This window comes from Ambystoma mexicanum, chromosome 6q, assembly GCF_040938575.1.
Source record: "Ambystoma mexicanum isolate Mex_15411 chromosome 6q, UKY_AmexF1_1, whole genome shotgun sequence".
Classification (NCBI taxonomy): domain Eukaryota; kingdom Metazoa; phylum Chordata; class Amphibia; order Caudata; family Ambystomatidae; genus Ambystoma; species Ambystoma mexicanum.
In genome coordinates this window covers 1,632,957,227-1,633,101,405 of record NC_090937.1, presented here as the reverse complement: position 1 = coordinate 1,633,101,405, position 144,179 = coordinate 1,632,957,227, and the positions used below count along the sequence as shown (strand labels likewise).

Below are 144,179 nucleotides of genomic sequence, written 5' to 3'. Positions count from 1 at the left end.
ATAGAATGAAATGGAAGAGAGGGAAAGAGGGGAAGCAGCAAAGAGAAAGAACGCAGGGTCCCTGGGGACAATTGCACAACTGTCTTATGAGCTCAGATGGCAAAATATGGTTTCATGTGGAATGCAAAATAATGCACCAGTGATCAACTTCTGGAGAGGACAAAAAACGGAATCATTCAAGCAGAGCTATGGAGAGCTATGCCTGACATAACACACTCAATAGAGCGGGCAGGTGAATGGGAAAACGAGTGGAGTGCATTAAATGTGGGGATAGAGTTGGTTGGAGACAGGTTTGGTGGAACAAGGGAGCGATAAAAAACTATGGGCCTTATTACACAGAATGCGGTAAGGGTTTACCGTTACCGGTAAGGGCACCGGTACCGGTAAACCCTTACCGCCTTACTACGAGGTCCCTTTGCGGGACCTGACCTCAACGGCTGGTTTTGCCAGCCGTTAAGGAACAGGCCCGCAAAGGGACCTTGGTGCTAATTACGGTACCGCAATTTGCGGTACCGTAATTAGCTCCTTCCCCATTCCCATTGAGCCCTATGGGGCAAAAATGGGAATAGGGAAGTGCCTCGGTGAATGGGGAATTACCACCCCCGCTCACCTTGGAGTAGGGTGGTAAATCCGCCATCCACCAAGGCGGACACGATAAAATACCGGCGGCAACCATGGCGCTAATAGCGCCATGGTTACCGCATAGCGTGTAATGAGGTAAAGGTGATGGTGTGAAGGAGGATAATGTTGAACTGGAGAGGGAATTACAGTAGTTATAGGGGAACCCTTTTTTCAATGTTAAATGTTTGACAAATGGGAACGTCTCCTGGATGTCCTTATCCCCCCCTGTTTTTGATATGGGTTTGATTTCTTTTTGATATGGACTTTGATATAAATTATTTTTTATTTCAAAATGTTAAGATATCAAATTGTATATTTCGATTTGATATCTGTTTTATATAAACAGATATATAAAGTGTGTTTGTGTACTTTGATATGGTTTGATATAAAGTTAATATCAAAATGATATAAACTTTATATCAAAAAGATTTTGATATGGGAGAACACGTGTGCGCTGTTTGGTCGAGGACAAAGTGAGTTGTGAGGAGTTAGACAGCGAGTGTTAGGGTTTGGTGATGCAGCGATGACGCGGGAGTGAGTTGGACTTTACTGATGGCATCATTTTATATAGATTTGATATATTTGTACAACAGATTTTATATAAACTTTATATTAACTTTATATTATTTTATATATCAAAAATATCAACAACAAAAAAGTCTGATATTAAAATATCGGACATTTTTATATCAATAATTTTTTATATCCAATTTATTTTTATATCAAAACATTTTTTGATAATTTTTTTTTGACATCATCATCATATTGGTCATTTTTTATATGGCTAAAACTTTTGGGGGATATCAACATTTTTTGATATCAAAATCATTTTGATGTCAAAATGATATCGTATATTTTTATGTCAATTTTTTTTATATCAAATTTGTTTTTATATCAGAATTTGATGTCAAAAAATCTTTTTGGTAGCAAAATTTTAAAAAAGATATAACATTTTTTGAAAATGTTATATCAAATTTTGTTTTCTTTGATATCAAAATAATATTGATTTGTATATCAAAATATAAAAAAAATGTGATATCAAAAAATATCTGCGTTTTTATTTGTATTTGTATTTGTTTTATTTGTAGTGCGCCCCTTGACCCGGGGCATCTGGGCGCATGTTTAAGAGGCAGTTACAAGTTACAGCAAATAGATACAATATACATTTTACACATATTTACATAAAGTTCAGAGCATCGAATAGAGAGGAAAGGAACGAATCTAAGTATACAGTATAAACAGTCTATGTACAATGAGCAATCGGTAATGGGATTAACAGATGTAAGGATTATAGAGAGGAGGCTAGGGCATCCCGTTCATGTAACCACAATTTGGTTTAAGCTTTGAAGCAATGGATGTGCGGAACGTTTCTGAGAGCATTAGGTAGGATGTTCCAAAGCTTAGCCGCAAGGACTGGGAAGCTCGAGCCTCCCGGCTGTCTGTAGCTTGAAACTAGGAATGTGAGCCTAAGAAGATCTTAGTGGTCTAGTTGCTGTGTGTTGTATGAAGCGTGTGGATAGGTAAGCCGGAGCTGCATTGTTCTGGGCCTTGTGTTTTAGAACAAGTGCTTTGAGGGATATGCGGTGAGTGATGGGTAGCCAGTGCAAGTTGCGTCTAGTGTTAGATATGTGGGAACGCCTGGGAACGTTGAGAGCTGCCCTTATGGCATTGTTCTGCATGACCTGGAGTTTATCAATGTTTCTTTGACTAGTCCCTAGGTAGAGGGCATTGCAGTAATCAATTTTGGAAATGATGAGGGTTCTGGCAAGAATCAGACAGTTCTCCGTTGTCAAAAAGGGGTGACATGCTGTGATCAATTTATAAGTATAGGATGACGCTGAGACAACTGAGTTGGATTGTCGATTGAGGGACAGAGTAGAGTCTAGATATATTCCAAGTGTTTGGTGATGTTGGAGACTTTGATATTGTTCCCGTCAATGATGAAGGAATTGTATTTGGGGTCAAGTTTAGTGAGTTTGTATTGAGAGCCAAGAATGATTAATTCCGTCTTTTCATCATTAAGGCAAAGCCCATGATGAGCCATCCAAGCCTGGATGACAGTGTAGACTGCATTGAGCGCTTTAGCATCTGTTACATAATCGTCAGTCATAGGGATGAGTATCTGGGTGTCATCCGCATAATTAGTGTAGGAGACACCCAGATAGTCAAGTATATCAAAGAGCGGTTTAGTAAACACGTTATAAAGTGTGGGAGATACACATGATCCTTGTGGAACACCGCACGGGACGTGGGCTGGATCAGCTGCGGCTAGGGGAGAGAAGACCCTCATGGTTCTGTTTGCCAGAAAAGAGCTGATCCAAGATGTTGCTGCATCAGAGAAGTGGGCCGCAATTTTGAGGTGGTGGCAGAGGATTTGGTGATCGACCAAATCAAAGGCTGCTGAACGATCAAGGAGGAGCAAGAGCGCCAGTTTGCCCTTGTCTTTCAGCTCCTCGATTTGGGTTTTCAAAATCTGTACCGTGTCTGGGACGAAAGCCAGATTGTCTAAGCCCTAATAGATTATTGGTTTCAAGATAGTCCTGGATTTGGAGATAGGCTGCGCGATCCAGATTTTTAAGAAGGTAAGGCACCGTGGTGATAGACCTGTAGTTAGAGGGATTACTGGGATCGAGATTAGGTTTTTTGATTAAAGGGATGACCCAAACATCCTTAGGGATGTCAGGTACAATGCCCGATTTGAAGGAGGCATTAATGAATGAGGCAATGAATGGGCCGAGATCATGCGCGGCTTCCTTTATGACCGGTGCAGGGCAGGCGTCACCTTGGCAATTGGAGGGCTTGAGATTCGTTATGATATTCGTGACCTCCTTGATGGTGAGGAGTGAGAAGCTGAAAGGTTTGAAGGAATGTTTAGGAGTAGGGGTTTTGTAAGACGGGGGGTAACCCGTTGAGTCAGAGAGGTAGCTTTTTTTAGTATTAATTTTGGCTTGGAGCATGGCAATTTTGTCAAGCACTGCCTTTTGAATATTGGAGCACCATTCAGTGTCTGGGGTGCACGTATCAAGCGGGGCGACAGGAATCTCCAGTTCCTTGAGGATCTTAAAGAGTTCCTTGGTATTTGATTGGGCTTGAATGATCCTTTTGTTATAAACTTTCTTTTTAGCAGCTAGTATGGCTTCCTTGTAGGTGAGGGAGGCTGCGGTAAGGTTGTTTTTGTTGACTAGAGAAGGTGAGCTTTTCCAATGAGCCTCAGCTTTTCTTTTTTTTTTACGCAGATCGCGTAGGTGCGGGGTAAACCAGGAATTAAGGTGGAGCCGCCGTTTTTGTTTGCGCAATTTAAGGGGGGCAAAGGTGTTGAGGGCTTTTAGCATGGTACGGTTGTAGGTGTCTACTAGCACTGTGGGGTCCAAGCACGTGGTGGACGCCGAGTTCAAAATAGGAAGGATAAGTGGGAGTAGTTTCTCAACCGTAATATCCTTTTTGTTGCGCATGGAAGAGGGAGGGGCAAATTTGGGTTTATCTGTGGATGGACTAGAATGAATGGAGAATGATATTTTGCGGTGATCAGACCATGCGCATGGCATAAGCGCACAGTTCATGTCAGAAACCCAGTCAAGAGTGCGACTCTTGGTGTGGGTGGGCTCAGTGACGTGTTGAGTGAGACCGAAGTCGGCCTGGAGTCTTTCTAGGTCAATGGCTTTGGCGTCATCCGTATCTTGGTAACCTAGATTGAAGTCTCCCAATATAATGATTTGCAAGTTGGGCTTAGTGCTGGTAGCTAGGATAGATGAAATGGCCTCTGCGAGTGAAGAGGTAGGGCCAGGGGGCCTGTAAATGAGATGTACGGTGGCCGTGTGATTAGGTGAGATCGGCAATTTAATAGACAGTAATTCCACTGATGGCAGCCGCAGGCTGTTGACAGCTCTGAGGTTAAGCAAGCTCTTAAATATGAAGGCTAGTCCACCCCCCTTAGTTTGATTGGTGTCCCTGTCACACCTGATAATGGAATAGTTGTCAGGGATGGCCAGGGTCAGAAAAGGGCTGCATGTAGTCAAGTTTCTGTCATTGCGAGAAAGTCGAGGTTTTCTGTGACAATGAAATCTGCAATATCTAGGGCGTGCGCTGGGACGGAGCGTGCGTTTATGAGCGCACCTTTTAGTTTAGAGCATGGCTGCACAACATACGGCCCGCGGGCCAGTTGCGGCCCGCCATGCTGTCTTGTCCGGCCCACGAGGCACAAAGACTTTCCTAATGGAGGGCGGCCCGCAAGCAGCATCGGCCGTCCTCCATTAGGAAAGTCTTTGTTGTCTTACGGGCCGGACAAAACACTGGCCCTCATTGGTTCAGTGCACACGAACCACGCAGCTCCTACGAGCGACGTAGTGCGTGTGTGCTGCACCAATGGAGTGCCAGCACTACGGCTGCGTGGCCAGTAAGGCTTGATGCGGGAAGGCATTTCAGCCTTGCTTGCCACGCCAGCCGTAGTGCCAGAAGCCTCGCCAGCGTTCCAGCACGTCTGGGTAAGTACAGGGGGGGGGGGTGTATGTTTGGGGGGGGCTGTATGATTGTGCGTGTGTGTCTGTCTCAGGTCCGTCCTGAATGTGTTTTTTGTTTTTGTATGTATGTTGAGATGCAGAGGTGGGGGGTGTGTGTCGGGTGTGTATGGGTGTGTTTGTATTTGTATATCTGCAGTGTATGTTGAGATGCGGGGGTGGGGGGTGTGTCGGGTCTGCTTGAATGTGTTTGTGTGCAAGTGCAGTGTGTGTTGAGATGCGGAGGGGGTGTGTTTGTTGGGTCTGCCTGAATGTGTTTGTGTGCAAGTTCAGTGTATGTTGAGATGCGGGGGTGGGGTGTGTGTCGGGTCTGCTTGAATGTGTTTGTGTGCAAGTGCAGTGTGTGTTGAGATGCGGAGGGGGTGTGGGGGTCGGGGTGTGCATGAATGTGATTGTGTGCAAGTTCAGTGTATGTTGAGATGCGAGGGTGGGGTGTGTGTCGGGTCTGCCTGAATGTGTTTGTGTGCAAGTTCAGTGTATGTTGAGATGCGGGGGTGGAGTGTGTGTCGGGTCTGCTTGAATGTGTTTGTGTGCAAGTGCAGTGTGTGTTGAGATGCGGAGGTGGTGTGGGGGTTGGGTCTGCCTGAATGTGTTTGTGTGCAAGTTCAGTGTATGTTGAGATGCGGGGGTGGGGTGTGTGTCGGGTCTGCTTGAATGTGTTTGTGTGCAGGTGCAGTGTGTCTTGAGATGCAGGGGTGAGGTGTGTGTCGGGTCTGCCTGAATGTGTTTGTGTGCAAGTTCAGTGTATGTTGAGATGCGGGGGTGGGGTGTGTGTCGGGTCTGCTTGAATGTGTTTGTGTGCAAGTGCAGTGTGTGTTGAGATGCGGAGGGGGTGTGGGGTTCGGGTCTGCCTGAATGTGTTTGTGTGCAAGTGCAGTGTGTGTTGAGATGCGGGGGTGGGGTGTGTGTCGGGTCTGCCTGAATGTGTTTGTGTGCAAGTTCAGTGTATGTTGAGATGCGGGGGTGGGGTGTGTGTCGGGTCTGCTTGAATGTGTTTGTGTGCAAGTGCAGTGTGTGTTGAGATGCGGAGGGGGTGTGGGGGTCGGGGTGTGCATGAATGTGATTGTGTGCAAGTTCAGTGTATGTTGAGATGCGAGGGTGGGGTGTGTGTCGGGTCTGCCTGAATGTGTTTGTGTGCAAGTTCAGTGTATGTTGAGATGCGGGGGTGGAGTGTGTGTCGGGTCTGCTTGAATGTGTTTGTGTGCAAGTGCAGTGTGTGTTGAGATGCGGAGGTGGTGTGGGGGTTGGGTCTGCCTGAATGTGTTTGTGTGCAAGTTCAGTGTATGTTGAGATGCGGGGGTGGGGTGTGTGTCGGGTCTGCTTGAATGTGTTTGTGTGCAGGTGCAGTGTGTCTTGAGATGCAGGGGTGAGGTGTGTGTCGGGTCTGCCTGAATGTGTTTGTGTGCAAGTTCAGTGTATGTTGAGATGCGGGGGTGGGGTGTGTGTCGGGTCTGCTTGAATGTGTTTGTGTGCAAGTGCAGTGTGTGTTGAGATGCGGAGGGGGTGTGGGGTTCGGGTCTGCCTGAATGTGTTTGTGTGCAAGTGCAGTGTGTGTTGAGATGCGGGGGTGGGGTGTGTGTCGGGTCTGCCTGAATGTGTTTGTGTGCAAGTGCAGTGTGTGTTGAGATGCGGGGGTGGGGTGTGTGTCGGGTCTGCCTGAATGTGTTTGTGTGCAAGTGAAGTGCATGTTGAGATGCTGGGGGGGAGGGGGCTGGAGGGGTCGGGTCTGCCTGAATGTTTGTTGTTGTTGTGTGCACGTTCAGTGTATGTTGAGATGTGGGGGTGGGGGGTCCGGGTCTGTATGCGTGCATGCTTGTGAGTTTGTTTGGTGAGTTGGGGGTGGGTTTGAGTCTGTATGGGTGCATGGTGTATGCTTGTGGGTTTGTGTGCTGAGTTGGGATGGGGGGTTCGGGTCTGTATGGGTGCATGGTGTATGCTTGTGGGTTTGTGTGCTGAGTTGGGGGTGGGGGGTTCGGGTCTGTATGGTGCATGGTGTATGCTAGTGGGTTTGTGTGCTGAGTTGGGGGTGGGGGGTTCGGGTATGTATGGGTGCATGGTGTATGCTTGTGGGTTTGTGTGCTGAGCTGGGGGTGGGGGGTTCGGGTCTGTATGGGTGCATGGTGTATGCTTGTGACTTTGTGTGCTGAGTTGGGGGTTCGGGTCTATATGGGTGCATGGTGTATACTTGTGAGTTTGTATGGTGAGTTGGGGGTGGGGGGGTTCGGGTCTGTATGGGTTCATGGTGTATGCTTGTGGGTTTGTGTGCTGAGTTGGGGGTGGGGGGGTTGTGTCTGTATGGGTGCATGGTGTATGCTTGTGGGTTTGTGTGCTGAGTTGGGGGTGGGGGGTTCGGGTCTGTATGGGTGCATGGTGTATGCTTGTAGGTTTGTGTGCTGAGTTGGGGGTGGGGTCTGTATGGGTGCATGGTGTATGCTTGTGAGTTTGTGTGCTGAGTTGGAGGTGGGGGGGTTGGGTCTGTATGGGTGCATGGTGTATGCTTTTGGGTTTGTGTGCTGAGTTGGGGGTGTGGGGTTCGAGTCTGTATGGGTGCATGGTATATGCTTGTGGGTTTGTGTGCTGAGTTGGGGGTGTGGGGTTCGGGTCTGTATGGGTGCATGGTGTATGCTTGTGGGTTTGTGTGCTGAGTTGGGGTGGGGGGGTTCGGGTCTGTATGGGTGCATGGTGTATGCTTGTTAGTTTGTATGCAGGGGTGGGGGGGTTGGGTTCTGTATGAGTATGTCTGCATGGTGCATGCTTGGTGGCATGGGGCATAGTGTTTGCTTGAGGGGTGGGTGTCTTGGGGCATAGTGTTTGCATGAGGGGTGGGTGTCTTGGGGCATATTGTTTGCATGAGGGGTGGGTGTTATGGGGCATAGTGTTTGCATGAGGGGTGGGTGTCTTGGGGCATAGTGTTTGCATGAGGGGTGGGTGTCATGGGGCATAGTGTTTGGTCGGGGAGTGGGGGCTATGGGGCATAGTGTTTGCATGAGGGGTGGGTGTCATGGGGAATAGTGTTTGCATGAGGGGTGGGGTCATAGGGCATAGTGTTTGGTTGGGGAGTGGGGGCCATGAGGCATAGTGTTTGCATGAGGGGTGGGTGTCATTGGGCATAGTGTTTGCTTGAGGGGGGGTGTCATGGGGCGTAGTGTTTGCTTGAGGAGGTGTGTCTTGGGGCATAGTGTTTGCATGAGGGGTGGGGGCCATGGGGCATAGCGTTTGGTTGGGGAGTGGGGGCCATGGGGCATAGTGTTTGCTTGAGGGGTGGGGGCCTTGGGGCATAGTGTTTTCATGAGGGGTGGGAGCCATGGGGCATAGTGTTTGCTTGAGGGGTGGGGGCTATGGGGCATAGTGTTTAATAAAATTAGGGGTTGAAAAAGCCTCCCGCCACACCACGCCACGCCTACCGCCCCACCCACATTTACTTTTCGGCCCACTATAGCCATCATGTAGGGTACTTTCGGCCCACTGTCAAAATCAGTTGTGCACCCCTGGTTTAGAGGCAGTGATGGCATTGTGAACATGAGGAGGAGAGTCAATTTTAGGAGCTGAGTGGGCCGAAGATTTGTTATCGCTAGAGTTTGAAATTTTGTCGAGCGTGGGATTGTTCAAGTGGTAGGACCAGTGATGACATCTGGAGGCTAATCTTTGGTTTCTAACTGATGAGGCACATGGTTGACTGGAATGGTTAGGTGAGGTCGATATGGCGTGGTGAGGCAATGGTGGACAATTGGCAGCGGTGTGTGTCTGAGATAGAGAGGAACTCACAACCGGATTCAATGTGCCTATGTCAGGCATCATGTGGTTTTACATTTTTTATATCAAAATGACATTTTATGATTAAAAAATGTTGATATCAAAATTCTTAAATGTGATATCAAAAATAAAATCTGAGGGCATGCCCAGACATGTCCTAACACGCAATTGTTGTGAAAATATTATGGCAAAAGCTGCGCTATTTTTCTTTATTTGTAAAATTTGTGAATATATAGTTTTATATTGTATAACAAAATGAAATGTAATGATCTAATTCCAGGGCTACAAAAAAAACATATGCATACCCATGCAACATGCTGGGACACTGGATTCTAACACTCTCCCAGTTGTGCAGAAAGCAATGTTCCAGCAACACAACCGCAGGGTGGCTTTATGAAGCTGCATAAGACACCAGTCAGAGAATTCACAGATGGCGACACACACACACACAAGGCCTGGAGGTCTGACTCAACTATTTTGGTCTCTCTGTTTATTACAAATGATATGAAGCCACATCAAAATGATCCAACCTTGCAATGAAACACCAAAGCTATTGTAATCACGTGCCGCCATGTGCCTAGTGTGACTACATTGTATTTGCATGCCACCATTCAATGTAAAGTCACAGGACCCCAAGGCTATTGTAATCAAGAACAAGCTATCATGCGGGTAGTGTGTCTAAACGGCAACCATTCAGGCCATTCATGGTAAACTATATGCAACTAATGGGCCTTTCAAATGGCCTATCGGCCTGCAGATAGAATATTGTCATAGGCAGGATGGGGGCTGTTCTGCTGAGGGGGAGGTTGGATGTCTTTAAAACCCATGCTCTGGAAGCCTGCCAGAACATCACTGCCTGCAGATTTTGGGACAATTGCAAGCCACAGCTGGAACTGAAGACCGCAGGACATTTAAAGTCCGGTGACGAAAGAGGCATTCTACTTTTAAAAAGTGAGTTGCTTCAATTTAAAAATGGGGGCAAACATACATTTTAAAACAAAATGATCTTAGTCTTTATGTAAAGGCTTGTAACTAAATAATTGTTTTTCTGACCAGGCGGGCTATGTTTAAAAGCATAAAATATTTGAAGTTAAGATTTCTAGCGCTATGAAGATTCTCAAGGCGCAGATGTGTGTTTGTGAAGCAGCAGTTCCAAGTGTTTTTAGATCAGCTATTTAATATGCTGGATAAGCCAAGTGATTTAACCTGCTATTTATTATACAGGATACGCAAAATACAGGTGTTATTCTATGAGCAGGGCAATATGTAAGTCAGTTTATATAAAGTTTGTTCTAGAATTTAGCCTGTGTATTTTTATAATGATGCAAACAGATATTTTAAAACAAAACATGCTTATTCTCAATATTAAGTGCCAGCCTGTATTTTTGCAATATGCATTTTATGTTTGTTGCATTCCAAGTGTTTTTAAACCAGCAATTTAATATGCATGATAAACTAAGTGTTTTTACCAGCTATTTAATATACAGGATAAGCAAAATACAGGTGTTTTTCTATGGGCAGGGCAATATGTAAGTCAGTTTATTTAAAGTTTGTTCTAGAATCTAGCACTATGTATTTTTATTCAAAGGCAGCAAACAGTTATTTTAAAACAAAACATGCTTATTCTTTAGCTGTAGGCAGGATTAACTTCCAGCCTGTATTTTTGCAATATGCCTTTTATTTTTGTTGTAGGATAGTGTTTGAAAGTTTGCTTACTAAGGGTCCCCCAGTGGATGTTTTCTGTGTGTGTGTAAATGAAAGCCTTGGGGCTAGCTACATGAGACATTGTGAAATGGCAAACAACGTGTGTTTGTTAATTACCAACCACTAACCAAATACCTGGAATGTTTAAATATCTGCATTGTAGTTTACAGCGCTCTATTTCAGTTAAGCGATGCAGTCTTTGAAAGCACGGCATTTGAGAGTTTCAGCAAATTCTGTTATGGGGTGTTTGCATTGTTCACCAAATTTAAAGAGCACACAGCTGGATAGTTTACAGCTCGCCGCTGCAGCTCTAACCCTATCGCACGGCTGTTGTTGTCAATTACGCGATGATCAAACTATCCCTATGTACATTTCTGCGGGGCTGTATTGAACATTTACAATAGTCAAAGTTGAAACACATTTTGATAAACTTAGGTGCAGTGATGGTTCAGAAGATAGCTCAGCATGTTAAGCACATCCTGCATTGAACATTTACATTAGTCAAAGTTGAAATACATTTCAATAAACTTAGGTGCAGTGATGGGTCAGAAGATAGCTCAGGGTGTTAAGCACATACTGCCTTGAACATTTACACACACCAATTCCACCAAAGTGTGTGTGTGTGTTTGTGTGTGTGTCAGTTTTTAAAATATAAATGTTCTTTAGATACATAATATTGTATGTCAAATATTTATTTTAAATGCAGAAGCGCTTTCAAATTTGCTGGAGAGCACAGTTCACCATCAAGGACAGTGCAGCCATTTGGTCCAGTAGGGACAGTCGTGACAATGCAGCTGCGATCCAGCGGCTGTCTCTAATGGTTCAAAGGGCCGCACTGCGCCTGATGGTTACATAGTCGTTATTGTGTTTTCTTAACTGCGTGTCATGATTTAAAAATATAACGTTGCCTTTTATAAAAGAATGCCCAGTTTGCAAATTTGTCACAGCTCACACAAGCGGTTGACATTTTTAAAGCCGCCAAGACTCATGATCATATATTCTGGTGCGGATTCTATCTTTCTCTGTTTTTATAGAAATGGCCTACAGCCCCCAGATGGGACAGGTGTCGCAATCTCTAGATGTGAATTGTAGAGCGAGTGATACAGCAAATAATGGATGGCAGGATGGAGCGGGAAAGGTGCTTTTGGCAGCCGGTTCAACAAATCTTGCATGCCCCGAGGTGAATGGAATGATGCAACCTGGGTCTACTGGGCTTTTGATGGTGCTGAGACGGGTCTGTTCCGCACGGATCAACACACTTGGAATGTTTCAATGACCAATGGATGGGATCCGACAGTGCTGTTACAGGAGTAAAACCCAATGGATCTGGGGGGCATATGCCACAAAGTTCTTTTGTAAATTCAACACTAGGACTGGCGTGTTTGCACGCCCTTTGGTATGCCTGGGGGGCAGACACTGTAGAGTTCTTTTGTAAATTCAACACCGGGCTCGCTTGTGTCTGACGTGTTTGCTACGGCCGATGGAGTGTCTGTAGGGCAGATACCGCAGAGTTCTTTTGTAAATTCAACACCGGCCCCACCTGGGTCTGGTGTGTTTGCTATGCCCGATGGAGTGTCGGTAGGACTATTGAGCGGTAAAGATTCTAATGCCCCGACAGTTGTTTATGACTATTGCCCTGTTTCAGTACTGAACCGTATGAATTAAGAGGGCCCTGTTGGATATTACCTGCCATTTAAACATTCAAACACCTGGTTGCTGTGTGCCAGTGGGCGTTTATACCATTTTCAGACAGATCAGGTGCTGGCCCTGGGCTACAACCCTCCTTTAAAAGTGCACAATCACAAGACAGTACCGGTGTGAAACAGGTTCATGGGGTCGATGGTGTAAATTGTGCACCACTGATGCACCTGGGCCGGATGGTGCACGTTATAAATAAACAAAAATTCTGCATGTTTTAAGCTGCAAAATGAAAAAGCATAATGTTGAGAACGATCTGGATGGGGTGAGACAACTACAGGGGGTGGAGCGGCGGTAAATGGCGACTAAAGGAAAATAATGTCAAGAGGGTGGGGTGTGTAAACAGATCTGCACCGCTGGGGGTTGACACAAGTGATATGAGTATGATGGCCACCAACAAGACAAATGTTTCAGAATATGCGCTGCAGAATGTAGATGTTGTTAAAGAGGTAAATAACGCAACCAGCATGACCGGCGTTCAACATGTAGATGCCCAATCTAATGCAGCTGTAGGCCCCAATGAGATTTCAGTTTAAGAGATTTCACCCGATGAGCTGATAGTGGTTCTAAGGTTTATACATAAAAAAATAGTTCTGTTGGTGAGTAACGTAATATGGCTTACATGCCGCATGGTGCTACATTCGCTATTTTGGATGCCACGATATCTGAATTGGCAGCGTGAATATTCGATATGCAAAGGAATCCAGAGTTTACTAATGACCCTATATTTCTGGAGGCGCTTCTAGCTGTTGCAAGCATTGTTAATACGGCGGATGAAGTAGGTATACATACCACTGTGACTATGAGTCAAAATATTGGGGGTATTAACACACCTCCCCTTGACAGTCAAGATGCCTGTGTATACTGGGATGGAAGTGAATACAGTATTGGCCCTGATAATATTTCTGTTGATGTTCATGTGATAACACACAATGTTAATATTTCCAGTAGTGTCCCTGATGATGTTCAGGGCATGGGTGTTTGTAATATTCTTGTTGACGCTCAAGCGGGGTGTGTGCACCGGGTGTGTGATGGAACTTCTGTGGGTGTTCAGGAGGGAGGTGTGAATAATGATGGGGCCATTGTTAATATTTCTGATGATGATCAAGTGGGTGGTGTGCACAATGATGAAGGGGTCTACAATGCAGCTGTTAATATTTCAAATTTTCAGGTGCAGAGTGTTCAAACACAGCTTGCTACTACCCAACGCGTCCATCAACATCATACACTAACAGCAATACATCAGTTGAAACATCGAGCAACGAGCCCATTCTAATTCTGGATAGTGATACAAACACTCAAGATGTGGTTGGTCAGTGTATATACAGAGCTGTATCTGTCTTCTTTTTAGGGGCTGTGTGGGTGAGGACTCCAAAGTTAAGTGTACAAAGGGAAAATCCCACAAAAACGGCTTCTTACCTTTAAATATAACCCCGGCGTTGTATTGTCTGCCAAAAATGCACAAAGATGCAAACTGTCCGCCTGGACATCCAATTGTGGCAGCTATTGGGCCCATTTTGGAACCACTGTCAATTTACACTGACTTCTTCTTGAGACCTTTTGATGTAAAAATGCGCTCTTTTATCCAGGATACCACACATATGATCCACATTTTGGAAAATGTAACTATAACATTAGAGGATCTCTTAGTTACACTTAATGTGAAGGCCCTCTACACTAGCATCCCTAAAATGAAATGCATTAACTTCATGCATGGTTTCTTGGCAAGGATAGAAGACAAAACTGTCCCCTCCAACTTCATTAACGAGTGCATTAAACTTGCATTGACTAATCATTTAATTATTGTCGATGATAACAACACGGCACAAGTATGGGCTCGACTTTTGCCCCAGACCTGGCAAATCTTTTTATGGACGACTTGGAAGGTCGTTCAGTATATGCAGATGATAATCCATTCAAACATCTGATGAAAACCTGGCATAGGTATATTGACGATGCCTTCATGTTATGGACTGGGAACACACAAGATCTAGATCTGTTCCTAGTATGGCTGAACCAACAAGAACCTTGCATTAACTTCACAATGACTTGTAGTGTCACCAAGATCTCTTTTTTAGATCTAGAGATCTATAAAGGCGTTAACTACACTATAGGTACGACGCTTTTCAGGAAACCGACTGACAAGAATTCACTGTTGCTGTTTAATAGTTACCATCTGGCAATCTTACGTGAGAATTACCCTTTGGCCAATTCTTGCGTGTAAAAAGGAATTGCAGCCTGAAAGAGGATTTCGATATTAATAGCAAAGACCTATCTGTAAGACTCAAATAACGGGGCTATCCACCTCATGTGATATGTAGATCCTTTAAGAGAGCCAGGATTACCAATAGGCAAGATTGCCTTCAGAAACAACTTAGGGCAAAAGAAGATAAAATCACATGTGTATCAACATTCTCGCCCATTAGCAATGCCCTACGGGGAAGCATACTGAAAAATTGGAATATGGTCAACAGAGAAAAATTTTCGATCAAAAAAACGCATTTTGCGTTCAAGCGCATGTCAAACATACGCGGCAAATTGGTTCACACATACAAAGAAGTGAACCCTGTGAATGACCAGACCACCTTGTGGAATATGCAACCAGTTGTAGGCCACTTTAAATGTGGCAAATGTTCAGTATGTAATCTGACATCAAATACAAAAGAAATAGATCTGAAAGGCCGAAAATGGACATTGAAACATTTCTCTAATTGTAACACAAAATGGGCAATATATGTGATTAGTTGCCCATGTGGGTTACTGTATGTTGGCAAGACAAAGAGACCGGTAAGACAAAGGATCTGTGAACACAAATCCTGTGTCAAAAATAATGTGCCAGATAAACCATTAGTGGCTAATTTTATACTAGCAAAACACACCCACGAGGATATTCATTGGTGTATCATCGAAACACTTGGGCCTCACCCGAGAGGAGGAGATAGGGAATTAAAACTGAGGAAACTGGAAAAAAAATGGATCTTTGACCTTAACACAGTGAGAGATGGCCTTAACATTGCCATAGCGTGGGGCCTCTTTATCAACTAAGGAAAAGCCTCCTTGAAACAAACCTTAATAGGAAATATCCACCCAGACGATGATGGTGGAGAGACACGCTGTTTGGTGTTCCTGACAACATATACCAGTTCTGAACACTCCTTTGGTACAGGAGCAGCGTCCGCTATTTTCTTGAAGGGTGCTAGTTAGTGATGAATTGTGTAAGTACAATGCCCGTGTAGCATAATTGAAACAATTTTATCTCACAAATCCGGTTTGGTCTGGATTACTGCCACAGTTATGTAGACATTGACCATGTTTCTAGCATGTATTGCATTTTCCAAGATGGCGTCCCGCTGTCACTTGCCATATACAAGTTAGAAATATCACATCAGCGAGTACGCTGTAGCTAAAAGATCCACTTGCGGCCAATCAGTGAAAAGAGGACGATGTAAAAACGACTTCATCGCGCACACACGATGTGCATCGATCACGTGACCCGCGTTTATCACAGCAGTCTAGGATTAGGCGTTTGAAGATCCAACGCGAGCCAAAGAACACGGGCGACATCCTAGATGAACCCAGGTAATTTCTGAGAGAAGAGGGACTTGATGATTGTCGAAAAGTTGGAGCATTGATTTACTCCCGATATCCTGTCTTTGCAGGTCAGTAGGCATGTCCATTTGCCCTTACACAGTCGCACTGACAGGAAATAGAACTGACACACGCTGCTTCGATTTTTTTAAGAAGTAGACATGGTTCCTTTTTGGTAAGCACCCTTCAACCGCCATGAAAATGGGTGGGTCAATGTTGTAACAACGAATGTGATGGAATTGAATTGAGCTATTCTGGGCTAACACCGGGAATGTCATTGTTCAAAATAGGTCCAATGAACCGTGGCAGGAAATGAAATTGGGCAGTTATATTTCCCCATACGACACTGAGGAAATAACAGGTAACATGATCATATTCACAAATTGCATCAAGTGTAAAGTTAGCAGATGCAGAACAATTATGGCAAAATGTGGTAGCTTGCAATAAACAATGTGGTAGTTACAAACAATGGTATTTTCACCACAACCACAGAAAAACGAAAGAAAGGGCTTTTCTCTAGAATTGTAGAGAAGTGACCATAGTAGGTATTGATGTTTGTTTTGGTGGACTTGCCCTGATTCAGCCTCGAATATACTAAAGATAGCCCGTAAGATTCAAAGAAATGTTAGGATATGGGTCCTGGTATATCCATAGTTCCTGACACAACACACACAATTACACATGGCACTAATTAAGTTTTATGTCTGTTTTTATCTATAGATTGTATGGTACACATCATGGACCTAGTATGCAACACGTTGAATGGTACTACGTGAAGAGAATAACAAAGTGTCCTGAAGACAGATCCAATGAGAAATGCAAAAGAATATTTGTTTGTATGTATTTCTTAAACAGATATGGGTTCTAGAAACACATGTTAAGTGTTGACACATCTATCCTCCCCTGAAAAGGAGTTGTTTAATAGACACAAGAATTACTGTTGGCATATTTGTTTCAACATTTTTTTGCAATCTGTGTCTTGATGCATATACACCAATAATGAAATTGTGTTTTGAGAAAAATGATTTGGTTGTGTGAACCATTATGGCCAATTGTTTTAACAAACACTGGTTTTACCATAAGTATGTTTTATAAATGTATAAACATTAAAATATGTATGTTATTTTTGATAATCATGTGTTTTCACTTGAATTATGTTGAATATATTATGTGTGTATGTGCCAGCTGGATATTAGGAACAACCTTCTAGCTTAAAGGGAGGAAGCCGTTTTTGTGGGATTTTTCCTTTGTACACTGAACTTGGGTGTTGGTACTCTACGGAGCCACATGAGGTTGGAAGGTGACTGTGACACTGTGGCCTCACGTGATCCTTGTACATGGAAGCCTCACATGGATTTCCTTTCAAAGCCGACAGGCAGCTGACATTTTTCTGCTCTCCTCCAGTCCGATACACACTCACACAGAGGGTCTCTGACCACAAACAGAGACACTGAAAAATCCATGTGAAACCATTTCTTTCAAATACAAATATTTGTCAGTGGTCAAGGACTATTTTGAGGAATTTTAGCCAATTTTAAGGCGTGAATCGGCAACCATAAAAATGGCTGCAATTTGTCTACAATTCCTCAAAAATAGCCCTGACCACATATGAATACATTTATTTTTACAAAGAAAGCAATGTAACATTGAATGTACAGTGTTTTTTTAATAAGGTCAGGAGACAGCAGGGGAAGCAATCGGAGAAAGCAAACAAGCAGACAAGGGCCCTTTAGCTATTGACTGCCAAGCCCTCTCTCCAGCCACCCCTTTAACTCCAAACTTCATCCCATCCCTGCTCATACTAAGGCACCGCTGGGAAAGGGGAAACAGTATTTTTCAGTTTAAACCGAGGAGGCACTTTTTCTTCCAGGGGTGTTTTTCCAGTGTTTATCGGATTTCACTGAAAACAGGAAAGACTAAGTAGGGGTTGGTAGACTTATAACATGGGCTGTTAGAGGTACATTACGAGTATGGGCTGGTAGAGGTACAGAATGGCCTGTTAGAGGTACATTATGATCTGGTAGAGGTCCTGTATGAGTATTGTAGAGGTACAGTTTGGGCTAGTAGAGGTACAGTATGAGCTGGTAGAGGTACAGAATGAGCATTGGCTGGTAGAGTATAAGAATGGTAGAGGTAGAGTATGGGACTGGTAGAGGTAGAGAATGGGTGGGAAGAGGTGCAGCATGGGTAGGTAGAGGCAGAGCATGGGTTGGGAGAGGTAGAGCATGGGCTGGTAGAGGTGCAACATGGGTTGTTAGAGGTAGGACATGGGCTGGTAGAGGTGGAGCATGGGATGGTATAGGCAGAGCATGGGATGGTAGAGGTACAGTATGGGTTAGTAGAGGTGCATTATGGGCAGGTAGAGCATGGGCTGTTAGAGGTATGGCATGGGCTGGTAGAGGTAGAGCATGGATGGTAGAGTATGGGCTGGTATGGGCTTATAGAGGAAGGTAGAGTATGGGCTGTAGAGGTAGAGTATGGGCTGGTAGAGGTACAGCAGGGGTGGGTAGAGTTACAGCATGGATGGGTAGAGGTAGACCATGGGCTGGTAGAGGCACAGCATGGGCAGGTAGAGGCGTAGCATGGGGAGGTAGAGCACGCTCTGGTAGAGGTAGTGCATGGGCTAGTAGATGCAGTGTATGAGCTGGTAGAGTATGGGCCGCTAGAGGTAGAACATGGGTTGGCAGAGGTATAGCACGGGCTGGCAGAGGTAGAGAATGGGCTGGCAGAGGTACAGCCTGCGCTGATAGTGGTAGAGCATGGGCGGGTAGAGGTTTGGCATGGGCTGGTAGTGGTACAGCATGGGCTGGTAGGGGTGGAGCATGGGCTAAAAGAGGTAGAGCATGGGCTGGTAGAGGCAGTGTATGGTCTGGTAGAGGCAGTGTAGGAGCTGGCAGAGTATGGGCTGGTAGAGGTAGAGCATGGGTTGGAAGATATAGAATGGACTGGCAGAGGTAGAGCATGGGCTGGCAGAGGTAGAGCATCGGCTAGCAAAGGTACAGTATGGGCAGGTAAAGGTACGGTATGGGCTGGTAGACATAGAGAATGGGCTGATGGATGTAGAGTGTTAGCTGGTAGAGGTACAGTATGAGTATGGTAGAGGTACAGTATGAGTATGTGCTGGTACTGGTAGAAGTATAACATGGGCTGCTAGATGTACAGTATGGGCTGGTAGAGGTAAAGTATGGGCTGGTAGAGCTAACGTATGGGCTGTTAGAGGTACAGTATGTGTTGGTAGAGGTCCAGTATGAGTATTTTAGAGGTACAGTAGGTTCAGTATGAGCTGGTAGAGGTACAGTATGAGTATGGACTGGTACAGTTACAGCAGAAGAATAGTAGAGGTAGGGTTTGGCCTGGTAGAGGTAAAGCATGGGCATGTAGAGGTGCATTATGGGCTGGTAGAGGTAGAACATGGGATGGTAGAGGTACAGTGTTAGCTGGTAGAGGTACAGAATGTGCTTATAGAGGTAGGTAGAGTATAGGTTGGTAGAGGTAGAGCATGGGCTGGAAGATTTATAGCATGGGCTGGTAGAGGTAGAGCATGGGCTGGTAGAGGTAGAGTATGGGTAGGTAGAGGTGCAGCATGGGTAGGTAGAGGCAGAGGATGGGCTGGTAGAGGCACAGCATGGGCTAGCAGAGGCATTGCATGGGCTGGTAGAGGTAGATCATGGGATGGTAGAGGTAGAGCATGGGCATGTAGAGGTGAATTATGGACTGGTAGAGGTAGAGCATGGGATGGTAGAGGTACAGTGTTAGCTGCCAGAGGTACAGAATGGGCTTATATAGGTAGGTAGAGTATAGGTTGGTAGAGGTAGAGCATGGGTTGGAAGATATAGCATGGGCTGGCAGAGGTAGAGCATGGGCTGGCAGAGGTAGAGCATGGGCTGGTAGAGGTAGAGTATGGGTGGGTAGAGGTGCAGCATGGGTAGGTAGAGGCAGAGGATGGGCTGGTAGAGGCACAGCATGGGCTAGCAGAGGCATTGCATGGGCTGGTAGAGGTAGATCATGGGATGGTAGAGGTAGAGCATGGGCATGTAGAGGTGAATTATGGACTGGTAGAGGTAGAGCATGGGATGGTAGAGGTACAGTGTTAGCTGCCAGAGGTACAGAATGGGCTTATATAGGTAGGTAGAGTATAGGTTGGTAGAGGTAGAGCATGGGTTGGAAGATATAGCATGGGCTGGCAGAGGTAGAGCATGGGCTGGCAGAGGTAGAGCATGGGCTGGCAAAGGTACAGTATGGGCAGGTAAAGGTACAGTATGGGCTGGTAGACATAGAGAATGGGCTGATGGATGTAGAGTGTTAGCTGGTAGAGGTACAGTATGAGTATGGTAGAGGTACAGTATGAGTATGTGCTGGTACTGGTAGACGTATAACATGGGCTGCTAGATGTACAGTATGGGCTGGTAGAGGTAATGTATGGGCTGGTAGAGGTACAGTATGTGTTGGTAGAGGTCCGGTATGAGTATTGTAGAGGTACAGTAGGTTCAGTATGAGCTGGTAGAGGTACAGTATGAGTATGGACTGGTACAGTTACAGCATAAGAATAGTAGAGGTAGAGTTTGGGCTGGTAGAGGTAAAGCATGGGTAGGTAGAGGCAGAGGATGGGCTGGTAGAGGCACAGCATGGGCTAGCAGAGGCATCGCATGGGCTGGTAGAGGTAGAGCATGGGATGGTAGAGGTAGAGCATGGGAATGTAGAGGTGAATTACGGGCTGGTAGAGCTAGAGCATGGGATGGTAGAGGTACAGTGTTAGCTGGTAGAGGTACAGAATGGGCTTATATAGGTAGGTAGAGTATAGGTTGGTAGAGGTAGAGCATGGGCTGGAAGATTTTTAGCATGGGCTGGTAGAGGTAGAGCATGGGCTGGTAGAGGTACAGTATGGGCTTGGTACAGGTACAGTATGGGCTGGTAGAGGTAGAGCATGGGCTGGCAGAGCTATAGCATGGGCTGGTAGAGGTAGAGCCAGGGCTGGCAGTGGTAGAGCATGGGCTGGCAGTGGTAGAGCATGGGCTGATAGAGGTACAGTATGAGTATGGTAGAGGTACAGTATGAGTATGCAATGGTAATGGTAGCAGTATAGTATGGGCTGGAAGAGGTAAAGTATGGGCTGGTAGAGCATGGGCTGGTAGAGGTACAGCATGGGCGGTAGAGGTACAGCATGGATGGGTAGAGGTAGACCATGGGCTGGTAGAGGCACAGCATGGGCAGGTAGAGGCGTAGCATGGGGAGGTAGAGCTAGCTCTGGTAGAGGTAGTGCATGGGCTGGTAGATGCAGTGTATGGGCTGGTAGAGTATGGGCCGCTAGAGGTAGAACATGGGTTGGCAGAGGTATAGCACAGGCTGGCAGAGGTAGAGAATGGGCTGGCAGAGGTACAGCCTATGCTGATAGTGGTACAGCCTGCGCTGATAGTGGTAGAGCATGGGCTGGTAGAGGTAGAGCATGGGCTGGCAGAGGTTTGGCATGGGCTGGTAGTGGTACAGCATGGGCTGGTAGGGGTGGAGAATGGGCTAATAGAGGTAGAGCATGGGCTGGTAGAGGCAGTGTATGGTCTGGTAGAGGCAGTGTAGGAGCTGGCAGAGTATGGGCTGGTAGAGGTAGAGCATGGGTTGGAAGATATAGCATGGCCCGGCAGAGGTAGAGCATGGGCTGGCAGAGGTAGAGCATCGGCTAGCAAAGGTACAGTATGGGCAGGTAAAGGTACAGTATGGGCTGGTAGACATAGAGAATGGGCTGATGGATGTAGAGTGTTAGCTGGTAGAGGTACAGTATGAATACGGTAGAGGTACAGTATGAGTATGTGCTGGTACTGGTAGAAGTATAACATGGGCTGCTAGATGTACAGTATGGGCTGGTAGAGGTACAGTATGTGTTGGTAGAGGTCCGGTATGAGTATTGAAGAGGTACAGTAGGTTCAGTATGAGCTGGTAGAGGTACAATATGAGTATGGACTGGTACAGTTGCAGCATAAGAACGGTAGAGGTCGAGTATGGGCTGGTAGATGTAGAGTATGGGTGGGTAGAGGTGCAGCATGGGTAGGTAGAGGCAGAGGATGGGCTGATAGAGGCACAGCATGGGCTAGCAGAGGCATCGCATTGGGCTGGTAGAGGTAGAGCATGGGATGGTAGAGGTAGAGCATGGGCATGTAGAGGTGCATTATGGGCTGGTAGAGGTAGAGCATGGGATGGTAGAGGTACAGTGTTAGCTGGTAGAGGTACAGAATGGGCTTATAGAGGTAGGTAGAGTATAGGTTGGTAGAGGTAGAGCATGGGCTGGAAGATTTAAAGCATGGGCTGGTAGAGGTAGAGCATGGGCTGTTAGAGGTAGAGTATGGGTGGGTAGAGGTGCAGCATGGGTAGGTAGAGGCAGAGGATGGGCTGGTAGAGGCACAGCATGAGCTAGCAGATGCATCTGAGCATGGGATGGTAGAGGTAGAGCATGGGCATGTTGAGGTGAATTATGGGCTGGTGGAGGTAGAGCATGGGATGGTAGAGGTACAGTGTTAGCTGGTAGAGGTACAGAATGGGTTTATAGAGGTAGGTAGAGTATAGGTTGGTAGAGGTAGAGCATGGGCTGGATGATTTATAGCATGGGCTGGTAGAGGTAGAGCATGGGCTGGTAGAGGTACAGTATGGGCTGGTACAGGTACAGTATGGTCTGGTAGAGATAGAGCACGGGCTGGTAGAGGTTAGTGGGGTATGGGTTGGTAGAGGTAGAGCATGGGCTGGCAGAGCTATAGCATGGGCTGATAGAGGTAGAGCCTGGGCTGGCAGTGGTAGAGCATGGGCTGATAGAGGTACAGTATGAGTATGGTAGAGGTACAGTATGAGTATGGTAGAGGTACAGTATGAGTATGCAATGGTAATGGTAGAAGTATAGTATGGGATGGTAGAGGTAAAGTATGGGCTGGTAGAGGTACAGTATGTGTTGGTGGAGGTCCAGTAGGGGTATTGTAGAGGTACAGTTTGGCTAGTAAAGGTTCAATATGAGCTGGTAGAGGTACAGTATGAGTATGGACTGGTAGAGTTACAGTATAAGAACGGTAGAGGTCGAGTATGTGCTGGTAGAGGTAGAGTATGGGTGGGTAGAGGTGCAGAATGGGTAGGTAGAGGCAGAGCATGGGCTGGTAGAGCATGGGCTGGTACAGGTAGAGCATGGGTGGCTAGAGGTGCAGCATGGATGGTTAGTGGTAGAGGATGGGCGGGTAGAGGTAGAGCATGGGCTGTTAGAGCATGGGCTGGTAGAGGTACAGTTTGGGCATGTAGATGTGCATTAAGGGCTGGTAGAGGTAGAGCATGGGATGGTAGAGGTACAGTGTTAGCTGGTAGAGGTACAGTATGGGCTTATAGAGGTAGGTAGAGTATGGGTTGGTAGAGCTAGAGCATGGGATGGTAGAGGTACAGTGTTAGCTGGTAGAGGTACAGTATGGGCTTATAGAGGTAGGTAGCGTATCGGTTGGTAGAGGTAGAGCATGGGCTGGAAGAGGTACAGTATGGCTGGTAGAGGCGTTGCATGAGCAGGTAGAGGTAGAACACGGGCTGATAGAGGCAGTGCATGGGCTAGTAGAGGCAGTGTATGGGCTGCTAGAGGTAGAACATGGGTTGGCAGAGAAATAGCATAGGCTGGCAGAGGTAGAGCATGAGCTGGTAGAGGTACAGTATGAGGCGAGTTACAGTATGAGTATGGACTGGTAGAGGTACAGTATAAGAATGGCAGAGGTAGTATGGGCTGGTAGAGGTACAGTATGGGCAGGTAGAGGTGCAGCATGAGTGTGGTAGTGGTAGAGTATGGGCAAATGTAGGCAGCTATGGTGGGGGTTTGTCTGCGGATGGCTCCTTACTTAGGATGTCCCTTTGACATGAGATGCTCTGCTGTATGTGCTCGACTCTTAGTCGCTGCGGCACAAGCACTGAATGAGTGTGGATGGGATGTTCAAGGTGGGCGGTTCAAACCCGTCCTCAGATGAACAAATCGTGAACAGATTATGAAATCTTATTTAGTTTATAAAAGTCACCCTCCCTTTCCGGAAAACCGGTACTGTCAACGTCCTTTTCCCCAAAACATTTTTTTAAAAACCTCTAGGGACGGACAGGGGGGAGTGGGGCGGGGGACAGGGCCCAGTTCCGGCAAAACCAGGTCCTCTGTCACCCTAGCAAAGGAGTGATGCCAACTCCAGCTCAATAATGGATTAATCATTTAAAAAAGGACAGCAATTTCTATCCTTTGGCTCCACCTGCTGGTGAAATAACTGTATATATGCTTCCCCTGTAAAGGAGAAATAGGAGCATTTTCTCCTGTATGTGGCAACTGCATAAACGTGTCAACTCAGCAGCGCGTGACTGAAATACTGAAGTAAGACACTGTTACCACACCATGTCACAACAAAACGCTCCGGGACTGCATTTCTTTCAGCCCATTGCAGGACAGCCACAGGCAAAATGGTCAGATTGGAAAGAAGACTTTCACCAGTGCATGTTATGGTCCAGCATTCACTGCTGAGCGGATGCCCCCAGACAGTGCTGTCCCCAGACAATTAAATCACTTGTATTTCATTGTATGGGGGCTGGTGGGTAACAAGAGCAAAAAGACCTCATGATGACCCCTTAAGGCAAGACGACGAAAGACAGGATGTAGCGATCCTGAACATCTTGGGATGTGTTTATAAAAAGCCAGACCTCCATTACAATCGCAAACTCAGCAGAGCGTTGGAAAGATATTGATTTGGGGAGAGCAGTGAAGAGGACGGAGAGTCCACAGAACAGTGTGCTGCTGCTCCGAGAGCTCTTGCAGCAACGATCGGATTCCACAAAGAATAACACAATGAAAGGATTCCACCAATTACTGATTAATTGTAAAAAAAGACAGCATCAGAGTGCAGATTTGGTTCAATGACAGTCCCTCCCTGCAGGAGGTGCTCAAGAAGACCAAAAACAATCGAACATGCACAGAAGTGCAGTGAAGCCCTGAAGGAGGGTCAGGCTGCGAAGAAAGACGGTGGAAAGGCTGTATGGGTTGAAGAGGTACAGTATGAGCTGGTAGAGGTAGAGTATGGGCTGGTAGAGGTAGAGCATGGGCTGGTAGAGGTACAGTATGCATGTGGTAGAGGTACAGTATATGTACTGGTAGAGGTACGATATGAGCATGGTAGAGGTACAGCATGGGCTGGTAGAGGAACATTGCATGTGTGCTGGTGAGGTACAGTATGGACTGGTAGAGGTACAATATGGACTAGTAGAGGTATTTGTATTTAGTTGTATTTGTGTTTATTTGTTATTTATATAGTACCTTAATCCAAGGCGCTTTAAAAAGCAAGTTTATAAAAACAGTAAAAAATTAAGCAAATTAAATTGACAATAGATGCACAGAATCAGCCTTGAGAGGCCAGATGTAATTTCAGTGCTTTTCGTAATAAAGAATAAGAGGTGATAGAACGTATAGAAAGAGGAAGGAGATTCCAGTGCAAGGGAGGAGCATTAGGAGAGGGTGCACATCCATGATTTAATGGCCATTAAACATGAGGAAAGCTGAGTGTGGATATCTGAGGAAAAAGGAGAAAGGCAGAAAAAGCTGCGTGTCATCAGCATAGAAATGGTGAGATAGGCCAAAAGAAGAAATGACTTTAACAAGAAGAGAAGTATAAGGAGAAAAAAGAAAGGCCCTAAGACCGATCCTTGTGGGACACCGTGAGCAAGAGGATAGGAATCAGAAGTTGTTCCACCCCAAGAGATAGAAAACGTCTGTTGTGATAGATAAGATTTAACCAGGAGAGAACAGAACCAGAGAAGCCAAAATAGGATAAGGAGGATAGCAAAAGTTGGTGATCGACAGTATCAAAAGCAGCGGAACGATCTAATCAGATACGTATAGAAGAGTGTTTAGAGTACGGATTTGTGAGTAGCGAATTTAGAACTGAGAGAAGAGCAGTTTTAGTAGAGTGCATGGGTCGAAACCAGATTAAAAGCAGCAAAGTATGGAATTATTATAAACAAATGAAGAGACTTGAAGATAGACAAGGCGTTCAAGCAATTTAGAAAAGTTGGGAAGAAGAGAAATAGGACAACATTTGGAGACAAGGGAGGGATGAGCCGAAGGTTTCTTTACAATAGGAATGATGGAGGCATGTTTAAAAGAATGAGGAAAGGTTGAGGTTGAAAGACAAATATTAAAGAAAGAAGTGAGATACAATTGAAGAGAAGGGTATAGTTTAGAGATGAGAGCTGATGGAATAGGATCCGTGGGTGCAGCAGTAGGATAGGCACGTGCCATCAAAAGAGAGACATCTGTATCTGTGATGGCAGAAAAATGAGAGATAGAAGCAGTCGGCGTAGAGATAGGTGGAAAGAATAGACTAGGAGAAGAGGATGGAGAAGTGTTAATAGCAATGCGAAGAGACGTCCCCTTGGAAGAGAAAACAGAGGCACTATCAGAAGCAGATAGCGATTAGTTAAGCTAAAGATCCAGAGCTGGAGGAGAAAGAAGACGAGAAAGAGTTTGAAACAGACGTTATGGATGAGTTGACTGAGCATGAAGAATATCTGAGGAATAAGAGCGCTTAGAAGCTAGAAGACAGTCATCATATAAGATATGGTATGATGAATGAGATTTAAAGTCATTGTACTGCTTGTGGTGAAGCCATTGCCTTTCCAGCCGACGCAGAGCACGCAGCATTGACTGGAGATGAGTGGTAAGCCATGGTTGAGAAGATTTATGGGATGGAATGAAAGGCGGAGCTGGATATAGGGTGTCAAGGGATGAAGAAAGTGAAGTAAAGAGAGTAGAAGCTGCATCGACAGCAGTTACAATCGAGAAAGTAGAATAAGATGGCAGAACAGCAATACAAGTAGAAACACATAATGAGGTACTGAAGGTACGTAAATCTCGTTGAGAGAGTGTATGACGAGACGTAGATACAGCATGAGTGTGCGCTGGTGGAGGTACTGCATGGGCTGGTAGAGGTACTGCATGTGCTGGTGGAGGTACTGCATGGGCTGGTACATGTACTGCATGGGCTGGTAGAGGTACTGCATGGGCTGGTAGAGGTACTGCATGGGCTGGTAGAGGTACAGTATGAGTATGCGCTGGTAGAGGTACTGCATGGGCTGGTAGAGGTACTGCATGGGCTGGTAGAGGTACAGTATGGGCTGGTAGAGGTACAGTATGAGTATGCGCTGGTAGAGGTACTGCATGGGCTGGTAGAGGTACTGCATGGGCTGGTAGAGGTACAGTATGGGCTGGTAGAGGTACTGCATGGGCTGGTAGAGGTACAGTATGGGCTGGTAGAGGTACAGTATGGACTGGTAGAGGTACTGCATGGGCTGGTAGAGGTACAGTATGGGCTGGTAGAGGTACAGTATGGGCTGGTAGAGGTACTGCATGGGCTGGTAGAGGTACAGTATGAGTATGGGCTGTTAGAGGTACAGTATAAGAATGGTAGAGGTAGAGTATGGGATGGTAGAGATAGAGTATGGGTGGGTAGAGATGCAGCAAGGGCAGGTAGAGGTAGAGTATGGGCTGGTAGAGGGACAATAAGGGTTGGTAGAGGTAGAGTATGGGCTGGTAGAGGTACAGTATGGGCTGGTAGAGGTACTGCATGGGCTGGTAGAGGTACAGTATGGGCTGGTAGAGGTACAGTATGGGCTGGTAGAGGTACAGTATGGGCTGGTAGAGGTACTGCATGGGCTGGTAGAGGTACAGTATGGGCTGGTAGAGGTACAGTATGGGCTGGTAGAGGTACAGTATGAGTATGCGCTGGTAGAAGAATAACATGGGCAGGTAGAGGTACAGTATTACCTGATAAAGGTCCGGTATGAGTATAGTAGTGGTACAGTTTGGGCTAGTAGAGGTAAAGTTTGAGCTGGCAGAGGTACATTATGCGTATGGGCTGTTAGAGGTACAGTATAAGAATGGTAGAGGTAGAGTATGGGATGGTAGAGATAGAGTATGGGTGGGTAGAGATGCAGCAAGGGTAGGTAAAGGCAGAGCATGGGCTGGTAGAGGCACAGCATGGGTTGGTAGAGAATAATATGGGCAGGTAGAGGTAGAGTATGGGCTGGTAGAGGGACAATAAGGGTTGGTAGAGGTAGAGTATGGAAGAGGTACATCATGGGCTGGTAGAGGTACAGTGTGAGTATGCACTGGTAGATGTATAACATGGGCTGGTAGAGGTAAAGTATGGGCTATAAGATGTCAGCATTGGCTGGTAGAGGTACAGTATGAGCTGGTAGAGGTACAGTTTGAGTATGATAGACGTACAGTATGGGCTGTGTTAGGGAGAATTCTCATGTATGGCTAATTTCCCTTCTTACCTACTGAGTCCCTCAGCAGCTTTGCAGGATTTCTAGGATTTAATTTTTTTTCCACCTGGTAAGAGTGTGAGCCTTTTTCCCACTCTTACATGTGTTTTGCTGTGTGTGTTGTTACCATTTTGTGTGTTCTCGGGCTCTGGAGCCTCACCTACTCCATGAGCACCACATTTCATGTGTGTTACACAGCACCTTCAGTGCAGTAACACAGGGTTGTCTTTTAGACTTCCCACTGACTCCATTTTTCTGGGGCTGACTACTGTACCCCAGAAACATGTAAAGTTGCCATTAACTTTATGTAGTCTCTTTTAAACCACGGACCCAGTAGACGCCATCTTACATGGAGTATTGGAAAGGGTTAATTCTTATCCCTTTAGTCTATGCCTCTTGGAGCCTTCCTTCGCACCCTTAACATTAAGACTTGGCTGGCGGCAGTGGTAACTCCCCTAACCTTTCTACCGCAGTTATATTATATAACCATGGTATTTTTTTAGGCTATTATATTAGCCTCAAACATAAACCCGCTTGTCCAAATACATTTTATTTTGGCTCCGGCTGGGTTTATTCGCCATTTTTTTTTGTTAAAGTCTTTCTCGTGTTCTTCTCTGCGCGCCAAACCGGGGATGACTCCATTGTTCGCTGTCTTTTCATGGGCTTCTGCACAGAACCCCTCCTTAAGGCGCCTGAAAGTCTGGGTAGGCAGAATGTGAGGGAGGGGACATCGGACCCCTGCCATGGGTTCCCTTGGTAACCCAAGTCACACTCTTGTCTGATTGGCTAAGGGGACTGGCCTTGCCAGGCCAGCCATCCTGCTGTGTGATTGACAGCCAGGCTGTATGAATGGGGGAAAACTGCATAAAAAGCAGGTCTCTGGGACTGGAAAGACAGAGTTGCCACTGGAATGCAAGATCCAACAAGGAACTGGAAGAGGACCCCAAAGACTGAACCACACGGTGAAGCCCTGCTGCAGGTCCGAATCTTCAGAATCCAATGACAGAGACGATCCTCCAGGAAACTTCTTCCCTTGAGATGGGGGGACCAACCAGTTCACCCAAACTGCAAGCCAGGACCCCTCCTCTGTTCGAATTTGCTGTACAGAGCTACAGTGGGCCGGATAGCCAGGAACGTCGGACCCTGCTTGGGTTTTAAGGAGCGCACCTTTTATTTGTTGCTTTGTTCTGCTGCTGGCTTCTCCCCTGGGTGGCGCAGGACCCTCCAGTCTTCCTACTTCTTGTCAGTCCGACAGTCGCTTCAGGAACCGTGAGCCTGCAGGAACCACCAGGAACATCCGCCTCAGCTACAGCTCCCTCTCCGTTTTAAGGTACTGTGCAAACCCGGTTGCTCGTTTCGTTCAGCCGCGGTGAAAGTGTTTGAAGTCTTTCTCCAATCCAAGGGCTTGTCCTTCTCTTCTCTTTGAACTAACTTTTCTACCAACCAACCTCGTCCGGAATCTGTGTCACGAACATTACCGCAAACTACCTTGAACTGTGTGATCTTGAGCCAAATACTTTTGACCCATTGACTTTGGCCCTAAGCCTTTTCTAGCTGATCTCCTCACTGTAGCTTCTCTTAATAATAATAATTAATAATAATAATTAATAATAAATCATAAATAATTGTTCAATTGCCCTGAGTACTTACCTGGTGGTTTGATCTAATTTCCAATAACTTTGTCTTTCCTTCCCTTTTTAAATTGCTGGAGTGCCATTTTGCTCCCACTTCATTCTGTGAGCTTAACTTGTCTGGAATTTAAGGGAAGTGATGTGGTGTATTTATGATTGTGATTTTTAACTTGCTTCGAATAGTGAAATGTTATACAACTGTTGAGTAAATAAATATATATTCTTTTACTTAGACACCTTGAGTCAGTGTTTGCCTGAATCATAGTGATTACTGTCCTTTGTGTAACTATTTGAAACTGCTCACTTACTCTTGACATCTGTCTGGCTGCTCTTCTACTGCTACCACTTTACGGTGTAGTATAGGCTTCTGCCAAAGGTGAATGTGTACTGTCACCAATTGTGTGTGGCGTTCCCAAAGGATACTGCATATAATTCTGCCTAACAGGCTGATAGAGGTACATTATGAGTATGGGCTGGTAGAGGTACAGAATGGCCTGGTTGGGGTACAGTATGTGCTGGTAGAGTTAAGTATGTGCTGGTAGAGGTACAGTATGCACTAGTAGAAGTACAGTTTGGGCTAGTAGAGGTAAAGTATGAGCTGGTAGAGGTACAGTATAAGAATGGTAGAGGTAGAGTATGAGCTGGTAGAGGCAGAGCATGGGCTGGTAGAGGCACAGCATGGGTTGGTAGAGGGCTAACATGGGCGGGTAGAGGTAGAGTATGGACTGGTAGTGGAGCAATATGGTTTGGTAGAGGTACAGTATGTGCTGGTAGAGGTAGAGCATGGGCTGGTAGAGGCACAGCATAGGTTAGTAGAGTGCTAACATGGGCGGGTAGAGGTAGAGTATGGGCTGGTAGTGGGACAGTATGGGTTGGTAGAGGTACAGTATGTGCTGGTAGAGGTAGAGCATGGGCTGGTAGAGGTGCAGTATGGGCTGTAAAACATAGAGCATGGGTGGTTAGAGGTACAGTATCGGCTAGTAGAGGTACAGTTTGCACTGGTAGAAGTAGAGTATGGGTTGGTAGAGGTACAGTACGAGCGTGGGCTGGTAGAGGTACACAATGGCCTGGTAGAGGTACATTATGAGCATGGTATAGGTAGAGTTTGGGCTGTTAGAGGTACAGTATGAGCTGGTAGAGGTACCATATGCACTGGTAGAGGTACAGTATGCGCTGGTAGAGGTACAGTATGAGCATAGGCTGGTAAAGGTACAGTATAAAAATGATAGAGGTAGAGTATGGACTGGTAGAGGTAGATCATGGGCTGATAGAGGTACAGTATGGGCTGGTAGAGGTACAGAATGGCCCAGTAGAGGTATATTATGAGCATAGTAGAGGTACAGTATGGGCTGATAGGGTAGAGTATGGGCTGGTAGAGGTAGATCATGGGCTGACAGAGGTACAGTATGGGCTAATAGAGGTAGTATATGGGCTGGTGGAGGTAGAGTATGGACTGGCAGAGTTATGGCATGGGCTGGTAGAGGTAGAGCATGGGCTGGTACAGGTAGAGCATGAGCTGGTACAGGTACAGTGTGGGCTGCTAGAGGTACAGCATGGGCTGATAGAGGTAGTGTCTGTGCTGGTAAAGTATGGGCTGGTAGAGGTAGAGCATGGGCTGGCACAGGTATGGCATGGGTTGTCAGAGGTAGAGTATTGGCTGGTAGAGGTAGGGCTTGGATTGGTTGAGGTAGGGTTTGGATTGGTAGAGGTAGAGCATGGGATGGTAGAGCATGGGCAGGTAGGGGTACAGCATTGGCTGCTAGCGGTAGATCACGGGCTGGTAGAGGTACAGCATGAGCTGGCAGAGGTAGAGCCTGGGCTGGTAGAGGTAGAGCCTGGGCTGGTAGAGGTACAGTATGGGATGGTAGAGGTAGAACCTGGGCAGGTAGAGGTAGAATATGGTCTGGTAGAGGTAGAGCATGGCCTGGTAGTGGTACAGTATGGGCTGGCAGAGGTAGAGCATGGGCTGGTAGAGGTACAGTATGGGTTGATAGAGGAAGAGTATGGGTTAACAGAGCTATAGCATGGGCTGGTAGAGGTAGTGTATTTGCTGGTAGAGGTAGAGCATGGGCGGACAGAGCTAGAGCATAGGCTGGCAGAGGTAGTTCATGGGCTGGTAGAGGTACAGCATGGGCTGGTAGAGGTAGAGCATTGGCTTGTAGGTAGGGCATGAGCAGGAAGAGCGTGGGCTGGTAGAGGTAGAGTATGGGCTAACAGAGGTAGTGTATGGGCTGGTGGAGGTAGTGTATGGGCTGGTGGAGGTAGAGTATGTGCTGGTAGAGGTAGAGCATGGGCTGGCAGAGGTATGCCATTGGCTGGCAGAGCTATAGCATGAGCTGGTAGAGGTAGTTTATGGGCTGGTAGAAGTAGTGTATGGGCTGGTAGAGGTAGAGCATGGGCTGACACAGGTATGGCATGGACTGGCATAGTTACAGTATGGGCTGGTAGAGGTATAGTATGGGTTGGTAGAGGGAGAGCCTGGGATGGCACAGGTAGAGTACGGGCTGGTAGAGGTAGAGCATGGGCTGGCACAGGTATGGCATGGGCTGGCATAGTTACAGTTTGGGCTGGTAGAGGTACAGTATGGGTTAGTAGAGGTAGAGCATATGGGCTGGTAGAGGTAGAGCGTGGGCTGATAGAGGTAGAGTATGGGCTAGTAGAGGTAGATCCTGGGCTGATAAAGGTAGAGCATGGGCTGAGAGAGGTAGAGCCTGGGCTGGTAGACATACAGTATTGGCTGGTAGAGGGAGAGCATGGGCTGGTAGAGGTAGAGCCTGGGCTTACATAGTTACAGTATGGGCTGGTAGAGGTAGAGTATACGCTAGTAGAGGTGGAGCCTAGGATGGTAGAGGTACAGTATGGGCTGGTAGAGGTAGAGAGTGGGCTGGTAGAGGTAGAGCCTGGGCTGATAGAGGTACGGTATGAGCTGGTAGAGGTAGAGCATGGGCTGATAGAGTTAGAGTGTGGGCTGATATAGGTTCAGTATGAGTATGGTAGAGGTACAGTATGGGCTGGTAGTGGTGCATATGAGTAGGGTAGAGGTACAGCATGGGCTGGTAGAGGTACATTATGAGTATGTGCTGGTGAGGCACAGTATGGAATCGTAGAGGTACATCGGTGGGCTGGTAGAGGTAAATTATGAGTATGTGCTGGTGAGGTAGAGTATGGGCTGGTAGAGGTACAGCATGGGCTGGTAGAGGTATTTGTATTTATTTGTTATTTTTATAGCGCCTTAATCCAAGGCGCTTTAAAAAGCAATTTTATAAAAACAGGAAAAAATGAAGCAAATTAAATTGACAATAGATGCACGGAATCAGCCATGAAAGACCAGATGTAATGTCATTGCTTTGTGTTTTAAAGAATAAGAGGTGATAGAATGTATAGAAGGAGGAAGGAGATTCCAGTGCAAGGGAGGAGGATTAGGAGAGGGTGCACATCCATGATTTAATGGCCGTTAAACATGAGGAAAGCTGAGTGTGGATATCTGATGAAAAAGGAGAAAGACAGAAAAAGCTGGGTGTTGTCAGCATAGAAATGGTGAGATAGGCCAAAAGAAGAAATGACTTTAACAAGAAGAGAAGTATAAAGAGAACAAATTAAAGGCCCCAAGACCGATCCTTGTGGGACACCGTGAGCAAGAGGATAGGAATCAGAAGTTGTTCCACCATAAGAGACAGAAAACGTCAGTTGTGATAAATAAGATTTAACCAGGAGAGAACAGAACCAGAGAAGCCAAAAGTGGATAAGGAGGATAGCAAAAGTTGGTGATCGACAGTATCAAAAGCAGCGTAACGATCTAATCAGATACGTATAGAAGAGTGTTTAGAGTACGGATTTGTGAGTAGTGAATTTAGAACTGAGAGAAGAGCAGTTTTAGTAGAGTGCATAGGTCGAAACCAGATTGAAAGCGGCGAAGTATGGAATTATTATAAACAAATGAAGAGACTTGAAGATAGACAAGGTGTTCAAGCAATTTAGATAAGTTGGGAAGAAGAGAAATAGGACAAATTTGGAGACAAGGGAGGGATGAGCCGAAGGTTTCTTCAGAATAGGAATGATGGAGGCATGTTTAAAAGAAGGAGGAAAGGTTGAGGTTGAAAGACAAATATTAAAGAAAGCAGTGAGATACAACTGAAGAGAAGGGTAGACTTAAGAGATGAGAGCTGATGGAATAGGATCCGTGGGTGCAGAGGTATGGCATGGACTGGCAGAGGTAGAGTATGGGCTGGTAGAGCTAGCGTATGCGCTGGTAAAGTTACACTATGCGCTGTGTGTGTAGTTTTCTTTGTGTGTCTACCCACACTCCCACCTCCCTTCACCCTCACTTGCCTTATGTCTTTCTGTGCCACCTTCCTCTCCTTTAGGTTCTAGATTCTATATAATAGCAGGTGGGCTGGTGATCTGTGATGTCCTGGCAGCTTAGATGATAATCACTGCCATGACAACACACAGTGTTTGGTGCCCATCTGGAAGGGCATGACGGTGCAGTGGGACCTTTGTTTGATTTACCTGCCGGTCTCTGCAACTTATTTTACCAGACTGGCCACGCTTTACCACCCAGAAATCCATCCTATGGTGGCTCCCTGTGTAGAATAAGCGGTGCTGTGAAGCCACTGGGCATTGAAGTGGCGCCGATCCCTGGGTTTGAAGAGGGCTCGCGATGCTCAAAGACCACTGAACTAAGCAGGGTGTGTGGCATCGCACGCAGTCATCAGTTGTGACGCAGTAGTTGCTGGACACCAGGTCAGCTGACCCAATGAAAAATAGGCGCGCTCGGCGCACCAATAAAGCAGATACAGTTGAACTCCCAAGGTGTGTGGTTGCATTATTGCTGGCGGCCCGTGCAGTGTTCCTGCGCATCCCTCCTCATTTCAGAGGACAGTACAGGCTGGTAGAGCCAGAGGATGGTGGCCGAACCAATCACCCATGGCTACCAGGAACAGAGGGAAAGGGTGGAACCAACAGAACACTGCCCCAAAATACAACCCTTAATACCTGAGAAAAAATCCTTGGTGGTTAATTTATCCACCTTTACTCCCTCTAATACGCAATTAAGTGTATTACAGAAAGGCCTCTCTTTTGTTCCTACATCTCTCCATGATCCTTTCCAAACAAGAATTGAAATTACTCAATTGATGAGAAAGATTCGGCTCAAACAATTTTTTACTGAAGACAAACATAGTATACCCACAGATGTGACTGGACTACACAATAAATCAACATATTATCCTCCACCGCAGAGCATAAGTGTAGAATCACAGACCTTCGAAAAGTTGATCCTTAAAAAACTCGATGAAATTGAGGCAGAAGGCAATTCTGGAATATTTCATAACCTGACCAGAATGGAAAACCTGGCTCTGAAAGAACTGAAAACAAATGCAGATATAATCATAAAACCTGCCGACAAAGGGGGAGCTATTGTCATCATGGACAAGATAGATTACAATAGAATGGTCAACGCTCTCATAGATGATCGGACTACATACAGAAATCTTGGAAGCGATCCAACAGAGCGGCTTAGAAATCTCATCAATCCAATAATTGAAGAAGCGGAAGCAGAGGGCCACATTAGTACTAAAGAAGCTGCTTTCTTGACTCCAAAACATCCTAGGTGCCCCGCTTTCTACGCACTACCTAAAATACATAAAGGCATCCTCCCAACACCTGGACACCCCATTGTATCTGGAATTGGATCCATTCTCAAACCCCTTTCGCAGTTCACTGACTTCTTTTTGAGAGCAGAAGTTAGCAAAATGCGCTCTTATGTCAAAGATACCACAGCGACCTTGGTATATCTAGACAACCTTGTCCTTGAGAGCGAAGATATCTACATAGTTACTATGGACATAGAGTCTCTATACTCTAAAATACCCCAAGGAGAAACATTGAGGGTTATCGAAAGTGTGCTACGAACTATGACACTGGACATGCCTGTGACACTGATTATGCAATTGGCAGAAATAGCCCTTACAAAAAATTACTTCATGAATGAAGAGAGCTATTACGAACAGATAGCAGGAACAGCTATGGGCGCAACATTCGCACCGACGTTAGCGAATCTATATGTTGCCAATTTTGAAGATAATCACATATACCCGGAGACCAATTCTTTCACAACCAATTTAGTAAGTTGGCGTCGATACATTGACAACGTCTTTCTGCTTTTCGATGGAGACAACGCTACTTTGAACAACTTTATGGAGTGGATCAATGGACTCAACCCTTTCCTCAAATTTACGTATGAGGCAAGTAAAACTGCAGCGACGTTCCTTGATCTAAAGATCACTAAGACAGGCCATATTTTTGAGACCACGGTTTTTCAAAAACCCACTGACAGAAATTCCCTCTTGGATTACAACAGCTTCCATCAGAGGTCTCTGAAGGAGAACTTACCCTTCGGACAGTTCCTCCGATTTAGGAGAAACTGCACCACGAGAGTTGAATATGACATACAAGCAACAAGGCTTTCCAACAACCTTCTAGAGAGAAATTACCCGCACAAAATTATCAAACAAGCAAAAAAGAGGGCAAGAAATATACCTAGAGAACTAACTCTCAACCAACACGGAAGAAGAAAGAGAGATGACAACACCATTACAGCAGTATTTAGTCATTCGCCCATAATCAATCGCTTGAAAAAAGAAATTCGGAAGGCTTGGCCTATACTCAAAATTGAAGAAAAACCACTGCCGGAACCTCTCTTTGCATAAGGAGAAGGAAGAACCTCAGAGATACACTCGTGCATACATATAAAGAAACATCTACCATCGCTGGTACCAACACTCTCTGGAATACACCTAGACCCCAGGGCCATACACCATGTGGAGCATGTACAGTATGTAAATACACACAACACACTACAGCCATAGATATAGGCTGGAAGTATCCTTGGGAACAGAGGAGTTTAACTAACTGTAATAGTACCAATGTAGTATACCTTATACAATGCCCGTGCCACAAAAAATACATCGGCATGACAACGAGGGCCATCAAGATACGTATAGGGGAACACCGTTCTAACATCAGGACACAAAAAAGAACGGCCCCCATGGTGTTACATTACATTGACAAACATCATACTGAAGATGACCTCACATGGACCATAATAGAGAAAGTAAAAGTACCTAAAAGAGGGGGTAACATTACAGCCCTCCTTCTAAAAAGAGAACAACAGTGGATATATAGGACTCGTAGCCACCTGGTAGGCCTCAATGAGGAGATTTGCTGGCAAACTTTAGCAGTTATTTAATCTGTAACTTTGTAACTTTATAATTCTTTAATGTAGATATGCGGAAATAACGCTACAATACCATCTGTGGTTTATCCTCTCTCTTATACATATATGGTCCCACTCTTTGAACCTCCCTGGCCCCGAGATGAAAACCGAACTACAACTCCCAAGCACCCTCTTGGCCGGCTCTGAATTGCATTGATACACAGACGCAGCCAGAACGTTGGCAGTTGGTATTCATGCATCCTGCCCTATAGAGGCATAGATTCGTTGGAATCATAAGTCGTTGATTTACTCGAACGAGCCATGGCGGTTTGTTTACCAAGACGCGATCGCATAATCACGTGACATGGCGTTCATGTACTACATCACCCACAGTCCTTTGGCCTTCGCTCTCCGGCACACTACTGCACAAGCGCAGATATGGCCACAGGCCCTACACAGTCTAGGAGCCCGAAGTAGAGTGACTTCAGCCGGTAAATTAAAAGCGATAGCAATCATGTGACACGGCACCCATGATCACGTGCCTGTTACGTACACAATATAACAAACCTCGGGAACAAGATGGCGCGGTACCGGAACAGATGATCGCAGGCAGATTGAATCAACCCATAGAGGTAAGCACTAACTTCCATGCTCGGTCCGGAGATATGGTATATGGCTTATGTTATAGACCTACCCACAGAGGAGCTTCGCTCAGAGGGGAGCTATACATCACTGCCCACATAAATACCCAGTTTTACATGGATCTAAAAACGGAACACAGTTTGCCCCCATTGGGGGCAAATGCCATACCTTATGAAATGCCATAGACAAGAAAAATGAGAATACCACACATTTAGATGTGGTCAATTTATATATAAAAAATCCTGCTTAATGAAAAACCCAATGTATACGAACAAGCTTGATGTGGACATGTAGACAACACATACCTTTGGGTACACATATGTCCCTTTTTTGAATTACAGGGTCTTAAAGCAAGGAGAGAAAACAAGACGCAATTAGGACCTCTAGACGCAGTGAGAACCACCATACTTTTGAGCATACAGAGCTTTCTCTATCCCTAGGACTCTTCCACAGAGGTAAGGAGAGTCTCTTCATCAATTCGAGACAGAATTACTAGTGAAATATGTGTTTCTAACAAGCTTTTTATGTTAGTACTTGGGACTGACAGTAGTCCCCATTGTCTCTCTTGTCTTTGTCCATATAGGATCAGGAATCGCTTCTTGCTATCAAATTGTGGACCCTAGAAGACAACCTCTAATTCTTCACAGTGTTGAAGATATTGTTGAGAACATAAGAATACAAGAATTTACAAATAGTATTCGTCCTGAAGAAAGCGGCTAATTGAGAATCCCGCTGAAACCGGTTGACTGTTTAATTTGTCTGGTTGATAACCCAGACTCCAATACCCTTGTAAAAGAAAATAGAGGGCTTGTGTGCAAAAGAAATGGAAAGTGTTATCCACACGTAGTTATCCACACGTATCCTTTCTCACCATTGTTGGATGGAAGAATTTCCTTTTTTTGTTTTTAAAAAAATCTTTTCTATTGACTATTGGACATAGAAACAGTTATTTTGTTTTTAATGATAAGACACACACCATGGCGGCGACAGATTAAAATATAATATATCGACCTCTACTTCTGTGTGCACCTACTAGACACCAGGAAAGTGTTTTAGAGAGTACAGGGACAGGATCTCGACACCATTTGTAGTCGGCCCAGCAGCTCCAACTAGGGCCCACATCCATTTGGTATGAGATCACTCACAGTTAGGGTATTTTAAGTGTTTGGCTAGGGACTCAGCCATAGGAATATCTTTATAATTACCTAGCCTTCTGTTTTCCAAGTGTTACAACGACAGTACAGGGTGACCAGATATTACTGACAAACAACGGGGAAGGCCAATAACACAAAAGAAGGACTGCCACACTCCACCCCCTCCCATTTAACCCAGGCCACACCACCCTTCCCGCCATTCCAAAGAGGCTGCATATACATTGCCGGGGTTTGTCTGTGGATCGCACGTTAACAACAACGGAGCTTTTGGTCCCATTGACATGACATGCCCGCGCTCTGCGCTCGTTTGTTAGTCGCTGTAAATGACTGTGAGTGGTATGTAAAAGATTGGCGGTTCAAGAACCGTCCTCAGATGCAAACATTGTGAACATATTATGAAAGCTTATTTAGTTTATAATTATTGAATACAGTTGTCTCCTCCCTTTCTGCAAAACCGGGACTTTTCCCCAAAAGAGGGACCTGTTCTTTTTAATTTAAAAAAAAAAACTTTTGGTAAGGACAGGGGTCACGGGGACAGAGGGCCCAATCCCGGCAAAACCGGATGTCCGGTCACCCTAGCAAAGGAGTGATGCCAACTCCTGTCCAATATGGGAGTCATAATTTCAAAAGGAAAGCAATTTCTATCCTTTGGCTCCACCTGCTGGTGAAATAACTGCATATATGCTTTCCCTGTAAAGGAGAAATAGGAGCATTTTCTTCTGTATGTGGCAACTTCATAAACGTGTCGGCTCAGCAGCGTGTGACTGAAATACTGTAGTAAGACACTGTTACCACACCATGTCGCAACAAAACCCTCCGGGACTGCATTTCTTTCAGCCCATTGCAGGACAGCCACAGGCAAAATGGTCAGACTGGAAAGAAGACTTTCACCAGTGCATGTTTGCGGTCTATGGCCCAGCATTCACTGCTGAGCGGATGCCCCCAGACAGTGCTGTCCCCAGACAATTAAATCACTTGTATTTCATTGTATGGGGCTGGTGGGCAACAAGAGAAAAAAGACCTCATGATGACCCCTTAAGGCGAGACGACGAAGGAGAGGATGTAGCGATCCTGAACCCTGGCCATGAAGGTAGTGTAACCCCAGAGGGCAAGGAGCTGGCAATCCTCACTCTCTGCGCATGTGTCCTTATGATGTTGTATAATAAACATTGGGGGTCATTATGAGTTTTCCTGTATCCCGCCGGCAATTCTGGCGGGATACCGGCAAATTGACCCAACTGTTTCTGCCGCCTGATATTCCAGGTGGCGTAAACGCCGATAAATCTCCATTCCATGATGTCCCAAAGGACTCCATGGAGGGGATTGCCACAATTACCAGCACTGGTAATACCAGTACCGGTAATTGCAGTTTTTTGTGCTGGTGGGGGCTCAATTTACTGGCATCTCACGGTTGGAGGTAAATCAGTGCCCTGATCGTCCAACTTGTTTTTTTGCCAATTTGGTTAAATTGCTGCTGCTGGAATTACTGGCAATTTTACAGGCAATTCTTCCAGGCCGGCAGAACTGTATTGGCCCCCAATGATGTTAGTCCCCACCCACCCAAACCACAATGTCTCTAACCCTCATCACCCTCCCCAATTCTCTCTACCCCTACCCACCCTCCTCTACTCCCTACTCACCCTCCACCCACTTTACCCCCACTCTTCCTACCCTGACTTTCTTGAACCCAACTCTCCCTACAGCTGACCATAGATCATCACTGTCAGCTATTGCAGGAGAAAAATAAAAAGATGGAAGAAGCTAGAAAACTTGAGGAAGCCAAGTAAGTTCAGAAATAATTGTCAAAATATACCATAGAAGGGGTGGTATTGACAAGCAGAGAAGAGCTGGGAATGCAGCAGCAAGTAGCATGTACATCAAAGGCAAATAATCGACGCCAAATGGACCAAGGAGGGAATGGGTTAATGCAAGGAGGCAGAGGAATGGGCTTCAGAGGAAGGGGTGGGTTTCAAAATAACCAAGGAGGCTTTCAGAATATGCAGAATGATAATCAGAATATGCAAGGAGGATTTAACCAAGAAGGGCAAGTTAGAAGAACACCTCCTATATGTTGGACGTGTGGCATGACAGGGCACACTGCGTGCATATGTGGAAACCAATGGTATGTACAGAATGGACAATTTGCAAGAGGAGGGAGAGCTTACCCTCCAGCATATAACCCACAGTTTATGCATGGATCTGCCCAACATCAGATGGTGTATCAAGCACAAGCACCGCAAATGCAACATGCACAACTGTCACAGCAGCCACAGCAAGCACCATTGAATCCACTGCAAGTGTGTAGTTGGCATTTTTTTAACCCTTACGGCAACTGCTGTTTCGCGGCCTTTGTAGGCTTGCACTATATGTACCCCATGGTCAACGCCAAAATTTACATCTTGCTACATATTGCCCTACTGTGCATGCCATGGTTTCCAGATACCAAGTGACAGCTTCTTTCCAGAGAGATTCATTACAATTGCTAAGTGGTGAGTAAGTTATTTTTTACCTCCACCACTATGAATTATTAGCAGCAACAATTATTTTAGCTTGCTCCTCTCCAGCCCCTCCCTATTACGATTTGATCCAGACCCCTTGCTAATACTTTTATCATTTGAACAATATGTTTGTTGGTACTAATTAGCCCAGAAAGTCTAGAAAGGAAAAGGTTCCTATCAAGAAGAATTCTATCCTCATAATTTTTTTTCTCTTCTCTGTTCTTTTTCTCCTGGTGTTCTAGGATACAGGGGCCGCTTCTTCGCCCCGATGAAGGTGGCTACCGGATATTAACACACATCCCTCTGATGTATTCTCAAGATGGATGACATTGCCGCAAAAACGTATACTGAATGCAAGGGGGACGCATGAAACCCAACTCTTGAGGGTTTTGTTGTTATATATTGTTAATATAATTTTGAAAACCCTGTTGGTTGAAAGCAAACCCTATTTACCCCCTGCTACGTTGGCACCAGATACTTCATAAATCTGGACTCTTGCTTTAGGCACTTGAAATACATGATGCTTTTGATATACCAGATATTTTACAAATCTACACACTTGCTGTAGGACTTAGGCTGCTACAGGTCCATAATAGCGCTGAGTCATTGAAGTTTATGATTTCCATATGTTTCCCTCACGGGTTATGTGATGCATTTGAAGAATATTATGCATGGAAGACCATTTTAAGTTTTTGATTTCACTACATGTCTTTATTTATAATGTTGAATTTTGCTATGAATGATTTTCTGTTTTTTTCCTAATACAAATAATGTATATTCACAGCCCCTGATGTGTGTGAGTTTCTTTTTCCTTTCTAGATTATTTTCATGGGCTAATTACTTAGGGATTCAGTCCATTAGTATCATTGTGAATGGTTCCCCAATATAATTTATGTGTTGTTTCATTCAATGACAACAATTGGTGTGAACTTTCAGAGAAGCAGTTCTACCCTTTTTTTGAGTTTACGGCTTCTTTCCACGTCAGATGCAACTGCTTGTGACTGGCTGCCTGTCCATTATAATGTTATGGGATGACAGGCCTGGCCCCTCTGTCCCTACGCTGAACTAGTTGTTAGGAGTGACGTAACATCATTTATGATGGTGTAAGGAAACGGTCATGGCGCTGTATTGCAAATACCTGTGCAAACAAAACGGTTGCTTTAACAGAAATGCAAACTTTGTGTATGCAAAAAGAACAGCCTGTGTCTCACCATAAACATTGTCAATGTTGCCCTTAGAACCATTGTTACAATGTATTTGGAAATGGGATTAGTCCGTTGGTCTCTGACAGTTGTTTGTTAAATAAAAGTACTTTAGAAATTCTTAAATGTTAACCTTTTCTTTTAAAATCCCGTTTATTATTTCGAAATGTAAGGTACCACATTATACGTCGCTGTATGTTTATTTACAGGTTCTGCGTCATGGCACGTACTGTTGCTTTTTGGAGGTTGTCATGGAAAGCGAAGAGGGGCAATGTATATAACAACTGGTTTCCCTTTCTATGGTGGCCATCTTGAAAAAGGATTTTGTTTTGTAATTGCTGTATGTTTATGTACAGGTTCTGCGTCTAGCCACGTACTTTTGCTTTTAGCTTGCTGCCATGGAAAATGAAGACGGGCCATGTATGCAACAATCGCCTTTCCTTTCGATGATGGCAATCTTGAAAAAGGATTTTGTTTTGTGATCCGGCCCGCCTCTGGTGGGCCGGATTATAACCATAAATCCTATTTTTCCGTAGTATATGTTACTTCTTTGCGCATCTATACTATTACTGATAAATCTTGTAGCATCTATATCCTTTGCTGAGAAATTTAAAGTACATGGAGTGAATGCAATTTCTTTTTAAATACATTTACATTGCGAAAGGTATTTATTAACGCAACATTTACTTTGCTAACGGATGGGTTTGTTTTTTGGTATGACAGCTAATAAGGCCTTTTGCGAACGGAAATGAGGAAAGACGCATCAAACAGTGATATGGGGGGTTGGGTAGCCGGTGCTACAATATTGTGCGTTTGTTCTTTATAAGGTTGGGGCAATGTTTGTCATGCTCCTTCATTACAGTAGTGCTGCTGTTTCTTGGGGAGGAAGGATGGCCTTAGCTGATGTCATTTTTACAAAACTAAAACTTTTGCTAAAAGTATGTAATGTGTACTACATTGTTCATGGCGGACTACCAATACGTGTTGGCGCTGTGCAAGGCAAATGTTGCAGGTGGCCGTTCCTACATCAATATAAAATCTGTTTCCACATTGTCCACGAGACAAACATCTTACTGTTAAGTGTTTATGGATTCTGGGACATGTTACTGTGCTGTACACCAGCATATTGTCAGGTGGTATTCTCTGCAAGGTGTTTAAATAAGTCAGAAGTTGCATTACATTATGGTTATGGGGCACTACTATAAACCGATCATCTTTAGCAAAAAAACTTTGCGAAAGAGACGCTATGGTTAAGTTGTTGTACTGAAAACCTGTCCAAATGAGTAAAGAACAATTTGTTAAAGGGACGTTATGGTTAAGTTGTTGTACTGAAAACCTGTAAAAATCACTAAAAAAACTTTGTTAAGGGGACGTTATGGTTGAGTTGCGCTACTAAAAACCTGTCGAATTCACTAAATAAACTTTGGAAACGTCACATTATGGTTCAAAGTAAAACCGAAAAACCCCTGAAATTCGCCAGTTATGGTAGGCTAAGCAACCATGCCTGCCTGCACCACTGTGCACTGCTAACACCCAGGACATGAAAGATGGCATCATAAATGTCATTGATGACATCACTGATGATATCACATGTGTAGCCCCTTTGTTTTTGTTCACTGCCATATATATATATAATTCAGTAAAAAAACTTTGTCAAAGTAAAACCGATAAAACCCTTGACATTCGCTAGTTATGGTAAGCTAAGCAACCATAACTCGCACCACCTACGTGCATTGCTAAGACTAACACCCAGGACATCAAAGATGACATCGCAAATGTTATTGATGACATCACATGTGTGGCTCTCTCTTTTTTCCTTTAGTGATATATCTTAGCCAGTAATACTTAGGAACAAAACAATTGAAAAGTACTATATTTATAGACTTATACTTCAAATATGTTCTTACAGTAATTCATTTGGGGTTCACTCTTAGCATATGAGACATATACATAGGGAGAAGACGCACTTGAAAGGTACCAATGCTTTCTGTGTATGAAGACAATCAGTAAGGTTATCAACACTTTCTTAGTGGTCTGCTGTTTTCTTTATTACTGTACTTTCTCTGGATGTGCTCATATTTGTATTCACGTTACTTTCTTTAGGGTCTAGTCACATGTGATAGTTATTCATAGGGAAGTAGTAGGTTTGAAGCAGAACAATCATTTCTGTGCATAAAGATAATCAGGTAGGTTATGAACAATTTCTGGTTCTACTGCTGCTTTTTTGAGTACTTCACTTTTCCCTGTATATACTCATAGTTGTATGTGTTGTTATGTTTGTGTGTTTTGTATGTAATAATTAAATTATATAGGAAGTGGGTTTCATTACCTACTTATAACATGTTGCACAGTACACAAAACTCTAATAAGAAAGCATTTACCATTTCACAAATGGGAAGATTATGAATATTGCACCTCCATCCCGTATGCTGCACACAATGCCTATGTTTATACATGAGTAGATTATTAGACTGTAAAGAACTTCATAATAGAATGCTATTTATGTCAATGCATTGCTTAATGCACCCCATAGCTCATGTCATCTATTCCAATGAGCCTTCACAGTTTTTTTTATCAACATTATAATAAGACTCCCTTGTGCAGACTTTTCATGAAAAGTACATGCTCATGTGATGTCATCAGTGATGTCATCAATGACATTTGTGATTTCATCTTTCATGTCCTGGTTGTTAGTTTTAGCAATGCACGTAGGTGGTACGAGTTGTGGTTGCTTAGCTTCTATATGGTCTCTTCACCTTCTCTTTTGTCATCTCTTTTGTCATCTCTTCTTGGTGCGTCACTTTTCGTCATGTGACGTCACCAGTCTCTTCTTTCATTTATCTTCTCTCGTTCTTCAGGGATCTTTTCCAAGAGACTATCAGCTTTTTGTAGATACATAAAGAATGGTTTTCTCAATGAATACTTTGCTTCAAAGGCTGCTCTTGTTATGGGCATCATTGCAGGTGTCATGCTTGTCACTATTTCTGGTTCCCAACATATAGGCAAGTTAGGGGCGGGACTAGTGGTAGAGGCTTTTGGCGATGGAGATGGCAGCCTCCAGCCGTGTGGAGACTTGAAGCGGGGCCATCCCCGCTCCACGCCTCACACGGCTGGAGGCTTCCATCGTCCCCCGCCAGGTACGTTTTTATTTTTTTTATTTATTTTTTTTCTCCCTCCCTTCCACCCTCCGAACCCCACTTACCTTCTTCGGTCTTCTTTCGGGAACAAACGTGCTAGGTCCCCAGCACATCCGCTCCCAATGGCCGCTATGGAAAGGGAAAACGGACTCCATTTTCCCTTTCCCATCGGCCATTTTCATGGTCGTTTACTTTTTTTCTGTCCTGAAATGCTGCAGCGTTTCGGGACAGAAATAAATAACTTTTCCATTGCCTCTACTCTATTATGTGGTGTTCGTCAGGGGTCGTGTTTATCACCCCTGCTCTTTAATATCTATTCACATCTTCTCTGTGCTCTTCTGTCGGCCATGGGCATATATTTTGCCAATTATGCCGACGATATGCACATTGTCATCAAACCTACTGGTGAGTATCAAAAAGATCTAAAGCACATCAATTATATCTTTGCGGACATTCAGAACTGGATGGCCTTGAATTCTTTGGCCCTTAATAATGCCTAAACTGAGTTGCTAATTTTAGGCACTCAGCAGCGGCTAAAGAAGCTGGATGTGAAATATGACAACTTTACGATTGGTCAGCATGTTATTTACGTATCAAAAAATGTAAAAACTCTTGGGGTCTTTTTTGACCCTCAGCTGTCTTTCACTCGGCAGACTAATTATCTTAAGTCTTCATGCTATTTTTACATTCAGCTCCTATAGCAGATCCGGCCCTATCTGTCAGGAAAAAATCTTTCATTGATAGTGGCCGCAATTGTGAACTGCAAGCTGGATTACTGCAATAGTCTTCTGATAGGTACATCCCAGGCCAATCTTAGAACACTACAGGTGATCGGGAACAGCGCAGTGCGAGCTGTGCTTGGACTTGGGCATAATATGCATGTCTCTGAAGCTAGGCACAGTCTGCACTGGCTGCCTGTGCAACAACGGTTGCAGCATAAGGGACTATCCATTGTGCATAAATGTCTGCATGGCAAGGCACCGTCATACCTTATGACCAGGTTAAAAAAGAAACCTGTTGGTCGTTTATTATGATCAAATGGCAATATCTCTCTGATCCAACCTATGTTTATTTTGAAGGGGTTTGGAGGAGCCAGTTTTCATTCCTGGGCTCCTACCCTATGGAATTCCATGCCAAAACATCTGGCCGATATCAGTTCAACAACCGTTTTTAAGAAACAACTGAAAACTCTCCTGTTTGATATAGGCCATGGGTAATGCTTCCTCTCCATTTGCTACTGATACTATCCCCCACAGTGTCATATCTGCATAACATCTTATGACTCCTCTTCTCCCTTGTAGAGAGAGCTCTGTCCCCTACTACCTTGTCCTCCTCTAATTCCATGTTTCTTGTTGTCTGTCTTTTCTTTTCCCTCTCCTGTGTTCGCCTTGAGGCCTTAGGGTTAGTGGCGCAATATAAGAACATAGATAGATAGATAGATAGATAGATAGATAGATAGATAGATAGATAGATAGATAGATAGATAATGGGCTAATTGGGTGGGGACACGTTCCCTGTAAGGTGCGCACCTGTGCGGCCGCGCACCTTTGATTTGGGAGCCGCGCATATTGCATATTTTACCGCGCACATGCTCATTTTGCTGCAAATAATTTTAATTTTTTTTTTTTTTTTTTTTTTTTAATAAAACAAATTTCTTTTTTGGGGACCCGTTGGCTGGGCTGGTAATGTGCTGAACTAGGAGGATGGCCCTTGCCGAACTAGGAGGATGGCCCTGTCAGCACAGCAGCACTCAGCACTTGGCATGAGTCTGCTTCGGTATCTAGGGCTTCAGGAAGGGGCCTGCTGGGTGGAGGAGGTGGAGTTTGCCAGGGCCTAGGAGGTGGAGTTTGCCTGGGCCCCGCATGGGCTGGGCTGCTTCACCATGCTTGGAGGAGGTGGGGTTTGCAGCTTGAGGAGGTGGAGTTTGCCCGGGCTCACTGGAACATTCCAGAATTCGCGAAGGCACGTGAAACCACCTCACTGACAGTGTCAGAGACAGTTGAGCAGCACTCCATTCGGGACGGGCACCATTAAAAATCCTGTTGCCAGTAAGTGCCAAGGATTTTAAAAGGTGAGTGAGCACTGAGCAGCCCCCCCCCACTCAGGACCGCTATATTGTTTTTCTTCTTCCCTTCCGTTCTTTCTTTCCCCCTGTCCGCCTCCGTTCTGTCCTGCAGGCCGCTTCCCCCTTTGGGTACTTACTGTCTGTGACGTGACCCTGTTCTTTCTTTGCCTCTGTCCGGTCCGCCTCCGTTCTGTCCTGCAGGCCGCTTCCCCCTTCGGGTACTTACTGTGACGTGACCCCGTTCTTTCTTTCCCTCTGTTCGGTCCGCATCCATTCTGTCCTGCAGGCCGCTTCCCCCTTCGGGTACTTACTGTGACGCACGTGACCCCGTTCTTTCTTTCCCTCTGTCCGGTCCGCATCCGTTCTGTCCCACGGCCACGGGCTGCTTATTTCCCCTTTTTCTGCGAGAGTAAGGAAGTAACAGGGCGAGAGCATCTCTGCACCATAAAGGGACGTGCACCAGAATTAAGAGAAAGATAGGCCCATGCTTCAGCAAAGAAGGCACAGGGTTTGCCCAAAGAAGGCACAGGAGTGTCCCCAAAGAAGGCATGGGAGTGTCACCAAAGAAGGTGCAGGCATGTCACCAAAGAAGGCGCAGGCATGTCACCAAAGAATGCAAAGTGCATAAAGCAATATTAACTGTGGCAGCTGGCATCTTACTCCATGTCATCCAGGGAGTCATCCAGTCCTGTTTTTTTCTTGAAATTTTGATTCTTGAATTTTTTTTCTTATCCATTTTAAACTAGAAGTCAAAGCGAGTAAAAACATGCATGGCTGGCGTTCTCTTTCACGGCAGGGAGAAACTTGCGAGCTCTGTGAACTTTCACAAAAAAACGCTGTACACCGTGACCTGACCTGACCAATGTGATCACTGCTGGAGAACATGTCATATTTTATGTTCCTGCGTGCTTACATTTGGCACTGCAGTATTTGTCTAATTTTGCCTAGCAAAGAAAGGTGTGATTGTGTGCGCGCGCCGAGTCTTGCATGTATGTGCAGGTGTGGGCACAGGAGTAACGTGGTCTCTGGGTGCAGGTCAGGATACCCGAGGTCCGACTCCCAGTCCCGAGCGCCCAGACTGAATGAACAATTGCTCAACGCATAAACGTAGACGTAGTTTTAATATGGCACATGTTCCCCTCTTGCCCTGTCCATTTCAGGGCAAGTTTTAAGATTGGTATATAAAACACAGCGGGTGGAGAGGGACGGAATGGACGAAAAGTCTCCAGTCTGCACAGCTGGATTTGTGTTTACATTATAGTGGCACTTCAGCATCAGATAGTTTTCATGTTGTTGAAAAAAGAAAGATACGATTCTCGGACACATGAATGGAGGTAGTTTTTCTTTTTCGTTAGTGCTTGCCTTGCCAGGCGAGTGCCATGCAAAATGGTGTAGGCTGGATGTTGCACTATTATGCCATTATACGAGTGGTGCAACAAGATAAACGTGTCTATGTCAAGTTGTGGGAAAGGCATGGGACTTACACCAATGCACAGCCATGTTAGTCTTAGTCCCTGACTGTCCCTGGGCCCAACAGGGCCATCACAGAGGACATTAAGAACAGAGCAAGAATAATGCCTTCATTCCCCTAAAATCCGGCAATAATAGACTCCCATAATCTGGTAATGGGTAGACTACTTCTTCTGGCCGTATCTTTTTCAATGAAATGTAAATCGATCTATAGTCCATGGGAGGCGCTCTCCTCCATTGTACAAGGATATGTTTTCCTACACCTAACATTTTAAGTTTACATGAATGTTGAGACACTGTGTAATAGGTCGAATGTACACGGAAACAAAATAGGGAAGGGAATACACGATTATACTGCTCTAAATCTTAATCCTGTGATGACTGGTAAAAACAAAATTTGACAAAGTAATCGCTACTGCGTGATTGGAGGAGATTCTTCGCAGCCGTCACCCTTAGTGAACCACTGTTGTGTGTTTCTATACAGAGGAATAATGGCTGCCCACACCTTTATGCTTTGCTGATTATTATCTCAACATGACTTGTTGTGTCTATTCGATTGTGTATATCCTCTTCATTGCATATAGCGATCTACAAGGAGGCATGGGTGTACCTAAGTCAAAATGTTAGGGGGAGGAGGTCTAACCCTTTAAATGTGGGAGAGGTGCCAACTTCATAGATTGTGGGGTCAGAGCAAACTTACTTGTGTGGGGTCCTCTAACTTCTTCACACATTATAATGAGACTATTCTAGTGCAGCTTCAATGTTACTAGCAGTTAACTCTCTCCTTCACATCTGAAACCACACAGTAAAGGAGTGCTGTGAGAATGAGCTGTCTCCTGCCCCTTAGTACCCTTCTAATCACTCCCACCCAGACCCTGCCCTGACACTAACCCCATCAATTGCCTAAAAACGCATGCATATGAATGGGGTTGCTAACAATGAAACCCTTTACATTAGTAATTGCAGAGCCTTTGTTAACTGTGCAGCTGCGGAGAGCACGGTTTTTCGTCTGTGCCCTGCCTGCCAAAGGATCTGTAGTGTACGTCAGAAAGGTAATGTCAACAGACTCTGACTCACCATAACCCAACATTTCAGGGGGTGAGGGAGGGGGAGGGCTGAATCTCAACCTGGCCACTTGACATGGGTGTGGTGGTGGACTGATGGTGGTCTGGGAGGACAACCAACATTAGACATTTTCAAGCGCAACAGGCAGTGGTACTGCAGTTCTAGCCAGCCTTGTCCACAGTGCTTCCCTAGACCAGCTTGTTATGGGCAGTCAGTCAAGTCCAACTGAGAGGTGTAAGGTGCTCATTTAGTCATCAAGTGTTCTGTAGCTCATATTAGATAAGCATTTTGCTACTTGTACTTGTGTGGCTGCCTGTGGGTAAACAATTCAAGATGCAAGCAAATAGCCAGGCATAAAAGCATCTGCCCTTGGCCTGGGGTGTGATGAATACAAGTTCTCCACTTGCACATAGACAGCAGAAGCACAGTACTTTGTTTCAGTGCAAATAAATGCTATTTCTTTTTTAACCAGATAATGGATAAACTCTTCAACTTCAGAAGATCCAAGTCTTCTTCATCAAAGGAAGGGGAAGGGAACGCTGCAGCAACTGCTGCACCAGCACCACCTAAGAAGAAATGTTGCGCTGCTTTCAAAGAAGATTGGTTAAAGGAAATAGTCGAAACAGAGTCCCAGAAATCACAAGATAAGGTACATGTGCGACTTGGAGAGATTTTTCAGTACAATGCTGATGTGGGCCTGATTTGCATAGTATGTGCGGAAGCTAAAGTTACTGGAGAATGTTCTACAGGAAAGAAATGGGCCGATGGTTGGAAATTGGACTACATGAAACGCCATTTAGTTGGAAAAGTTCATGGCTCTGCTGTACAGGCTCTCAGGTGCAAGAATTCAGCAGAGAAACTGGGGTTTGGATTGCGTAGTATGCTGGCACAAACGTCAACTGAGAGAGGTAATAGATTGGCCATGGTTGAGCGACAACGGTCCAAGCCTGAAGAGGTGAAAGTTCTACTGCACAATGTTTTGCTAGCTGTAAAATTAAACACTTCCATGCTATCTGTGCAAGAAATCCACAATCACATAGCGCAGTACACCAAAATACCAGATAGCTGGAGAAGTAAAAATTATGCGTTTGAATTCCCGGAGTCCATGAGCAGCGTAATAAAATCAGAAATCTTGGCAGAGGTTCGCAATGCTCCATTTCACACTCTGATTGTTGATGAAAGCACTGACATTTCAGTCAGCAAAATGCTAGTTATTTACTTTAAAATCAGATCTCTTGCACCAACAACACCACATTCAATGTACAAAACTGTGTTCGGTGGGATTGTCAAGTTAACATCTTGCAATGCAGAAGCTGTCACTTCAGAAATTACTGAATTTTACTCTGCCAATGGTCTGAGTCTGCAGAACATGGTGATGTTCACATCAGATGGTGCATCCGTTATGCTTGGCAAAAACAACGGTGTTGTTACAAGGCTTAAACAATCTGTTCCACATTTAATTGAGCAACACTGTGTAGCTCACCGTGAAGAATTGGGCATCGGGGATGCCTGGAAGAAGGTGCCAATGATTAGGGAAGTAGAAACCTTGCTAAGGACTGTTTATTCTGTGTTTTGCAGATCTCCATTGAGAAAATCTAAATTTGAAGAAATGGCATCCGTCATTGAATGTGATGCTTTGTCATTTCAACCCCTCAATGAAGTGAGGTGGTTATCAAGGCATTTTGCAGTGAATGCATTAATGCGCAATTATGAGGTGTTGCTAAAATACTTTGATCAGGAAATGAAGGAGGAAAATGATCCTATAGCGAAATACTGTTTCAAGAAACTGTCTGACCCCACTTATCACATTTCTTTGGCAGTGTTAAATGATATTCTTCGTGATCTAGCGGACTTGTCCAAGTTACTCCAAAAAAGCAGTCTTACCCCAATTGAAGCCATGCAGTTTGCACGCGGCAAGATCAACCAGATCAGGGGACAGTACCTTGGTCAGGAAGTGTTCTGGAGCAGCACAGTTAGAGATCTGATCTCAACATACTCTGACAATGAGAAGGACTTTGGTACTGCATCTATTCTGAGTTTTATTGGCTTAGTGTGTGAGCATATGGAGAAAAGGTTTCCAGAAAACAAACTGAAGGGCTGGGCCAGTTTTGATTTTGATTCACTAGCCACTCAACAATGCAGCTTTGACTTTGGAATAGAAAATGTTAAGCATCTTGTTGAAAAATACAAAGACATTTTAGATTGTAAGGAGGTGGACTGTTTAGAATCAGACCCTACCATGCTTGCGGTGGATTCCATCGTTACGCAGTATAATGCTTTAAAGTACGTGGTAGGAGAGAGGAACAAGTGTGGTTCTTTAAAATGTTTTCAAGACATGGTGAATTTCATGCCATGGAGTACAATGTAGTGGCACAGCTCATGGACATCTGCGCCACATTTCAAGCCTCAAGCGCAGAGTGTGAGCGAGGGTTCAGTCTCATGAACAGCATTAAGACCAAATCAAGGAATCGACTGGAAGAAAGTCACCTTGAATTGCTCATGCGAACAAAGGTGTACCTATTACACAATGAAGTAAATCTTGATGATGTGGATCAGCACTGGAAGAGCGGCAAAGACAGGCGAGAGAAGCATGTGAATCAGGGGGAGTCTGACAGGAGCTCAAAAGACTCAAGTTTCAGTAGTGCTGCTACGGCGGGCAGTGCACTGCCATTGGCGAGTGGTAACACCACTGAAGTGTAGATACAGACACCGTCAACTTCTCATCAATGCCATTGCCAATGCTGACACTTTGTTTGGCCTGACTTGCTTCTCACTTTGTGGCTTTTAGAGCTTATTGATGCTTTGCTCACCAGAGAGAACTTTGACATTTAAAAACAAAAGCATATTAGAAAGAAGCTTTCAATGGAAACTTGTTTATGCTGTTGAAATGTTCCAACCTTAACGAACAGCAATTGGTATGTATGCCATTCACATATCCCTTCATTTAAATGAAAATGTTTAGATTGGTATTTTTTCTTGTATTAACATGTCATCCGCTTACAATAAATGGCAACACAGGTGGTGCTCTCTGTCCTGTTGTGATGACATTTGTTTTCTGTGTTATTTATATAATAGTTTAATTTATTTTCTTTATTGATTGTAAAACAATTTATTTTGTTATGTGCTACCTGGCTGCTAGTGCACTGTACCAGTCCCAGAGTCCCCCATGAATCCGATCCCCCCAGTTCCTTCATCTTTAAATGTATTGTTCATGTTGAATAAAATAGTAAACATAATATAAACCCTTCCTTGTTAGAGTGTTGCCTCTTGCTGGACCTCTGATTTGGTTGCAGACAGTCCTCTTTGATGCTGTACTAGTAGTCGTATAGGCAGTGGCACCCTTTTATTTGAAGACTCTGAGACTGTCGGGTTAACTAGTTCCAGGACAATCATCTGAGATTACATGATTACATGATTCAGTGCTTTTTATTTAACTGTCAGAGTCCAATGTCCATTCATACCCCCCTTCTATTAAGTCTTCTTTGTCATTAATCATGTTCATGTACTGTTTATTTCATTAAACCAATAGAAAGCATTTCTTTATATTCCATACATTTAGTGAATTTGTGAGGCAGAATCTGTGTTCCACTACAAGAACCCCTCTCTTCTTGTACCAACCCATCATAAAACGAAAGATCTTGCTAATGTTTAGAGAAGTAAAGGGACACAATTTCAGATGAGCTAAAGTCTTGGGAGGAGAATAGAGCACCCAAATGACCCTTGAAGTAGAGCTTTTTTTGCCGCAAATTCACATTCCTCGCTTGCACACTGTGGAATCTGATCACTAAGCCTTGCTCACTGGTGGGGCGCTGCGCCGTCGCGGCCGCCGCGCCGCCGCGCCACTGCTGACCACCACCGGTCTGGCAGCGCATCACTCAGTTGCGCACATGACTGAAAAACAGCCCGCACACAACTATTCTTTGGCGCACACAGCCCAAACAAATTAGAGGGAACATTGGTGGGGAGGCATTGTCAAGTCCAAACCACCAGCACCTGGGGTATCAGCTTGCCTGCTGCTAGCAAGTGGAATATTCCAGAAGGGTACTAGTGTGCCGACCAACTGTAGAGGGCTACGTATCAAAGAGCCCTATAGTTTAGAGACCCAATGAAACGTTGTGTAATCTATGACACTAACCATGACTTGCACTAGGGGTGGCCAGAGTTGCCCATCTGACAGTAGAGACCCAATTACAATCCCAAACCCCATACAAAGTATACCTAGATGTTTCCGGTTGACCTACCACAGTCCTGCATACGTTTTCTTAGTTTGCCACGTAGTATGACATCATAGAGTTTTTAGTATATAAGTGTGTTTTTATGAAATGCATTGAGATCATGCTGTCAGACATCCATAGATGTCCGTTGTACCCCCTGTTTTATATAATTGTTATTAAAACAGCCAAGTATTTGCCAACTTCCTGAGTGAGTTTTATTATTGACGTTTGAGTAACCTTTGCATCCCCATCCACCTCACATAGTGTTAGCTCGTCTCAAAGGACCTCCGGGTTCACTGGTAAGCTGAGGCTTAGAGTAATCCCCTCCATGGTGCATGCAAGGCTTCTCCTTGGTTTGACAGACTAACTATTGTGTGCCTTTTTTGGCATTGATAATTGGTCAGTCAGCTCAGGGACTCTTCTCACCTCTGTGCTGGCTCGTGCTATCCATGTCTAGAGTCTTAGGATGATCCTCACAGCCTCCGCTCCCCACCCTACCTGAGACTGGGTGATCTGACCTCCACTGTTCCCTCGCCTGGTTGCTTGTAGATCCTTTGTTGCCAAACTGCCCGCCATCCACCTTCACCAATGTTATCTCCCCATTCCCTTGCCTCCCTACTTCCCTCACTGTGTCCTTCCCTCTATGATTTGTAAAGTGCTCCGTTGCTTCCCTTAGCTAGGTCTACTCCCAATAAATGTCCTAAGAATAATACATGTGTACACTACTTCATACTAAGTGGTCAGTGAGGTCTAATCCCCTTACATCTTTTGAATTGGAATGGGTCAGTAGTAAATACTGGGACAAGGAAGAGGGACTTGGAGGTAATGCTTTGGTTACCGAGCAGTAATCATCATTACTCCTAGTCCTACTCTTCCCCATCACAGGACTTACAACTTCACCCACTCTTCCTGTAATAGAGGAGCACGCAATCTTCTTAATTATATAACAATTTAATGTTGGCATACTGGGAGTTTTATACCACAAGAGAAAAGTGGGTGGGTCCTGAATACATTACAAATTAGTTAAATCCCTCACATGGAGGTTGGTTCTCACGGTTAGTACTGTGGTGAGGAAGAATAGGACTAGAAGTAATGTAGATGACCCTTATGGCATCATCGCATGTATGCCGTATGGCGATCACACCCAGAAGATTCTAGCTTTCAGATCTGGGGCCTGTAAAAGTGCCTTCTTATTACGCTGCCCATCACCCTACACAAATTCCAGGTATTTTGACGCCAACGTGTGCCTAGCAATATGTTTACATTTTCAGAAAAAAGTGACCTTGTGTATTTTTTCCACTTGATTGCATCCAACAAAACTGTCTTGGAAATCAAAGTAACTATATCTAGAAATGAGGAACGCTATGAGAGAAACAAATACAACTTATGACTGTTTATGTTTCATAGCTGGTAAACAGACGGGAGAAATGCGAGGGGCGTTGCTTTAGGACTTGGCAGCTTTGGGATCTTGTAGGGCAGGGCTCTGCAACCTGTGGCTCTCAATATTCTGGACTATAACGATGACCCCTTAGAATGAACTGTGCTATCTAGAGTGATGGCAATTGTAGTCTAAAATATCTGTAGAACCAAGGCCTGCAGGCCCCTGTTGTAGAGGATTAAAAGGGAACACAGCGGGCTACTTCTCTCAAGCAGAAGCAGGCAAGCACGCTAATCACTGAGGCAGATCAAGGGACTCCACAGTGCATTTGGGAATGTCAGGTCGCTGGACCCACTGAAATATGGCTTCATGTCAGCACATCCACTGAACCCCCATTTTGCTTCTCCTTTTGCCTTCCTCATATGTGTCCCCTTCCTGTAGCCTTAATATTCCATCTGAACCCCTACAATTCTGCAACATTATTGCAGCGCATACAAACATGAATACAAAAAGAGAATGACCTGTTTTTATTGAATCGCGCTTCATATGGTCTTCAGCATTTGGCACAGGAGCACACTGTCCCTGAGCTGCCTTCCTGGCCATAAATGCATGCATGCACACCTATCCAAAATACCACTCTACCATAATTCTTACTACCGATCCAAAACACTTTACCATAATACTTAATACCTAATATCTATTCCCAATACTACTTTACCATAATACTTAATACTTATCCAAAATACCACTTTACAATAATACTTAATTATTCCCAACATTACTTTACCATAATATTTAATACCTATCCAAAATACTACTTTACCATAATTCTTAATATCTATCCAAAATACTACTTTACCATAATACTTAATACAATCCAAAACACTTTACCATAATACTTAATACCTAATATCTATTCCTAATACTACTTTACGATAATACTTAATTATTCCCCATATTACTTTACCATAATATTTAATACCTATCCAAAATACTACTTTACCATAATTCTTAATATCTATCCAAAATACTACTTTACCATAATACTTAATACAATCCAAAACACTTTACCATAATACTTAATACCTAATGCCTATTCCCAATACTACTTTACGATAATACTAAATAATTATTCCCAATATTACTTTACCATAATATTTAATACCTAATGCCTATTCCCAATACTACTTTACGATAATACTAAATAATTATTCCCAATACTACTTTATCATAATACTTAATACTTATCCAAAATACCACTTTACCATAATACTTAATACAATCCAAAACACTTTACCATAATGCTTAATACCTAATATCTATTCCCAATACTACTTTACGATAATACTAAATAATTATTCCCAATATTACTTTACCATAATATTTAATACCTATCCAAAATACTACTTTACCATAATTCTTAATATCTATCCAAAATACTACTTTACCATAATACTTAATACCTAATATCTATTCCTAATACTACTTTACGATAATACTTAATTATTCCCCATATTACTTTACCATAATATTTAATACCTATCCAAAATACTACTTTACCATAATTCTTAATATCTATCCAAAATACTACTTTACCATAATACTTACTACCGATCCAAAACACTTTACCATAATACTTAATACCTAATATCTATTCCCAATACTACTTTACCATAATACTTAATACTTATCCAAAATACCACTTTACAATAATACTTAATTATTCCCAACATTACTTTACCATAATATTTAATACCTATCCAAAATACTACTTTACCATAATTCTTAATATCTATCCAAAATACTACTTTACCATAATACTTAATACAATCCAAAACACTTTACCATAATACTTAATACCTAATATCTATTCCTAATACTACTTTACGATAATACTTAATTATTCCCCATATTACTTTACCATAATATTTAATACCTATCCAAAATACTACTTTACCATAATTCTTAATATCTATCCAAAATACTACTTTACCATAATACTTAATACAATCCAAAACACTTTACCATAATACTTAATACCTAATGCCTATTCCCAATACTACTTTACGATAATACTAAATAATTATTCCCAATATTACTTTACCATAATATTTAATACCTATCCAAAAGACTACTTTACCATTCTACTTAATACTTATCCAAAAGACTACTTTACCATAATACTTACTACCGATCCAAAACACTTTACCATAATACTTAATACCTAATATCTATTCCCAATACTACTTTACCATAATACTTAATACTTATCCAAAATACCACTTTACAATAATACTTAATTATTCCCAACATTACTTTACCATAATATTTAATACTATCCAAAATACTACTTTACCATAATTCTTAATATCTATCCAAAATACTACTTTACCATAATACTTAATACAATCCAAAACACTTTACCATAATACTTAATACCTAATATCTATTCCTAATACTACTTTACGATAATACTTAATTATTCCCCATATTACTTTACCATAATATTTAATACCTATCCAAAATACTACTTTACCATAATTCTTAATATCTATCCAAAATACTACTTTACCATAATACTTAATACAATCCAAAACACTTTACCATAATACTTAATACCTAATGCCTATTCCCAATACTACTTTACGATAATACTAAATAATTATTCCCAATATTACTTTACCATAATATTTAATACCTAATGCCTATTCCCAATACTACTTTACGATAATACTAAATAATTATTCCCAATACTACTTTATCATAATACTTAATACTTATCCAAAATACCACTTTACCATAATACTTAATACAATCCAAAACACTTTACCATAATGCTTAATACCTAATATCTATTCCCAATACTACTTTACGATAATACTAAATAATTATTCCCAATATTACTTTACCATAATATTTAATACCTATCCAAAATACTACTTTACCATAATTCTTAATATCTATCCAAAATACTACTTTACCATAATACTTAATACCTAATATCTATTCCTAATACTACTTTACGATAATACTTAATTATTCCCCATATTACTTTACCATAATATTTAATACCTATCCAAAATACTACTTTACCATAATTCTTAATATCTATCCAAAATACTACTTTACCAAAATACTTAATACAATCCAAAACACTTTACCATAATACTTAATACCTAATATCTATTCCTAATACTACTTTGCGATAATACTTAATTATTCCCCATATTACTTTACCATAATATTTAATACCTATCCAAAATACCACTCTACCATAATTCTTAATACCTATCCAAAAGACTACTTTACCATTCTACTTAATACTTATCCAAAAGACTACTTTACCATAATACTTACTACCGATCCAAAACACTTTACCATAATACTTAATACCTAATATCTATTCCCAATACTACTTTACCATAATACTTAATACTTATCCAAAATACCACTTTACAATAATACTTAATTATTCCCAACATTACTTTACCATAATATTTAATACCTATCCAAAATACTACTTTACCATAATTCTTAATATCTATCCAAAATACTACTTTACCATAATACTTAATACAATCCAAAACACTTTACCATAATACTTAATACCTAATATCTATTCCTAATACTACTTTACGATAATACTTAATTATTCCCCATATTACTTTACCATAATATTTAATACCTATCCAAAATACTACTTTACCATAATTCTTAATATCTATCCAAAATACTACTTTACCATAATACTTAATACAATCCAAAACACTTTACCATAATACTTAATACCTAATGCCTATTCCCAATACTACTTTACGATAATACTAAATAATTATTCCCAATATTACTTTACCATAATATTTAATACCTAATGCCTATTCCCAATACTACTTTACGATAATACTAAATAATTATTCCCAATACTACTTTATCATAATACTTAATACTTATCCAAAATACCACTTTACTATAATACTTAATACAATCCAAAACACTTTACCATAATGCTTAATACCTAATATCTATTCCCAATACTACTTTACGATAATACTAAATAATTATTCCCAATATTACTTTACCATAATATTTAATACCTATCCAAAATACTACTTTACCATAATTCTTAATATCTATCCAAAATACTACTTTACCATAATACTTAATACCTAATATCTATTCCTAATACTACTTTACGATAATACTTAATTATTCCCCATATTACTTTACCATAATATTTAATACCTATCCAAAATACTACTTTACCATAATTCTTAATATCTATCCAAAATACTACTTTACCATAATACTTAATACAATCCAAAACACTTTACCATAATACTTAATACCTAATATCTATTCCTAATACTACTTTACGATAATACTTAATTATTCCCCATATTACTTTACCATAATATTTAATACCTATCCAAAATACTACTTTACCATAATTCTTAATATCTATCCAAAATACTACTTTACCATAATACTTAATACAATCCAAAACACTTTACCATAATACTTAATACCTAATATCTATTCCTAATACTACTTTACCATAATACTTAATTATTCCCCATATTACTTTACCATAATATTTAATACCTATCCAAAATACTACTTTACCATAATTCTTAATATCTATCCAAAATACTACTTTACCATAATACTTAATACAATCCAAAACACTTTACCATAATACTTAATACCTAATGCCTATTCACAATACTACTTTACGATAATACTAAATAATTATTCCCAATATTACTTTACCATAATATTTAATACCTAATGCCTATTCCCAATACTACTTTACGATAATACTAAATAATTATTCCCAATACTACTTTATCATAATACTTCATACTTATCCAAAATACCACTTTACCATAATACTTAATACAATCCAAAACACTTTACCATAATGCTTAATACCTAATATCTATTACCAATACTACTTTACGATAATACTAAATAATTATTCCCAATATTACTTTACCATAATATTTAATACCTATCCAAAATACTACTTTACCATAATTCTTAATACCTATCCAAAATACTACTTTACCATATACTGATTCAAAACACGAATTTACCATAATACGTAATACTTATCCATACTTATTGGTGCAGTAAGCATATCCACATACTCCAAAGGATAGCTCAGAAAGTTACACCCTCACCAGCCTACAGTTCATAAGTTTGAATCTTGGCGGCACCCACTCAGACCTTCATCCTTCCGTTGTTTTAAATTTAAGTTGTATAGTAATAACAATGATGATTATTACACCCTTAAAGGTGAGAGGAATCTGTTATGAGTTGCCACCTAAGATCATGATATGTGGGGATAAAGTACCCCCTAACATATATTTTAAGGATATTGCAAATCACTGAGGAGTTCCGTGACCAAATAGAGGAATGAGGCTGAAGGCTGAGTTCCTTTATAAGGTGATGTAACTCCAAGGTGATTTGCAATATCCTATTTTAAAGGACTGAAGGGGGTTGTTTATTCCGTATAAGACATGGCCACACACTGTCTGCCACTTAAACACCTGGCCTCTTGCATGATCTAATGTAAGAGATCCAAATAATCAATGCAGAATCTGTTTGGATTTATAAAAGCAACTATGCAGCTCCTTATGTGTTGCAGGGAAGAGTCTACACAGTTTAATAAAATGCATCAAAAAGAAAATGTTCATTGCATGCTTTAAAATAAGTAATAACATTGCTGTCATGCTGACATGTGTCAAACTCCTGCTATGCACAAATTAAACATTATCCAATAATTGTTGTAAAGTGTCACATAAAACTATTTTACAAGCAAGGATTTTGAAAATCTTGCCACGGCTTGTGACAGCTGGAACTCTACTCTCTGCCGGCTCAGGCAGCAGGCATTGTGATATCATAACTGAAGCATAATAACAGATTACAGAGCATTTGGGATGTCATTGTCTGAATACAGGTCAGTTGTGATGTCAAAACTAACCTGTAACAAGAACAATATTTCCAGTCTTTTCTAGGAATATTGCCACCTGCCATCTATTTTATTATTTTTGTGGGAGAGAGAGTCTATCGGTTGCTCCTCCAATTGATATCATAATAGGTTCTTTTCCCAGTTCTGCTAATCGCCAGGTCACCGTTTCACCCTTTCATCTAAACTCCATGCCAACAGTCCGGTCTTGAGTGGGAAAGAAGCACTGCTTTCCATGAATTTCACCTTATGTATGAGTGGATGTTGAATTAACCCTGGCACGCACACAATCTGCCTTTTCCTTTCTATTTTTGACGATATTTTGTAAACCACCATTCTCAAGAAAGGCTAAAAAGAACTTTCATTCTGCATACAAACACATATTTGCCCCTTATGACATATAGCAAGAAAGACAGAATCTGACTTTGCTAAGTGGCTGTTAAGGAAAGACATTTGTGGACAGATGAGAGTGTGTTCAGTACATGTACTGGAGAAATAGCCTCTGGCTGCAGCAGCAAAACACCACAGAGGAAGACCAGGACCTGAGTCTAGCTTCAGTTCAAAGTCCTGAGATTTGGAAATCTAGCAGGATCTGGGAATCCCGGCTACCATTTCCCTGCCGAGTAAATGTGTTATTGTAAGTCATTTCTGATCGAAACTGACAAGTCTGTTCTTCAAATAAATACAAACACATAAATATGTTTATCACTAGTATGTACTGAAATACCATTCCTGTAGGATCACTAATGTGATCTGTTCACACCACAGAGATCTTGAAAAGAAATCTAGGGCCAGCAGTCTATCAGGAAATGTGTCATGTCTGGACGCCATTCTGCTGGATAAACAGCCATGGAATCCATGGCATTGCATGCAGACAGCAGCATTCTCAGGCAAACATGGCATCCTCTGTTGAGCTGTCATTGATTTTAAAAGAAAGGCGGGCCCTGACATGAACGATATGTCATTCCCCACATCGGTTGTGCATATTGGAAGTGTTTTCTAGTGCACGTCTTTTCTTTACAAACAAATCCTTCAGAATGATCTTTGAGTTTACATAACAGCTATTGGTGCTGTTAATTCTCTAAATAGCATTATATATGTATGTGGCTGTGGTAATACTTGAAATTGATTATTTTTGGATCTATCCCCCAGCTAAACATTGTATAACTTGCAAGTGATAGGAAGGCGGAGGCTGGGCCAAGCTGTAACTGATGGAAAGAGTCCCAGATGCCTCAAGCTTGACAGAACATTGTTTATTTTGCTTGCAGTGCATAACTATTTTACATTATCAACTTTATTGATCAATATCACTTGTAATTGTGTGAAGATGTCCCTTCTGCATTTCCCCCATCTGCCAGCACCCCTCACAATCCCCAATTCTTACTTATGTGTCCAGGCCATATGCTAGGGGACATGTCCTGTGACGTAAGCAGGCCAAAAATCATGTCATGACATCAATTTGAATTTGCCAATTACTATTTTTGAAACTTGAATAATTGTACAGCTGCTTTTTGGTCATGTAAAATATGCAGCCATTGTATTGCAGCTATCTCCAGCAGCTAGCTGGCCACCGTTGCATACCGAGATGGTTTATGTCCACAGACACACAACATACATGCCAGCATTTTGCAGCACCAAGTAGGGAGATTTTGTGACAGAAGCGGGAGAACTCAATTTTCCCATTGGACATTAGGGTTCGAATTATTTTATGGAACGTAAAGTAAAAAAAAATAGCAACATTTTGGACAGGAAATGTTGCCTAAATCGGGAGGGATGGCATGTTATATTGTTATAGTAAGTTGTTTTATACCGTGCGCCGTTACCATTGGCATAGCCTCCAGGTGCTCACGTGGCTCAGTAAGAAAACGGGCAGGGTGGTTTAGTTAGGGAACGGAACAGGATAGAAGTTGTGTTCTTCTGTTGATGCTTGAGGAACCAGGAGGAACTGGCATTCTGTGCGAGTCTGTATTTAAGGGAGTCTGATTGTGTGCAGTGGCTTCCTGTATCCAGAGGGGGGAGGCCCAGTTGTTTGTGAATGTTTGTTATGTTGCGAGGTGTGTTTTGTGTGTAATCTGTCTGGCACATAGGACGCACGTTGTATGCGGGAGAGGAGTGGGGCTGATCAGTACATTACCTGCTCTCAGAGTGCAATACCTGGGTTACCGTCACAATACTTCTAAGTTGTCGTGCCGGGGGTAAACATAATGGTTCTTCTGAGTGCAATACATCGGCTAATCTTCACAGTTCTAATTGCAATATCTTGGCTATCCTTGAGAGCTCTCCTAAGTGCCATATATTGACTGCCCTGACAGTTTGTGTAAGTGCATCTGTTTGTCTTCATAAATCAATCGAGCGCGATGCATTGGCTAGCTTTCACCATTCTTCCAGGTGCATCATCTTGACTACTCTCAAAAACCGCCAAGTGCAATACATTGTCCATCTTCAGAATTCATGTCAGTGTAGTGTATTGCAATCCTCATGAGACACTCTTCCCAGGAGTTCTGTGAATCTCTTCCTTAGTATTTTATAGATAAAATAACTACCATTCAGGATGTCATCCCCCTCTCAGCTTTGGGTACAAGAGCGGCACCTGTCGCCGACACGGCACCACCTACCCCATGGAACAGTGGGCCCTTTTCCCACTATTTACTGTCAAAGGCATCAGTAAAGCCACTCTTGGGCTAAAGTCTGCTTCTGCGTTAGATCCCATACCCTTAATTACTTTGAAGGGGATCCTGCCGGAGATTGCACCGTTCATAACCCAGGCAATTAATCACTCATGCCAATCAGCAACTTTCCCTGCTCACCTGTAGCATGCTCTGGTGACGCTGCCACTGAAGAGACCCTCATTTGATCCTTCCTGTCCATCGAACCTTTGTCCTGTTTCACTCTTTCCTTTCTCTAGTATCACCTCCTTTGGATTCTTTTCTGGAAAACTCATCTTTCTTCTACCCCTTTCACCCGCATATTCATGTCCTTTCCAGTTGACTATTCACCTGAACCTTCATGTCCCTTCCAGTTGACTCTTCACCTGCATCTTCATGTCCCTTCCAGTTGACTCTTCACCCACATCTTCATGTTCCTTCCAGTTGAGTATTCACCTGAACCTTCACGTCCCTTCCGTTGACTCTTCACCTGCATCTTCATGTCCCTTCCAGTTGACTCTTCACCCGCATCTTCATGTACCTTCCAGTTGACTATTCACCTGCATCTTCATGTCCCTTCCAGTTGACTCTTTACCCGCATCTTCATGTCCCTTCCAGTTGACTCTTCATCTGCATTTTCATGTCCCTTACAGTTGACTCTTCACCCGCATCTTCATGTTCCTTCCAGTTGACTCTTCACCCGCATCTTCATGTCCCTTCCAGTTGACTCTTCACCTGCATCTTCATTTCTCTTCCAGTTGACTCTTCACCCGCATCTTCATGTCCCTTCCAGTTGACTCTTCACCCGCATCTCCATGTTCCTTCCAGTTGACTCTTCACCCGCATCTTCATGTCCCTTCCACAGAGGAGGAGGAGCCCGCTACTGAGCCGCACATGGGGCCTGGTGGGGGTAGTACCACTGGTGCAAGTGGTGCAGTCCAGGGCCAGGGCCAGGAGGCAGCACAGGTCACCGCGGAGGGGCCTGTGCATGTCGCTGTCCCTGACCCTGTGACTGCACCATCATGCACCAGCAGGGAGGCCCCGACCCAGGCCCGTCCGCAGGTAGGGGAGAGTGCCATGTCATCTGCCTCTCCACTACCTGCAGACGAGGGGTCCCATGAACGTATGGGCTCCGTCCTGATTGGTGTCCCGTTGCGCACGCGTGACATTCGTGAACACATGCGTTCTTCCTGGGCAGAGAACGCACGCCATCACGAAGAGCAGCGTCACAACGTGGCACTGTTGGGAGGGACCCTGGTTGGTGGGTTCCTACATGTGACGCGCACTCTGGCGGACCTCTCCTCCTCTGTGGAGACTATGCGCCAGTCGTTCTCCCTGCCGTCTTCCGGCCCAGATTCCACCAGGGCCCCCTGTGGACCTGGCCTGACCAACACAGCCCGCTTGGTGGAGATCCCATCCCTGCCACAGTCGGGAGTCGGCGGTCCAGCAGGGGTGGATACCACAACTGGAGACCAGCAGATGGAGGATGTGCAGGCACCATCGGACAGGGCACATGGACAGCAGCAGCAGCAGCAGGAGCAGGCTCTAGGTGGGAGCAATGATGGCTCAGGGCCATCTACATCAGGGGGGGCAGGCATCGCCCAGAGGGCAGGAGGACCCAGGAATGGGTGTGTCTTCCGTGTGGCTGCGGTTGGGCCAGCGTATAGATTCAAAGCGGCGGCGGGTGGAAGAGGCGCGGCTCACCATGTTCAGGGCGGAGTTCTCCATGCGTCGGGCGTTGAGGCGGGCAGAGTGCCTCGAGGCGACTCGCAGGGAGTTGGAACAGGGGCCAGGGCAGAGGCCCGCCTCTGGGACATCGACATGGAGTTCAATGATGCCCTGGCCCGGGACACCACAGAGTGAGCCGCAGGACTTGCCCGCCGCCATTGTATATAGTTAGATAGTGTTAGGTTTCCTTTCCTTTTCTTTTTTATTTTGGTTGCGCTTGGACAATGCACCACGTTTTTGTATATAGTTTTTTATTAGGTAGTATTTTTGGTAGGTTTCATTTCATCAGTTGGGCTCATGGACCCTGGATTGTTCATTTGTACATAGTTCACCATTGAATTATTCTAATTTTTTTTATTTTCACCATGGAGCAATGGATTTCACTTTCTTTTTACCCTTGGATTTGCTTTGTTGGACTGTGACTTTGGACATCATTTCTTTTGGATTTCTTTGGATTATGATTTCTTGTTTTTTATTCTTTTACGGACATGCAGCATTTCTTTAATTATTCCCATTGTTGTTTGTTTTCTTTTGATTACATTCATGTTGTGTTTAATAAAACATTTTCTTCATACTTTGATGTGTGGTATTATCTCATTGGTTTCATGCATGTCATGATATGGGTTTTCACATTCACTTGCACCCATTGTATGTGTGTGACAGACATGTGTTCAGTAACATACTTGCCTTTGGGGTTGTATCATGTCATTTCCTTTTCTATGTGGGTGGATGCAATACTTGGTTGGGTCTTTGGGCTGGGGAGGCTGGCCATAAGGGCCATGATTGATGTAGGGGCAGGGGGACATGAGTGGGACATGAGTGGGGGCCTGCTGGCAGGTGCCCTGCACTGCTGGGGGTTGGGGGTGCAGGGGGACATGAGTGGGACATGAGTGGGGGCCTGCTGGCAGGTGCCCCTGACTGCTGGGGGGTGGGGGTGCAGGGGGACATGAGTGGGACATGAGTGGGGGCCTGCTGGCAGGTGCCCCGCACTGCTGGGGGGTGGGGGTCCAGGGGGACATGAGTGGGGGCCTGCTGGCAGGTACCCCGCACTTCTGGGGGGTGGGGGTGCAGGGGGACATGAGTGGGACATGAGTGGGGGCCTGCTGGCAGGTGCCCTGCACTGCTGGGGGGTGGGGGTGCAGGGGGACATGAGTGGGACATGTGTGGGGGCCTGCTGGCAGGTGCCCCTGACTGCTGGGGTGTGGGGGTGCAGGGGGACATGAGTGGGACATGAGTGGGGGCCTGCTGGCAAGTGCCCCGCACTGCTGGGCGGTGGGGGTGCAGGGGGACATGAGTGGGGGCCTGCTGGCAGGTGCCCCGCACTGCTGGGGGGTGGGGGTGCTGGGGGACATGAGTTGGTGATCAGTAGTGCAAGCTGACATGTGGCTTGGCTGGGGGGCATGCCCATGGTGGATAGGCTGCCTGCGGGACATGACCAGGGGTGCAGGGTAGTCCCCTGTGGTGTGGGCTGCCTGCAGGGGCCGTGGAGGGTGTAGAGGGAACACCTGGGAGGACCCACACTGCCAATTCGCGTGTAGGACTCCCTGCGCACCCCAGTAATACACGTACCCCACTTGCACAGGGCCAATCGCGTGTGAAACTTCCCACGCACCCCAGTAATACACGTACCCCACTCGCACAGGCCCTTTCGTGTGTGAAACTTCCCGCGAGTCCCAGTAATACACGTACCCCACTCGCATAGGCCCTTTCACGTGTGAAACTTCCCGCGAACCCCAGTAATACACGTACCCCACTCGCACAGGCCCTTTTGCGTGTGAAACTTCCTGCGCACCCCAGTAATACACGTACCCCACTCGCACAGGGCCAAGCGTGTGTGAAACTTCCCGCGCACCCCAGTAATACACGTACCCCACTCGCACAGGTCCTTTCGTTTTTGAAACTTCCCGCAAACCCCAGTAATACACGTACTCCACTCGCACATGCCCTTTCGTGTGTGAAACTTCCTGCAAACCCCAGTAATACACGTACCACGCTCGCACAGGCCCTTTTGCGTGTGAAACTTCCTGCGCACCCAAGTAATACACGTACCCCACTCGCACAGGCCCTTTCACGTGTGAAACTTCCCGCGCACCCAAGTAATACACGTACCCCACTCGCACAGGCCCTTTCACGTGTGAAACTTCCCGCGCACCCCAGTAATACACGTACCCCACTCGCACAGGCCCTTTCGTGTGTGAAACTTCCTGCGAACCCCAGTAATACACGTACCCCACTCGCACAGGCCCTTTCGGGTGTGAAACTTCCCGTGAACCCCAGTAATACACGTACCCCGCTTGCCGTGCTGGTACAGGGTTAGCGCAGCCCTTTACGCTGGATTGGGGATTTTGATGGCTTTTCCCTGCGCGAGGGGCGTTCTTGTCAGCGTAACTGGCACTGCTGCAGGGTCGCTGCGCCACTGTGCGCCACGGCTGGTTTTGGTAGCTAAAATCCATGAATACGCTGTGCGCGGAAATGGATTTTTGCGCACGCGGCAGACGCAGAGATTTGCACGCACACACTGTGCGCCAGCTGCGTGCGCCACTTGTGCGCTTAATTCTATGAATTACCCCCTTAATTTCTTCATGTGCACAAAAAGGGATGAATTCAAAAGCAGCCTAGTTCAGCGCTGTTATGCTGCCAGCTTAAAACTTCCAAATGAAAAAGAAAATGTTCTGCATTTAAAATATCTTCATTTTTTAACATCACCCAGCTTTGGTTTTAGTAAAACACAGCCAGGTTCATTCATGTTCAGGCTGTACACCAGCAAATGGGGGCATTCCTCATTGAATGTCATGTTGTGGCAAGCAAAACTTGTTAAGAGCGGAGAAATCCCTTTCTGGCCGCATTCAACGTTTACTTTGGAAACAAATGAAACGCACGCACAGCACTTCAAAAAGAAGTTCTCCCCCTTCCTTGTTGCTTATATCAGTTCCAAAGAACCCTTTTCTTGAGCAGATCCTTTTTTAAAGAAATTGACTAGGGCTCCGAAAGCTTTTGGACAGCCAAATGTGAGGAAAACTGTGTTTTAAATGGATACACAAATAAAATGAACCTGTGTTACTTTGCCTTGCAGAGAAATTAAAGGACATGATTGAAGCGAAATGGACAGGAGTACTGTAAAATGTTCAGAAAGACAATTGTACATTGGGGGAAGAAAAGATGCAAAAATATAAGTTTATTTAACTCTGTGTATTTTATTTCGTTACAAATAGAATTTTAACAGCATGGCTGAAGCTCAGGCATTTCCTATCAAAACCAGTTTGACAGGACAGGCACATCGAATGTACCAGCTCCCATGGGAAAGGAAGCCCATCTTACAAACATGAAAGGTTCAGAGGTGTGGAAAGTGGCAGCCTCATCAGACTTACTGGGATTTCTGCAGCAAGGGACAATGGCCAGCCCTGGGACAGAAGTGGAAATTCCTGTGCCACTTCTCCTCAGCTTCAAACTGCCTCGGATCAAAGGGGAGACATAGCAACCTCATGTGCAAGCTGATCAGGGAAGGACATATGCCTGGGGGGTTGGAAAGACTGCCCATATTTGGAAACAAAGCTGGCCCATTTGGTTTCAAAGACTGTTCATTTCAGGAGGATAACAATTGTAAATATAAGGGTTTTGTGTCATAACTGATTTTGGTAAAAAATAACTTTGGTATAACAAAGCACCTCATAAAACACACACCCTATAACTGAGTCACTTACTTCAGTCCAATCAGTTTGGAGGGAGGTGGGAACATTTATAGGCTGACCTATCTGATCTTAGAGGTATTTCCAGCTTAGTTCTGCCCACATAGTAAAATCCTCTGGTGTCATCTGGCTTATTAAAAGAGAAAGTTTAGGGAGAGTCAGGACATTCAAAAACGTGACATTCAAAATCCAGGAGAGTCAACATCTAGCGATCCAGACATTCCACATTCACCGTGCCAGACTCCAGAAGCCAGGCCAGAGCTAGCTGATCCTATCCAGGCAGAACTATTTACCCAGAATGAAACCCTACAAAAATCCCAATAATTCAGGGAGAAAGGGTGAAAAGCTGCTTACCCTTTTTGGGAAAGTCCAGTGGCCAGACCTGTCCTTGCCCAGCTGATGCACCACACTGTCCAGTGACTAGACCCCGATTGCCTTTCTGTGTCCTTAGAGGAGAACTGCTGATGTGCAGTGACCAGACCCTTGTCCCGCTGTCCAGAAACCTGGTTGGCTATCCAAACTATCTCATTCAAGTGCTTCTTGTAAGTATCTCCCCTCCCCAATATCAAAACGCTGCATACACCATTCTATTACCTTGCCATTTGTCCAACCCTATAAGAAACACTGTAAGAAATCCTATAAGTACCCTAGTAACTTCTTATAATTGTTAGAATCCTCTGTATATCCTGTCCTTAGAATACTCTGAATTAATCTCCATGTGTTAGCGCAATTCTTTTAAAATCATTTCAGACCGTTGTATAGGTCCTTAGTACTATTTGGAATAAATTAATGAATTCCCACATAAAGAGGCATACAGCGTGAATGGGTTATCATTACAAAATAATCTGCTTGCGGGCAGTGTCCTTCTTTAATAATCTAGCCACTAGAAAAATAGTCTCAGTAGAACCTGTCATTTTCCTCTTAAAACCGATTTGGCCAGTGTAACTGCTTTCATTATAAAATCCAATTTATTTTTTCTACAAAGAATCCCATACTGTCTCCATCAAGAATCACCCTTTCACTTATTATCAATGTTGTCACGTGTGATTCTTGGTGCACTGTTTTTCCTTCCCAAAAACAACTTCCACACCTGTATGCCGGTTGTTAGTACATTGCCTTGTAGCTTGTAAGTTTTCTTGCCTCATTAGTACAGTCACACCAATTCCTGTCTTGTTCTTTCAACCCCACATGTAAAAGAACTATTCAGTAATTCTGAGTGCCATTTTGCTCAGTTTTCAAGGGAGCTTAAATTGGCCTACCATTTAGGAGTGGTAAGTCGGATTTTCATTCTGATTTTTGCCTAGTATACCTGCCTCCTCTCCACCCACAAAAATCTTGGTTAAAAAGGTTTGAGGGAGTGTTGCAGGGGGAACGCCTAACTGTAGTGCCATTTGAAAATACTACCCGAAAAAGAATCTTGCTTTCATTAATTTGTGCATTGTGTATCTGATGTTAGAAGGTTAAACTAAGTGTATACTATCATTTTACTGTGTAATTATCAACACACTGGTGATTGCTGCCCTATATTGAATGTGTTTGATTTTTATCCAAAATTTTAAATAAATATGTCATTATTACACACCGGCCTAGTTCATGGTCCATTGCAACACAGGGTGTACGTTAAGGGGGGGTGTGAGATAGGTTGGTTGCCTTCTCAAAAATTGAATCTGAATGTAATAAACTTAAAAGCGTTTTTATTGTGCGCAGCATCCCTGGCCAGTAGAAAGAGCCCTGGTCTGCAGTGTGCCGCATCTTTAAAATCCATAACAGCATGTGGTCCAGCAGACGGTGTTCCCAATTTGGTCGTAAAAGAAAACAAAAACCTGTGGACAGATATCTTCCTAACATTGTTAACACATAGTGCATAAGATTTAACCATCCAGAATTGTGACATAGGGCAATCATTGTACTATTTTCAAAAGGGGGGACAGAATGCCACCCTTGAGCTATCGACTGATATCTCTAATAGACACCTCTAATAAGGTGCTAGCAGGTTTTGACCAACTGGATAGAAAGAACAAAGAGACTGAGCATGTATCAAACCAGATTCCATAGGGGTATGGAGACAGCACTGAATGGCATAGTATATACCTTATGCCAACTAAAGGCACACAGACCAAAGGGGCAGCCCCTCTATTTGGCCAGTCTGGACATGTCTGCTGCATTTGATAAGGTCGACAAAGGTCATCTATGGCTAAAACTACAAAATGGGGTCCCTGTGGCACTTTTAACTATGCTGCTGCTATTCCATACTGAGAATAGTTTGAGAACTCAGAAGGGTGCTCTCTAGGGACGTACCTGTTGAATCAGGATTAAGACAGGTGAGTGTGTGTTATCCCCTTCCATATTCAACCTGTACATCTTGGATCTTCAGGAAACACTACAGAAATTCAATCTCTTATGCTGAACATGTGATCATACTCGATTCCACCCCTATTGGGTTACAAATAAGTTTGGAATATGTGGGAAATTATGCAGAATATAGATTTAAAAAGTCTTGTACTTTGCTTTTGAATAAAGTATAAACCTTTTATGTGGTTTGTAAATGGCAATAGAATTGAGGAGGTTGATCGCCTCATATATGTGATATTCGTGGTTTATGGTTCTTCCAACAAGAATGTTAACAACGAAACACTTTGCATCGAAAATTATCCATCGAAAATTTTTGCATCTAATGCATTTTTTTGTATTTTTTTGGGTGGGAGGGGAGTCCCCCCTAACCCTGTGTTTTTTATCCTTAAAAACCCACCCCAACGGAAATTAACCGATAACCTCCCCATATATGCATTTGATGCAAAACATTTAGATGCATAATTTTCAATGGGAAGTGTTTCATTGGAAACATTTTCGATGGATATATTAGATACCGGGATTCGTCTTTGCTAATAACAATACACTGGGGCTCATTAAGGGAGCCTGTCCAGGATTTAGTACTTCATTACTCAAATGAAGATCATCCAGGCCAAGTTCTATTATTACTCTTTGGGGGTCATTAAGACCTTGGAGGTAGCCATGCCGCTATTAGCACTTAAACTATTTGATAAGCTCTGTGGCTATATTATGTTAGGTACTGAGCATTTATTCTGGTACCTGCACCTTCCCAGATGTAACAAATACAGAGCGCTTTAGCCAGAAATATTTTACTGCCTCATTATGAGTTTATTGTCCAAGAATTTAGAGAAATGTTCGTCCTCCTTCTTGTAAGAGACATGACTTCTCACCTCATTCTTTTATTGTGAACTCCTCCTTGCATTTTACTCCTCCTTGCATTTTACTCCTCCTTGCATTTTACTCCTCCTTGCATATTTTATGCATCTGCAATATTAGATTAATGGGTATTGGAATGGTGTATTTCACTGATAATTTTGTTTTTAAATATTTTGATAGTAACATGCTTTTAAGATTGATAACTTGTATCATTCAAAGTATGTATTAAGGCAATGTTAATTATTTGTTAAGCTACAATATGAGTAGTATTTTAGTTCAAATAAAAGTATTGTGTTTTGCTAAATGTGTTTGGAATTGTGAAATGTTTTAATTATAAACCATAAAGCAATTATAAAAAGAAATTATAAAAAAATAAAAAATAATAATTTAAAAACTGGCTTCAATGGTCATTTGTGGAGACATCCTTCAGCACCTGAAGTTCCAATGCCAACTCTCTACATTTTCCATTAAACCACCCATTTACTTTGGGCCAGACTTGTCAGTAGCATTGTTTATGAAAGGAATCGGAAATCTGAGCATCAGAACATATACAGATGAGAAACCACATCGGTGCAGTGAATGTGGCATCCATCTAGTATTCTCCTAGACCTCTCAGCTGCATTTGATGCAATTGTATATTAGATTATACTTAGTCTAAAGGATGCCAGCCTCAGGACACAGCCTAATCCTTGTTACAGTCCTCCCAGGCTGATGGAAAATAAAAAGCTTCATGCTTCCTTTGTTAGTAAAGTTCCTGCTTACAGGATGTGGCACGCCCCATGGTTCTGCCTTCTCCCCTAGCCTTAATATTTTAGGTACTGTCCCTGGCTCCTCTTACACGATGTTGGGAGCTTAACGGAGGCATAAGTAAACTTTGAGGGCTATCTGGTACCCATGAATAGAATAAGCAAATTAACAAGGGGGGTCCTGGGAGTCCCTCTGCCAGACATTAGTCCTGGTTACGAGAGACTTACCCAGAGTCTTTAGCTCACTATCTTTCACAGAGAAGAAATATCCCAAACATATCAGTCTTTGTCCTGCCCTGGGGCAGTCCAGCACCGAAATGCTAGGCAATTCTCCTCTGAACAAGAGTACCAACATAAACCCCAGACACGTGTTTCGGTCTGGTTGGACCTCATCAGTAGGGTGGGTCTGTGCCATGAATGAATCTCAGTCAGAAAAACCAAACTCGGACTAACCTGCTTTTGGTTATTGGGGGTCTCTGAACAACTTGCAAAGGTACCACCACTAGAAACCATGTACCAGATCCTGCAGAACTGCTTCTTCAGTCCTAAGTAGTGCTCTTCTGTCTCTCTGGCACCATTAGAACCACAAACCCCATCCTGCGAAACTGCATCTTTAGTCCTAAGTAGTGCTCTCCTGTCTCTCTGGCACCATTAGAACCACAAACCCCATCCTGCGGAACTGCTTCTTCAGTCCACAAACCACATCCTGAGGAACTGCTTCTTCAGTCCTAAGTAGAGCTCTCTTGGCTCTCTGGCACCACTGGAAACCATGACCACATCCTGCGGCACTGCTTCTTCAGTACTAAGTATTGCTCTCCTGGCTCTCTGGCACCACTGCAAACCATGACCACATCCTGCGGAACTGCTTCTTGAGTCCACGAACCACATCCTGAGGAACTGCTTCTTCAGTCCTAAGTAGAGCTCTCTTGGCTCTCTGGCACCACTGGAAACCATGACCACATCCTGCGGAACTGCTTCTTCAGTCCACGAACCACATCCTGAGGAACTGCTTCTTCAGTCCTAAGTAGAGCTCTCTTGGCTCTCTGGCACCACTGGAAACCATGAACCCTATCCTGCGTAACTGCTACTTCAGTCCTAAGTAGTGCTCTCCTGGCTCTCTGGCACCACTAGAACCACAAACCCCATCCTGCGAAACTGCTTCTTCTGTCCTAAGTAGTGCTCTCTTGGCTCTCTGGCACCACTGGAAACCATGAACCCTATCCTGCGTAACTGCTACTTCAGTCCTAAGTAGTGCTCTCCTGGCACCACTGGAAACCATGAACCCCTTCATGCGGAACTACTTCTTCAGTCCTAAGTATTGCTCTCCTGGTTATCTGGCACCACTTTAAACCATGAACCACATCCTGTGGAACTGCTTCTTCAGTCCTAAGTAGTGCTCTCTTGGCTCTCTGGCACCACTGGAAACTATGAACCCCATCCTGCGGAACTGCTTCTTCAGTCCACGAACCCCATCCTGAGGAATTGCTTCTTCAGTCCACGAACCACATCCTGAGGAACTGCTTCTTCAGTACTATGTAGAGCTCTCTTGGCTCTCTGGCACCACTGGAAACCATGACCCCATCCTGCAGAACTGCTTCTTCAGTACTAAGTAGTGCTCTCCTGGTTCTCTGGCACCACTGGAAACCATGAACCCCTTCATGCGGAACTACTTCTTCCTAATTAGTTTTCTCCTGGCTCTCTGGCACCACTGAAAACCACAAACCCCATCCTGCGAAACTGTGTTTTCAGTCCTAAGTAGTGCTATCCTGGCTCTCTGGCACCACTGGAAACCATGAACCCCTTCATGCGGAACTGCTTCTTCAGTCCATGAACCCCATCCTGCAGAACTGCTTCTTCAGTCCAAAGTAGTGCTCTCTGGCACCACTGGAAACCATGAACCCCTTCATGCGGAGCTGCTTCTTCAGTCCATGAACCCCATCCTGCAGAACTGCTTCTTCAGTCCAAAGTAGTGCTCTCTGGCACCACTGGAAACCATGAACCCCTTCATGCGGAACTGCTTCTTCAGTCCATGAACCCCATCCTGCAGAACTGCTTCTTCAGTCCAAAGTAGTGCTCTCTGGCACCACTGGAAACCATGAACCCCTTCATGCGGAGCAGCTTCTTCAGTCCATGAACCCCATCCTGCAGAACTGCTTCTTCAGTCCAAAGTAGTGCTCTCTGGCACCACTGGAAACCATGAACCCCTTCATGCGGAACTGCTTCTTCAGTCCATGAACCCCATCCTGCAGAACTGCTTCTTCAGTCCAAAGTAGTGCTCTCTGGCACCACTGGAAACCATGAACCCCTTCATGCGGAGCTGCTTCTTCAGTCCATGAACCCCATCCTGCAGAACTGCTTCTTCAGTCCTAAATAGTGCTCTGCTGGCTCTCTGGCACCACTGGAAACCATGAACCCCATCCTGAGGAACTGTTTCTTCAGTCCTAAGTCGTGCTCTATGGGCTCTCTGGCTCTACTGGAAACCACAAACCCCAACCTGCGGAACTGCTTCTTCAGTCCACGGACCACATCCTGCGGAACTGGGTATTCAGTCCTAAGTAGTGCTCTCCTGGCTCTCTGGCACTACTGGAAACCATGAACCCCTTCATGCGGAACTGCTTCTTCAGTCCTAAGTAGTGCTCTCCTGGCTCTCTAGCACCACTAGAACCACAAACCCCATCCTGCGGAACTGCTTCTTCAGTCCTAAGTAGTGCTCTCCTGGCTCTCTGGCACCACTGGAAACCACAAACCCTATCCTGAGGAACTGCTTCTTAAGTCCTACGTAGTGCTCTCCTGGCTCTCTGGCACTACTGGAAACCATGAACCCATCCTGCGGAACTGCTTCTTCAGTCCACGGACCACATCCTGCGGAACTGGGTATTCAGTCCTAAGTAGTGCTCTCCTGGCTCTCTGGCACCACTGGAAACCATGAACTCCATCCTGCGGAACTGCTTCTTCCTAAGTAGTGCTCTCTTGGCTCTCTGGCACCACTGGAAACCAGGAACCACATCCACGGACCACATCCTGCGGAAGTGGGTATTCAGTCCTAAGTAGAGCTCTCCTGGCTCTCTGGCACCACTAGAACCACGAACCCCATCCTGCGGAACTGCTTCTTCAGTCCTAAGTAGTGCTCTCCTGGCTGTGTGGCACAACTAGAACCACGAATTCGAGTCCGGCGGTAACCGAGGCGGTAAAACTGCCTGGTTACCGCCGGACTCGTATTACCATTCTGCCTCTGTGATTCCTGGAATTACTGGGGCATTACAACCTCAGTGACCCGAGAATTCCAGAGGCGGAATGGTGTATATCCCCATTCCCATTGAGTCCCATGGGACTCAATGGGAATGGGGATCATGGAAACACCGGCACCATCTCGTGATGGTGTCGGTGTTTCCTCGTCCGCCTGCAGGCAGGCGGTGTTAAACCCGCCAGGTCACACCTGGTGGGATTGACCACATCGCCTGCAGGAGTCGTGATCACCCGGTATGGAAACAACGGTGGCAACGGATTTACCGCCACCGTTGTTTCCATACCGGATGAGTTGTAATGAGGCCCATTGTTTAATAAACAAATATGACCAATGGGTAAAAAAGATATGGAAACTACGTTGGTGACCGATGAAGAAATGTAAGCATCAGCACTTGGTACTGGAGATTACATTCAATGAGCTCCAAAAATAGTATATAAAGTGAGCATAAGAGCAGCTTATGAGAGAGCAGCCTCATAAGAACCTAAGACAAATGACAAGGTGCTGCCCCACCACCAGCCAGGCATGCACAGCATAGAGAAGGTGCCCAGATGATCTTAGGAACCGTAACAGAGCTCAGAGAAGGCGCTCAGATGATCTGAAGAACCTTAGCAGAGAACATAGAAGATTCCCAGAGGATCTGAAGAACCTGAGCAGAGCACAGAGAAGGATCCCAGAGGATCTGAAGACCCTTAGCAGACCACAGATAAGGTGCCCAAATGATCTAAAGAACCTTAGCCGATCACAGAGAAGGTTCCCAGACAATCTGAGGTACTTTAACAGAGCACTGACAAGATGCCCAGATGATCTTAAGAAACTTAGCAGAGCACAGAGCACAGAGAAAGTGCCCAGATGATCTGAAGAACCTTAACAGAGCACAGAGAAGGTTGCCAGACAATCTGAAGTACCGTAGCAGAGCACAGAGAAGGTGCCCAGAGGATCTGAAGAACCTTAGCAGAGCACATAGAAGATTCCAAGAGGATCTGAAGAACCTTCGCAGAGCACAGAGAAGGTTCCCAGATGCTCTGAACGCCCTTAGCAGACCACAGACAAGGTGCCCGATTGCTCCAAAGAACCTTAGCCGATCACAGAGAAGGTTCCCAGACAATCTGAAGAACCTTAGCAGTGCACTGAAAAGGTACCCAGATTATTTTAGGTACCTTAGCAGAGCACATAGAAGATTCCCAGATGATCCAAAGAATCTTAGCAGAGCACAGAGAAGGTTCCCAGATGATCTGATCCCCCATAGCAGAGCACAGAGAAGGAGCACAGGTGATCTGAAGTACCTTGGCCAAGCACAAATAAGGTGCCCAGATGATCTGAAGAACCTTAGCAGACCTCAAAGAAAGTTCCCAGATGATCTGAAGAACCTTAGCAGAGCACAGAGAAGGTGCCCAGATGATCTGAGCTACCTTCATAGAGCACATAGAAGGTTCCCAGATGATCTGAAGAACCTAAGCAGATCTCACGGAAGCTGAAATGCCCAAGACAGCAACTGAAGGCATAGGTATGAGCCAGCCAAGACAAAAATAGAATCTAATTATTTTTGAATTATCTTTTAGAAGCATACATGTGCTTTTGAAATTAAATTATTATTTAACATTATTGAAAGAGGTGCCAGGAAAGGTATTCAAGGGGAAGCATTTTGGGGTTCCTAGTGAGAATGCAAGGGGCATTGTTAGCATTGAGAAGTTCTATTTGTGATTCTACTAAGTGCAGAGCTATGAGGAGCAATGTTAAGCGGGATGGTTTGTAATACCAAACATAACTTTACAGGCACAGACAGAAGCCTACTTTTCGACTAAGACCAATTCACTGAACATGAGTCAGATTAGATCTACCTGTTAAGTGTGGAGACAACACATGAAAGCACATTTGTATGCAGCACTACATTATAAAGTGTGCCAAATACAAAGAACACATTTTAAAAGACTAAGATACCTTTGAAAACCATTGTATAGTTTCTTATTGTAAGAAGCTGAATCAACCTAAGATGTGTTCTGTTTTTGTTGATTGATATGTTTATCAGAGCCTTAGAGATTGAGTGATTGTTTTTGAATAAAAACCTTGTATAATATATCCACTTGTTATACTTGCAAATCATTTAAGGCAGAGTCCAGTGTCTGAGCTAAAATGCCTTTATCTGTTGTCAATAATATGCACATGTAAATATCCTGAGGTGGGCTCTTTCCACCCAGAATTAAAGGGACAGCCTGCAAGAGAAGCATGGTATAATATGTAAAGAATAGGAAGTAGAGACACAATAAACTCACAGAAACACACCATTCTTTCTGTTTGTTTTTAATTGACAGCTGGATAAAGCTACAGTTTGCATTTCAACTGTCTAGGACCTTTCTCGAAATAGAGCTCACAGATAAATCAAGCAGACAAACACAAAAATAAAAAGCTCCTTTGGTTTTGATAAAGATTTTGTTATCTATGTCTTGAATAAAAGTTACTCTCCTTTGGGGAAAGAAGTTGACACCACTAAAAGTGGAATTGATTTTAGCACCTGCAGAGAGGAAATGAGTTACCACGTAAAGGCAGTGTGGCTGTGCGGTGGCACCAAAGAACACTATCATGCGGGCACCAGCCCTACAGGACTGCCTTGACCACCATGGACATAACAGGGAGCCATACCCACCCTCCCAGACAGACTTACCTTGAGACCCCTCTTGGAACGGTTCCTTGGACACAAATCGAAAATGGGCCTCATCAGGCCATCTTTGGTGCTTGGCAGGCCCACATGAAGAAAGTATTGCTACAGATGCACACTGTGCGTCCACTAGGGAAAGACACCCAATCACAACAGAGGGGAGGGGGTGGTTTAAGCAGGAAGTGTGGATTTTTCGGGTGAGGTTGGTTGTGGATGGCCGAGCAACCAGCAAGGAGAAGAAGGGAGTGGCAGCTTGTGGAGAAGAGTGGTGGAGCAGGTGAGGTCTTGCCATCAGAGTAAAAGTTGCTCTGCAGATTGAGAGTGTGTATTTGTGTGGCAGGTATGTAGGTAAGGTAATGTAAGGGGTGGCTGTGTAGCTAATGCACCTCTCAAAGGAGGGTGATTGACCTGTTCAGTTCATCAAAGTGTATTTCGGAAATACATATCCATTAAAGAAATACATGTAAAACCTTAGAAAAACATCTCAACATCACTGTTAACATTCCGTCAGCATCACATCACTATCGGAAGGCATCATTCATGATTAGAATTCCTGGCAGATCAATTTGGAAATTACAACTTCCATTGAAACAGGGCGGGATGAACTTACCTAACTTCACTGACTATCAACTGTCTTTTTCCGCTCGCAATCTGTGTAAGACCATTGACTCCGACAATGACTGCTGGCATTGTTTGAAATGGGAGTGCGGTGCCGTGTCCCAGTTGGATCCAGAAGCACTGCTGACTACTAAAAAGAATAAGTCAAGAGACGCAAACCCTTTGACAAGTTGTGGTGCAGAATTTCCAAGCGCATGCATGCGGAACCCTACCTACACCTGGATGCCTCCGTCTGGCTTAGCCCGGCCCTACAATATCAAGGTAAGGTTCTTTTTTGGCGTGAGTGTTTCTTGGCGGGAGTTAAATACTTTCATGATCTGATAGATGGAGGCAAATGGATTTGTTATGCTCAACTAAGTCAGACACATAACATGGCTGGTTGTAATAATAATAATAATAATAAGTTAATAATTTACATTTACAAATGTAATTTACATTGTACATTTGCTGAATATAGGAAATTGAAGAATATTTTAACTACATGTCTTGAGATGCCTCAATTGCCAACTGAGAATGTAGCTTGGTCCGCTCTGCGAACATGTATCAATGCCTCTCACCCGGCTGCTACAATGTACGGGTTCATGAAATCTTGCCGTAAGGGTGATCCAAGGCTGTCAACCATTTGGGCGGAAGAATTGGGAGAGGTCATCAGTCCTTTTTGCTGGCAACGTTGCTGGGAAAATACTCGCTTGGTGAGCCTTGACTGGGGCCTTAGAGCTTCTCAAACAAAAATACTCTTTAGAGCTTACTGGACACCTGTTAAATTATACAAGAGACAACTCGTGCAGAATGATCTTTGCTGGAAGTGCAACAGAGCAAGAGGATCGCTCGGTCATCTAATGCGATTCTGCACAAAGACAAGGAAGTTTTGGTAGAGTATTTGTGAAAGACTGGGATTGGTCTTGAACTGTACAGTTCTCCTATCAGCCTCTTTACTGATTCTAGGAGATATATCTGTGCTTGATGAAATGCCCTTTGGCAGGATTACTTGGTTGCTTTGTGCCTGTATGATCGCAAAGAGAATGATTCTAAGGTCTTGGAAGTCAAGCAGCGTTTTCAATATCGATGAATGGGTGGAGGAGCGTCTCACTGTCTCAACTTATGAGAAAGCCATCTATAAGAATACAGGAGACATTGATAGGTTTTGGGCCATTTGGGGGAAGTTTCCTTGAGGTTTATGGTTGATGTGAATTTTACTTTTGGGTTGTTGTGTCACTGGGGAAAGATCATTAGTGTGGCTAATTCATTCTTATTTCTTCAATTTGGAGATGTTATATGCTACCTTATCACTTCAGAGTACTGATCATTGCTACAATTGCTTTTGGTTCTCTATTCTACGTCCATCTTCTTTCTTTTCTTTCCTTTCTTCTTTCTATTTTGTACTTCTTTTTGGGCTCATTGTTTGATTATTGATTGGTTGCTTGTGTTTCACTTCAGTTAGACATCAGAAATATTTCATTCCAATTTATTGTAAACATTTTAATTGGTTGATGATTTATTATACTTCTAGGCTAAATTAAGTTGAATCCGCAACAATTCCTGGCAGAAATAAGGTAAGGCCTTTTCGGTACCGTAATTACCTCCCAAGTCCCTTTGCGGGTCCCTACTTTAACGGCTGGTCCAGACCAGCCGTTAAGGTCGGGACCCGCAAAGGGACCTCGTAATTAGGCGCTAAGGCTGCGGCACCGTTAACCCCTTAGCGCCAGGGTCGTAATGACCCCCAAAGAATTATCACCAACTGAAGAATTCTGATTAACTTCCACGTGTGACTACACCAGATCTGCAGATGCCCCTGACGTAGTGAAAACTACTGAATGTGATGTGTGACTCTTATGAGTATAGACTGTACATTCAATAAAGGTAAAAGTCTTCATCATCTGCATCCTTTATCTTTTTATTTTTTTTATTTTTTATTGTTGTTTTAATCAAGTAGAAAAAAACTTGATTTATCAACATTACATCATATAAGATTTCTGTGATAACAAAAAATCAAGCATCATTTATACACAATATTAACAATAGTAAAATTTGGACATTTGTAATAAAAATACTACTAGCGAATATATTTAGCATGACATAAAAATTAAATTGATACATTTCTTCTTCTCTTTATTAAGGAGTTTTAAACCATACAGAAAGTTTAAGATAGCATACCTAACAGATCTCCTCGATGTATGATATAATAGGTTCCATAATTCAGTAGCCGACTCAATGAGTGATCATTCAAATAGAGGTTTAAAGTGTACAATCCTCTGAGGAAGTAATACTACACATTACTGCTGCGTTTCAGGAGCAGATAGACAAAACCGGCAGGATAAAGCTTCCGGTGGTAACAGTTTTCTTCTGCATAATACTTCGTGAGTGGGCCATATGTTTAAACGAAAGCGCAGGAAATCATCCCTTTGGCGTGAATTTGGGAAAAGCATCATATACGGTTCTGTCATGCCATATCGTTTCAAGTTAAATGGATTATCTTTGAACGATTGGTACATGGAGCAAGCCTTCCTGGTCTTGATCCAATCAAGTTTCCATAATTGTTTTTTGACAACATTGGGTCTCTCAATCAATGTAAAATTAGAGATGTTTACTTGTGTTAGGATTCCCTGCGCCTTCGTACGCCATAGTGTCGGAAAAACATCTTCTGACTTTAACAAATAATTTGCTACAACATACATTAATCCTTTATAGCTTCCATCACTTGCTATTAGACATTTTCTGTATATTGCACAGATCTTCCATTTGTAAATAGCATGCAGCGATAGTAGACCTAACTCATGTCTTAGTAGTGCTATAGGAGTTGGCATTGGTAAATTCAGGACTCGTTTCCAAAAGCAGCCTTCTAAAGTAGTCCAGTAGTCATAGGTTTTTATCTTAAAGGTTTCACTGCCATATGTAACCACCGGCACAAATTTCTGCTTATAGTAGATTATGATGGGCTTTAGGGAAAATTTGCAAAACTTGGCTTTAATCAGTCGGGCCTGGGAGAGAGTCACAATTGCTTTTTTCCTTATATGATTTTCATAACCCAGAGAACATGTTTGGTGAGTCATCAACGTTCCCAAGTAAACATAAGAGTCTACCGTATCAAGATTTGTTGATTGTAATGGCCATTGATGGCGTTTGGTCCTCTGCCTAATTGTGCCAAACTGCATCACCTTGGTTTTTGCAACGTTTATTGAGATGTAATTTTCGTCGCAATATGTCTCCAGGTTGTTCAATAGGGCACATAGGCCAATGGGGGTTTTAGAAATTAGGACCATGTCGTCCGCATATAACAAATGTCGCACTGGAATATTATTTATTTTTGGGGTATCTGTCACAATTAGTTCAAATCGCGCTTTGATGTCTGTGATAAAAAAGTTGAATAAGGCTGATGCCAAAAGGCATCCTTGTTTCAGTCCCCGAGCGGTCCTAATCGGCTCGGAAAGGAGGCCGGTGCTGTCTAGTCTGATTTGTATGGTGGTGTTCGTGTGGAGCTCAATTATCCATTTAAGGATAGACCACGGACAACCACTGTTCATCAGCTTTATATACAATAACTCTCGCGGCACAACATCAAATGCTGTGCGAAAGTCAATGAAAGCAATATATAAAGGTTACTGCTTCTCATACGCTCGATAAATGAGACTATTCAGGGTAATGATGTTTATTCCAGTGCCGACTTCAGGAATAAATCCTGTTTGGAAAATGTCACGCAGGCAGCGACTGTCCAGCCACTTATTACATTTATTAAGCACAAGGCGCCCGAAGATCTTACTTGGACAGTCTAAGAGAGCTATAGGTCGGTAGGCCTTTGGATCTGCTCTGTTACCCTTTTTAAATATGGGTACTATAATAGATTGTTTCCATGTGGCTGGAACTTGCATGGTTGTGAGGGTGTTTTGAAAGATTTTCATAAGGATAGATGCCCATTCATATGGATAGGCTTTGAGCATACCGTTATGCAGTCCATCTGGTCCACTGGCTCTAGATTGGCTCAAGGCTTTAATGCAAGTTAAAATATCATCAAGATGTATTGGAAAGGAGCATGGCATGGCGTTGAATTGGAACCATCTGTCTAAAGTTTTGAAGGGGGATTGATAGAGATTTTTAAAGTATATTTCCCAATCATTTTTCTGTACTGGGTTAATCAAGATGGCTGTTTGTGGTCTCATGGATACACTATTCATACAGGCCCAGATGCCACTGGTCGATTTCTTCACGAGCTGTGTGAGCATTTGCTCACTATTTTGTTGATGTAATTTGATTTTTAACCCCCTCAGCCATTGGGCATAGGTCTTTTTTAGTTGATTTTTCATAGCACTTCGGAGGTTAATGGGGTGATGTATTAAGGTACGTATAGCTCTTTTCAGATTACTTTTGGCTTGCTGGACCTGTATATTAAAGGGATGGCGATGATTCATTCTAGTTGAGAGATCCGGAGAAATAGATTGTTTGAATATTTGCATTTTACTCACGTAACAATTTTGAACATTAGATGAATTATCATAATACATCTCATAAAGAACATTCTTAAGGTGAAAGAGACTCTGAGGGTTCCACTTAAGGCAATTGCCATGGTTGTTAATAGCAATACGTGCAATGTTTTTGTTACTCTCCTGATAGTTCAATGGGGTAAAGGAATTAAAACACAAGACTAGCTTATTATGGTCACTTTCGCTTGCTGGTACAACAGACATGGATTCAACTTGTGGTAGGAATTCTTTGCTCACGTAAATATAATCCAATATTGCCCAGAGGTACCCCTCTGCCATGTATTGCAAAAAGGGGTGTCTCCGTTGCACGCGTTATTAAGCATGACTAAACCTCGCTCTTTCATAATTTCATTCCATATGCTTTTATCACTTGTCCATAACGTCTTTTGAGCTGATAGCAAATGTAAGTTTAGATCGCCCATTATAAAAACAAACCCAGGGTCTGTGATCAGGGCAATATTGTAAAGATGCCATAGTAGAGTGGTGAAAAAGCTTTCTGATGTGAGATTGAGTCTGCTCCAATATATATTCACAATGGTTATGTTTAGTTTCGCCCCGGGGAGACTAACAACTTGGAAATACGGGGAAGGGGATTGATGCCTTTTCCCAATGAGCCCACATGTCTTTTTGATTGCTAATAGTAGCCCTCCTGATGGTCTGCCTTGTGACTTTTTGGACGCCAAGGTGTCAAAAATAATATGAGTATCCCATGTCGGAGATTCCATTAACCACGTCTCTTGCAAGGCTATAATGTCATAGGCTCTCATTACAACTCAGACGGTAAGGGGTTTACGGCGCCGTAAACAGCGCCGACCCTTACCGCCTGAGTACGAGGTCCCTTAGCGCCATGGCGGATTTAACACCTGCTTTTAGCAGGTGTTAAAATCCATGGCGCTAAGGGACCATGGAGTTAATTACGCCACCGTAATTTACGGTGGCGTAATTAACGCCTTCCCCACTCCCATTATGCCCTATGGGGCAAAAATGGGAATGGGGAAGGGTAAATGGGGATTGGGGACTTACCGCCCCGCCAAGGTCGGAATGGGGCGGTAAGTCCGCCAACCACCATGGCGTAAATGTAGTTTACGCCATGGTGGTAAAGTCACGGCCCAGGCGGTAACTTACCGCCTGGGTCGTAATGAGGCCCATAGTCTTCCAGCGCACTTTGCTTAGAGTTTACGAAATGACTATTGCCTCTTGCATTCCAAGGTATTAATTTAATGGGAGTATGGATGGTGAGTTGTTATGATTGGTTCCCATTATTCTGTGATGGCATTGTCTGACTCCGTCTGGGATTGTTCGGTTGGTAAATATTTATGTGAGGTTTATCCGCCTGGTGATCAGGTGTAAAGTTAACTTGTGTTAATATGAATCCCATGTCAAATAGATTCATTCTGGCCTGCCATATCAGATTGTATAGTAGGGCAGACTTTACATAGATGTTAGCTTTGCACGTATTTCCATGACTGGCAAATTCAATCAACTCAAGATCAGACAAAGTCAATTCTTTTAAGACTTGTATTTCTGTACATATATTTAATATACTTGTAGATTAAGCGCATAGGTTTGAAAAGGGTGATCTCGACATTTCAAGTTCAGACAGGGTGGTCCTTGCCGTTTATTCAGAATCTGCCAGTTGGCATTCGCAAGGGCCTGTAAGGGCAACTGGGTCTGAGTGTGTGTACTTGGAGAATTGTTTAGTTGTTGGTCGTTGGGTTTGATTGCCACACTGGGGCCTTGTAGTAGAGGGCCAAGTTCAGGAAAAGCAACATTCGATTGCATCGCTGGATTGGAGGTATGGAGATGTGTGTCAACTAGGTAGGATTCAATGGTTGATTTAATCCATTCACAAAGCTCTTGCTGGGATGAGGTATCAGGTAAAGGCCAGCCCACGGTGGTTGTTTGGTTTTTGAATGCATCGAGAATGGGCTGAGTTTGAGCCTGTGGAATTGCTGTGAGGTCAGTCCAGCAATGTTCCATAGGTCCATCTGGTCGGGATGATTGCCTTCATGGAGTCAGTGACTTCTGTGATTGTAGTCACGTTGTTATTTTTGACTGTGATGTTCGTGAAGGGTTCGTTTCTCTGGCTGTTTCCAGTTTGAGGGATCTGGTACGCCTTAATGGATTCCCTAATTTCCTCTTTTAAATCTTCGATGGATATTGGCTGCACTTGGGGACTAGAATTAGAGATGGCTGGTAGGCCAATAGCTTTCGATGAGTTATTATCCTTAAACATAGTTGTTTTGGTTGCTGGAGCTACAATTTTATTCACATCACGAAAGGATAATACTTCGTTTGTATTAGTTACTTGCTTGGATAATGCCACTAAGGCGTCCAGAGATTCATGTGGAACTGTTTTTTGTGATGAGACACTTGCTGTATGCAATGTTATTGTTTGTTTTATGTTTTTTGGTTGAATTTTTACATATTTGCGTCTCTTCAATCTTGGGTTTTGAGTGCCGTCTTGATTAACGGCTTTGCCGTAGTTCTGTTTTCCGTCCTTTTGCGGCCTGAGTTTATTGAAGTTCATTGTTTGATCGCCGCTGGTTGACTCAAATAGGTCGAATACGTTTTTCTTTAACTGTGACTGTTCACTTATAACCACAGAGAGGTTTGAGGATGCAATGATTTGGGCTTCCTTATCAAAGTGCTGAATTGGAGGCGGTTGCGCAACCAACTCTCGTGTGTTCGTCACAATCTGTACTGATGAAGGCACATTAGGTTCTGTTAAGGGTGTTTCTGATTCTATTCGTAATTCAAGATTACGTTCTGCTGATGTACATTCAGGTTTTCCCATAATGCAGGGTCATTTTTCCATAGCATCTTGTATTGTATCTGGGGTCCTCAGCTCTTTTGGTCCAGATACACTGATTAGACTCTTGTTTAGAAGTTTTTCAAGTAGTTTCGTTTGCTGTGACATTTAGCTGTCTAATACTTCATATAGTTTTGCTATTGATAATAGAGCTGTGTTCATTGCGCTAAGCGTGTTGTTAAGCGCCGTAGCCTCGGGGAACGAAAAGCGCTTTGATTGCGCTTTTTGAATAAAAAAAGTCAGATTCACGTGCTTCATCCTGGAACCTCGTCCGCCGTGGAGTGGGTGCTATGAATGAAGGAGATTTGTCCACCATTTGGGCATCTGATTGAGCTGAGGTGTTTAGCTGATGGAGGTTAGTGCCACTAACACCACTACAGGCACAATCCTGCGGGATTACTGTGGATTTATCTCATTTTTCAAGTAGACTCCATGCGTGGCTTTCATGTAATTGTATAAAATCTCCTGTGTTTGAACAGATGTATAAAATGTCAGCTTCTGGGTTTTCAGAACTGGCTGATGCATCCATGAAATCAAGAGCTTCCTGATCAATTTCACCCGTTAAAGTAAGGTGTTCATATGCTTTCCGCAACTTTACTTGTGCTTCGACTATGCATATGATAGGTTCCATGAGTTGTTGGATTGAGGGCGTTAGTTTAACAATATCCATCTCACTATGTTTCGGTCTCTTATTTATGCACTCTTTTGTGGTTTCATTCAAGGGTACTGTGCTTTGCTCTGTTTCCTTCGTGAGCAGTTCGCCCGATATAGCCGCTGATTCCAATGTAATATCAGTAATCTCATTAAAGTGGCCAAGCTTAGACATCTGCGAGGGCGCTGGATAGATGCTTTCATCCTCGCGGGTAGCTTCATCTTCGTTTGGGACAGGTGCACTTTGATGAGTTCCACCAGTAGGCAACTCAATTGCCACAGCGACCGGTTCTAACGTGACATCTGTCGATTCTAATGGCATCCTTGATTCATTAGTTTCCGCGGTTGCCCGGCTGGGAGTTGCCTTCAATAAAATAGGTGGATTGACTAATGACTGTGGATTGACGTTAGGCAGGGCGGTCGGCGGTAAATGAGTTGGTTCCTTGATCGTTTGTTCAGGTGCTGGTTGTTCATTGCCCTTGGAGGTCGAGTCAAAACTAGAGCGATCAACAGCTTGTGTGGTTGTTGCAATGGGCTGTTGTTCTCTCGGCAGCGTTTTCGGTAGGTTTTCGATTCAATTTGCCTCGGCATAGGCTCACGTTCCTGTTTGACTTTCAATATCATGGAAGGAGCAGATATCCGCAGATAATGATAGTGTGTGGCGGAGATTAGCACCCGCTGCTCCCGCTCGTGGCAAAGCTGACTTGGCCGGAAGACGCCTAGTTGTTGCAGATTGAATTTTGGGCTGCGCTAACGATACGGTCGCCGTCACGGGCATGCCAGATTTTAACGTACATTTCTTTGGTGTCATGACTTTTTGTATGTTTATACGGTAGGGAGGGAGTGATGGCAATCAGTTATTTAAATATTACAAAAAATTAGAATAATAAAATAAAAATAATACTAACACAAAACAAGGTAAGTAATTTGCTAACTGTTGCAACTCATAGGATTACCTATGTTTACGGCTAGCACGCTTATACGGCTCGACAGTAGCAATTACACTTTCCCAACCACGCTTCCACAATTGTATAAAACAGTATTACAGTAGATCATGATATAGTGCAGTACTACGCAAGATCAACACGAGTAAAAATGTACAGGGCTCTTTTTACCCGTCCACCCCAGCACACCACAGACAGCCACTGACAGCCCTTGACGAAACAGCGCTTCTCGAAAAAGCTTGCGCGCAAAAGCGTGGGTCCAGTGATTATATTGGGCTTGTGGGCACAAAGTGGGTGGGACTTAGAGTCTTTTCTCTAATGTTGGGAGAGAGAAAGGTAAGAAAGCATCAGATTTTGCAATGTTTGCAAGTCTCTTTTCTAATTTCTGGGCTATGGCCTTGACACAGGAAGCATACCGTGAGTCCAGCAAAGTCCACACAATAGATCCAAGGAGGCAGGAATAACGACGTGCAGCCACTGACAGTCCTTGACGAAACAGCGCTTCTCGAAAATCCTTTAATGATGTGTTCACTGTATGTTCATTTATGTAGTTTCTCACCAGTTTGGATCTTCTCATGCTGCAATAGATCCTTTATGTGGTTTTCCTCAGTGTAAATCTACTTATGGGGAAAAAGTTCCTTTATGTGGTTTCCCCCAGTGTGAATTCTCACATATTGCAATAGTTCCTTTAAATGAATTCTCTGATGTTACACCAGGTCTCACTTTGTAATGAAAGTTTTCCCAAATTCAGAAAATGTATATGGTTTTCAACAGTGTGATGTCTCTGATGTACCAACAAAGCACACTGTTGCATGTAGACTGTGTCACATTCTGAACATGTATATGGTTTTTCATCAGTGTGACTTCTCTAATGCACTAGTAGATTGATCTTGAAAGCCTTGGCACATTCAGAACGTTTGTATGGTTTGTCACTGATGTGCCAGGTTTTGCTTCGAAATTAAGGTTTTTTCACATTCTGCGCATCTATATGGTTTCTCAAACAGTGTGATTTCTCTGATGGATTGATGTCTCACCCTTTGCAATGAAAGCCTTGTCACATTCTGAACATTTCTATGGTTTCTCATCAGTGTGAATTCTCTCATGTTGCGACAGATGACATTTTTGCTTGAAAGCCTTGTCACATTTGGAACATTTGTATGGTGTCTCACCAGTGTGATTCCTCTGATGTATTGATAACTGACCCTTTGCAATGAAAGCCTTGTTACACTCTGAACAGTTATATGGTTTCTCATCAGTGTGAATTCTCTCATGTCGTAACAGATCAGGTTTTTGCTTGAAAGCCTTGTCACATTCTGAACATTTATATGGTTTCTCGCCAGTGTGAATTCTCTGATGTATTAATAACTCACCCTTTGCAATGAATGCCTTGTCACACTCTGAACATTTATATGGTTTCTCATCAGTGTGAATTCTATCATGTCGTAACAGATCATGTTTTTGCTTGAAAGCCTTGTCACATTCTGAACATTTATATGGTTTCTCATCAGTGTCAATTCTCTCATGTCGTGACAGATCATGTTTTTGCTTGAAAGCCTTGTCACATTCTGAACATTCATATGGTTTCTCATCAGTGTGAATTCTCTCATGTTGCGACAGATGACATTTTTGCTTGAAAGCCTTGTCACATTCTGAACATTTATATAATTTCTCATCAGTGTGAATTCTCACATGTTGCGACAGATGACATTTTTGCTTAAAAGCCTTGTCACATTCTGAACATGTATATGGTTTCTCACCAGTGTGGTTTCTTTGATGAACCAATAGTTCGCCCTTTTGAATGAATGCCTTGTCACATTCTGAACATTTATATGGTTTGTCACCCGTGTGACTTCTCTCATGTTGCGACAGTTGATGTTTTTGCTTGAAAGCCATAACACATTCTGAACATTTATATGGTTTCTCATCAGTGTGAATTCTCTCATGTTGCGACAGATGAGATTTTAGCTTGAAAGCCTTGTCACATTCTGAACATTTAAACAGTTTCTCATCAGTGTGAATTCTCACATGTTGCGACAGATGACATTTTTGCTTAAAAGCCCTGTCACATTCTGAACATTTATATGGTTTCTCACCAGTGTGGTTTCTTTGATGAACCAATAGTTCCCCCTTTTGAATGAATGCCTTGTCACATTCTGAACATTTATATGGTTTCTCATCAGTGTGAAGTCTCTCATGTTGCGACAGATGATCTTTTCGCTTGAAAGCCTTAACACATTCAGAACATTTGTATGGTTTCTCATCAGTGTGAATTCTCTTGTGTTGCGACAGATTACATTTTTTCTTGAAAGCCTTGTCACATTCAGAACATTTATATGGTTTTTCACCAGTGTGAATTCGTTGATGAACCAGCAGAGCATCCTTTCTAATGAATGCCTTGTCACATTCTGAACATTTGTCTGGTTTCTCCACAGTGCAAATTCTCGGATGTACCAATAGTGGAATCCTTTGCTTGAAAACCTTGCCATGATCAGACAATACATACTCACTCTCCATTTTGTGCACAGGATGTTTGAATAATTGCTCCTTAGATGCAAATCCTTTACACATTCAGTACATATATATGACAATTCAATCTATACAGTCTTGCCCTGGGTCAGTGTCACCAGCCTAGGTACATTTATTCATAAACTATTACTGGGCAGGCTGGGATAACGTACAGCACTATGGGTGTACTAAAGTAAGTCCTTTTACCATTCATATATTCAGTGCACAATTTACAGCCTTGTGGCTTTTGTGTCTTTGGATGTCTACCTGTGGCTGCAGCTGTGGGGTCATCAACATTTCCAACAGACTAAGACTGCAACAGGGATACCATTGATTCTGAACGGTTCGCACTGTAGCAGCCACATCAGCCAAGTGTTGTGGACCTTTCAACATGATGCATCGATCCAGGATCTTCACTTGGGGCAAAGGCTTTCAGCACAGGTGCATTCAATGTAGGTACTCCAATGCGACCGCCAAGTGGCAGTCCAAGTCATCCCATCTTTCCATTAGCCCCAGTGCGGACTCAATGGTGTAGCCTTCAATTAGCATTTCGTATGAAAGGTTTGTCAGTGTTGGTGCGCTTGTCTTTAAGTTCGGAATCTGAAGACAAGATTTTCCACTGCTGTCATAGGGAGGATGTTCTTTGACCGGCATGTTCATAAAGCAGTTTGCTTTGTTCCATTCTTGCTCCTTTTTTTGCAGGTTTGGACTGAAAAAGCAAATTTACAATGAGTGCAACATAAAATAAAATGGCGCAAAGCGTATGCAGAATCAAGAACAATTGTGACTTGTTGACATGAAACTAGGATTAATGCAGACACCAAGGTAAATATGTCAAAATTCTGGCATCCCATACTTTAACAGCATGCATAAGCACAGACATCAAGATAAGTGTGACCCACTGATCCTCATTATGGATTTACTCAGACGGGCAATAGCCACTCTTATCTGGGTTCTTGGGTAAGATTTGGAGTGACGGTAGGGTCTACTGTTTCCTTCCAACGCAGTGTCTATAATAAAGACATGCTCAGGGATTCAGTGGTAGGGAAAAAGTTCAACAAGTAATGAGCAGTTTGGTTGTTAATTTTAGGACAGACCAGGGCACATGGTATGGTAGGAAAACAGCTTATTAGTCCTTGATAACTAGAATTTCAGGTCCTTCAGAAGAAGAATAGTACTGGAGAATGAGCAAACACAAATTATTCACAACTAACAAGCGTTGAAGCATAAAATGCTATAGGGTTTACAAAAGAGCACACTAGCACCATGTGTTTCAACAAAAGGTTTGCTGGTGCAGTGCATAATTAAAGTTTTTGGTCTTCAATTTAAGAACATCTGCAAATTTACAAAAGGCTGACAAAAGATGCTGTAAGGGGATTGGGGTCAGATCAAAATTAACAAATCGTCAGCATAAGCTAACCAAACTAGTTGTATATGTTGTATTTTCGGGGTAACTATGGCTGCTGGATTTTGATACTCGCCAATGTCACGCAAATACAACTTAAACAAACATGGCACGCGTAACCAGTCTTGCCTTACGCCTCTAGTAGCACGTATATTCCTTGGCAGGTTACTCTCATTATCTAATAAAACTATTTTAGAATTGGAGTATAACCCCATAATAAGCCTCTATATTCTATCTCCCTAATCCTGCCACAATACAGCCTCATCGTATGCCTGCACATTTGAATCAAAACCTAGATGTTTAAGGTCACATCTGTGACAGATCTGTGTGGCTCAATTTTGCTTTGATGGCTCAGCAACAAAACAAAAGGGATGAGTAGAAGTAGTGTCAGTCCTTCACCAAGCAAAAGCGGGGGGAGCACCAGCATGCCTCTACATGGTCACAATCTGCACTGCTAGCAGCTGCTTCCAAGACTGCCTGGTTACCGCCAGACTCGTATTACCATTCCACCTCCGTGACTCCTGGAAATACCGGGGCATTACAACCCTGGTGTCCCGGGAATTCCGAAGGCGGAATGGTGTTAATCCCCATTCCCATTGAGTCCCATAGGACGGGGATCATGGAAACACAGGCACCATCTCGTGATGGTGCTGGTGTTTCCACGTCCGCCTGCAGGCGGGCGGTCTTAAACCCGCCAGGTCAGACCTGGCCGGTTTGACGCCTCCGCCTGCAGGAGTTGTGATCGCCCGGCATGGAAACAACGGTTTACCGCCACCGTTGTATTCATACCGGGCGATTTGTAATGAGGCCCACAATTTTAAAAGGCTAGCTATACGTAGTGAATAGACTGCAGGCGGTGATGCCATTATATAGAATCTGGACGTCAGATGTCACAATTTTAGTAAGCTCAAACTCACAGAGAAAGAAGAATTAATTTATGAGTGTGTCGCAGCAAGAATGCAGCGAAGATTGAGAAAAGACTGAGAAGGCTGTCTGGCCTGGTGTCAAAGGCTGGAGCAGCCAAGAACTGGTTCTCTTTTTGAAGAACAGTGAACGTGAGAATCTGAGTCATCCCTAGTTAAGGTGCGAGGAGGGCACACCATGAGTGCCAAGTTTTATTCATTTAATACTATTAAACGCGAGAAAAGGAGCTCAAGCACGGTCTCCTGTCACATGGGTTAAATGGAAATAGAAACTGGGCATGCAGTACCAGACTTAAGATAAGAACGTGCTCACACTCCCATGTATTCTCAGGAGCAAGGATATTTTGCAAGGCCAAGTACAAAGACAATCTGCATGACAGAAGGCATGAGTGATATGGATGTCGAGCTAATTGGGTGGAGAGACATGGTCCACCCATTGACACCTGGTGTACCAGCTTGCGTGCTGCTAGTGAGTTGAATGTTCTAGAAGGGCACGAGCATGCAAACCAATTGTAGAGGGCCATATAATAAAGGGCCTTACAGTTTGAGACCCAATAGTGTACCGTGTATCTAATAAGTGATGAAGATGAGTTGCTCTAGGGTTGGGCATAAGCTGTTCACCTGACTGTAGAGGCCCAATCACAACCTATCCCCGTATAGAAAGTATACTTAGATGTTCCCCTTGAACCAACCACAACACCCCATCAGTTTTCTTAGTTTGCCACGTATTATGATGTCACGTATGATGAAGTTTCATTATAAAAGTATGATTTTTCATGAAAAGTGTTGAATTTTAGCAGAGAGATAAATGTACGACGTCTGTTGATGTCCGTAATAACTCCTTGTTTTAGATAATTGATAATAAAACAGTCAGATGAGACTTTTGCTAAGTTCCTGAGTCGGTCTTAACATTTGGTTTAAGAGTTTTTCTGCACTCTCATCCAAGCATGAGCGTTATGGAAATTAAGGATCTTCAAGCGTACACTTGGTAGCATGGTTTATGAAAGACCCTTTAACTCCAGAGCTTCGGACAATCGGATATCATTCGCCTTCTAGCCGGAAGATCGCAGGTTTCCTATGGAGAGCAGCCGAATAGAAATCTTGCAAGAACATCAAGCCGGTGGGCAGGGTCCGTCTTTCATGAAATCCCTATCTGGTTTCCACATGCACTTTGCGGATCGAAGGCGAAAGTGGTTGATTGAAGAAGGATACGATGCTGAAGGCTTCGAGCTAAACGAGCGAATGGTGAGTAGACTGAGGGGAATGGCAAACTAAGGGGATGGAGTTGTGGTAATTTTTAAAAAGAGTAACAAGAAATATTGTGTAGACATAAAGAGAATAAGTGTACGAAGGGAGATTGTGCCTGAGATTCCAGACACAAGGGGATTCCAGAAGAGGTTGTCTTATACTCTGATTGGAGTCACTGTAGTGATACACAAAATTGCAACCTTGCCAATCAGGGCTTTAGATGACAGCATTAGCCGCTGAAAGCCAATAGTGTATTCAAAGTATGTGCCAAAAATGCTGACAGTAGTCTGTTGTAGCACTTCCATCATGCAGTAGTGAGCTACAAGGAATATGCAGGCCTAGTATGAGTGATAGGTCACATTATGCATTGTTGATAGACAGGCAGGGAGAGGGCCCTAGCTCTGTAGCTAATAGGTATTTTTGGAGTGTTTGGAACATTATGGCACCTATATAGCGCTTAGATAGCCAGTCTTAAGCGCTATAAACACTAAGCTATGAGTGCATGCCTTTTAGAGCTTGCAGATGGGGTTAATACATCCCTGCTTCCCTTAGAATATTCTGCCTCACTAACGGTAGCCCTGCATGGCCCCAAGCTAATCTCCTTTTCTCTGGGAAGGCACTGATAAGACATTCCTGAGCTTTGGCAGATGGGCTCCAGGGAGCCAGGGAGGGGCTCAGGAGAAGGAGCAGTGGAAATTAACAGAGTTGGTTTTTTCCATGAGCCAGCCTATATTTTGCACAGGGAAAGTTCTGGAACTGTGCGTCACGGACGGGCAGCACGAGATTATAAAATATACATGCTCACATGACTCGGGTGAGAGATCGTCCTGTGGACTTGGTTCGAGCAAGATCAAGTGCCCGGAATTTGGAGCTCTGACGGCATCCCGACAGCGCTGTCCTCTGAGCGGGGCTTGTTACAGCTAGCTTATGAGGGCCAGGGTCTCCCAGTGCTGATTGAAGGGGCGTAAGACTGTGTTTCTCTATGTTTCTCTATGTTTATCTAAGTTCTATGTTTCTCTATATTTTGCATTTCTCTAAGTTTTGTGCTTTGTAATCTTCTCTAACTTGAATACCAAATGTATATGAAATTCACTGTTTAGAATAAATACTAAGACAATATTGAAGGTGTCATTTGTCACTAGCATGAGATCACTGCTCAGCACAATAGAACCTGTATTTTGGGCTGAATTGGGTATTTTTTGCTCTCAAAGGGCTGGCCCCGAGGAAGGTTTTGCCCATATCAAGACAGTCACTTGGGTACATATGGAAGTGTCCATATAAGAAGGCAACCTAAAATCTGTGATCAGGGTATTGATTAGGGGCAAGAAAAGAAGGGTGATCACACCAAGGTTTTCATGTAAAAAGTCGACTAATCTGTCTGTTTATGTATTAATGTTGAAATAAGGTGTTGAGGCGTGACACAAACAGAAGTGAAGGAAATAAAGAGAACAATTTAAAGGATTTATATTGTCTATCTAGGGACATGGTTGGTACCAACCCAGAGGTAGACTGAGGATATTGAGAAGTAGAGGTTTTGAGCAGCGATTGAGTGGAGCACGTTCATATTTGTTGTTTTTGACAAAGTATTTTATAATGTCTGGTAATTACTGACAGTCAATTGAGACTCATCACAGTGGGAGATATCCCTTCTCTGGTGCATTTATGTAAGACATTGCCAAAGCACATGCCCAAGCTCAAACAATACAGTGCAGAATGGGTGAAAGGCAGAGCAGATAAGATGTTCATGCCATGGCCACAAGGGGGGGGATTGCTGTCAAAAGCAGTATTGTAACACATGACCACATACTTGCATGCTGCGTACAGGGGGAAGAAATTGGAGAAAAGGTTAACTATTTTAGAGCTTTGGAAAATTACCAAGAGGAAAGAGTATCTGCCTCCTGCGGAATGGATGCTTAACCAGTGTAGGGAGGAAGGTGGCGAACCTTCTGCTCTCCTTACCTCACCTGAAGAAAAAGGTGATAGTACGGAAGATGTAGGATTGTATCCGGTAAAAGAATTGAAAGTGGCGACAGGGTATAGTAACCCGATATACAAACCATCTGCTTACAGCAGTGACGATAGCTCACAGGAGATTAAGAGAAAAGAGGAGTTATTTAAGATCCTGCAAAATAAGGAAGAGAAAAGAGAGCTATTGAATATATCGACAGAAATAGAACGAGAGATACATTTTATTTTTTTATTTAAATTCTTGTTACGCGCCACATGCCTGTGGGCCTCAGGGCGCACAGAAAACGAGAACAAGACAACATTAAGAGATGGAAAAGAGAGAATAAAGCTGACGAGGTAACACCCATGCAGAATGAATGGCGGGGAGGACAGATATTACTCAAGCTAGACGGGAAAAGCATCAAGGAATTAAGGCAAAAGGGAGATAAGGACGGACAAGATAAAACAAACAGGCAATGAGAAAAACGATTGAAGGAAGATGAGCATAAAAGAAAGAGCAGACAGCGACAAGAACAGATGTATCAGGAGGAGCAACAAAAGAAAGAAGAAAGAATAGAGGAACAAGGAAAGTATGACAACAGGCAGAGAACAATGGAAGAACGGGACAGGCAAAAAAGGATGAGGTAAGAGGAGGAAGTACAGAAATTAAGAGATAAAAGAATGTGGAGACGAAAGGAAAAGGAAGAAAGGAGAGCATGAGTAAGAAGAGAAAAGACAAGAAGAGGAGAGCGTTAGATGGGAAGATGGGAAGCGAAGAAACAAAGGGAGTTAGATGAAGAATTGGAACGAAAGAGAAGGCAGCGGGAGCACGATATTGACCGCATTCAAAATGAGTTAATAGAACTAAGTCCAGCAATACAATAGGGCAGTATAGAAGGGTTCCTTCCTTTAAAGAGAGTGACATCAGGGCCATCTAGAGTGGCCACAGAAGAGAACTTTGATATAGGAAGTATCAGAGACAGAATCGATAAGGCCTATCAAGAGTTAAGGGAAGGTGGCAAATCGGGAAGCAGAGGGAAGGGAGATCAAACCCTAATCTTCCAACCACAAAGCAAAGAGGAAAATCCATTCAGTCTCGAGCATAGAGCCTTATCCCTAAGCAGACTGACCTTAGATAAGGCTGAAGGGGGCGAGAGTCATACTAGTTGGGGACTGGATATATCAGACGAGGAGAGATAATCCTTCCTTGGGGAAGAGGGAGGAGGTGCATGCACACCCGAGGGAAGCCTGCAGGCAGAAAAGGAAGTAAGATGGTCTGACCTAGAGCAACCGAAGGATAGGACGCCAGATCCTATACCATATCCAAAGCATCCCAGGGGACGATCCTATAGTGAGAAGGGAGACTCACGACCATATGTGAGCAGGTTAAGATCGCTTCCAGGAAGAAGGCGTTCAGGAACCATTGTCTCTACTATGGATAGGCAGATGATGGGAGCCGATTGTGGGTTAGGGTTTACGCAGTTTCCTTTATTGGAAAAATGAGGAGCAAGACCACAGTATATTCCATGGCCACAGATGGATAAGGCTAATTTGAGGTGCAAACCACCTAGTTTAACATCGGGTGTGGAAAAACGGATTTACGAGTTAGAAAAAATGACAGGAGGAAATACCTTGGCAATAGGGAATGTTAAGGGTCTCCTAGCAGCCATTCTTGGGGAGAGAGCTGATGACATATGGAAGAGAGCAGGCTATTCAAGTGCGACAACACAGAACACAGCGCACAATGGAGCGCTGTTTAATAATTGCAGAGCAGATGTCTGGAGGGTTCTCAGGGTGCAGTATCCTGACACATCAGACCTGGGTGCAATTATGACAGGGGGGTCCTCTTTATCTTTATTGATGTATCTTCAGAAAATGATCAAACAAGTGGAGACAGGCATTCTGGTTCAGCTGTAGTAAGAAATAAGGAAAATGGGGAGTTTGAGGTTGTATTGAGCATAAGGCTACCATCTCATTTTTCGGCACATGTGGCAGAATAAGTGGCACTTACTGTCACACTCGAGAAACACAAAGGACAGGAAGTAACAGTGCATAGTGACTCTGCCTATGTGATCTCAACTGTACACGCAGGGCTAGCACATTAGAAAAGGAGGGGCTACCTCTGAGCGGATGGCACTCCAGTGCAACACAAATCCTTATTGAACAGGCTTATTAAAGCACTACAGCTCCCAGCAGCCATAGCAATAGTTAAATGCGCAGTGCATACTAAGCAAACAGATTTTGTTTCTTGCTGGAACGAAGCCGCAGGCAAAGAGGCCAAAAGGGTTGCAAGTTCTTCAGATATATCGAGTTTTGATACTCCTAGTATAAGAAAAGGAGTGACTATGACTATGCTAATGCGAGAAGGGTTTAATCAGTTGCTAAAAACCCAATTAATGGAGATTCAAGGTAGTGGAATTATGGAAACAAAGGGGGTGTTCTCTAGCCCCCACAGAAGCATTATGGCGACAATACAGTGCTGCCAGTAGCATTGTTGAAGGTAGCGCTTGAACAGCTGCACTACCCTGCCCATGTAACTAGGGAAAGTCTTGCTGCAACAATTGCAGAAGACTGGTTTGTTCGAAATTTGTTAGAAAACATTGCATTTTATGTAGTAAACTGCCTCGTATGTCAAATGTTTACCGCTGGGCATATATTGCGAATGATTAGAGGAGTAATTCCTCGACCGAACGGTCCTTTTAAGCATTTACATATCGATTATGTTGACATGCTGCAAGTATGTAATGGATACAGGTATCTGATAGTGGTGGTGTGTCCTTTCTCCAGGTGGATCGAAGCAGGTCCGTGTACACACACTGACACCACTAGCGAAGCAACGTATTTAGTATGTGAAGTCTTTCCAAGATGGGAATTGTGTGAAGTGCTGAGATCCGATAATGGGCCACATTTTGTCAACAAAGTGTTTGAACAGATAAGCCTGTTATTGAATGCAAAACAAAAGTTTTCTTCTGCTTATCACCAGCAAGCGAACGAGATATGTGATGTTAACTGTTCATTTTTCCCACTGTTCGTAATGTTCTTGATTTTTTGAACAATGTCCTGTTGCTTGTCAGTACTCCAGAGCGCATGTAATGCCCTGCTACCCGGTGTGCTCAGTTATGGTATTGTCTCCCATGAGTTGCGCAGAATGCAGTAAGCTATATGCGTTTTTCGTTTGCTGTTTTTCAGATGCGGAACCGGACCAGAAAGAGAGCCACCGGCTGGACTAGAAGGAGAGATGCTGGGCCGGACCAGAAGGAGAGATGCTGGGCCAGTGGTGAAACAGTAGAGATCCGGAGCACAGATAAGAGCTAACTTGCAGTGGTGGCAGAATGCAAGGAGGAGCGGGACATCATGTGAGGGTTATGTCTATTCAAAGACCTTAAATTCTTCTTTTGTAGATGCAGAACAGAGCCGGAGACTTCTATAAGCGTTACGCTGTAAGGCAGAATAACGCAAAGCCCTGATGCAAGTGTAGGTGTGGTTTATATAGTGACCCACCCCTGCACGCATACTTGATTGCCAGCTAGTAAACGTGCTTGTCAGGCTATCTGCCATATTGCTGGAATTCTCATGGAGTGTCAGGTTGGCCATCTTGAAAGGGTACAAGACCTACATGCCAGCTGAATGGCCCACTGAGCACCAAGCGCGCCATAAGGAGGTCCAGATTCTCTTTCCTCTTGCCCTGGTTCCTGTCCTGGTCCCAAGTTTGATGTGAGAGCGTGTGGTGTCTGCACGAGATAGTGGAGTCCCAGTGATCATGACAAGTGAACTAACACATATAGGCGTTGCTATTCAGCACCCAATCCACTCGCCCGATAGGTTTGCTGGAGAAGGGCCCAGAATATGATGTCACGATGACGCCATGGTGCTACAAAACTGTCCTGCGAGCCAGTGATATCTGAGACGTCCAGGAGCCTGTTCCTTGTACTCATCCCTGTTGGTTTTTGGCTGTAATAAACCACAGTTTGAATCTGCTGTCTGTCTGGGCCTGTGTTCCTTATGGGGAAGGGAAGGAGTTAGGCCTTCCATGGGTTCTGGGTTTGCAAACTCCTAGCAACCCTCGACCTGCCTGGGAGTTTTATCCTAACAAGTTGGTAGACAGAGGATGGTTGCCTGCCCCAGCCTGACCCAGGTGTTGGTCGGTATTGGCAGTATTGTTTAGCAGTGTGTTAGTATTAGTAGTGTTAGTTAGTAGGGACCTGATCAGGGGTAGAAGTCCCTTTTCTCTGTTCAGGGCACATTCGATCTTCAAGGTTGCAAGGGCTCCAGGGAGCAACTTGGGCTCGTGCCTTGGAGTAATGGATAACAGCAGTATGTAAATAAAGCATTCCTGGGAATTGGGTGTTTTAGCTCAGGTATCCCCAGGAGGGTTAGCTGGAGCTATCCCAGATTGCGGAAGGTGTATTGACGGGTTAAGTCTCCTGGAGAGAGGCGTTACACACGTTAGGCGATGCAACGGGTGCAATTCGATCACAATATAATAGGTACACTCTGCCCTGGAGAGGCGGGAAGACAGCTGTGGGGACTTTGTGTGGGTTTGGTAGTAACATGTCTTTTGTGCGTATGCGGAATTCAATTTATTTGTGTTACAACTTGGTGACGTCACCCTTAGAGTTTGCACATAGGACACGGAGAACTTGGATGGTGAGGAGCTAGTGTTGACAACTTGAAATCGGCAGATGAGGTGAACAAGTAGTGGTGCGCGGAAGGCACATGTGCAGGATTGTGGTGCTGTGCCTGAGAAGGCAGTGGTTGGGAAGGAGGGGTGGTGCGCAGAGCACGCTGATGAGGTGCAGAGCCAAGGAGGCTTGTAGAGCCTGAAATGTATTATCATTGCATTTTAACCCCTTCTTCCAGGACAGGGGATTATCAAAAACCTCGATTTGAGGTCTGGTGAAACAAGGGTTTACGAAATGCATAAGGGATTGGTAGGGGAGTGACTGCTCTTCAGCATTTGTGTAAGACATTACCATCCTATAAAAGAGTACATTGTTAAATACAGTGTAGAGTGGTCTAAAGGTACTGAGGGCAAATAAAACAAACCATGGCCGCCTTGCGGTAGTTTCTACGGAGACATGCTGCAATCGCTAGACACACATACAGAGAATTTACAAGGGGAAGACATTGACCAAACGCATGGCTATATTTGAGTTGTGGTGCATGTTCCAGGAGGGAGATGGGGAAGCAGCGAGGCGCATGTGGATGCTGAACCAGCATGAGGTGTAGGAGGAGGGGTCTCACCCTTCATCACCTCCCACTGTCCCTCCCAGTATAGTATCCGATGACACAGATGACCAGGGGATATATCTAGTAAGAGAACTAAGGGCAGCAGAGGCGTAATGAAGCCCAAGATACAAGCCACCACCATATACTAGAGAAGAGAAACTGACAGGTGCAGGACAACCAGCTAGTGACGTGGAAGTGAGCCAGGAGAGGCTGCACAGCGTGAAGGCAGTATTCAAGGGCATAGGCACGGAGGAATGGATAGCAGCACAGATACTCTTAAAACTTAAAGGGAAGACAATAGGGGAGGCAGAAGTAGAGGCAAGGGCAATAGAGAGCTTGGAAAGAGATTGTGAAAGACTTGACTAGGCAGTACAAATTGAGGAAGAGGAGCAAAGGGAGGACAGGGAAATAAGGTTGGAACATGAGGAAAAGGAGAGAAGAGAAACTGGAACAGGAAGAAAGGTAAAGAAAGAAGGGAGGAGGAGAAGGAACTCTTAGAAAAGGAGTGAGCAGAAAGGATAGAAAAGGATTTCAAGGAGAAGAAAAGGGCAGAGAGAGCAATAAGGGATCAAACAGAGACAGAGGCAGAGAAGGCAGAGAGGATGAAGGAAATGGCAAGGCAAGAAAAACGCAGGTTAGCAGAGAGGGAACAGAGGAAGTTGCAGTTGGACAGACTGGCGAGGGAACGAGCACAAAAGGAGGAGGATGAGTGATCAATAAGAGCACTGGCCCTAGGATGGGAGGAGGAGAGGCGTGCAGAACCAGACAGCACAAATACAACCGGGAGAAACACAAAAGGGAGTGGCGCTGAATACCTAGAATTATGGAAAGGAGACAGCAAATATAATTTCATGGACATTGATCTTGATCAAAAACCTAACGCTGACTCGACATCAAGGAGATTGAATTTTCCAGATGGCTTCAGTAGCAACATGGGCATAGGGTCTGAAAAAGACGACAGACATAGTGGTGACGACAGGGGGGGAACTTCGGTAGCAGCATAGACAGAGGGTCTGACAAAGACGACAGACATAGTGGTAACGAGAGGGGGAAACGGAGCAGGCACTACTCCACGGGGACAAAGGCGGGAACATCATGGGAGTGTAGACAGTATGCACAGGGAGGGTAAGTGGCCGATCTACAAGAACAAGCACAGCAAGCAACTGACAGGTGCACTATACATTACACATATATCAATAGACTCAGGGATCTCCCAGGACGTAGGAGAGAGGAGACAGCACTGGCACATTCTAAAGGACGATTATCTAGGGCAAATGACGAAAGCAAGCGAGTACCCACACTTGAGCCAGTGGCCATGTACACAGATGTTGAGGAATAGAGGGAGACAATAAAACGTAGGCTGTATTGGAAGACGCCAGAAGAGGGATCAACATATTCACAGATGCTATCACTAGAAAGGGATGCGACGAGGCCTCAGTATGTGCCCTGGAAGCACACAGAGAAGGAGAATGTCAAATACAGGTTACCATCACTGAATGCCAGAGCTAGGAAATTAATCTATGAGATGGAAAACCGACAGCGGATCACAGACTGGCAGTGGGTGATATAAAGGGATTTTGTCATGCACAGCCCCTGGAAGTGCTGGCAACGGTGGAGATGCACCTAATATGGATCTCCTGGTTCCGTATTGACGGTCTAGTCTTTTTCCAAGATGGCCGCCGGAGTATACTTACAGCAATCAGAACGCTGGCTCAGTGCGTTGCATCCGTCTTCTGGTGCTGACACTGCCGGTTCCGGTTTCCACAGTGTACTCGTGTCACGGATGGCACTCTGTTAAGAGTCGCACAGGACACCCAGGAAGGGTTTGGGTGATTGTGCCGAAGTAAGGTGGACAGATCAGTACACACACAGCTGAAAGTAATGATAACGAGCACTAGGCAAGTGTAGCAAGGAAATAAGGTACAACAGAATGGATTCCCTTTAGGGGTGTATGCAGATATAGGAAAAGAGTATTCCAGGGACCTTAGGAAAAACTCTAGCCTTCTGCACAGTTTGCTATAACAGAGGCCCATGAAGGGAAAGTTGTATAACAGGATTGGATAGCAGAGGACGGTATGGAACAAGGTTGAGAGCTCAGAGGAGCAGGAAAGCAATGAGCAAGCCCACAGGAGCAGGGCTGTAAGGTATGGAGCCCAGAGGGAAAGGGCTTAGGGCAGCGGAGTAAAGCAGGCTGCACGGCACGGAGCCCAGAAGGGCCGGGCAGCAAGGAGTGAGCCCAGGGGGGCAGGGCCGCTGACCGTAGAATTCTGCAGAGGACTGTCGAGGGCTGCTAGGCTGAGAACCCAGCAGACAAAGGCTGTAGGTAGCAAGCAGCGGATCGTGATCGGCTGCAAGGTAGGAAGCCCCGAGTACAAGGGCTGTTGGCTGCAGAGAGAAGCAGGCTGCGCGGCAAGGAGCCAGATGGACCGGGAAGCAAGGAGTAAGCTCAGAAGAGCAGGGTCGATGACTGTAGCAGGCTGCAGAGGACTGTAGAGGGCTGCTAGATTGGAAGTCCAGTGTACGAAGGCTGTAGGTTGAAGGCAGCGGAGCGTGATCGGCTGCGAGGCAGAAACCTGGAAGACAATGGCGGAAGGTAGCAGCTGAACGTGATCGGCTGCAAGGCAGAAGCCCGGAAGGGAAAAGGCGGAGGCTGGGAAGCAGCAGAGCGATATCGGCTGCAATGTAGAGAGCCCGGCAGGGCACTGGAGGAGGCTGGAAAGCAGCAGAGCGTGATCGGCTGCAATGTAGAGAGCCCGGCAGGGCACTGGAGGAGGCTGGAAAGCAGCAGAGCGTGATCGGCTGCAATGTAGAGAGCCCGGCAGGGCACTGGAGGAGGCTGGAAAGCAGCAGAGCATGATCGGCTGCAATGTAGAGAGCCCAGCAGGGCAATGGAGGAGGTTGAAAAGCAGCAGAGCGTGATTGGCTGCAATGTAGAGAGCCCGGCAGGGCACTGAAGGAGGATGGAAAGCAGCAGACCGTGATCGGCTGCAATGTAGAGAGCCCAGTAGGGCACTGGATCCAAAGCCGGAGTAAGGAAGAACCACATAAGATCCGAAGCTTGAAGCAAAAGAGGTGCCGGAAAGACTCCTAATGCAAGAGACTGAGCCCCTGCAGGCAGCAGCTTTTATACCGCCCTGCCCAGCACAGAGGCAGGCTAATTGGTTGCACCTGGCTCAGCACACCTGCAGACAATCGGCCTCCTCCCTCTCTGTTCCTGAGCTGGTGGAAGCAGAGCAGATCCCTAGGGCTTCTGGGAATTGTAGTTCCGAAAGATGACGAATAGGAATGGCCAGGAATAGATGGTTATAGCCAAGTGCATTGTGGTAAGTGTAGTTTGTTGGGAAAAATAGAAAAGCACCAAAGTCTCGCAAATGGGAAACAAGGTCCAAAAAGTGAACAACGGTTGATCCAAGAGTTCTTCGCAGATAAATGAATAATAATTAGTCCATATTGATCGCCAATGAATGCGCCCATGGCGCAGGCATGACAACTCGTGAATTTCCTATTTTTCAAGCTTCTACTCTCTTTAGTTTCTTCCTTCCTGAATTCCTCTGCCTTCCAGCATGTTCGGGTTTGCATCCTTTCTCAGGTATTTGTTCGCTGTTTGTATCCTATATCTTTGTCACTGTTCTTGTTCGTCCGCTGTAGTGAACTACTTCCGGTGTACTGGTGTTTCCTTATTGGTCGTTTTCTGTCTCTCGTTTCTACATTCTTTTGTCTTCCTTTAGTTCTTACATCTGTTTGGCTGTTTACCCTTTCTTTCTGCTTCGTTTGCCGTCGCAGCCAGAATACACCTTACCTTGTCAGACGCAGCTCTCTGCATCCGGCGGCACTTCCTGCTTACCCGCTTCATATTGCCTTTCCCCTTCTGTATCTATTCTATCTTCGTTCTGTTTGCCAAAGCTCAATCCTTTGTGACGGATCCTTGCTCTAATTGGTCATACTACTTAACGCTATTCTGGCTTTGCTAAACTACGGGTCTTGCTCCCGTTGGATTACCTCTCATATACCCAGTAGGCAAAGACCTCCAGTACTTCTCATATTTGCCAACTTCCTGGGGGGAATGAGGAAGAGACTTTTCACCAAGTTGCAGAATCTTTCCCTGCCTTCAGCATAACTGCCTCTTTCAAGACTAAAGACTTGTGCAATTGTGACTTTACCTTCATCTGTAGTCAAAACTGTTGGTATAAACACCAAGGACTTCACTTCAACACCTTCCAGGGTTTTTTATGCTGGCTAGCTTTTTCCCTGATTTGGGGGCTTGCTCCTTGGGGGTCTCCTGGACCTGGGTTATATGCCGGTCAAGGTGGCCACCGAGGGAGCTCGCCCCTACCTCCATCACAAAAAAGAGAAAAAGAGTAAAGAGCCAAAGAAGCAGCGGAGAAAGAAGAACTCTGAGACTCCCGAGAGCTCCATTGAGGACAGTTGAGGAGTTTCTGTCACGCTTTGACAGATTGTTAGTTTGGATTCTGGGTGATGCAGGTGATGACATATGTAAGAGGGTGAGGTTCCCAGGGGTGACGATAAAAAATACAGCACATGATGGGTCTCCATTTGCAAACCGCAGAGTAGCAGAATGGCAAGCACTACAAACACAATACCCGGACACGGCAGACATCGTGGCGATCACATCACACAAAATGCATGAAGATGAGGACCCTGTTTAATATATTCAGGAGATTCAAGAGCTTTGGCGCCTTGAAACTCAAGAGTCATGGGACAAAACGGTAGCTATGTTTTATAACATCTTGGTGCAGGGGTTACCAGAACCATTGCAAAAGAGCATGAAGAAATTAGTGGGGATGAAAGTGAAGCGATGGCTAAAAATGCCGCTCACAGTAGTACATCATTGCAGATTGTGGCAGGAGAAAGTCAAACAAAAGGCAAAGGAAAACGAAGCTAAGCTCATGCAAAAGAAGTTATCAAAGTCTGAGATGGAAGGGGCTGTAATAACCAGCTCCACCCCGCAAGCACAAGCACCAGCACCACAGCAGCAGTACCAGCAACCCCAACAGTAAGCACCGCACATGGGAAAAGGGTATATCGGGCAGGGAAGATTAGGATGGTGTTAGACGTCATCCTGGCTGAGCATGGTGGTGTATGCAAAATGGTTGGTTCCGCGTGTTGCATTTACGTACCTGACTCCATCCCCAGCATTTTCAAAGCAATCAAGAGACTACACATTTTGGGTTCAGAAATACACATTCCTCGAGGGGATTAGGATCTTAGTACATGGCTCGAGAGTTTATTACGAACTTGGGGGTGGAAAATAGTTTCTGTTTTAGCTATAGTCCTTGGTATGGTTCTATTTTGCTGTATCCAATGTTTACCTGTCCTGGGTTCCATGATAGGGGATTGTTGTGCACGTACATTGTTCAAACTGAAACCAAGCCCACACTTGCCTGTACATGTCACTAATGCACTGATCATGCAGGACGTTGCTATAAAAGAGTTTATGGCCATCAGTGTTTATGATAGTGACGATTCAGGGTGTTCTGATGATGGCACTGCATCCTGGTCGTCTGAGGATGTCATGTTGGATCCAATGTTCAGTTCCCTGCTTATTCTGCGTTTTCGCTCTGAACACAGTAGAAGACAGCGGACACTTGTAAAGACAGGAATGCACATTCTGCTGAGCGTGTTGTTTGTCTTTCACTGTAGAACCTTCAATTCCTTGCAAAAGCATAGCTAATCTATAAGTTAGGTGCCCGCCTGTCTCGACCATGTTTTCTCCACTGAACCGTTAATTGTAATAAAGTGCATCTGCAATGTGCTCCTTTAGAAGAACTCTATTCCCAAGCTTTAGAGCAGACTGATTTTAGGCTCCAGGAGCAACATAGATAAGCTGTACAGAAAATGTTACCTTGTTCCAGAGAACACGATATGCCCCCACGCACTGCCTTGCCCTGCTCCCAGACAGTAAATTGTCTGCAGGAGGACGGAGGAAGATGCAATTATGTTGTCTTGGTGATACCAACTACGTGGAAAGGTCCTGAACCCTGTGGTCCCTATCACATGAGAGGGCTAGACAAGTGTATTGTATGTTATTCCTGAATGTATATATGTGCCACTTTTGGTGATTCGAGGCTCTCTCTTGCCACGGTGTCTGTACGCAAGCATCGTGGGGTGCGGAGACCCAGTCATGACTGTAATAAATGTTGTCCTTTGACCTCGTGACTGGCTATTTCCATTTCTTAAGCCTCATTTTGTGGCACACTATGGACCTCATTATGAGTCCGGCGGTAACCGCTGTGGTAAAACCACCTGGTTACCGCCGGACTCGTCTTACCATTCCGCCTCCGTGATTCCTGGAATTACCGGGGCATTACAACCCCAGTTTTCTGGGAATCACGGAGGCGGAATGGTGTTAATACCCATTCCCATTGAGTCCTATGCGACTCGAGGGGAATGGGGATCATGGAAACACCGGCAGCATCTCGTAATGCTGCCGGTGTTTCCTCGTCTGCCTGCAGGCGGGCGGTGTTAAACCCGCCAGGTCAGACCTGGCGGGAACATCACCTCCCGCCCGCAGGATTCGGGATCAGTCGGTCCGGAAACAACGGTGGGTGGCGGGTTTACCGCCACCGTTATTTCCGGTCCGCCTGAGTTATAATGAGGCCCTAAATCTTTTACACTGAAATGGATTCTCAGAGAAATAACGGTAGGACTTGCATTTAGCTATCGTTCTAATCCAATCCCACTGAAAGAGTTTTATTTTCACTCTCATTGGGTTTTGAATTAGATTGAGTAAGGTGACATCTATGGCTGCCATAGTCTGCATAGCCAGTTCATGCCATTTAGCGATCAAGTCATCTCTTGAAGAAAATAAGTAATTAGACAAGACTCCTATAACCATATTTGACTGTAAGGCAAGAATACATTTCCTGCAGACATATGCAGGAAATGCAAAGTGGTTACAAATCACTTGTTGGGAATTGATGGTAACCATATATTTGACAGTGAATGGGTTCAACACCAAGCACCAGCACCACAGCATTCCATAAAGGAAGAGCTCAGGGAAATAGGATTGGTGGCACTCCAGAACAGGTACATCTTGGATCTCCTCACAGCAAGGGAGAGAGGCGTTTGCGCAGAAATATGGAGTTCATGTTGCACATTCATGCCTGCCAACGATGAAGATAACGTAACTCTTGCAGATGTAGTTACACAATTGGCTCAGATACACCCGAAGATGGAGGAAGAAGCGCGTGGAATGGGAAAAGACAAGAGCTGGCTAGCATATCTATGGTCATGGATGTCATCTTGGCTGGCAGACAGACCGAAGGGCATAGTTGGAACACTTGCACTAGGAGCAGTATCCCTGTGGGGGATCAAGATTTCTATTGGAAGGTGCAAGAAAACAGCAGAAAACCAATAGGGATGCAAATACTGATGGATGTGAACATAGGAGGAGCAATGGATGACATTGTGAGAGAAAGAGACAGGCTAAGGGAGAGAATAGCGATGTGCTACCTATTTCCGGCAGGAACAAAGGTAGACAATCCTCATAACCCAAGGAAGTATGAAGGGAAGTGGGGTTGGTGCAATCCCAAAGGTGTGTGCCCTTACTTGTACTGGTCCACCGATGATCATGTGAACTATTGTAGACACCTCGGAGGGGTGACAAACATATGGTGATTAATAGAAGACGAGCAGTTCTTTCGCGATGTGTCGACCAGAGGGGGGACTGAAGAGGGAAGGTCGAAATCCGCCCCTGCTCCCCCTATCACAAGGCACAATACCCAGAAAAAGAACTGAAGGCAAAACGACCGGTCATACGAGTTTGGACCGATTCCTCAGCCTCTTCTTCCTCCTCGCTCATTCATGACTGTCTGTTCGCAATTCTGTCCTGGTGTGCAGCCAACGACCTCTGCCTTAATGCCAGTAAGACAGAGAATGTTCTCATTGGAACCCCTGCTCCCGTTTTCCCGCTCCCACTCTGGCCATCCTCCCTTGGCCCTGCACCCACAAGTGAGGCAAAAAATATAGGGGTAATTTTTTATTCCACTCTGTCCTTCTCCTCACACATCGCAGACATATCCAAAAAATCTCACTACTAGCTGCAACTCCTCCAACGTATCCTACCGTTTCACACTTTCCCCTAGAGACTATCTCCAGAGCTCTGGTTCTCGCTAGACTCGACTACTGTAACAGTCTCTCAATCTTCCTACAATCTGACCTTTACAACTCATACCGAATATAACCGCAAGTCTTAAGCTTGGCCTCAAGCCCAGGGACCGCATCTATCCGGCACTGAAATCCCTCCACTGGCTCCTGTGGCTGCAAGGATCAAGTACAAGACCCTCTGCTTTGTTCACTAGGCTTTCTGGGGCCGGGGAGCACACTACTTACAACACACTCTTCCCAAATACACTCCCTCTAGCGCACTCTGCTCGTCCTCCAACTCTCTGGGAGTGAGCCGTTTTTCCAAACAGAGACTTTGGGGTAGATCCTTATCCTCTGCAGGGCAGCCCTCTGGAACAGTCTCCCTGCCTCTCTCCACCTCGAGTCAGATCTCCTTAAATTCTGGAAAATCCTCAAGGCCTTCCTCTTTTCCTCTGCCTTCTCTCTACCTCTTCCCTGTTAATATCCGCTCCCTACCTGCTACTTCCTCCTTCTGCTGAGCTAGCATACTGGTTTTCTGGATCACCTCAAAATCTTACAGATCCCAGGCACCCACACCAGTCCCTGCACTTGCCTCTGTGCCCCCGCCCTACTTGCTGCATCATGCACTTCCCAAAGGGATAGCCCTCTGCACTTAACCCGGCCATCCTGGACTAAGCACACTTATCCCTTCCCCCATCCCTCGCACTTCCTGTCTGTGCACTTACACAAACTGAATGCACTCAACCCAGTACGTTTGTTGTCTATATGCCCCTTTGTCGCCCATTGTCCCCCCACCCTAGCATTGTGCACCTGAAACACTTGTGATAGGGGCATAGTATAAAATGCCAACCAACTTAACCATTCCCATTCACCTCCCCTGATAAACTTCCCTTATGTCAATGTCTACTTGTGCTCATTCTAGCAATACATGTTCTCTAGTATGGCTGTTGAGTTGTTACGTGCCTCCACCTCTCTCCCCCTCTTCCCTCCTACCCTCACTACTTGTTACACACTTGCATTACTGTCAGTTTCCTATCCATGTATCCCCTCTCCTCCCCCTCCCTGCTTTCCCCCACTATCTGTTAACACACTTGAATTAGCAGAAATGTCATCAAGCCGAGTATGCTTATTATTATTGTATATAATTCAGAATTCTCCAAGGCCTTATGAATGATTCCATCCCATGTTACCCCCCACCCCTGTCTTGGAGGGCTTTGAAGCGCTCATTTTGTGTCTAAGCGCTTTATAAATAAACAATACCATCCCAAGCAGGTAAGTGTTGTGTAGTCTCACACAGTGTGACTACACCAATGCATACCTAACAGTGTACTTCCTGCATGATGAATGTGGAGGTCAGGTGCATGTGTCAGTGTTGGATCTGTTCTACCTGTGTGAGTAGTGAGGAGGGTCATGTTGCTGTGGCAAGAGTGGGTCTGTGCTACCTGTGTGAGGGGTCACGAGGGGCAAGTGTGTGTGGTCATGGCCCTGTGACTCTGTGTGAGGAGTCAGTAGGGTCAGATGCTTATGGCCAGTGCGGTCCTTTGACTCCTGTGTGAGGGCAGAGGCGGGTCAAGTGGCTGTGGCCAGGCTGGGTCTGTTATTTCTCTGTAAGAAGCGAGGAGGGCCAGGTACTTCTGGTCAGGTTGCATCTGTTCTACATGTGTGAGGTCAGGTTGAGTCTATTCTACATGTGTCAGTAATGTGGCGGTCAGGTGATGGTGGCCCAGGTTGGTCTGTTGTGTGTGGTACATAATGGTCTGGTACTTGTGGTACTTGATGGTCTGGTACTTGTGTCCAGTGTGGGCCTGTGATATCTGTGAGAAGAACACGGGAGAGCAGGTGCATGTGGCCAGGTAGTCTATGCTACCTGTATTAGGAGTGTGGAGGGTCAGGTGCTTCTGGCCAGGATGGGCCTATGATCCCAGCATGAGGAGTTTGGATGGTCAGGTGCTTGTGGCCAGGGTGGGTAAGTGAATCCTGTACGAGAAGTGAGGGGGTCATCTGCTTGTGGACAGGTTGTGACTGTGACTTCTGTAGGAAGTCTGAAGGGCACATGTGCTTGTGGCCAGGTTGTGTCTCCTGTGTGAGGAGTAAGGAGGTATGCTGCTTGGGGCCATGGTAGGCCACCCAGCCGACACACAAGGACAGGGACCACTTTGTCAGCCCGTAGTCATAAAGGCACTTCTGTGGCCTGGGGGGCCCAGGCCATTCCAGCCAACGCAGCCGGAGTTGCCCTGCAGGGGCACCGGCACACCATTGCAGAGTTGCCCAGCAGTGGCACTGCTGCAGCGCCAGAATCGGGCCTCAAGGAATGACACAGCAGGCAGGAGCCAGTTGGCCGTGACTGGCGAGCGGGAAACTGCCCGTCCCTTTTATTAGTTTAGTCACATGGTGCACAGACATGTGACACCAGCATGAGCCCTTAGCAGGGAATCGTTATTACTTAAAGGGGAAGCACACCGCACTCCTCCTTTTCCATAACAAAAATGAAATAATGACAAACATCACTGGACACAAAATGAATTGACAGTCACAAAACAGCAATACTTGCAATCATGGGTGCAAAAAAGAATCACCTACATTGAGACTCAGGTGGGACAATCACTACCTACAAGCATACTTTGATAGTTTCAATCATGAAACATATACTGAGCCTTGGTACATATTTGAGGGTGACAGTCAGGTTTGGTGGACTGCTGGTGATACGTCGGAAATTCCACATTTAAAATAAAGTACCCTTTATTACACTGGGAGCGTGGAACTTAAATACCTAAACACCAGGGGAAATACTTAGAGCTATAAGAGTTTCATTTGCATTGCTGCCGTTAGCATCCGAAGCAGCACTGCCAAACACATCCCTTGCATTGAACTTCCCCATACCTACAAACAACCACCCACTAACCAAACCATTCCACACTATGTCACCACACATAACATATCAGACACATCCGACACCCACGCCTCCACTAACAAACTGCACACACCTACACACAATAACATTGTCCTACTAGCCATCACAGAAACATGGTTACATGAAGCATCAGGCCCCGCCATTGGACTTGCTCTACCACCCGGCTTCACCATATTCAGACAAGACAGACCTGAACGAATAGGAGGCGGAGTAGCATTCATCTACAAGGAGAACCAACACCTCCGACTGGTCAGTCACTCCTCAACCAGCAACTCTGACCTCTTATTGGCCAAACTCACACTGTCACCCAACAGCACCATCAATATTCACTTACTATACCATCCCCCAGGCCTCACCCTAGACTCTCAGAAAAACATCATCCACATTCTCAGTAATAATATCAAAAGCTCCACCAAAACCCTTCTACTAGGAGACCTCAATCTGGGATTCAATGATGCTAAAGACAAACCTGTGGTCACCCTCACCAAGGAACCTAGTGACTTAGGCTTCACCCAGAAAGTAGAAAGTCCAACTCACTCCAAAGTGCCATTGTGCCCACTCCAAAGGCAAAGTGCCAGGTCGCATTCTAGATTTGGATCGCGGACCATAATTGCCTCGCTACTATCACCACTAACACCTAACTGCCCTGGACCAACCACAACTGTATCGAATTCTCTGTTCCCATCACTAAAAACCACAAAACTCTGACCCTTGCTATCGCTGCACAAGTCAGAAGCTCTAAAAAGCTTAAAGAGGATAACCGGCGCCCTTACCTCAACACCTCCGAACTAGCACCCCCTTTCGCTAATGACCACAATATCCTAGCAGACATCTACAAAGATGTCATCACTAAAGCTATTAATGAAATAGCACCACTCGAATGGAAAAAAAAAAAGAAATCACTACACACCAACTCTTGGTTCACTGAAGAACTGCACTCAATGCGCTCCCACAAAAGAGAAGCACTAAAACACTGGCAAACCAACCCCTGCAGCAGTGCCAAAAACAAATTCAACTTAATCTCCCACCAATACAAAACAGCTATCACCGCTGCCAAAGCCAACGCCTTCAACACTCGAATCTCTAATGCCAAATCGCACTCTAAAGAAATCTTCACCATTTTCAACAAGCTCATCTCCACCCCCCCCCAATACACCTGATGAAATAATCAAAGATGAAGCTTGGTGTGCTAGTATCCAAGCTGCCATGCTACACAAAATTCACCTTTTCCAAAAGAAAATCAAAGACCATTGCAAAGCATTACCTCAACAGACAGGAACCAAGCCTACCAACGCCCAACCCACCTCGTCTAAGCCCACCATACCTGACTTCTCCTTCAGGGACGTCACTGAACCAGAAGTTATCAACTTACTAAAAAATCTCAAACCCTCCCCTTGTAAAGGCGATATAAGCCCGCCCAAGCTCATCAAAGACTGCACAGACTTCTTTGCGCCGCTCTTTACGGCCTTCATCAATGCGTCCTTTAAATCAGGCATTATCCCAGCTAGCCTCAAAGAGGCTTGGGTCCAGCCCCTCCTAAAAAAACCTACCCTCGACCCCCTACAACCCAACAACTACAGACCGATAACTACAGTGACATTCCTCTTGAAATTACTGGACTAAGCTGCACATTGACAAATCCAACACTTTCTGGAACCCCACTCCCTCCTTGGGACCAGGCAATCAGGCTTCCGGAAAGGACACAGCCCTGGTGGATCTGAAGAGTTATATCACCTAAATCATGGATAAGGACAAGCCAGCCCTACTGCTCCTACTAGATCTCTCAGCCGCATTTGATCTGGTTGATCACAAGACCCTCACCTCACACCCTCAGACAATTTCTCTAAAGAATCAGCTCTCTGGATCACCTCCTTCCTCGAGAGAAGAGCCATGAACGTCTTCTCGGACACTGGTAACGACGCACCCACTACAATCCATTGCGTGGTCCCTCAAGGATCCTGCACCGCACCCACACTTTACAACTTGTTCACTAAGCCTCTCTTTGACAAACTCGACTCACATGGTATCACGCACACGAACTACGCAGACGACACACAAGTACTTCTACCTCTCTCAGGATCATACCACGAAGACGCCAAGGCACTCCACACGATCTACTCCATCATCCAGGCTTGGATGGCAGTTAATGGTCTCTGCCTTAATTGAGACAAGACTGAAATTATGTTACTAGGTCAACAGAGCACCTTAGACAAACTGGAATAACTGTACGCCAACTTCTCCATGGACAACTCCATCATCCCCGTATCCACAGCTGTCAAGACACTGGGAGTTTACCTAGACTCCTCACTATCAATGACCAGACAAGTCAGCGCAATCACTTCCTCATCTGCGCATACCACAAAACCTATAAAGCCATCAAGCCATACCTCTCAAAACCTAACTGCCTTTCAATAGCCAGAGCAACCATTGGAGCCAAACTGGACTATTGCAATGCCCACCTAGCAGGCATATCGGCAAAAAACCTAAACAGACTGCAAGTCACACAGAACAATGCTCGCCGGGCCGCTCTTAGCATCCCAAGAAGAGAGCATATCTCCCAGGCCAGACACTCAGCCCAATGGCTCCCGGTCAAAGAGCGGATCACACTCAAAATCCTCACCCTCACACACAAATGCCTCTCTCCTTCCGCCCCGTCCTACCTATCAGAGACCATCTCCAAACCCTCCTCGTCACGTCCCACCAGGACGCAATACACCAACTTACTCCATATCCCACGCATCAAAAAAGCCAAAGCCGGTGGCCTAAGCTTCCCATACATTGCTGCCAAGTGCTGGAACGCTCTACCTGCAGACATTAGAGCGGAGAACTCACTCCCGATTTTTCATAGGAAACTTAAGACCTCCTTCCTTGCACAATAATATGTGACTCTCGCTAACCTATGTGAATATACTGCACTGTAAATTTGTACAAATGTCATACCTGCTCCTGTAAATTATGTATTACTTGTTTATATGCAACTAACATATGTCTGTAACAAGAGCCACGATGCCCCCGGGCTGACGTGCGTTCTACAAATCTGAATAAATAAATATATAAATAGCATCTAGAATGTATAACACAACAGAACAGTTTGAAGAGCAAGTATTTTCACAGAATGGGACATTTTCAACCAAACAGAAACACACACAAGCTGTCCCTAATGGAAGCACACACTGACCCTGTCAAGGAATGCTCTCCCTAGATGACCGGTGGTGCACCGCCTATCTAATATGGATAGCGAGAGAAAACTGTCCCTCGTCACAAATTTTTCACACTCAATGAGTCATACTAAGGTAAAAATCCAAAAGAGCAAGAGAAGAAATCGAGATAGATCTTCCTATTGGATCATCCAAAAATGTGAGGAAATTCCCTGTGACAGTGCGCCTCTCAAGAAAGCAGACGAGATATGATCCAATAGGAAGATCTGTCTCGATTTCATCTCTTGCTCTTTTGGATTTTTACCTTAATGTGACTCATTGAGTGCAAACAATTGGTGATGATGGACAGTTTTCTCTCGCTATCCCTATTAGATAGGCGGTGCATCTAGGGAGAGCATTCCCTGACAGGGTCTGAGTGGAACTTAAGCCACTGAATGACACCACTGTTAGCTCCTGGCCTCATTTAAAGCAGGCCGACACTCTGCAGGAGCTCAGCTCTGCATACTGTCTAATTGAAGCCACTTTAAGCATGTCTGTAGGCTCAAAGCATAAAGGTGAATGGTTGCTAAGGCCATTTTAAGCACTTGTGGGGCTGCAGGAGAACAATTCAACTTGCATTAGTATCTGTTCAGAACAGCCCTATGCCACAGTTCAGGGGCTGGCAAAAATGCACCAGGCCAGTCCATGGATAGAGGGGCAGGCAAGAAGCAGTGGTCGAAGTGAGCGGGAGCGGTCTGGAGTGGTGCTCCTATACTTTTTTAAATTATCTTGCACAGCTCCTATACTTTTATTTTAAAAATAAACCGTTCCAGAATGGATTTGTTTTAAAATAAAAGTGTAGGAAGAAGTGGAAACCTTCACTTTCAGTGCCCTGAAAGCACTGAACGTTCCCTTAAACAGCAGGTGCAAGTGTTTTGGGGGGGTGGATTGTGTGGGAGAGGGGTTGTGGCAATGGGGTTTGTGGGGAGCAGGGGCAGGCCAGCAGGGAGCATAGTTCCATTACTTCTTTTCGTACACTTCGACCACTGGCAAGAAGACACTGGTGGCAGGGTATGAGACCACCCATTCCTTTATCAGTTCCCCCAGACTGGAGTATTGTCGGCATATGAGGGTGCACAAGCACTCATAAGAGCTGCAACCCTCACGTGCTGGTCCCAACCTTCTTTTCCCCTTCTCATTATTCTTTGCACAGTTACTGCCGCTAGCCCTGGGGATGCAGCGGTAGCACCAACATGGTAGGTGCAGGCATGCATGGTCTCTGGTGTGGGGCCGCTCCTATATGGTGAACGCGGGCCTTCATGCACGTTCTTGGGGCTCATTTGAATTTCTTTATTCTTCCCATGCTCCGATGTGGAGCATATTCAATATTCATGGCCGGCTGCCCCAGGACCTGCAGGCAAGAGTCACTGACACTGTGCAGGCCTCTTATTTGTACCACTATGACCCCAGAGTGCTTCTGACACTCACTGCCGGTGGACCCGGAATCTCCCTGTGCCTGCCGGCAACATGCAGGCAAGCAGCTGGGTCGCGCACATGCTCTCTTACTTACCTTGCACCAACGTGCAGCAATGCTTTCCTCTTTTCATGCCTGCGGGGAGCTTCCGCTACTCCGCTAGCTGGCGTGGGAAAGTGCCAGGTGGAGCGCTGAAGATGGATCGCTTTACTTTTCATTCTGCTCCGATACAAAACATATAAACATTCACTGCCTGCGGGGCCCGGATCTGCTTGAGTGCACAGCGGGCCTTCTCCCCAATTCCTTGCCACAGGGGGGAGGGGTGGGCCGCACATTCTCCATCCTCACTGGTTCCCACACAGAGCTTCGTGGGCTCCAGCATCAGCTTGCTCGTAGAGTGAGCAGGCTCCTTTATTCTTACACCACCAACGAACCGCCACACATGGAGCACAGCGCAGACCCCTCACAGGGCTTAGCAGACAGCCATACAGACGCAGCAGTTGCCCATGCTCCGCCATCTCACGGCAGCGGGTGCCGCTGTCATACAGTACGGTGTACGGGGTCCCAAAACTCTTCATCACCAATGTTGTGTCTGGACCCGCAAGGCACCATGGTCCGTTGCTCATCAGTGCTTGGGGCAACCAGCCGACACACAAGCAGCCCATAGTCATACAGACACATCCATGGCCTGTTGGCATCCAGGCCAACGCAGCCAAAGTTGCCCAGCAGGGGCAGCGGCACACCATTGCAGAGTTACCCAGCAGGGGCTCTGCTACATATGGGAGACATCAGGGACAGTGTTGCCCAGCAGGGCTACTGTCCTGCTATGCAGGCACCCGCATCACGCTGCAAGGAACGACACAGCAGGCAGAAGGCAGTCGTGACTGGGGAGCGGGAAACTGCCCGTCCCTTTTATTGGTTTAGTCACATGGTGCCCAGACAAGTGACACCAGCACGAGCCCTTAGCAGGGACTCGTTATTACTTAAAGGGGAACCACACCACACACATTAATTAGAACACATTAAATATGTCTTAAAATTTCCCTATTTTGCAATTGAAGAAATAGCGATTTAATTCATTTGAAAATGTCATGTTACAATAAGAATATTTTCCTTATTTGTTAGAAAATAAAAGCATCCTCTGTCAACAAAAATCTTAATTTGACCTAACTGCTATAGTATTTGAAGGTAATGCCAAATTCAGTTGTACGGTTGCATCAGCCTCACAGGGATGAAGGGAGCAGGAAACCAGTAAAGGAGCCGAAGCACTAGTTAGACTTACCTAATCATGAAATGCCTCCCTGGTGCATGCTGCATGCACAAGTGTAAGACTTGCCCTGCAGCTGAGCAGCGAGGGGGTGGGGCAGAAAAAGCCCAGACAGACAGAGGCCCGGTCTCTAATCAGGCATCTTCACAAGACCCTCAGCTGGGAAGAGGTCTCTGAGCACTTCTGCAGCAAAAGGTACAGACGCAGCGCAACTATACAACGCATGCACCCACTTATTCACGCATGCGCAGGAAAGACAGACTCAAAGAAGCAAGAGAGTAATTAGTCCTCAGAGCATGCTCTTTGAAAAGATCGCGTCAATAAAGCATGCGCAATAAATACACAATCAATGAAGCATGCGGAATGGAGACACCCTTTACTCGAGCATGCGCAAGGAAGACACTCATTGCTGGAGCATGCGCAGAATAGACACCAATCGAATGAGCATGCGCAGAGAAGGGAGTAATTACTAGAACAGGCACAAAGAGACGTGTTATTGGAGCATGCGCACGAAAGGCATTGCTGGAGCATGCGCACAAGAAAGACACTATCATGGGGCCTTATCGGGGAAGCACCAAAAATCAATACTTCATGCTCGGATTAAGCTTGTTTAATGGAGCATGCGCAAGAAGGAGATGGAATTGAAGCACATAAAAAATACCCATCAGTAGAGCATGCGCAGATGAGAAACCTCCTGGTCCTGGTGAAGCCCTGCTGCAGCCCTGCTGCAGTCCCGTCTCCAAAGAAGAGTGTGGAGTCTCCGGGTTTTCCGGCCATTCCTGCATGGTATGTTCAGGAGGTTCCTGTGGATGAAGGCGGCCGAATCGCCTGTTAGGGAGAATTCTCATTCTATGGCTAATTTCCCTTACATAGTGAGTCCCTCAGCAGCTTTGCTGGAATTCTGGAGTTATTTCTTTCCACTTGGTAGGAGTGTGAGCTTTTCCCCCAATCTTACACCTATTTTGCTATGTGTCTTTTACCTGTTTTTTAAGATTGTGAGCTCTGGAGTACACCACTTCAGTAGCCCCCTTCTTTGTGTGTGTCACACCGCACCTTCTGTGCAGTGACACAGGGTTGTCGTTCAGACTCCCACCGACTCCATTTATGAGACGACTACTGTCCCCCAGAAAAGGGTAAAGTTACCATTAACTTTAAAATTAAACCACAGATCCAGTACACACCATCTTACATGGAGTGCTGGAAGGGTTAACTCTTAACTGTTTTTATCTGTTCCTCCTAGAGCATTGTTTCGCTCTTTTAACATTTAGACATGGCTGGTGGCAGTGGTATCTACCCTAAATTTCTACCACGGTTATCATATATAACCGTGGTAATATTGTAGGCTATTGTGTTAGCCTCAAACTTAAACCCGCTCAAACAAATCCTTTTTTGTTTGGCTCCGGTGCGGTTTATTCACAATTTCTTTTTGTTAAACTCCTTCTTGTGTTTTTCTTTGTTAACTGTCTTTTGGCGGGCTTCTACCTAGAAGCCTTCCTCAAGGCACCTGGGTGTCTAGGTGGGATGAATGTGAGGGAGGGGTGTAGTCACCCCCTGCACAGGGTATTCTAGGAAACCCAAGTCGCACTTTGTCATGATTGGGCAAGGTGGCTGTCTGGGCTGAACAACCCCCCTGCTGGGCGATTGACAGCCAGGCTGTGTGAATGGGTTTTTTTCTTATAAAAGGCAGGTCTCTTGGGCTGGAAGTCAGAGAGTCGCCACTGGAACTACAAGGAACTGACGAGAAGTGGAGGAGAGGTTGACTGCTGCAACTACCCCGAACCGGTGAAGCCCTGCTGCAGTCCTGAGCTATCTATCCTTCAACGACTAAGAGGAGATCCAGTCCGGAGTCTTCTTCCCTTGAGCCTGGTGGGGATAACCAGCTCATCTTCTTCAGCCAGAGGTCGCCTTCGTGGTTGAAATCGCTGCACACTGCTGTACTGGTCCGGATAGCCACCTGAAGAACCTCTCCTGTTTTTAAGGAGCGCACCTTTTATTCGTTGTCGCTGCTGCCGGCCTCATCCCTGTGTGGTCCGGACCCCCTCATCGTCCTTCTTCGTGCTGAAGCTGCAGGAAAACGTGGGTCTGCGGGAAACCAACAGCAACAACTGCCGTGGCACCAGCTTCGTTCTTTGAGAAAGGTACTGTGTCCTGTTTGAGGAATTTTGGGTGAAATCCCCATTTCTCTACTTTAAGGCATGTCCTTACTTTTCCCTCCTTCTTATAACTTTTGCTTCCGAACATTGACAATATCAAAGTACTCTTGGCAACGTTGAATCTCGAACTGTCCGACTGTGTGATCCTCGACAACAGGCACCCTGTGTCATTTGACTTTGGCTCCGGCCCTTTGACTCTTGAATTCCTGTCTATGTGTGTTCTTCGATTCTGTCTGCCTAACCAACATATTGCCTGTGATTTTTTCCCCCCAACTCGCTCTGGGTATCTCGGGTGCTAAGTGTGTTTTTACCCCGGTAGCATTTCTTGCAGCGGATAGGCGTTTATCTAGTAGACCGAACTGTCAAAAAGTGATCGCAATTGTATTCACGGTAACGTGTTCTGTTTCGTAACACCGGCCCATTCAAACACAGGATACTTACCTCGAATAATACTGTACAAAGTGAATTGGTTAGTTGTAGTATATTTTACGTGTGGTTTTTGAATTAATAGAAGTGTCATGTTGATAACAAATGGTTTAAAAATAAATGTACTTATATTTTTTACCTGAAACCCTGAGTCAGTGTTTGCTTGAGTCACAGTAATTGTGGTCCCTTTGTGTAATCTCTGCTACTGCTCATATACTCTTGAGATAAGCATGGCTGCTCCGCTATTGCTACCACTTTAACATAGTAGTACAGGCTTGTACCAAAGGTAAAACTTGTGTTGCCACCTCTAGTCTTAATTGTGTGTAGTGGTCCCTAAGGGCACTGCACAGGATTCTGCCTAACATAGCCCCACCCTGGAGGGAGCAGGTCTAGGTAATCAGTCAGGCAAAGAAAGTGTTGGCTTACAAAAGGTCTGCTCTGTGCCAGCTACCCTCATTAGTACTGGACTGGGACAAGGAAGATGAACACAAGGAGGTAATGCCATGATTACTTACCCGTAATCCTCATTACAGCAAGTCCAAGTCTGCCTCTTCCCAGGCACCTTCCCTGGCATCATGACTGAACTAAGATTGGGTTTAGTATGATCAGGAAGTGCCCACAGCAGATGGCCACTAAATGGACCCCCTTGGACGAGGTGGTGCTAGGCATACAGTCAAGAAAAGAAAGTTGTAGCTTGTAAAGGGCCTGCCCCAGCCCGTGACCCTCATTAGTACTGGACTCGGAAGAAGAAGACTTGGACCTCAAGTAACGAAGATTACCAGTAAGTATTTTGCGCCAATGCCACATATCTTGAAGCTTTACCGTACAGAATAGGCAAGCACTGGCAGTAGCATTGCAAGGGGCTGCACTTTAAAGCACTCTGCATGGCACCTTTGTTTTTTATGCCCCAGATTTCCTCGTGAAAGACCCACTTCGGGGTTGCAGCATCACTCTGACACCGAATGTCTGGTGCCCTCAGAAAACATGCTGAGTTAGAGGTGTGGGGAATGTCTTTTTGGCATGGTGGCAAGAGTTTTCTGGTTTATAGAAGACAGCAGGGCAGACCCATATCTTGCTCTGCTAATAGAGACCCTGCCCATGATGGGCAGAATTCCCAGCAGGCCACTGAACACAGCATCTGAGCCTGTAAGAGTGTGGAATGAGGCATCTCTCAGCCTGCCAGCCAGCATACTGAGCAAGGTTATGTGGGTGACTGTGTCCTCACATTTCAAACAGCCTTTCTCTGAACCAACCTGCCCCTTCCCCACATCTGCCAGCTCAAAATGGATTGTTTTACTGTACAAGGGATGTAAAATATTGGAGAGAGAGAGAGACAGACAGAGAGAGAGAGAGAGAGACAGAGAGAGAGAGAGAGAGAGAGAGAGAGAGAGAGAAAGAAAGAAGGTGTTGGGGGGGGGGGGGTGATTACAGTAGCATGCAGTGTGAGCTAGTGCAATGAGACCGGCTTTTCTGCCTTGTAAAGCCTACCCCCTACTCTGACTAATTATATCGCTTTAAGTTCTCCTACCACTGTGTGCAATTTTTATTTCTTTTTTTAAAATGTATTTGCTTACCCAAGTTAGCCCTAAATAAAATACAAGTACCTTAAACAGCTTTTAAATATACCATATAAAATTCATCATATCTGTATAACATCATCATGTCTGTACTTACATTTACAAAACCTCATAAAAAAACTTCCCAATGTAGAAATAAAGACCTAAACATACTTATAAAAGATTATCCAAATGAAAATCAAGTATACATTTCAAACCAAGACTTACTTTTGATAAAACTCTTCATCAGCCATGTAGTACCTAAAGGGTTAGAAAGGCAATCATCAGGGAAGTTTCAGGGCCACTGACGGGCTGGTCCTAAAGTTCTTCAGTTGCTAACCATGACTCATCATGAACAAATCTACTGAAAGGGAGACTCCTTGTATTCTGAAGTGCTGAACATTCCAATAACATGTGCTCCCTGTAGTAATATCCTTTTCATGGTACCGGGAGCATGCATTAATGGCTGAGGTCTTATCAGTACAGATAAAAGCAACCTCTCCCATTGGGATTACGTTCAGCCTGAATCTGAGAATTTGCATCCGCCTAGACGGATTTGGAAATGTAGTCTGATATTTCAGTAGGACCCCTAATGGTTTATCCCACCGAGTCAGGCTATTATATAGAGCATATGTTCTCATTCTAGTGATTGTGTTAATCTAGTCCACTTCAAATAAAGTACTTTTAGCCTCAAACAGAATTAGCACACAGTATAGATTCAGCATATATGCAGAAACAGTTGATAGGGTTAGCCTGTTTTTTAATTCTAATGTCAGAGCGTAAATTAGAGAGTGGTGACCCATTAGGGGGAGCTAATGGTTTTCTATAAAATGATAGAATCTTCCAATGGTACCAACCTCTGAGTGGCACTAGCTCCAGCTCAAATCGCAAACCTGCAATGGGAATACAGGTGCGTAAACCGAGCGCTTTCTTCCAAAAAATGTAATCTAGGAAGTTCCAGTAAATTCACTTCGTGTCCATACAGTAAAGATGGTATGATTTTAAGTTTATAATATTCAAGTAATTGAGAGATGATAAAGCACCAATATCTTTTGCTAATCCATTTAAGCTGGGAAGCATTTTGAATAGCCATATTTTTCAGCCAATTCACAGGACGAGTTTATTAGGGTGCAAATCAACCTTGAGCCCTAAATATCTGGTCTCATCCATAGGGACAACTATAGAATCTTCAAGCGTCCAAGTAAAAGCATAAGGCTTTCTATTACTCCTAGTCGAATGATGTTGGTCTTTCTACTGTCATAATAAGTTCACTATCGCAAGCATATTCAATAGTGGCGTTAATCAGACGCTAATGTCCTATCTCTGTTTTGTCCAACAGAATAACTTCATCAGCGTATGACATCCAGTTTGCGACTAAGTCACCAATTTGTGTATGTGCGAAGGCCACAGATTCCAAGAATAGCTCCAGGTCCCATAGGTAAAGATTGGATAGGGAGGGAGCCAAAACGCAAACCTGGGGAAGACACCGATGGTTCACCAGGGATCCCGTCAGGCTACCCTGCCCATTCAACCTCACCGGCATTAATGTATTCTCCCAACTTTTTATGAAAATTGTTAGTAGATAATCAGGCGTGCTTGATTGATGGTGTTGAATGGCTGTGAGAAATTGATAGCAGCAAAGGTAATGGGAGTTCCCACAATACTGCATGCTTTCTCTTGGAGATAATTAGGCAGATAGAAGTTTTTTGAAGGTGCTCATTACCTTGTGAAACCCCATTTGCATTTTACTGTGGCAAATATTTAGCTATCGGTCGCAAGTAAGGTAATAGGGCGATAACTAGCCAGATCAGATTTGTCGCCTTTTTTATATACTGTAGTGACTACTGCAGAGTCCAAGGTAGAGGTAGTATTTTGGTCACCAGAATATTCATGAAAAGCACAGTGAGGACATCCGTCCATAATACTAAATCAGTCTGCAATGTGCTATTGCACAGTCCACTAAAGGCAGGAGCTGCCGAGTTGGAAGTGGAAGCTTTCTTAATTAATAACTCAATCTCTAGGGTTTTGAAGACAAGCAACCATGGACAGTCTGCATAGACTACTGGGGGAGTCTGAGCTGGCGGGCTATACTGTTTCCTGATGTGATTAGCCCATGCTTCTCCACATAAAGCATTGGTTTGAAGATTCTCCTAATTGTAATTCTATCCTTAATCAAGGACCAAAGGTTTCAGGAGTTATTAGTCGTGATTATACCTAGCTTCAGCCTGCCATCTTTTTTCCTGTGTTCAAATGTATGCGTTCAGAGCCAATTTTTATATAATCCTTTGACCGGGAAATATGATTTCTCGTGAAGACATTTGTGAAGATTTTGAGTTGATTGTAAATTGGACCAAATCAGTCTGTGCATCGTCAACAAAAAAACACTCTCTCAGTAACCTTAGTGGATAGAAGCGGAAGGCACAGAATTTAATGCAGAAGACACAGGACATTCTGTTTATTTAAGATCACCTCTTGATTGGATCAATAGATATTTTTATGGTGTGGCCTGCTGTAGAAAGGCTTCATACGATTTGTCGGTGAGAGTTACAGGCTTGTCATTAGTGTATTTAATGGTAGTTGAACATAGGTTCCTGAACGTCTACTGCCGTAAATGGCATGTTATGGCTATCTGTATACAGAGGCCCTGAGAGAGCAAATGCTAGAATTCTGGTTAGAATTCTGGTTGGTTAAGTTACTTGTACCAAGATGAGTAGCTGCCATATCGACAGCCCGGTGGGCGTTAAAAATCTGGAACTCTGATACAGAGTAAAGCCACTTTATTTAAACTTGATGACGAGGGCAAACATAGATCTATTATGCTTTTTGAAGACTCACCCACCACGGTAAGCTTTTCCAAAAGGGACAATTTTTCAAGTGTTTCAGGACCCGTCAGAACAGACAGGGGGCTTATAATCTGTGGAAAACTCTAAATGTAATGTTGCTAACAGAGAGGCACCTAGATTCCTCTGTCATTCTTTCATTGCACACTGAAAATGCAGTTGATAGCGTCAGTCTGGCCTTCCTGCAGGAGGTGTTGCTAAAATGTAGGTTTGGGATATACCATGGATGGATGAAATGGATAAGAACGTTATACTCAACACCAATGGTGAGGACAATGGCGAATGGGGTCTGATTGGATATAATACACACAGAAAGGGGAACCCGACAGTGACGCCCTCTCTCGCCACTGCTATACACACTCGTGTTGGAGCCACTGGAGACCAAAGTTCAGCAGCAAGAGGAAATCGGGTGGTATAAAGGTTGGTGGGAGGGAATATAAACTGGTGCTCTTTGCAGACGACATTATGGGGAGATAAGGGCCTATGGCAGCACTCAGGCATCAAGATAAACTATAAAAAATCCCTGGCTATGCCACTGGGAAGCACAACACCGGAAGTCATGTGGGTCATCACTGAAAGGGATTTATACTGGAGGAACAGCTTCTCCTATACCTGTGGGTTAATCTACCTGGGGACATACAGAATCTCTTCTCACAGAAGAATCCAGAACTATTGGCTGGGGTTCCGGTGGATTTGAAGAAGTGGGCCAAGTTAACATTCTCCTGGCTGGCTCGTGTAAACATCCTTAGGATGAACGTATTGCACACATTCCTCGACCTCTTCTAGATGCTACCTGTAATGATCCCAAAAGATTTATTATGTTCCGTAAAGAGGGAGATGCTGCGATTCTATTTAGAAATACTAAACCCTGGGTTACTTATGCCACGCTGGTGCTGCCCAAAATCCTAGGAGGAGTGGAGTTCCCTAACATATAAGTGTCCTGCTTCCAGGGATGCTACGAAGCGGGGTTGCAAATGTGGGGAAGATGTGGGTGTGGGATCAGTTTCTTTGCCTACAAGAGCTAGAGGAACTGCTACAAATAGTCCCCCTCTCAATGGGGCATCACAAGTTTGGCAGTAGCCCTTAAACGCAGTGGTAACGCTATTACCGCTGCTTTTAAGGGTCCGCCCAATCTCAAGTTTGGCTGCATTTACCCAAAAATCCCCCATTGGGTCCAATGGAGAGTGGGGAATTACAGTTACTGCCAAACCCTTGACTGGGTGGCGGTAACGCTATTAGCGTGGGCATTATCCCAGCGGGAATACTGCTGGGATACCCCCCCAACTCGTGCTGAGGCCCTCATTGTTTTGCTATATTCAGCTTAAAGGGACACTGACGAATGGGAAATGGGGCATGAAACCCATAAGCGAAACAAATCTTGACATCTCTTAGAGGAGACAATGGAACAATATTCAGGCTGTATTCCTAGCTGAACTACTCAATGTACTAAAAGCAAGGGGCCAGTGGGAAGAGGACCTGGGGTTAGAGGTGGATGGTGTTAGGGAGAATTCTCCAGAATGGCTAATTTCCCTTACCTACTGAGTCCCTCAACAGCTTTGCTGGATATCTAGGGTTTATGTATTTTCACCTGGTAAGAGTGTGACAGAGAAGACCTAACATGAATCGTCTTCCCCTGAGCTGGTGGGACCAACGAGTAGCCCAAGTAAGAGTGTGAGCCTTTTTTTCCCACTCTTACATGTGTTTTGCTGTGTGTGTTTAACATTTTTCTGTTCATAGACTGTGGAGCCTCACCTACTCCACATGCATCATGTGTTTACTGTGTGTTACACAGCACCTTCAGTGCAGTGACACAGGGTTGTCTTTTAGACTTCCCAACTCAGACTCCATTTTCTGGGACTGACTACTGTCTCCCAGAACATGTAAAGTTGCCATTGACTTTATTAGTCTCTTTTAAATCCACAGGCCCAGTGCAAATTATCTTACGTAGAGTACTGGAAAGGGTTAATACTTCTCCCTTTTTGTCTGTTTCTCTAGGAGCATTGTTTTGCTCCCTTTCATCAAGACTTGGCTGGTAGCAGTGGTAACTACCCTAATTTTGCTACTCCGGTTATCTTAAATAACCTTGGTATTGCTTTAGGCTATCTTGGTAGCCTCAAACCTAAACCTGCTAGACCATATACATTGTTATACGGTTGCGGCTGGGTTTATTCACCATTTCTTTTTGAACATGTCTTTCTCATTTTATACTCTACGTGCCAAACCAGGTTTGGCTCCTTTGTTCACCGTCTCTTCGCATGCTGGGCAGGCAGGATGTGAGGAAGGGGCTTTAAGACCCCTGCCATGGGTTCTCTTGGTAACCCAAGCCGCACTCCTGTTTGATTGGCTAGGCGGCGGGACAGCCACCCTGCTGTGTGATTGACAGCCAGGCTGTGTAAATGGGGAAAAACTGCATAAAAAGCAGGTCTCTGGGTCTGGAAAGGAAGAGTTGCCATTGTAATGAAAGAACCGATGAGGAGCTGACAGAAGAGGACCCCTACAACGTCTGACCACCCGGTGAACCCCTGCTGCAGGTCCGAATATTCAAGCTCCAACGACAGAGAAGATCTACCAGGAATCTTCTTCCCCTGAGCTGGTGGGAACAACCAGTTCGCCCAAACTTCAAGCCAGGACTCCCTCCTCTGGTCGAATTTGCTGTACCGAGCTACAGTGAACCGGATAGCCAGGACGGTCGGACCCTGCATGGGTTTTAAGGAGCGCACCTTTTATTATTTGCTTTGCTCTGCTGCTGGTTTCTTCCCTGGGCAGTGCAGGACCCGCCAGTCTTCCTACTTCATGTCAGTCCGACAGGAACCGTGAGCCTGCAGGACCTGCCAGGAACGTCCGCCTCAGCTACAGCTTCTTCTCCATTTAAAGGTAAGGTGAAAATCCGGTTGTTCGTTTCGTCCAGCCACGGTGAAGGTGGGTGAAACCTTTTGCCAATCTGAGGGCATTTCCTTCTCTACTCTTTAAACTAACTTTTCTGCCGACCAACTTCGTCCGGAATTCTTGGCAAACACTTAACCGCGAACTACCCTGAACTGTGTGATCTTGAGCAAAAGACTTTTGTCCTATTGACTTTGGCCCTAAGCCTTTTTGATTTGATTCCATAACTGTAGTTCCTCTTTCTAGATTGCCCTGCTTACTTAACTGTTCGTGCTGCTCAATCTTTACCTAACTTTGTCTTACCCTCCCTTTTAAAATTTTTGGAGTGCCATTTTGCTCTTACTTCATTTTGAGTTTAACTTGTCCAAAATCTATTGGGAGTGGTGTGGTGTATTAAGACTGTGATTTTTCAACTGCTTTACTTTAGTGAGATGTTATACAACTGATGTGTAAATAAATGTATATTCTTTTACTCAGAAACCTTGAGTCAGTGTTTGCCTGAATCATAGTAATTGCTGTCCTTTGTGTAACTATTGATACTGCTCACTTGCTCTTAAAATAAGTGTGGCTGCTCAGCCATCGCTACCACTTTTACTGTGTAGTACAGTCTTGTACCAAAGGTGAATTTGTACTGTCACTTGTGGTCTTAATTGTGTGTGGTGTTCCCAAAGGGTACTGCATATAATTCTGCCTAACAGATGGCAATGAATGGGCCCCCATGTATTAGGGGGTAGCCAAAGCTTACATAGCCACACAATATAGGCAACATGCATTTAAACTACTACACGCTGGCAATACCCTCCAGCTAGACTAGCTCCCAGAGACCAGTTAGCTCTGCTGCAGGGGATGTGGAAAGGACAGTATAAACTGGCACATGTGGTGGGCCTGTGGGTGTGTCAGATTGTATTGGGATGAGATGATGTCCTGGATTAAAGAGGTGGATGGCATTGAGAGAGATATGGACCCTCTGTTGATATTGTTTGGGCTGGAAAATAGAGATGGTGTGTTCGAGAGGCCTGGCCATACACAATCTGTTATTAGCAGGAAAGATCATCTTGTTAAAGGGTGGAAGAATGAGAGATTGCCCACCAGGAAAGAATGGGTGAATGTGATGCGATAGATCTTTATGATGGGAAAACTGACATCACACAAAGGGCCTCATTACAACTTTGCTGGGCCAGACAAACATTCCGAAACAAATACTTATAATTCTGGCACCAACATTTTTTCTGGACTGACAAAGCACAAGTCTGCCGGTGGGGCCCACAGATCTCCCGGCAGGCCTGATCTGCTGGTAGATCAGGCCCCTGCTGGCAGATAAATGCCTGAATCACTGGTACCGGTGATGCTGCTGCCAGTGATTCAGTAAATCCCATCCCATGGAGTCCGGTTGGACTCCTTGGGAATGTGAACTTACTGTCACTCTACTACCTTTAATATCCGACTTATATCGGGATATCGGCAGTGCAGACGGTAGGCCAGGGTGGCAGGTATCCCCCAAATATTACTGGTGGGATACCTGCATCCCTTTAATGAGCCTAGAAACCTTAACAGCAAATGGTTGCTATTTATATCAAGACATATGAGCAGGGACTGTACGGAGATAGATGGGTAGAGTAAACTGGGTGGTCCAGGTGCTAGAGACATGGTCAGGAAGGACAGGAAATTAGCCTAGATAATTCCGGCTACTCAGATTGCGCCTTGGGTTACCATCCAACTCCCAGAGTTTGTAAAAGTGATGGAATCCATTTCTAGTCGTAGTCCCAGGTTGAAACCAAGAAAAGGCCTAAGAGAAAGAAAAAATCCCCAAAATCTAAGGATATAAGGGGCTAGTTTCCCTCTAATATGTTGCAAACACGATAAGATGCTTCTGAATTTGACCTGGTGATTCTGGGGAATGACCAGACTATAGGGAGGAAATGCAGGTCTCTTTTGGATGATCTAATTGTTGAACTGTTTGAAGAGGTGTCTGGTACTGGTTTGAGGGATGACGGGAAGCACATGAAAGAGGAGCTTTGGTGCATAAACACCTTTAGTATTAGGTTTGATTCTTGACTGTATTTAAAGGTGCTCCCTCCTTGTCGGTTCTCTCTTCATCGGATTTGAAATTGATTGAATTTCAGAAGCCGGGTGTCTCAGCAGATGGACAGTGCACTTGAACTCGCGGCTTGCTTGAGGGACAGTGTGCTCCGCTCATGAATCTTTATTTCAAAGAGGATACTATACTTATATGTCTGGTTGTACGAAGAAATTCCCAACACTGTTGGGATAAAGAAGAAGAGAGGAGTAATCCCACTTCTAGATTTTTCAACATGATTTGTAAAATTGACGCTGAAGGACGCAGACTGGTCTCTCAGCCAACAGATATACTGGTGACTGGTTATATCGCAATGCCACTTTGTCATCCCAAATCGGCATCCGTCCAGGATGTTAATTTTGAAACATTATCCCTTTTATTTTGGCACACGCAAGGCTTTGATAGTTTTTTAAATACCTAAATTATAGAGCATTTTGAAGAGTTTGATCTTTTATACCTAATAGAAATATGGCTTCTAGAGATTCCTATTATTGACGGTTTCAAATCCATAATAAAGAAAGATAAAAAGGGCTAGAGGGTCGAGACCTTAAGGAGGGCTATTGATACTATAATGAATAATCTGGGTGTGGATTTGGAATGTTTGAAAACTAACTCAGATTTCACTCTGGTCGCAAAACTGAGTAATCAATCAGGGAGCAGAGAGAATATCATGTATTGAATAATACAGGCACGGAAAGTGAAGATCATAACACATCTGACCTCAATAAGATTTTACTGAAATGGGTTTCAACCTACATGCTACCGTTGGTTATCTGTGCAGGAGATTTCAATAGTTTTTGCCCCGACATAGTCTGTGCAACTGAAGATCTAAGTAGCATCCGCAGTTCCAGTCAACTGATCCCGGTGGCATCACTCAACAAGAGGGAGGCCAGGGGCCACCCAAGGGCAAAGTTCCGGTGTAAATGGAACCTTATCAAAATAAATGGAAATGGGCATGTGATTGCCCTAGCCAACCTACTTGGTTTGGTCCAATGTCTAGTTCAACCATTGACTTCATGTTTGTCTCTAATCCCTCCCTAAGCAGTATTACTTCTTTCACGATTCCAACAAGCACTAATAGTGACCATGCGATGTTGCCAATACAAATTAGTGTCAACTCTGGGTTTACTAGACTGTGTTGTTCAACATGTAAAAATAGTGTGGTTAATAATACTGAGAGCAGGCAGACTTAGACGTTTAAAAACACGAGAGGTTTAAATCATAAATTGGAGAAGTTGGTCGGTCAGCAATAGAGAGATTTGATAGATGTCCCCCTTAAATCCTTCTCTGATACACTCATTCATTGGCAACTGCACCCTTTTATTCTTAGGGCTGGAAGAAGCACCGTTCACCACTGTACATAAACATGTGTTTACTGGTAAGAAATCGTAAAATTGAAATGCGCTCGGAACTGAGGACGATGACTTGGGATAAGACACTGCGCATAAAGGCACTGCAGTGGATGGAACAAAAATATAAAAACTGGCAGGAATTGCATGAAATACAAAACAACATGCAAGTTATCCAAAAGATGATACAATTATTAATTCATAATGATGATAGGGGAATCTGGTGAGCATTGAATGGACATGAAAAAATTCAGATGACCAGTCAAGCCAATTGTAATTGACATTCTGCCTGGTTGCTGCTCTTTTGTATAATCTCAATATCAAAAAATTTGGTGAACTGGCTTATGCACCAATTGCGATGACCTCAGTCTCTTGGGTAATACATTTTGATTTAGAGGACAGGGAGTTAGCTTTAACGAGACAAACAAAGTCAAGGGCATATGGTCCCGATGGTGTTCCCATTATGGTCGTAAAAGAAAACAAAAACCTGTGGGCAGATATCTTGCTAACATTGTTAACACATAGTGCACAAGATTTACCCATCCGGAATCCTGACATAGGGCAATCATTTTACCTATTCTCAAATAGGGGGGACAGAATGCCACCCTCAAGCTATAGACAAATATCTCTAATAGACACCGCTAGCAAGGCACTAGCAGGTTGTGTTTTAAAATATTTGACCAACTGGATTTAAAGTACAAAGAGACTGAGCATTTATCAAACCGGATTCTGTAGGGGTATGGGGACAGGACTGCATGGCCTAGTATATACCTTATGACAACTAAAAGCACACAGAGCTTTGGGCCAGCCCCTCTATTCGGCCAGTCTGGACATGTCTGCTGCAGTTTATTGTAGCTGGTCAAGTGGCACAGTGAGTAGAGCGCTTGCTTTGACATCCATGCAGAACTTGCTACCGTAGGTTCAAATCCTGGCAGGGCCAAACTCAGCCTTGTCATCCTTCCGAGGTCGATAAATGAGCACCACACACTGTGGGTAATACGCAGCGCTCAGATACCTGAGGGTTCGTAGTGCTATATAAATGCGAAATTATTATTATTTTATTATTAAGGTCGACAAAGGTCATCTATGGCTAAAACTATCAAACTAGGGTTCTGGTGGCATGTTTAACTATGCGGCTGCTATTCCATACTGAGAAAAGCTGGAGAACTCAGAAGGGTGCTCTCTAGGGACGAACCGGTTGAATCAGGATTAAGACAGGTGTGTGCGTTAGCCCCTTCCCTATTCAAATTATACATCTCGACTCTTCAGGAAACACTTCGGAAATCCAATCTCTTTCCACCAAAGTTAGGACCACCTTGGATGGCTTATGTTGATGATGTGATCCTACTCGATTCCACCCCTATTGGGTTATAAATAAGTTTAGAATATGTGGGAAATAATGCAGGATATAGATTAGAGATCAACCCGAACAAGCCTCGTATTTTGGTTTTGAATAAAGTATAAACATTTTATGTGGTTTGTAAATGGCAATATAATTGAAGATGTTGATCCCTTTGTATATGTGAGATTCGTCTTTGCTAATAACAATACACTGGGGTTTATTAGGGGAGCCTATCCAGGATTTAGTCCTTCATTACTCAAATGAAGATCATCTAGTCCAAGTTCTATTGTTACTCTTTGAGTCCCTTAGTAGAATTTTACAAACCTAAAGTGGCATTTGCTGTTGCCTATGAATTGGAGCTGTGAGAGGTCAAGAAGAGGTATTGGCTGAATGCACTTGAGGGAAAATCTGGCGTACAGTTTTGGGTCTCCTCTCCTCAGTTCCCACAGCGATTATACATTTATGGCTAGGGTTAAAGCCATGTCGGAATACATATAAATGGAACAAACTGATTCTCTACAGAAAGACCAAATATGAAGGGGGGATTTCTATTTACTTGTCTAGGGGAACTTTTCCGGTAAGGTGTTGACTACTCACTGAATGAGTTTTAGGGCGTGCATGAGATTTTTAGTTGAGGCTGGCATTGATTCAGAGTCTCACCCCTCATTGATACAGAAGAAGTTAAGAGATTGGGATTATACTAACAAATGAGAAAACCTCACACATTTGAAACTCTATGAAGAATATATGAATTCCTTTTAAGGAAGTGAGTAGCTGATGGCCTACGTTTACAAATCTCCTTCTCCAGAATGTGGTTCACCAGATTTAGACGCAATTGTCTCCATACTCTTAAAGTTGTTTGGACATGATAAGCACTACCTACTGAAAGGTGGACATGTAGAATTTGTGAGTCAGATCAATTGGAAACGCTTGGCCATTTGATCTTGGAATGTCCTCTATTACTACATAGAAGATTATCTTTCTCTGAAAGATTTATTAATTCGACTTTAGCTGTTATTCCACAATCTCCTTGTTGGAGATTGATGAGCATAAGCAGCTGCCCCTGATAATTGCACTAGTTGCATTTTTAAAGGGATATTCTCCCAATTAGGGGATATTCCCAGGTTAGCCGACCTTTTATTAAGTTTACAGGATTGACATTGCCCAGATCATGAATTAGGGTTCTGTAATTGCCACGGTTGCACTTTAACTATTTGATCAGCTCTGTGGCTATATTATGTTTGGTACTGAGCATATATTCCGGTACCTGCACATTCCCAGATGTAACAAAAACAGAGGACTTTTACTGCCTCATTATGAGTTTATTGTCCGAGAATTTAAAGAAATGTTCGGCCTCCTTCTTGTGTAGGAGACATGACTTCTCACCTCTTTTATTTATTGAGAAATCCTCATTGCATTTTTTATGCATCTGCAATATTAGATTAATGGGTATTACAATGGTTGATTTCTCTGATAATTTTGTTTTTAAGGATTTTGATAGTAACATGCTTTTAAGATTGATAACTTGTATCGTTCAAAGTGTGTATTAAGGCAATGTTAATTATTTGTTAAGCTACAATGTGCAGTATTTTAGTTCAAATTAAATTATTGTGTTTTGATAAATGTGTTTGGAATTGTGAAAGGTTTTAATTATAAACCATAAAGCAATTATAAAAAGAAATTATAAAAAAATAAAAAATAATAATTTAAAAACTGGTTTCAATGGTCATTTGTGGAGACATCCTTCAGCACCTGAAGTTCCAATGCCAACTCTCTACATTTTCCATTAAACCACCCATTTACTTTGGGCCAGACTTGTCAGTAGCATTGTTTATGAAAGGAATCGGAAATCTGAGCATCAGAACATATACAGATGAGAAACCACATCAGTGCAGTGAATGTGGCATCCATCTAGTATTCTCCTAGACCTCTCAGCTGCATTTGATGCAATTGTCTATTACATTATACTTAGTCTAAAGGATGCCAGCATCGGCACACAGCCTACTCCTTGTTACAGTCCTCGCAGGCTGATGGAAAATAAACAGCTTCATGCATCCTTTGCTAGAAAAGTTCCTGCTTACAGGATGTGGCACGCCCCAAGGTTCTGCCTTCTCCCCTAGCCTTAATATTTAAGGTACTGTCCCTGGCTAGGCTAATCTACTCCTGCTTCAGATTGTACCCCTGCAACCCTCAGATCCTTTTACACTAGTTTGTGAGCCTAACAGAGGCATAACTAAACTCTGATGGCTATCTGTTACCCATGAATGGAATCTCAGCGGGAAAAGCTAAACTCCGACTAACCTGCTTTTGGTAGTTGGGGGTCTCGGAAGAACTTGCACAGGTACCACTACTAGAAACCACATACGAGATCCTGCAGAGCTGCTTCTCCAGTCCTAAGTAGTGCTCTCCTGCCTCTCTGGCACTACTGATGGATCTTTTCATCCTGCAAGTATTCATCTTCTGGAATTAATGTCTTCATATCCCTGAGCCTCTTGAGGGTTTCCCTCCACCGTTTCTGCAGAAACTGCACTTTTAGGCACTTTCACCAAATGGGAACGTTCCAGCCAAAGACTGCCAATATTCACAATACTTGTACTTGAACTTTACCAGCCTGGACAGAAAAGTATTTAATCTTGCTTAAAACTTTTTGCTCACCTGATAGATTGTGGCGTCTTTTGTTTTATGTTGTTTAATTACCTTTGAGTTTATTGCTTTTTCTCTTTTTCCATTTCTGATATAAACATTATAATTTTATAGAATAATATAGTGTTCAGACATTCTCTTACTTGGTATTAATAAAACGTGTACTGATTCAGTGAACCACCCCACTACGCCTCCTGGGAGCTGGGGCTGGGCTGCACGGCCACGCCTACCACTTGGAGAACATGGTGCGCTTGAGGGAATCACTAAGTGTAGCCAAGTCAGTAAGATACGCCTCAGGTCCCTGGCCACAGGGCCTAAGGAGAACACCTCTAATGCTCCCTTCTGGATTTGTTTTGCACCCGCAGGTAATATTATCAATGGGGGTCAATGTAGGTGTGCCGGTAACCCGATATACTGGCAAACTGACCTACCTTTACTGGCGCATGATATCCTGGAATTTCTATGATATTACAGGTGCAGGAAACGCCGGTAATTCCTCCCCATGGTGTCCCATAGGACTCCATGGGTGGGGGGGGGAATGCTGGTATTACTGGTGCCGGCACCAATGGTAATTCCCCCGTTCTATGGTGTCCCATAGGACTTGTTAGGTAGAAACCTGTGCAGTTCCCTTAGGGACCACTGCAAAAGGCTTAAGACTACAGGTGTTGGCAGTAAACCCAATTGGTAGCAGTCTGTACCACCCAGATTTACCTCGTAGCTGTGGCTGAGCAGCCAGACTTCTCTCAAGAAGAGTTAGACAGTATATAGAGTATACAAGATAGGTACCAAAATACAGTAGCACAAGCAAACACTCACCAGAGCTTTGGTATCAAGTATATAATTATTTATTTAAAGACACACTTAGAAATAATCTACCACTATTATTGTAAGCAAGTTCAAAAACAAAGTCACTATTAATATATATACATCCCTTATTCCTTATTAGACAAGTCGTAGTTACACCACTTATTTCCAGACAGAGGTGAGCGCTTAACGAAAGATGGCACTTCAATAAGTTAAGAAAAAGGGAAGGAAAAGGCAGAAATTAGGAACAGCATACAACACAATACTTTAGAAGCACTCAGCAAGGCAGGAAAGTCAAAGTCTACTTGTGAGCAAAAAGTTCAGAGGCCAGGCTCCCTCTTGGAGAGAGTAGAACAGCAATGCGCCCAAGATCACAGAGTTAAAAAAGGCTTGGAAAGTATTGCAGAGAGTTTAAAAAGGAATCAGTTCAGCTCAGAAAAGTTCAGTTAGCCAGCCTAGGGCCAACCCAAATGGTAAGATGAGAATTTACGAGACACCCCACACAGACCGTTGCAACGGAGGCCAGGCGGACACAGTACCTTGAAAGTGGAGAGAATCCTCCAGCGGGAGTTGTTGTTCCTGGCAGTGGATGCAAGTTGCAGCATCGTCCAGAGGAAGAGAAGATCTCGACGTGGAGGAAAGCTGAAGGTCGTTGCACTGCCAGGGAAGAAACCAGCCGCGGAGTTCTCTGGTTAAAAGGTACTACCCTTTTATTTGCGGTAGTGGAAAATGTGGTATCCCGGTTGCCGGGGTGCTTGGCACAGGCAAGGCGGCCACGAGATGATCCGGGAAGGCGAAAAGGCGGGCAAACTGGTTATCCCCACCAGTCAAAGGAAGAAGACTCTTCGAGGTGAAGATCTCCTCTGTCGTTGGAAGAAGTGGTGAGTCGGTTCAGTAGGGCTCCACTGGCGGTGTTGTCGTTGCAGGTCGTCTCAGCTTCTCCCTCTTCGGATTCTTTGGTCCTGTGGCGACGTCTGAAGTCCCAGTCCCCAAAGCCCTGCTTTTATGCAGAAAACCCCCATTCATCAGTCCTAGCTGTCACTCAAACATGCTAAGTGGTGAGCCGGGCGGCTCACCACTGGGCCAATCACACAAGAGTGCGACTTGAGTTGCCGAGACAACTCAGTCTAGGGTGCCTAAACTCCCCTCCCACACATCCTGTAGACCCAGACAGAGTGGCACCACTTTTGGAGGCTTCTGTGGAGAAGCCCACCAAAAAGTGGAAGAAAGGGCTCGACTTGGGTTGGAGTTACAGAGGCGAACACAAACGGCATTTTAAACCCAAGTCCTGGCGAAAAGACCCAACCGGGGAATAAATATTAAATAAATAACCCGGCGGTATCTTTAACATTGCACCAAAAAGTGGTGCGTTTAAAATGAATGGGAAAATCCCATAGTAAATATTCTTAAGGAATATTTCGCGTGGTAACCACTGCCACCAGCCAGAAACTCGACGAGGGGGGACTGTGCAGTCCCCCCTCGAAAAACATACCCAGGGGCAATCTAATTACCCCTACCAGTACTTCCACACTATGATGGTTTGTACTGGTTCTGTTCCCAATTTAAGACTAGTAAAGTCAATGGTGACTTTACATGCCATGGGAGACAGTAGTCAGTCCCAGGGTATGGAGTCTATGTTTGGGGGTCACTATGACACCCCTGTGTTACTGCACTGAGGGTGCTGTGTAACACACTTACCAAAAACCACATGAAACCCTATGGAGTAAAAGACCCCATAGCCCATACAACGCATCACAAAGTCAAAGGATATCTCAAATCATGTCTAAGAGTGTGAGAAAAAGAGTCTCACTCTTAGCAGGAGAAAGAAGAAAAAAAATCCAGCAAAGCTGCTGGGGGACTCAGTAGGTTTGGGGAAATTAGCCTTAACAGAGAATTCTCCCTAACGCTCGCACCCCCCAGACTAAGGGACAGGAGGATTTAATCCACTCCTGGATGAATCTCATACCTCTAGTCGATGACATACATCCTAGAGAGACCATCAGCATTTTGGTGGTGACACCCTGACCTGCGCTCAATGGTGAAATCAAACCCTTGCAGGCAGATTGACCACCTCAGTAGTTTTGGGTTTTCCCCCTTCATTGGCATCAACCATCTCAAGGGTTGGTGGTCCGTCTGAATGACAAAAGTAGAACCATGGCCTAAACTTCTTCAGTGCCCACATAATAACAAAACATTCTCTTTCAATTGTTGCCCACCTTGTTTTAGGATCCTTCAGCTTTCTGCTAATGAAGCAAATGGGGTGCTCCCTACCTTTCTCATCCAGTTAGCTAAGGACTGCACCTATACCTACATTAGAAGCATCTGTCTGCACAATGAAAGTTTGGTGATAGTCAGGAGCTCTCAATACTGGTGCATGGCATAGAGCTTTCTTCAGGTTTTCAAAGGCCTGATTGCACTCCTCATTCCATTGGACCTTCTTAGGGAATTTTGGAGAGGAGATTACATTCAGTGGAGAAGCTATGGTTCCATAGTTCTCTATGAAATTCCTGTAATACCCAGTGAGGCCTAGGAAGGCTCTCACCTGGGTTTGAGTAGTAGGTGTTGTCCAATTTGGCACAGCTTCAATCTTACTGAGCAAAGGCCTTATTTCTCCACCTCCTACCTCATGCCCAAGGTAGACCACCTTACTCTGACCAATCTGGCATTTACTTGCCTTTATGGTCAGATTGGCCTGTCCAAGAGCCTGCAGAACATGTCCTAGGTGGTTAACATGTTCTTCCCAGGATTGGCTGAATACTGCAATGTCATCCAAGTATGCCATGCAGAAGTCCTCCATCCCAGCCAGAACCTGATTTACCATCCTTTGGAATGTTACAGGTGCATTTCTCAATCCAAAAGGCATAACCTTAAATTGGTATAAGCCAACTGGGGTAGAAAATGCAGTTTACTCCTTGGCATGGTCTGTCAGGGCTATTTGCCAATAGCCTGACGTAAGGTCAAATGTGCTGAGGAAATTGGCTGCACCAAGTCTATCCACCAACTCATCTGTCCTTGGCAAAGGATGGGCATCAGTCTTGGTGACTGAATTAAGATCTCTATAATCCACACAGAATCTCAATTCTTTGGATCCTGCCTTTGGTACTAACACCACTGGGCTAGACCATGGACTAGTAGAGGGCTCTATTACCCCGAGATCAAGCATCTTCTTGACCTCCCCTTTGATTGGGTCCTTACATTTTCTGACATTCTATATCCTCTGCTTTTGACTGGCAGACAGTCACCAGTGAGCATATCATGCTGTCCCCAAGGGGTCAAGCCTGGTGAAAGTGAGAACAGAGAGGCAAACTGATTTAACATAGATTTGCACTCTTCTTGTTGCTCAGGTGTCAGATTTGAAGAGAGATTTACTCCTTCAATCTTTTCATCTAAGGGTAAGCCTCTGAGGAGATCAGGGAGAGCTTCACTCTCTTCTTCCTCTTCTGTTGAAGCTAGAAGCAAGGCTCCTACTTCAGGCCTGGAGACATACGCCTTTAGTCGGTTGGTGTGGAAGACTCTGGGAGCCTCCTTGGGATTGCCCAAGTCCACCAGATAGTTCACCTCTCCAAGTTTACCCACAACCTTGAAGGGTCCCATCCATTTATCTTGCAAGGCCCTCTGCCTTGTTGGTATCATAACTAGAACTAGCTGGTCTTGAGTGAACTCAACCATATTAGCCTTTTGATCATGCCAATGCTTGACCAAAGCTTGCCCAGCTTTCAGGTTATCACTAGCTTCTGCCATCATGTGTGACATTCTCCTCCGGAGACCTTTCACATAGTCAGTCACTCTGACTGGCTTGGGGGAAGGAGCACTCTCCAACCCCTCCTTAATCAGGGCCAATGGACCTCTGATTGGATGGACATAAAGAAGTTCAAAGGGAGAATTACCTACTCCCTCCTGAGGGACTTCTCTATAAGCAAAGAGAAGGCATGGCAATAGAAGGTCCCACTTTCTTTTAAGGGGATCTTCTAAAGCACCTATCATGCTCTTCATGGTTCTGTTGAACCTTTCTACCAATCCGTTTGTCTGAGGGTGGTTGGCGGTAGAAAACTTGTAAGTAACTCCACAGGTTTTCCATGTGGCTTTCATGTAGTGGGACATAAAATTTGACCCCCTATCAGAGACTACTTCCTTAGGAAACCCAACCCTGGTAAAAATACCAAGAAGGACCTTAGCCACAGCCTGGGCTGTAACAGTCCTAATAGGAATTGTCTCAGGGTACCTAGTAGCATGGTCTACTACAACAAGGATAAACCTGTTGCCTGATGAGGTTGGGGGATCAAGGGGACCAACAATGTCAATCCCTACCCTCTCAAATGGGACTCCCACAACTGGGAGAGGCACTAAAGGTACCACATTCTTGGAACCAACCTTACCAGAAGTTTGGCAGGTGTGGCAGCTCTTGCAAAACTTATCTACCTCAGCCCCCATTTTTGGCCAATAAAAGTAGAGTGAGAGCCTTTCCTTGGTCTTCTTGAAACTCAAGTGACCAGCCAAAGGAATCTCGTGGGCCAGTTGCAAGAACTGTTGTCTGTTGTCTTGAGGTACTACAAGCCGCTTGTAGTCTCCAGGTGCAGACTCAGTTGGTTCACTGTAGAAGAGGCCATCCTCCCAGTGCAACCTATACTTCCCAGGATCTTGCCCATCAGCCTGAGAAGCTGCCTGTTGGTGAAGACCTTCCAGAGTTGGACATTCTCTCTGTCCCTTACTGAAGTCTGCCCTGTTGGGTCCACCTTCTGCCAGTAAAGACTGCAGCTCAGGATGGTCAACAGGATCCAGATCTCCAATGAGTTCTTGGCCTTCCACTAGCTCTTCTTCAGAGTCTAGCTCAACCATACATGGTTGTACCTCCCTCTCAGCCTCAGCTGGAGGTGGAGTTACAGGTGTAACTTTGGACAACCTAGGGAAGTCCTTGTTGGAAGCACTGGAGTGCTTGCTGCTGGCTGTTTCCTAGAAGTCTTGGGTTTGCCCTTTGCTTCTTGTTGTTCAGAGATAGCAAGTTGTAACTCCTGTAGAGTAGGAGTGATATCCTTCTTCATCATCTCCTTGGGAGTACCTCTCATGGTTCTCTCCCTTGCAGGTCTGGTGAGCTCCTGTAACCTTTTACGAGGAGGTCTGGAGGTATGTGACACAACTCCAAGAGTCTTCAGGTCATTACCCAGCAGAACCCTTTCTGGTACCTCACTTTGTATGCTGACAGGTATCTTCACAGTCATGTCATTACACTGGATGAGAACTGGTAACTGGTGAAGCATCTGCTCAGGCCCTCCAGCTAACTTGGTGAGGCATTTGGGTGCCTTAGCAACATCCTCTGCCTGGAAAAATGATTTATCCACCACAGTTATGCTGACCCCACTGTTCCTAATGGCAGGAGTCTCCTGACCATTCACCTGGACACTGTCCTTATAATACTCTTTTTGGCATTATCTGGGATAGAATTATATACATCTAAATTCTGTTTATTCCCACAACCCCAGAGACACTAAAGAAACACTAGCTGAGACTCCAATGGGTTCATCAGCTAGTATCAGAAAGTTTCCACTTGCCATTTGTACTTCCTCCTCTGGAGCGAAGGCTAAGGAGACAAGCTGGACCCCTGAAGGTTTACCCTTACATCTGGGATCTCCTTTCACATGGTCAGGGGAACTACAAAAATAGCATTTACCAAATGCTTTCTGGAATGGTGGCTTGCTCTGACCTCCTTCAGGTTTACCACCAGAAGGTACACTACTCTGATTTGGTTTCCCTTGTGGCTTACCCTTATTGTTTGGTTTGGGGCCCTCTTTGGGATTGGAATCATTAGAATTCTCTTTGGAGTCCTTTTTTGGCTGTTTCCCCTCATCCTTTTTCTGAGTTACCCCAGAGTCCTTGTGAGTAGCCCTCTTGGCAACCCACAAGTCAGCAGCCTTAGCTAGTTTTCTGGAATCTAATTACTTTGAATCAGCTAAGTGCTGTCTGAGCTCAGGAGAGCAGGCGTCATAAATTGACTCCAACATCACAAGATTCTTCATTCCCTCATAAGTGTTCACCTTGTAACCCTTAATCCATCCCTCTAAGTTCTTCAAACTTTCAATCACCCAGGTAGCCCAAGGGGTAACATCATGCTTTTTGAGGTTCCTAAACCTCTTAAGGTACAGGGAAGGGGTCTTCCCAAATCTAGCTATCAAAGCTAGCTTCACACATTCATAATCCTTCTTATCCTCCTCCCCCAACTCCATTACCACATCAGTTGCAACAGGGGGAAACCTAGAGAACAACCAGGAAAGTAACTCATTTCCTGTAATGTTCTGGAGCCCATGATCATACTCAAACAAACTCAACCAATCCAACACATCCAACTTAGGCTCATACATACCCACAAGCTCTTTAGGCATCCGGGGTCTTTTGGGACTGGAACTCTTAGAGGATCCGGAGAGAGAAGCATTTTCCACAGACAATTTTTTCATCTCTAACTCATGCTTGAGCTCCATTTCCCTGAGGCTTAGTTCTTGATTCAGTTCTTGGTGTCTTTGTTCTGCTTGAGTATTAAGTCTCTTAAACTCCAATACAAGTTTCATTTTCTCTAGTTCCAGATATTGAGGACTAAGTGTGGGACCTGGTAAAGGTCCAGTAGGTACAGCTGGCAGGGCAGGTAGAGGCCCAGAGGAGACAACTACATCATCTTCACCCTCCTCTTCTGCTTCTGACTCAAGATTATCAATACTAGTATCAACATCAATAATATTGC

The 144,179-nt window shown here is 44.4% G+C and overlaps 1 protein-coding gene across 2 annotated transcripts; it reads right to left on the bottom strand.

Annotated features, from left to right (window-relative positions):
• Window positions 1–82,218: 82,218 nt before the first annotated feature.
• Window positions 82,219–119,643, bottom strand: LOC138516925 (zinc finger protein 84-like). Of its 2 annotated transcripts, none has more exons than XM_069632387.1 (2): window positions 119,395–119,643; window positions 82,219–92,441 (listed from the first exon to the last, which is right to left on the bottom strand). In XM_069632387.1, the coding sequence occupies exon 2, from the start codon at window positions 91,793–91,795 to the stop codon at window positions 90,299–90,301; it is 1,497 nt and encodes a 498-aa protein (XP_069488488.1). In that variant the 5' UTR covers window positions 91,796–92,441; window positions 119,395–119,643; the 3' UTR covers window positions 82,219–90,298. The 2 variants fall into 2 exon arrangements, with proteins under 2 accessions (XP_069488488.1, XP_069488489.1); XM_069632388.1 differs by lacking the exon at window positions 119,395–119,643 and adding an exon at window positions 118,209–118,981.
• Between the last annotated feature and the right edge of the window lie 24,536 nt (window positions 119,644–144,179).

What these genes read in the sequence shown, in the direction of transcription:
- LOC138516925 (XM_069632387.1), bottom strand. Translation starts at nt 91,795, where the DNA reads ATGTGTAAAGGATTTGCATCTAAGGAGCAATTATTCAAACATCCTGTG.